The sequence below is a fragment of the Emys orbicularis genome, chromosome 2 (assembly GCF_028017835.1).
Source record: "Emys orbicularis isolate rEmyOrb1 chromosome 2, rEmyOrb1.hap1, whole genome shotgun sequence".
In the NCBI taxonomy this organism is placed as follows: Eukaryota; Metazoa; Chordata; order Testudines; family Emydidae; genus Emys; species Emys orbicularis.
The window spans coordinates 136,711,070-136,855,248 of NC_088684.1; the positions used below are offsets into that span (position 1 = coordinate 136,711,070).

Genomic DNA, 144,179 nt, shown 5'->3' on the forward strand with positions numbered 1-144,179 from the left:
TCATTTAAAAAAAACCACAACAACACGTTATCAAATGTTTTTCATGTTCTCAGCAGCCATAGAAGCCTCTTTTCTTCCTGCCCCCAACCTTAAACATCTCTGCAGTAAACAATCTCATGAAATGATGACAAATTAAGGGGATGAAATATTACGCGATGACATTTGTGCCATGCATGATTATAAACAACAGAAGAGAAACGCAAGAGGTTGGTTAACATTTCCCTTTACAAACCACTGGGAATTTCGAATGTATCTGCCAGTGGAGCATTTGTTTTAAAGTTCTGATTTAGCTAGAAATAATTTCATTTGTAAATTCCATCTTTTCCAGGGGTATTGTTTATTTTATACGCGACAAATCAAGGCTGGCTGTGTGGATTCCGTTGCAGTGGTTTTATGGCTGACGTATTGGCCCCTTGATATCAGCTGGCAAATTGCACTCCGAGGCAATATCCCAATGAGGGAGAAAAAGATGTAGACATTTAAGCTGTGTTATGACTCTGGTTCTCAAGGCACCAGTATGTGGAAGCCTGCAATAGTATCTGTGTGAACATGCCATTTGCCGCTGCTCTGCTGCTGTTTAAGAGCAAAAAAACTCACATTGGATTTAAAAACCCTTTGGGAATACTTAATCCCATGGAAAAGGGATGGACAAATGAATTTATTTATTTCAGATTTTTATAAAATGCCCACAGTAAAAACATCTGTTATTATTGTTGTTGGATACACAGCTAAACAAAACTGAAATAACCCCAGCCCAATGGATTCTTGCAACTCACAAAATAAAACTGGGAAATAAAAATTAATCCCTAGACAATAAGTAAAAATAGGGGGTAGGTTAAGATGACCCAGGGTACATTGACCTCAACTGGAAAAACCTTACCCTGCGGGCCTGACTGTCATACACACTGGAGGGCACTTAGCATTCTGGTAATGTAGAAGGGCCTTAGAGTGGAATAAGTTACATCTATACTCACCATTAAGGCCCCCTTACACTGCTAGGATAGTACAAAATCAGGCCCCGAGTCTTCAGAGCATCCACTGAGCAACTCCTATGTATGTCCTGAGAAAGGGAGCTCTATAGTGGTTCCAAGAACTCTTGTTCAAGAAGGAACCTGGAGTAGGAAAGCAAGGACAATCTTGATGTCATAGCAGGGCTTAGATGAGGACAAGCATCGTGGGTTTTGTTAAGAGCCATATACTTGCAGTCTTAGACTACTTATTTTAGATTGAGGAAAACAGTGACACGAAAGAACAAATGTAAGGTCTCTATGAGAGAGAGCAGTGTGTGCACACGCCTCCTTTTCTTAAAGCAGACTGCAGCAACAGAGCACAAAAAGTGGATGCTTGCCACTGAGCACAAGGGAAATGTAAAGGTGCTGTATACAGAAAATAAAAAGGCATCATAGGCTGATATGGGTACATACATCACAGGCATAAATCACAAAGGGCTTCATGCTATCGACAAAACTTCAAATTATTATTTGTGTTACAGTAGCACCTAGAGTCTGTACAAATATTAACAGAGAGTGTCCCTATTCTGAAAATCTCATCATCTAAGTAGGACACCACGGACAAGGGTTGGATACAACATAGGAGGGAGCACAAAGAAACAATGAGGCTATACTGGTAAGCATGAAAAACAGTGGTCACAGCAAATCAGCTGTCTAACCTGGCATCACGGCAGAGAACTGACTATTGTCTTAGTAACAGATCCAAAGGCTAGAAGGAATCATCAAGATCATCTAGAAATGTTCACTGATTATTAATGTCCAGGACAATAAGTCTTAGCAAGCTGAGACGTGTTGCAAGCACTTTGGAGAACAGGATGAAAATTCAAAAACAATCTTGACAAATTGGAGAATTGGTCTGAAATCAACAAAATGAAATTCAATAAACACAGGTGTAAAGCACTCCACTTAGGAAGGAAAAATAAAATGCACAACTACAAAATGGGGAACAACTGGCTATGTGGTAGGACTGCAGAAAAGAATCTGGGGATTATAGTGGATCACAAATTGAAGATGAGTCAACAATGCGATTTAGTTGCAAAAACACCAAAACAAAAAACGCTAATATCATCTGGGGTGTGTTAACAGGACGTCATCTGTAAGACACAGGAGGTGATTGTCCTGCTCTATTCAGCACTGGTGTGGCCTCAGCTAGAGTAGTGTGTCCAATTCTGGGTACCACACTGTAAGAAAGATACAGACAAATTGGAGAGAGCCCAGAGGAGAGCAACAAAAATGATAGAAGATTTAGACCTAGGCGGAAAGGTTAAAAAACTGGACATTATTAATCTTGAAAAAGGACTGAGGAGGAACCGGATAACATTTTTCAAATATGTCAAGGGACGTTATAAAGAGGAACGAGATCAATTGTTTTCTATGTCCACTGAAGGTAGGATAAGAAGTAATGGGTTTAATCTACAGCAAGGGAGATTTAGCTTAGATATTAGGAAAAGCATTCTAATTATAAGAGTAGTGAAGATCTGGAACAGGCTTCCAAGGGAGGTTGTGGAATCCCCATTGGAGGATATTAAGAACAAGTATCAGGGATGATCTAGGTTTACTTGGTCCTGCCTCAGTGCAGGTGGCTGGACTTGACTTCCAGCCCTACATTTCTATGTTTTCCATGAAAAAGTATTTACACAAACCTATTAAATCCAGAGATGGTCCAGAACCACAAACCTGGATCTGAACTGCTCTAGAATTTGGGATGTTAAACAACCTCAAACATGGAGTCAGATTTTGCAGGGGTATTTACAATGGAGCATCCTCATCAGTGAGCGCTTTAAAGCGGAACCCTCCAGAAATAAGAAGCCATTTGCATGCAAGGTTATGGTTTTGGCCCTTTTCTAATTTATATGTTTGAAAAAAAAAAAAAAATTAAGGGCAAGAGCCTCAGTCCCTTTTGCACCTTTGCTGTTCTGCAAAGGGGATATTTGAAACTGGATTAAGGCAAGGCAGCAGCTGAGGAGTCCTGTACTATAGGGAATGCCACCTGTTCCCCTCTTTGCACCAACACAGGGGGTATTCTGCAGCAGGGAGAGCTGGGAACATAGTGCACCACCTTCCAGCAATCCTAGCCAGCAGAATGATTCCTTAGGAGCGACTATGGACTGGAGAAAGGTAAAGCAGGGCCAAGGCTGCTCTATTTTGTGCCAAGGGCCAAACCAAAAAATCAGGGGAAAGGCAAGTGGAATAAAGCCAAGTATGCCCTCCCCAAGTGCACTGAGCACTGTTCTGACACACTGGTGGATATGGCCCAAAGACTTCTTCATAAACTACAACTAGATCATGCTATGCTTTTTTAGGGTGAAACTAGTGCCTTTGCAGTGGGACAGCAGGAGGCCCAAGCACCTGTGAAGTCCCTCCTAACAGGGGACTTCATATTGCATAAGTCTCATGCTCTCCTTCTGCACATGAGTAAATTACACCCTAAGGGTGTGTCTACATGGGGAGGGTTAATCTAAAGCTTTTCTGGTGCATGAGAGGTTAGATAGTATGCGAGTTGCACCAATAGCATGTGCAAGGAACACTTGTTCCGTTTTCAATTTGCATTGAACTGAGGGCATAGTGATCTCTGTGTGTGTGGGGGACGGGCGGTGGGGGGTGGGGACTTGTATCTGTCCTGCTGTTTGCAGGAGTGGCTCATGACTATGGATACCAACCTCAAGGCAGACAGTCAAGAATCAGGGCACAAACCCCAAACCGATTGTGTGTTCTAAACTTAGATTTCACCAACCAACCAACAACTGTAAACTCCTCAGGTACAGCCTTAATAGACAGTCTCCTGGGGTACTCCAAACTTGCCACCCAGGCAAGCCTGCCTCTGTGATAGATAGTCCCTTACACCAAAAGGTCACAACAATATTCCCCTTACTCCCTGTCCCAAAGGACCAGTCACTTATGCCAGGTCACGTGCACCTGAGACAAAAGACAACACTTGTAGCCAACCCTATAGTGAGCTCTCTTAACTAGGAAAAAAGAAATGAGTTATTTACAAGGTTAGAGCAGATAAACGTACACAAACAAATGAGTTACAGTCTTAGGTTTCAAAAGATGATAGTAGCTATAATCAAGCTTTATATGTCCATTTGGGCTAACTAATTTGGGTCCCTTGCTTATGCTTAAAAATCTTGGCCCCTTAGAGTTCAAGCAGCACAGGGGTAACAGTTTCTCCTTAACAGGCATTTTTTATTCCCTTCTCCCAGCATTCAAGCTGTGGTGGGATGAGGGTTTGTGCTTGTACCCCCGCAGGGGTGTAGGGGAAGTAATCAATAAAGTCTTTTGTCCACAATGGCTTGTCTGATGTCTATAGACCTTCTTTTGTTGGGAAGGAGATAATACCTCTTGTGGTAAACTAACATTTCACACCTAGTAATGCTTCTCCCCTGACTGTGTGGGATTAACAGGTTTAGCAAACATTTGTATAACTACAGAGAAAACATTACCTTATAAAATGGGATACAGATATTAGAAGTAGGATTAATATATGCAGCATCCTACAAACATTCCATAAAGTCTAAACAGTCTTATAAATGCTAATATCTATTTTAACAATACAAACACACAGGTAAACCAGACTGGTTTCCAGCTATGCATTTGTCAGCATTCAGTGAGGCTTGGGACCTTAGCATAAGTTTACCACCAGTATTGCAGCATCTCATAATCCTTTGCTTCACTGCTGAGCAGCCTGCATCCTGGGATTGTTTTCACTGTAAGCTGTGGGAACCCAGGTGGATTCAATTTTTTTTTTAAATCCTGTTTCTGCTGTCTGGGCCCCACAGTTCCTTTCCGAGATGGCTCATGCCATTTTCAAACTGCTCTCAGTCAGCATGGACTCAAGAACGCTCTGCGCTGCTATAAGGGCAAATACACGCAGGCTGCTTGGGCAGTATTACAGCACTCAGAGCTGGACAAATTCTGCATTGGACCCCCTCCCGTCACACAGATGGTGCAGGAGCAGGAGAATAGTCTACGGCAACAGCAGGATGCGCTGCCATGGTGGCAACAGGACCGGGCAGGGAAAAGAAAAGAAAAGGATGCCACTGAGCTGTTCCTCTATCACCTACACAGCACTCACTGTTTCTGGGCCCAGGAAACCAGCATGGATAGGTGGGAGAGAATCGTTCTGCAGACCTGGGATGACTAGCACTGGTAAGAGCTCTTTTTAAAAATCTGTACAGAATTGATCCCAGAGCTTCACATATAGCCCACCACCATGAAGGGCCCTATAGCCATGACGACCCTTTTCCTGAAAGCTGGCCACCCCAGAACATAATTACTCTGTAGCCAACCGATTTGGCGTGTGGAGATGAACTGTGGGGGCCAGTCTCAAGAACATCTGCTATGCCACTGATCAGGTGCTGTCCAACCAGGATGTGAAGTGGGGTAATGCTCAGGAGACAATTGATGGCTTTGCATAAATGGGGTACAAGAGTTGTGTTTTGGCAATTGATGGAACCCATGTGCCTATAATTTGCCTCCTCCCCACCACCAGGGCACAGAGTTTATAAAAAAAAAAAAGACAGTGGTACTTTAGGGTACCATGGAGAAGACTGCTCAACCACTATGGCAGGTTTTCAGACATAAGTACAGGGTTGTCCGGGAGGTCTACAATGAAAGGATCTTCCAGAACACATAGTTATTTAAATTAAATAGAGAAATAACTGCCTCCAGGAGCCCTGTAGACATTAATGGTACTGAGGTTGGTCTGGTTATTCTGGGAGACCGATCTTATCCCTGATGCCCTGGCTCGTGAACACACACACACACACACACACGGCATATTTTAACTAGCACCTGAGTCCTTGCAGACCCAGGGGTGTGGTAGCCATGTTGGTCCCAGGATATTACAGAGACAAAAGTGGGTGATGAGATCTCTTTTATTAGCCCAACCTCTGTCGGTGAGAGTGCCAAGCAACAGCCTTCTCTCTAGTTACAGAATGCTAGTCGAATGTGCATCTAGCCTTCTGAAAGGCAGATGGCTCTGTTTATGAACTAGGTTGGAAACAGCAGGGGAAAAAAACCAAACCAAAAATGCTTTCCAACCATTATGATTGCATGCTGTATTTTACATGCTGTATTTTGCAGAACTTGTGAGAGTAAGGCAGAAGTCTTGCCGATGGGTGGCAGGTAGAGGTGCAGAGACTTTCTCAGATGTTGAAGCAGCCAGCAGGACATCCCATAGAGATCACAGATGCCCCTGGGAATGCTGTCAGGGATGCCTACTGTTTGTATTTTGAGTCAGATGCCCGATCACGTTAGCCCCTGTGGGAGGTTGTTGGGATGCAGACAGTGTGAGCGTGGTGATAGTGTGTGGGGGTGGTTGAAGTTTAATGTCCCCTATGTGCTTCTGTTAAAACCCTATGAATTATTTCAGCTTATTTAACAGATTTTCTGTGTTAAAATTCAATGATGACTCATAATGGATGTATTGTAAACAGTTTTATTATGAAACAATAAAAAACCAATAATAAAGTTTTAATGAAGCCAATGGAAACACACCATCTTTGTGTTTGGAAATACATTTAAGCCAACCAATCTTCTGAAGTAACCAGCTACACACAAACCTTTATTTACTGCAACAGTGCAGACAAAACTCCATGTACAACAGTTAGAATGTGTTAATGCAACCCTTCCTCCCCAACTTGATTGTATAAAGTTGAAGGTGAGTGTACACTTTGCCAGTCGCTCTTCTCCACAGGGTTCTGGGGTGGAGTGCCTCGGCTCAAAATTCTCAAGGAACGTTGCAGAGCTCAAAAGAGCTAGGCTCCCAGATGCAAGTGTTCACAGTGCCCGGAGGCTGGTTCTGAGAGGTGAATGGGAACAGCTGGGAGCACTGCTGTGGGAATGCAGAGGTTAGGAGTTGCTGCTGGAACCAGTAGCCAGCATTGTCCAGAATGCTGAAGGATGTGGCTGGATCCCAAAGTTACAGGACTGCTGTCCTAGCAGGAGCATGTTTTGCATTCTGGCTCAGGATAGCATCCATAGGTTGCCTCTGCATCTCTCCCTCCTCCCCACCGCTCTCCATCACCACGGTGATGCTGACCTCAGCCACAGCCATGCTTTCCTTGGCCACCGCAACAATCACCTGGGACAGCTTTCTTTCTCAGTCTGGGACCTCATGGACATCCTTCACCCCTCAACAAGCCTGGCTCTCTTCTGTGACTCTGCCATAACTTCAGCAAACATCTCATCCTGAGTCTTCCCCCCACCCCCCTCAAGTTGGCCAGCCTGTCATCAGTACATAGAGGTTCTGTCCTGGACAGCCTGGCTGATGCCTTCACCGTGGCTGCGGAAGTAAGGGGGGGAAAGTTGCTTATTGTTCATATCAGACAAGTTGTGATACATTTGGTGGGGTGGGGCAGGGGAGAGAAAGCTATCTGCGACCTTTCCTTCTTGAGACTCAATCCCATTCTTGCAGGGCAACCTCAGAGAATTTGTGGTCTGCATGTATGGAGGGTGCTGGGTGCATTTGGATTTCAGTCTACTTTATCTGCTTTGATGCTGTCCAAGCTGGGATGGTTGGAGCTACATTAGTTTTTGAAGAGGTTATGGGGGGCAAGTTGGCCAGTAATCTTCTCATCATCCCCTTTAGGCTGTCTTGACTCTTATGTTAGACTGAGACAGGTAACTAGGAAGTAGAGAATGGCCTTATTCAGAAAGGCAAAGAACAGACCAGCAGGGTGAATGGACATTGTGACAGTGTACCCCATAAGGCTTTATGGGGGGGGGGGATGTGTGCTTATAAATGTATGTATGACATAACTGGAATATGTTTTTTGCTGCCAGTGCCATGTAACATATCTCTGTAAAGGTTATTGTCTACTATATCTATTCATCCTATTTGTACACATATATCATTTTCTACTTGAGGTTAAGAATATGGGCTGTATACTTGCTTGGTTTCTAAGTAAGCTTTGTGAGGCATTTGGTCAGTTTCTTTAGGAAAGAATTCGCAAGGTTAAGTACCTGATCAGGAAACACTTGGGGAACAATGCATCTTGGAATGCTCCAATCCACATAAGAAGTCTTCCTGGAGACATACAAGATACCATGTGGACAATGGCTTCGGCCTGTAAAGACTGAGTCATGCAGGGACATGTGACTTGCCCAAGTGACTCCAGAAATCCATCTTGGAGCTGGACTTTGCACAGGAGTGAGGAGGGGGCTCTCCACCCACGGGAGAGAGTCTATTTAAACCCGTGGGAGACCCCTCCATTTTGTCTTCAGCTGGCTAAAGAAGGAGCCTCTCCACCCCCCCAAGATACTTGAAGGAAACTAGAACAAAGGACAGTAACTACAGGGGGTGTGAGTGATTGCTGGACCCAGTCTAAAAGGAGATTAGCCTGTAAAAGGGAGCATTCTGGAACTGGTGAGGATCTTATCTGTATTCAGTGTTTTGATTAGACATAGATTTGCGCATTTTATTTTATTTTGCTTGGTGACTTACTTTGTTCTGTCTGTTACTACTTGGAACCACTGAAATCCTACTGTCTGTATTTAATAAAAATCACTTTTTATTCATTAACTCAGTATGTATTAATACCTGGGGGGAGCAAACAACTGTGCATATCTCTCTATCAGTGTTATAGATGGCATACAATTTATGAGTTTGCCCTGCATAAGCTTTATGCAGGGTAAAACAGATTTATTTGGGTTTAGACCCCATTGGGAGTTGGGCATCTGAGTGCTAAAGACAAGCACACTTTTGTGAGCTGTTTTGGGGTAAACTTGCAGCTTTGGGGCAAGTAATTCAGACCCTGGGTCTTTGTTGGAGCAGATGGGAGTGTCTGGCTCAGCAAGACAGGGTGCTGGAGTCCTGAGCTGGCAGGGAAAACAGGAGCAGAAGTAGTCTTGGTACATTAGGTGGCAGCTCCCAAGGGGGTTTCTGTGATCCAACCCGTCACAGACATTCACCAGGATGGTACCACCAGAAGCACTGCAGGAATGGAAGGTGCTTACAAGCTATAGCAGGGGGCCTGGGCATGTGGCTATCCCCTATAATGCGTGAAACAAAAATTGAGCTACTTCTCAGCTTTAAGTTCTGCTCTCTTCCCCCTATGGACATGGGGGAAGTGCAGAGAAAAATAGATGGGGTCCTACGATTGTCAGCTACAACGCGTATTACAGGGCATTTGAACCTCTGTGGGGAGCACTGTTTGTGCCATAACCAGGCATGTAGCGTGCACTCATACCTCACAAGCTACGAAGACTAAACCAAATTTTTTCTCCTGTGAGCACTGCCTCAATAAACTGAGGAATTTTGCATGAATTAATGCTTTTGTTAGTTGAATCTGCTGTGTGTGTGGGGGGGGGGGGGGGGGTGGAGGGGGGAAGGGGAGAAGCAAGGTATAGACTGCGATTATGCCATGCTTTTAACTCACACCCACCACCACCGAATTGTAAAGATAGGTACTTACATGCCAAAGTTCCCTCCAGCCGGGGATCTAACTTCTTGGTCCAGCCTGGGACTTATTCCTGTCCTGCACTGGGTGTGCCTCAGGGCCCGTTGTAGCAGGGCAGGACTGGGGCTAGCTTTCCAACTGGCTGTAATCAGGGTCCTGAGTCATAAAAAGATCCTGGGTCTCAGGTGACAGCTCCTCTCCTTCCCCCAATGGGTGTAGCCAGTTATCCTCTGTGGAAGTGTGTGAATTCTGTAGAATCCTGTCCAGTTCATAAAAACAAATGGCCAGATTACATAGCTCAAGAGAAATGAGAGCTAAAAGGAGACAATTTGGCAGGGGCTGATTGCTCTTTACCCAGCATTGGTTGGCATCATGTCTGTGAGGGGGCCACGACCAGCTGCTTTGCCATCTCCACGAAAAAAGTTCCTTATTCCTGTGGCTGGCCACAGAAGTGTCCTGAACCAATACTTCTCCCTACATGGTGAAGAGATCCATGGTCTCAGGACCGCTCCAAGCAGCTGCTCGAGGTGTGTTGTGGGGCTCTGGACTGCTGTTGTGGTTGTATTGTCAGATTAATGAGACTCTGGGATCCAGAAGAAATGAACAAAATCTGTGCACCTTTTGTGGGGGTGGATGGGGGGCGGGGGGAGGGAAGGTCATCCTGCAAACTTGACATCAGAGCAGGGAAGGCACACAAGAGAACAGACAGGTAGTAAACAGTCAACCTGCAAAGCACTGTGGGATAGCAGTTAGAAGCACATAAAACAGTGGCGTGCAGCAATTGCATGCACATGAACAGAACAAGCTATTTCAAGGCGATGCAAACCTAGTTCACTTTGCCAGAGGACTGCAGAATTCCTGATAAACGTGCAGTTAGTGTCCAGTGATGGGTCGCATCATGTGTATGCAATTGTTTTCAAACTAGATTACCTCAGCTCCATCTGATTTAAAAGCCCCATGTAGACAAGCCCCGAGTCTGGAAGGGGCCTTCCCCCCCCCCCCCCCCATGTGCATGTATATTCTAGAAAGCCCAATACCTTTCCATTAGACTTGTGTTTCCCTTCCATTCATTGCTGCCTGGTTTTGATATTCAGGGCTGTTTGGGTTGCATGCACATAGCTCATTAACTGCCTCATGGACCCAATTCAAAAACAAATTGTTTTCAGAGCAGACCATAAAATTAGTGGCGCTTTGTAAAACTGGGTGAGTTTAATCGGACCAATGGACATCCTATCTACAAGGAAAATGTTACTCTTCATAAACTCAAAACTAGCACCGAGAAAGTAGGAAATACTTCTGATCCTCAGTCCAGGTGGCTGGAGGTATTTAAAACTATGAGCCTTCCCACAGCAATTTTTTTTTAAAAAGCCTTTTAATGTTCAATCACAGTTTGGATCTTTGACTAATGAGCTATATAGGATACAAAAGCCATTTTCATATAACTATTTTAATAGGGGCTTTACCCTTTACTCCACCAAATTAAATATTTGAAGCTCGACTCTTCTGTCACTGGTACAAAGGAGAAGGAACTCCTCTGGAGTCAATGGGCCAAGCTGGTGGAAAACTGCTAGTAACGGGAGGAGAATCAAGTGTCTGCTATTGGGTTTACCACCAGGCTGATGAAAGCTTTCTACAATGGCATGGATTCTAACGACTATAAAATCAAATAGGAAAATATGTACTTTCATTGGCACTCCTCAGCTAATAAAAATCCTTTTGAGGCTAATGCTACAGGGACATTTTTATTTTATCCTCCTCCTGAAAGCAATTTTGCTCCTTATATAGTTTCCACATGCAATAGAGAAATGTGCAAATGTGCAACCATAAAATATTGTTTATTTGCTGTCACCCCTTTTTCATTCACTGTAGACTGCTATTTGCAGCAGAGAGAGACTTGGCATCCCCACACATGGATGATACATGGGGTGCCTAGCGGTGTGAAGTTCCCCTATTGCCTTAGCTCAGAGGTTCACCTCTCAATTTTTTCCTAGGGCGTGACTAGGGTTGCTTCAGAGACTAAAGCAACCGTCACCTTGTCTCTTGTCATCAAAGCTCCACTGCAAAAACCAAGCATGGGGCCTAATGAGAGAGGAAGGATAGCCTAGCAGTTAAGGCCTTGGAGACCTTGGTTCGAGTCCCTGCTCCACTACAGTCTGCCTGGATAACTCCGGGCAAGCCGCTGATCCTCTGTGCCAGAGTTCTCCATCTGTAAATGGGGATAATACTGCCCTGCCTCCCAAGGGAGTCAGGAGGCTAAACACATTTGAAGATTGGGAGGCATTTAGATGCTAGGTACTTTTACATCCCCTAAGTCAAGCAGAACACCTGCATCCAGTAAAGTCAATGTGAGTTTTACCTTCTGCAGGAATAGGCCAGGCCCTTTGATTTGCACAGCTTCAGGTCTCAAACTTGCAACTGGATCCACTAGCATACATCTGTGGAATCCCATTGGCCAAGATTTTCTGAAGTGATTAGCATTTTTAGGGTTGAGATACCTGAAAGGGCCCTCATTTTTAAGTGGGTAGGAGCTCAGCACATAATACTAAGAGCACCTATTCCACCATCATTGCAACGATCACCAGACACACCAGAACGATAAATAAAGGTAACTGATTTCAATAGGGCTCAGCAGGAGACAGAATTCCATCCCAGTGGTCTGCTTCCTAAGCCTATTGATCAGAATGGTAGCCTCGTCAAGGTCTGTAAGCAAGGTCGGCAACTTGCCTTCAAGCACGAGTTGAGTGATTACGAGTGCCAGGACAGCATGCAGCGACACTGCTTCCTTTTGGAGTTAAAACAACAAAACAAAAACACCCCACAAGCCAGGGTGCTTCCATTGGTTTTCAAAGATTCTACTGGCTCTAATGTAATTCACCATTCCACTAGCGTTAATGGAATTTAAAGTATATCGTTTTTATTAAATGAGTCCCTAGAAACCAACTGAAACTGGTGCTCCATTGCATTAGTCTCAGAAGATATACACATAGGCCTACATTTGCAAAAGTCACTAGTGATTTTGGGTGCCCTCTGAATGGCAGGCACAATGAAGGTGCTACAGAATTAGGGCTTCCAAACTTTTGAATACATAGGGCATAGTAAGAGACAGATCTGACCCAGATAGCTTGCAGTCTGAGCAGACAAAGCACAGGAGAAGTAGGAGGACTGCCATTTTATAGATCAGAAACAGACACATAGGGCTGATTTGTCAACACCTCACTCCCATCACTTATGCAAGTTACTCCAGGGAGTTCAATGGGAAGACTCAAGTGAGTACTTCACACACTGGTTGTAAATGACTTGCCCTAGATCATACAGGGAGGCTTCAGCAGAATGAAGAATTGAACCCAGATCTCCTGTGGGCCAGTTCAAGGACCTCACTTAACCAGTCCATCTCTGGAAGCAATTGAAACGGGTGAAATTTGTGTGACCATTGTAATGGTGTGTCTGAAACAAAGATCTCACACAGCAGAAGCAGCTGAAAGTCTGGTTATAATTAGCAGAGTGACTTAAAAAAAATTACATTGTTAGGGTCCATATTTATTCTCGCTCAAGGATTCCAGATCAGTTTGCTTAGTTTACAAGCCAACTGCCAGTTCAACCTGAAATCTCAAAACAGAACAATGCTCCTTCCACCTCTCATTTTCTGGTGAGAGTCTGATCAAATCTTAGCTAACCGTTTGTTGATGCATCAGGTAGAATCTCTCCCTTAAATTCTGTTGGCTTTTCAGGATTAGCCTAAGTAAAAATTTGTTTGGGGCTATAAGGCCCCAATTCTGCCAACAAAGCAGCATGTTTGTAGCTTTACTCACATAGCAATTATGCAGCAGATGTGCTGAGACCACGGTCTACCATGCTGAATATTCACAGAATCATAGAACTGGAAGGGACCTGGAGAAGTCATCTAATCCAGTCTCCTGCACTCAAGGCAGGACTAAGTATTATCTAGACCATCCCTGGTAGGTGTTTGTCCAACCAGCTCTTAAAAATCCCCAGTGGAGATTCCACAACCTCCCTAGGCAATTTATTCCAGTGCTTAACCACTGACAGTTAGGAAGTTTTTCCTAATCCAACCTAAACCGCCCTTGCTGCAATTTAAGCCCATTGCTTCTTGTCCTATCCTCAGAGGTTAAGGAAAACAATTTTCCTCCCTCCTCATTGTAACAACCTTTTATGTACTTGAAAATTGGCATCATGTCCCCCCTCAGTCTTCTCTTCTCCAGACTAAGCAAACCCAATTTTTTAAAATCTTCCCTCATAGGTCATGGTTTTCTACACCTTTACTCATTTTTGTTGCTCTTCTCTGGACCTTCTCCAATTTGTTCACATCTTTCCTGAAATGTGGCACCCAGAACTAGACACAATACTCCAGTTGAGGCTTATCAGCATGGAGTAGAGCGGAAGAATTACTTCGTGTCTTGCTTACAATACGCCTGCTAATACATCCCAGAATGAGGTTTGCTTTTTTTGCAACAGTTTTACACTGTTGACTCATTTAGCTTGTGATCCACTATGACCCCCAGATCCCTTTCCGCAGTACTCCTTCCTAGGCAGTCATTTCTCCATTTTGTATGTGTGCAACTGGTTGTTCCTTCCTAAGTGGAGTACTTTGCATTTTTCCCTTATTTAATTTCATCCTATTTACTTCAGACCATTTCTCCAGATCATTTTGAATTTTAATCCCATCTTCCAAAGCACTTGCAACCCCTCCCAGCTTGGTATTGTCCGCAAACTTTGTAAGTTTACTCTCTATGCCGTTATCTAAATCATATTGAACAGAACCAGACCCAGAACTGATCCCTGCGGGACCCCACTCGTTATGCCCTTCCAGCATGACTGTGAACCACAACTACTCTGGGAATGATTTTCCAACCAGCTATGCTCCCACCTTGTAGTAGCTCCATCTAGGTTGTATTTCCCCAGTTTGTTTATGAGAAGGTATCAAAAGACTTAATAAAGTCAAGATATACCACTTCTACTGCATCCCCTTATCCACAAGACTGGTTACCCCATCAAAGAAAGCTATCAGGTTGGTTTGACATGATTTGTTCTTGACAAATCCGTGCTGACTGACTGCTGACTTACTGACTGCTCACCTTATTATCTTTTAGGTGTTTGCAAATTGATTGCTTAGTTATTTGCTCCATTATCTTTCCGGGTACAGAAGTTAAGCTGACGGGTCTGTAATTCCCCGGGTTGTCCTTATTTCCCCTTTTTATAGATGGGCACTAGATTTGCCCTTCTCCAGTCTTCTGGAAAGTCTCCTGTCTTCCATGACTTTTCAAAGATAATTGCTAATGGCTCAGATCTCTCTTCAGTCAGCTCCTTGAATATTCTAGGATGCATTTCATCAGGCCCTGGTGATTTGAAGACATCTAACTTGTCCAAGTAATTTTTGACTTGTTCTTTCTCTATTTTAGACTCTGATCCTACCTCAATTTCACTGGCAGTCACTGTTAGACATCTCATTGTTTCCATGTGGTCCTGTCTGTCTGTCTCCATCTGTATACTTGAGTTGTAAGCTGTCCAGGTCAGGGACCATTTTTTAATTATGAGTTTGTACAGTGCCTAGCACAACGGAATCCTGGTCCATCACTGAGGCTCCTAGGCAATACTAGTGCAAATAATAAATACTACCACCACCGCCATTCAAGTCCATAGAACTACTCATCTGAGTAAAGTTTTACTCACATGCTTAAGTGGTCGAGGAAATCAATGCTGAATATATGAAGGTATTATCTGAAAAGCCTGACAGGAAGCAGATACGTACCTTAAGAAGGTGCCATTTTTGTGTAGTCACTTCTCTGACTAGGAGCACACTTTAAGGAGTTACTTTACCACTACAGAATATCTGCCTACTGTTCAGTGACTCTTACAAAGGTGATGGCTAGACCATTTTGTTTACCTTTGGATAACAAGTACAACATTTAACAACTCATACTACCAAGAAGAAATTGGGAAATAAATACTTTTCTATTTACAGTTGATAAAAGATTATAACAGCTGTGGGCAGCTCAGCAAGTGAGAGATCACTCAAACATTTGCCATCTCAGGAGTCTATGGAGAACTTTACCCAAAGTCAATGAAACCAAAAAAAAAAAAAAAAAAATCTCCCCCTCCCCCCCCAACCTTGTTATTTTGGAACAGCCCCAGGATTCTCTCTGAGGCACTTTGGGAAAGATTCATTAGGGCCTCACCAACCCTGGGATTGTTCAGTTAGAAGAAAACTCTGTCTAAATAAACTCTCCCCTTTTGAGAAGTTTTTATACTATAGCTTTGCCTTTAAGATGAGCTCTCAGAGGGTATTATTATGGTACTAACGTGCCAAACTCTGTCCTGATGTTTTCTGCAGGACCCCACAAGCTTCAATCCAATTTAATGCAACAAAGGTCTCACCTGTTCACCAGAACCATACAGATAATTCAGGGAGAAAAAAGTTACAAAATACCCTTATTACAATATTAGGTCATAATCACGTGTTCAAGTGCTTTCCTGAGTGCTCAGCTCTTTACTGGGTCAAATCCTAATCCTGTAACAAGAACTGATTCTTGCACAATGATATAGAAATATTTGCCACCCCAAACAACCCCCAAATTCCCGCTGCTACCAACAGTATCAGGTTAGGAGACACTCAGCTACTCAGCATTCATTGCAAACAAGTGGCATTTTCACTGGTGGTTGCGGTTATTTTTAGCATCTCTGAGCTATCTTTAGGCTTCAATTAAACGTCACAGGATAATTTGCTAGGATGTAAGCCTGGCGGTCAGGGCCAATGATTGAAAAAACAAATGTTGAATCATGAATGGATGGAAAGAGTTTGTGCTTTTTCCCTGGCGGATGCTTCTTTTTGACTTTTTTCCTTAAAATTATTATTTATTTGCTTCTATGATAGGGCAAAGGTTTTGCAAATATAAATTAGTTTTATGATGATATCAGCACCTCTCCTTATCCCACACGGAAAAAGCACTTTTTCAAGAGTATGCAAACACCATCCAGTAGCGCTATACTATTTTTTTTTTAAACACCTTAAACAAACATTTTAAAAGTTCCAGAGCTGAACAAGTTGAAAATCATATTTACAGCTTTCTTTCCTTCAAGCCAAAGTAAATGGGGAAATCTTTAAGAGCACCGTTTGACAGAGCAGAATGTTTCAGCTTATCTTATGACATATTCCAAGAGGTCACTGTGACTGCATCAGATTTCAGTCACATTTTATATTAAGGTTCCATTTTACAAAAAATAGTTTGTAAAGGATTAACAACAGATGAATTGATGTTATAAACATGTGAGATGAGTAATAGATACTTACGAGCACATCGGTTAAAAGGTGTTATGGCTATAAGCAACGTTAACCTATATAACAATAGACTAACCACTTATGAATAGTTTAATGCTTTCTAAACTGTCCATAAATAGAATTTTATGACAAAAAGTATGACCAAGATTTGAATAAAGAATATCCTCCTTAATGCTGGTCACTGGGGGAAGAGGGGGAGGAACAGCACTCACATGGGTGTTGAGGATAAATACATTAAAGATTGTGGTACTCAAATACTACCAGTTATAGGGTGTATGATGTATGTACCATAATAGGTTGATAGTAGATGTGAGCGGTTCTTGTTCACCACCTTTACTGGGACTACTCATATGAATAAGGGTATACAGGATATACAGTCAGCCAAAATAAGCCATATGGTGCCAGGAGCGTTTAACACATAGCTCCTCCTTGAAATCAATAGTTAAACGGCCATTTATTGCAATGGGGGGCAGGATTGGGCCCTAGAGGGCTGAAAAATAAAAACATTTGAGCAGCAACACTCATTAAGCCTGCTGGATCTTCTGGATTTAGATGTTTGGCTGTAGCTGGAAAAGATCCCTTTCCCCTAAACTACAACTTTGGTAAGCCTTCCCCTTCCATTGTATCCAGGCCTCAGCTGCCTTCTTTGTCCCCAGCTTCTCTCAGCTGGGTTCTATGCAAGTCTTCCATGACTTATAGACTCATAGACTTTAAGGTCAGAAGGGACCAATATGGTCATCTAGTCTGACCTCCCGCATGATGCAGGCCACAAAAGCTGACTCACCCACAACAGAATCTTCCAGCCTGCGACCCCTGCCCTATGCTGCGGAGGAAGGCGAAAAACCTCCAGGGCCTCTGCCAATCTACCCTGGAGGAAAATTCCTTCCCGACCCCAAATATGGCGATCAGCAGAACCCCGAGCATACAGGCAAGATTCTACAGCCGGACTCTCATTTTACCCGCGATGGCCCGTTAATGCCTATTTGACTAAAATCACATTATCCCATCAAACCATTCCCTCCATAAACTTATCAAGCCTAATCTTGAAGCCAGAGAGGTCCTTTGCCCCCACCGTTTCCCTCGGAAGGCTGTTCCAAAATTTTACCCCTCTGACGGTCAGAAACCTTCGTCTAATTTCAAGCCTAAACTTCCCCACGGCCAGTTTATATCCATTCGTTCTCGTATCCACATTACTACTAAGCTGAAATAATTCCTCTCCCTCCTTGGTATTAATCCCTTTGATATATTTAAAGAGAGCAATCATATCCCCCCTCAGCCTTCTTTTGGTTAGGCTAAACAAACCGAGCTCCTCGAGTCTCCTTTCATAGGAAAGGTTTTCCATTCCTCGGATCATCCTAGTGGCCCTTCTCTGTACCCGTTCCAGTTTGAGTTCATCCTTTTTAAACATAGGAGACCAGAACTGCACACAGTACTCCAAATGAGGTCTCACCAGCGCCTTGTATAACGGAAGCAGCACCTCCCTGTCCCTACTAGAAATACCTCGCCTAACGCATCCCAAGATCGCATTAGCTTTTTTCACAGCCACGTCACATTGCCGACTCAGTCATCCTGCGATCAACCAGGACTCCGAGGTCCTTCTCCTCCTCCGTCACTTCCAACCTATGCGTCCCTAACTTATAACTAAAATTCTTGTTAGTCATCCCTAAATGCATCACCTTACACTTCCCACTATTGAATCTCATCCTATTATTGTTACTCCAATTTACAAGGTCATCCAAGTCTCCCTGCAAAATATCCCGATCCTTCTCCGAATTGGCAATACCTCCCAACTTTGTGTCATCCGCAAACTTTATCAGCCCACTCCTACATTCGGTTCCGAGGTCAGTAACGAATAGATTAAATAAAATCGGACCCAAAACCGAACCTTGAGGAACCCCACTGGTGACCTCCCTCCAACCCGACAGTTCCCCTTTCAGTACTACCCGCTGCAGTCTCCCCTTTAACCAGTTCTTTATCCACCTCTGGATTTTCATATCGATCCCCATCTTTTCTAATTTAACCAGTAATTCCTCGTGCGGCACAGTATCAAACGCTTTACTAAAATCTAGGTAAATTAGATCCACCGCATTTCCTTTATCTAGAAGGTCTGTTACTTTCTCAAAAAAGGAGATCAAGTTGGTTTGGCACGATCTTCCTTTCGTAAACCCATGTTGTAATTTGTCCCAATTGCCATTCACCTCAAGGTCCTTAACTACTTTTTCCTTCAAGATTTTTTCCAAGACCTTGCATACTACAGAAGTTAAACTAACAGGCCTGTAGTTACCCGGGTCACTTTTTATCCCCTTCTTGAAAATAGGAACCACATTAGCTATTTTCCAGTCCATCGGTACCTCCCCCGAGTTTACAGATTTATTAAAAATTATCGCCAAGGGGCTTGCAATTTCTCGCGCCAGCTCCTTCAATATTCTAGGATGAAGATCATCCGGTCCACCCGATTTAGTCCCATTTAGCTGGTCAAGTTTGGCTTCCACCTCTGATACTTTAATGTCAATTGCCCCTCCTTTATTCCCCTCTGTCCCGCTCCCTCTATTCCTAAGCCCTTCATTAGCCTTATTAAACACCGATGCAAAATATTCATTTAGATATTGTGCCATGCTTAGATTGTCCTTAATCTCCACTCCATCTGCAAGCTTCAGTGGCCCCACTTCCTCTTTCTTTGTTTTCTTCCTATTTATATGGCTATAAAACCTCTTACTATTGGATTTAATTCCCCTCGCGAGGTCCAACTCTACACGGCTTTTGGCCTTTCTCACCGCATCCCTACATGCTCTGACCTCAATAAGGTAGGTTTCTTTGCCGATCTCTCCTCTCTTCCATTCTTTGTACGCTTTCTGTTTTTTCTTAATCGCCCCTTTGAGACGCCCGCTCATCCAGCTGGGTCTAATTCCCCTGCCTACTGACCGTTTCCCCTTTCTCGGGATACAGGCCTCGGACAGCTCGTGCAACTTCAGCTTGAAATAATCCCAGGCCTCATCTGCCTTTAGCTCTCTAAGTATGTTAGCCCAATCCACTTCCCTAAGTAGTTGCCTTAATTTATTAAAGTTGGCCTTTTTGAAATCGTAAACCTTAGTCACAGTCATAGTTTTATTTCTGTTAACCCTTCCATTTAGTTTAAACCAAATTAGCTCATGGTCACTCGAGCCAAGGTTGTCCCCTACAACCATTTCCTCAACGAGGTCCTCACTACTCACCAGCACCAAATCTAAAATGGCATCCCCCCTTGTCGGTTCAGCTACTACTTGATGAAGGAATTCATCTGCTAGCACGTCTAGAAACATCTGAGCCCTATTATTGTTACTAGCATTTGTTCCCCAATCTATGTCTGGGAAGTTAAAGTCCCCCATGATCACACAGCTCTTATTAGTTTTTACTTCCTTAAAAACATTAAATAGTTCTCTGTCCGCATCCAGGCTAGATCCCGGCGGTCTATAGCACACCCCAAGCAGTATCTCAGGGGAGGCTCTAGTAGTTCTTTTACCCAGTGTAATTGTTGCCCAGACAGACTCCGTCTTATCCATTCCATCACTTATTATTTCTTTACATTTTAGCTCATTATTGACATACAATGCCACACCCCCACCTTTACCTTTTTTCCGGTCATTCCTAAACAGCACATACCCTTCCATACCTGTACTCCAGTCATGACTACCATTCCACCACGTTTCGGTTATTCCTACGATATCAGGTTTCATTTCTTGGACCAGGAGCTCCAATTCCTCCATTTTGTTACCTAGGCTTCTCGCATTGGTGTATAAACATCTTACCATATGCTGTCTATCCTTTCTCCCATTAGTTATGCACTTTGGTACGGACCCAGTAGTGTCCATCTGCCCCCTCCTTCTTATGTCCAATTCCCTACCCCTACCTATATCTGTGCTTTTCTCCTCGCCCTCTTTTTCAGTGTTGGAATCTGGCGTGGAGATCAACTGGACATCTCCCAACCGTCTCCCCCAAGTTCCTAGTTTAAAGCCCTTTTGATGAGATGAGCCAGCCTCCCTCCCAGAAGTCTATTTCCTTCCCTACTCAGGTGAAGTCCATCCCGCGAGAACAGCTGTCTGTCCCCGAAAGCCTCCCAGTGGCCATACATCCCAAAGCCCTCCTTATAGCACCACTCCCTTAGCCAGCTATTTATCCTCACAATCCTGTCTGCCCTTTGCTGTCCTTCTCTAGGAACAGGCAGAATCCCACTGAAGATAATCTGAGCCTCGACTTCCTTAAGCGTCTTCCCCAGCCTGGCATAATCTCCCTTGATTCTCTCTAGCGAGAACCTAGCCGTGTCATTCGTTCCTACATGAAGGACGATCAAGGGGTTCTTACCCGCTCCTTTTAGGATCCTTTTCAACCGCAGGTCCACATCCCGTATCTTAGCGCCCGGCAGACAGCACACCCTTCTGTTTTCCGGGTCCGCCCTGGTCACAGGCCTGTCTAACCTCCTCAGTAAGGAGTCCCCAATCACATAAACCTGCCTTTGCCTGGGGGCAGCGCAATCTACCAATCTATCCCCTGTTCCCTGCGGCCGTAACTCCTGTCTGTCTCTATTTTCCCTTATAGTCCCCCTATTGCCATCCTGTATCCTCCCGGGGCCAAGTGTTGATGCTACTTCCATCAACTCCTCCCCCCTGTGTATTGGACTAGCTGCCCTTCTTTTCTTCCTCTGCCTCCCACCATCAGGTACCACCTGCTGCGTCCCCTCCTCGTTAGCCAAACACCCAAACCTGTTCCTGAGTTCTATTTCCCCCTCACTAGCCCTCCTTTTCCTTGGCCTGCTTCTCACGGTCACATGCTTCCACTGCTCTTGTTCTCCCCCCGACATTCCCCCCTCACAGACCATAGCCCCCGCTTCCATCTGCACCCCTGAGCATGCCCCTTCAGCCACCCCTTGCCTTTGCTCCATTAGCTGCTCAAACCCCCTTCTAAACTCTACCAGGGTCTCTACTTGCATCTCCAACCCCCGAACCTTTTCCTCTAACAGGGCAAGTAGGCGGCATTTCATACAGACATACCTCTGATCAGGTGCACCTGCTAGGACTATATACATACCGCAGCTGCTACATGCTTTCATCTGCATTGTGTCCCCTGCTGCCTGGCTCATGGCTGCTGTGGTCTCTGCCTGCAGCCTCTGAGGGAACAAAGCACACCGACCACCGCGCCCACCTGCCTCCCCTTCCACCTCCCCCTGTAAACTCCCACTTAAACTCCCCTGTTAGCAGCCCTGTTGGCCGGCTCCTGTTTGCTCTAGAACAGGAGACTGGACCAGTGACAGCTGTGACATGTCACCTAACCCTTGGGAAGCAGGAAAAAAAAAAGTCTTTAAATATATTAACTCTGGTTGCTAAAGCCTTCCTTAGAAAAACAAAATCTTCTCATAAAAATGTATGACTTAGGGAACCTGGCTCCCAATGATGAAAACAACAACAAGGTTTCAAGATGGTTAAGATTTCTATATATGGTAGAAGGAAAGTGGTTTCCCTTTAGCCATAATGTTCTATTAGTGTTTAAAGGGCAACATACAGCTCTTTGGAAAATGTGGTCTTTAGATTCCCTTATAATGCTTCTGTCTCAATTTGGCCCTATGAATTGTACGGTAAGTTTCTTAAAGTGCTGGCTGGAAGCACCGTACAGAAAGGAGCAGTATTGAAAGGTACAGTTTAGTTGTGTGGATCAGGTCTTACTGGGATTACAGACAGCACCTGAGCTTTCTTAAACAAAAGTAGATGCTCCTTACACCAGACAGAAGAGACAAAATACAGTTAACAGGTATCAATTATACAAAAGCAGAGACAGCTATTAGTCTTCACAGTGTCAGGTATGGATAGTTTTGGATGAGAACTTTGCACAAATTCTTTTCAAGTCCACAGTGCATTAACTATTATGAACCTGATTCACATTTACACTAAGGCTTATTATTAAGCAGCGGACTCAGCTTTAGGAGAACTAGAGGAAGAGTTAAAAAGAAAGACACTAGACCAAAAGAAACCTAACAGCTCTGCTGGTTTGAATCTTTGCACTGGTTTGCCATAAACACCAGTTTAGAAAATAGATTAAAGATTCTTCATAAAATCCCTGGACCCTTGAGACAGTTCTTACAATCACACTGGCACAATCTCCTTCCTCAAAAGGAGAGGATATTTTCAGTAGGAAGTCAGGGTATTCAATGGGGGGGGGGGGGGGAGGAAAGAGAGAGGAATCACCCAGCAAGGTAGGAAATCTGCTGGAAATGAGGGAATTTTCCAAAAAGGTGCTGCCATTGTAGTTTGAAGGTGGTTTTTTTTTTTTTTTTTTTTTTAAAAAGAGACTTGCCAACGGATTCCCTTAGCAGGGGGATTACCATATTTTACACAACAAGGGGCCTAATTCTCATTTGCACTGCCAGAGCTAGTGTCAGAGAACCTTAAGATGGGTGTAACTACAATTTATGCCCACTTTAAGGCCCCTTTACAGTACCAGTTCTCAATTATCCCCAATATCATGATTCAGCATTTCCAAGATCAATGGATGAAATCCAGGTGTATAATTTTATTGTATCCTAGGCTTTGTCCTCACACAATCTAACTGGTGCAATTTAAAACCCAGTTTAATGTGATTTAGTTAAATCAGTGAAAAATCCTTTGTGAACGTGTTTACTTTGGTTTAAAAAGTGGCTTAAAGCGTCTCCTAATCCCAATTGATATAAATCTGGTTTATATCAATTCAAAAGTGTCCAAACAGCCTTTTGCATCTGTTTGACTAAAGGTGTGATTTTTAAAATTGATTTAGTTAAAGTGATGCAACTTGGATTGCAGATAGAGGGAGAGTTGTGTATAGTGGCTAAAGCACAGGACTGGGAGCTGGGATTCTGAATTCTCTTCCTAGCTCTGCCACGGATTCTCTCTGTGGTGTTAATTAGGTTCCTTATGTACCTCAGTTTACCCATCTGTAAAAAGGGTCTACACAATCTGTACAACTTTAGGAAAGACTGCAGCAACTAAAATACCTATGACATCGGTATTAGAAGATTTTAATTAATATCTCTAAAGCACTGTGTGATCACTGGATAAAAATGAAGTATAAATAACTATGGTCTCATTTGAGCCCAAGTTGGAGGGGGGGGGGGAGAGAGAGAGAGAGAGAGAGAGAGAGAGAGAGATCTCTCTCTCTCCTCTCCCTCTCCCTCTCCCTCTCCCTCTCCCTCTCCCTCTCCCTCTCCCTCTCCCTCTCCCTCTCCTCTCCTAGCGTGACTCTTCAATTATGTTAGTAGGGCTACACCAATTGACATGAGCTGAGGATCTGGCCCAGAGTTAATCACAATGCTTTCTGCATTACCCTTATTCTGCTCTTGGAATTCCAATGTGTCCCCTCGATCAGAGAATTGCACTGAAGGTCTTTTAATAAGTGAATTTAGTTAGGAACACTTCATGCTTCAATGAAGTTTCATTTCTAATCAGACCTAAGAGTCAGCATCTGTCTCAATCGTTTTGGTTTCAATGCTGAGAATACTGTTAATCTTACAGAAATTAATATCATGGTGGTTTGGAGAGGGGGAGCACTTTCAGTGGCAGGGAACATCATTTAATTCTAGCTACCGTAGGAGTGAAGTTGTTAGCTCATGCAAATTGACTGCGTAAAATAAACGTCAGAAGTGAAAGAATTAAGATCCTGAGATGCAATCGCCTTTCCAATATCTGCCATTGCCTCAGGCTCATTTTATTAACATGAATCTTCTTCCACAAATTAGAAAAGTTAACTGGGCAACATTAGACTCAGTGAACAAGTCAAAGTGCTGTGATGTATTTGGTGGACTGGCCTTGCCTTTTCTTCAATTCCCATTTACACAGATTATATCCCAATTTTGGGGAACACAAAGGTATTTCTGCACAACAGCTGTGCTGTCTTCACTGCTATTGTTACATGACCTAGCTGGATTCAAGCTAGCTAAGGTAGGATAGCCCATGCACAACTTTTGCTGTGTGGACAGACCCCAAAACATCTCACAGTAAGATAGCCCAGGTGTGATGAACCTGGTCAGGATCTGTAGGGGCCTTATACAAAGCCTACTGAAGCAATGAAAAGAATCCCATTGTATTCAGCAAGCTGTGGATCAGGCCTCAGAAAAGGACTTTGGCTTCATAATTATAGCTTGCTGTAATAATTATGCATTTTTAGGTTGCTTTTGTTAGATCGTGTACTGGAATATTTTTACCTTCTTTTCTCTTCCCCAAGATGCAAAGATCTGGGTCCATGTTGCACCCAAGTGGCATGGTGCCTCTTCTTCCAATCTAAGACCCTGATCCAGCAAACACACAGGTATGTGTTTACCTTTATGTTCATGCATAAGGCTGTGTCTTCACTATGAAGAAAAGGTGTGTTCTTCAGTCAAGTTGTCTTCACAAGGATTTTACCATGAGTTGGGTTAAGGTAGTTTTCATACTAGACACAGAGCACAAGGCCATAAGACACCACCAGATCATCCAGTCTGACTTTCTGTATATTAGAGCCACTATCACCACCCATCCAGCCTCACACAAAACCCAAGCACCAAAATTAGAGCCAAGTATTACAGCCCTCAAAAGACTAAACTATTGTGAGTCACAGGCACAATATGGGAGATGGAATAGTACATTGCTCTTGTTATTTGAAGACTGCCTATTGGTGAGATTTGTTTCCCTAAAACATCCTCTACTAGAGAGGCAAGAAAATTACTACTCATTACTCAGGAGAGAAAGAAAAATGGTTTCACATAAATACACGATGGAAGCTACCAGTTGGTAATCTGAAAGAACCTCAGATTACGTAAAAACTGTATTACTCTAATACTTCAGATGTCTGGCTATGCCAATTTCCTGGCAGCAGTCATTACACACACACAGTAAATCTGCCTTCCCTAGTCCTAATCTAAAACTGATTGACAGGATTATTTTTAGCTTAGGTATTTTGCTAAAGAGGAATGCGAATGTCACGACTAAAAAACAAAAAAAAACAAAAAACAGCTTGGTGGAAAATTAAAGCACAACTTTGACTACAGCCCCAGCAATTAGACATTCATAGGTAACTGATCTTTAGCTGATGTAGCCCTAATGTCAGAGCCTGGTGTTTCTGCTGCTTGCATAATGAACCCTTAACGAAGGGCAATGTTCCAGTGACCCAGAGTGATCAGCAGCGCCAATATTTAACATGAACAGCTCTTTTTTCACATTCAGTTAGTAGATTGCAACTCTAGATAAGAGCGTTTTTTCCCTTTTAATGAGCAACTTTTCAGTTCATTCAGAGAGGTGGTGGAGTTCGTGTAACGCCCACTAGCAGCAATGGGAAATGCATGTGTATTGATGGCAGAGTGGACCCCAAGGTCAGGGCTGGAAGTGGATTCACACAAATTTTAGTTCCACAAATTTTAGATGCAAATTTCCACTTTCTTGCTCCTTGTAGTGTCAATAGGCCAGATTCCCCACCTTGAGTATTCAGTTAAACTAGTGTAATGTGAACAGTAGTGTTTAGCACCCACTTATACTCCTTTTTCAGTGGTGCATATGGCTACATAAAGTGTAAGGCAATGGAAAATTAAGCCCATATACTACAGTACAATATGAAGATACAGACCTGAAGCAATTCTCTGTATCTAATTTATATAGCCAGGTACATCCCTGAAAAAAATCCTCTCCTCTGCTTGGTTTTTTTACACCTTTCAGCTATCCACGGATAGCTATAGACTTTATACTTTTCTCACTTAGGATAGGTCTACATTGCAATCAAATGTGAATGCAGCACCTGTAGCGACAACCCAGCTAGATTTGATTTAGCTACATCAAACAATAGCAATGAAGCAGCGGCAGCATAAGCCAGCCACTTGAGTGCCTACTCAGGGGCCCAAGCGGATTTGTACAGCCTGCGCTACATCCCATGCTGGCATGGCTTCACTGCTATTGTTATTAAAGTTAGCTCGGGTAGGTGCCTCAGTCAGCCCGCCAACTGCAGCATAGACAGAGCCTTACTATAGGTTCACAGCTATGTCACTCCATAGACTTTAGTGGAGTCCTAATGTAAGTGGCAGGAGAATCACACCCAGCATGTCCCAAAACCAGAGAAGTTGATGGTATGCTGGGTGGCATGATAGCGCTAGAATTTGAACACAGTCTGGGGTTTCATGAACATTTTTTACAAAAATATCCCCACCCCCCCAATTTAAACTGGCTAGTTTGTTGTTGTTGGGTTTTGGTCCTCCCCCACCCCCAAAGGAAATGCAACAAAACACACATTCCTCTAGACTAGAAAGCCTGGGCTATGCAAACAGATTCTTGTGAAAGTCATTTTTGCCTGGCCTCCAGGAATTCCACAGGGAGGAAGTTAGAAAAGCATCACATAGTCTAGAACTCACATTGTGTCAGACTTGTATTGAAGTGGAAAACTCAACCTTAATGATGGAGCCACCCCCAACACCTTTCTGGGACTGGAGAACAGAACTGGCAGTTGTCAAAGTTCATCTAGAACTCACAGGGCCTGATTGGCCTTCATGTACATGACATTGTACACCACTCTGGTAATATAAAGAGGCCTTAAAATGCACGCCCACTTTAAGGTCCCTTTACACTGCCAGAGTAATGTAGAATGACCTTAGTGTCTACAAGAATCAGGCCCATAGTTTTCTAGCAGGTTCTAGATTTATTATTCTGCCCAAATTCCTAATTCTTATATAGTCATCATCCAGAGACCTCAAAAGCACTTTACAGAGGAGTTGAGCATCATTAGCTGCCCCCTTTATAGATGAGAAAATGAGATCAGCCCTTTCCTCATTTATTAGTATTACGTATTCATAATCTTCTTCCATGCAAACTGAAACCTTCCTTCTCATTCCCCCATTTCAAAATCTGATTCAGAATAAAACCTTTTGAAGGGCTCTATTAACTTTTAAGTCTACATTTCGGGGGGGGGGGGGGGGAAGAGAGAGAAGGGAGAAATATACTAGGAGTTGGGAGCTCAGAGTTCTATTCCTGGCCCTGCCACGGACTTGGTGGGTGACCTTTGGCAAGTTACTTACCTTCCCTGTGCTTCAGTTTCCCCATGTGTAAAATGGGAATGCTGATCAACATGAGACTAAAATGTACTAATATTGGTGAAGAGCCTCAGATAGCCTCTTCTATCTACATTGTTGGTTACACAAGGTTTCATCTATATTTCCAGGTTTTGATCAGGACTAGAAACTGGTCAAAAGTACCACAAGAGTGTTCTTGGTGCACTTCTGCCCTGATCACAGCAGTAAACAAATCTTGCATCAGTCTCAAATTGTGAGATTTCCAGCTAGTGTCCCAGGGTCAAACCCTTATGCAAGTCAGTGTAGGGGCATGGTATATAGGAAAAGAAAATCAAAACAAGTTTAGGATGCCACAAACCTATTAAATGAACTGCACTTATTCTTCTCTCTGTAAGGTAGGTTGCTAAGCTGCTAATGGTAGTTACCTTCTTGTAGTTGTACTGATATGCTGGGAAATTACTTTCCCCTGTTTTTACTTACTCCCAGTAACTGTTCAGACGTCTGAAGTGGACATCACATTTTCACATAAGAATTTACAATACATTTGTTATTAGCACATAGGAGGGTCTTATCTTTTCTGAAAGGGTCATTTAATAGAGCAAAGAGCAAGCAGCAGGTTTTTTGTTTTGTTTTAATAGATCCTTCACTGCCACTGATGACTTCTTTTAAGATCCAGTTAATAAATTGTCCCTGTGGAACTAGGGCTCCAAATGCTCATTCAACTACAACTAGCCAAGAGCCAAATCCTGATCTATTGAAGCTACTGTTAGTTTTGCCATTGATCAGGATTTGGCTTCAAGATTCTTCACCATCCATGCTGCCCACAACAGGGGTGTAAAGTAAAGAATTGGCAGGTGGCCGGACGTGTGTGTCAGGGCTGTTTCTGGAGTTCTGTTAACTTAAAAGGCAATAGGGGCAGCTTCAGAAACGGAAGACAGCTTTTCACCTCCACGTCACTGACTCAAGTCCAGCCCAGGTCACTAGATGAAGAATTGATTTGGTAGCAAAAAAAAAAAAAAAAAAAAAAAAAAAATTTATTTATTTATTTTTGGAAAGTTGCTACCCTATACTCCTGGACCCTTACATTTACACATGTCCTGCGGGGGGGGGGGGGGGGGGAGAATTCTAATCCATGCTGGACTCTGATAGTAGAGACACCGAGCTTGATTCTGAGTCTCCCCCCCCCTCCCCCCGCAATCTCTGGCTTGGGTAGGAAATAGCCTTCCTTTACAGACAGCTTCCCCTATGGGAAACAAAGAATAGCTGTAAACACAATAAACTCCATCAACCTCCCTCCCACTATGTTGTGGGTAGGCAACCAGTGTGGCACACAGCCCTTATGCCAGTTCTACACTGGCTGCAGAGGCTGTCAGCACAGGTAAGATTTGGGGGGGGGGGGGGGGAGGAATAGGGCTGGTTCCATCCTTTTCAAGGCCCCTTTTCCCTGCCAGCGGCATACAGATCCTTTGTGTATCTGAGAATCAGGACCTTCCCCTGCCGGACACGTGGGCTTTTAAAGGATCCAGAATTGCACTGTGTAGCCATGCTATTTCCTGCAGCTATTTGCTTTTTACTTGTAGATTTCTCCTCTAAAAATTGACCAGGGGCAACGCTGTACAGTCTGTGACAGACAGTCACTGCCTGAGTCTTCCTGACTTCTTCAGCTGAGCGACAACTGAATACGCCTCTTGTAACTTCGCAGTTCTGCAGAATTAGAACACTTCCTTCTCTTAGTAGGTTATTATTGGTTCCCTTGTGGGATACAAAGTTCTTGTTTTCATATGGAGTCGCTCAAGCATTTGCTTCTTTTTCCAATAGTAACTGTACTCTGCTGTCAGTGTCAAACAAAAACATCCCTCTATTTGTATGAGCATATCTCCCTCTCAAAGGTTGTAAATAGGATTAACATTATGTACCAGGAAACTAACAAGATGGGGTTGCACTGAACTGTTGAACATTTCCTGGTGTCTGTTGGTTTGTGATGAGAATTGCACTGAGTTGCCCCTTGGTCTATGTGAGAGGTTGACTAAGGCCCTTCTACAAGTAAATTGTTGTTGAATTTCTGGCAGTACTCTTTGGTCCTTGGAGTGCAGACCATGAAGTACAAAAAGTTTGCAACAAAAGGAAACTGCTTGCAGCCAAAAGAAACTGTTTACACTGAACTAAAAAGAGACCACAACAAACCACACACGAACTTGTGTACCTGCTTTTGCCCTCAGACAGTAGAATAAAATGATTGAACTGGCCTTCACCTGGGGTTGGAGATGGTAAGGGTCAGTAGACTGGTTAGTTTGTAAGAGCTTCTGGGCAGAGCTGTCTTGTTTGTACAATGTTTAGCACAATGGGGACTTGGCCTCTAGGCACTACTACAATATTGCTATTGCGAATAAGATAATGAGGGACAGAGCCTCAGCTGGTGTAGACTGGCATAGTTCCATTTTCTTCAATATTGAAGAGAGTGTTGCACAATAGGTTGCCAGTTCAAACCCAGCCAAGGTTCTGGAGTTAGGACCAGACAGATTATTCCTCGAGGTAACTCAGTTGACTTCACTGGAGCTAAAATAGGGAGGAGGAGTTAGGCCCAAGTGTTTCCCCCGTTGGGCCAGATTTCCAAACACAGCTCAGCACATTGGATACCAGGCTTTTCTGAAAATGTTATGCTCATGGCATACACACAGAAGGTTAGAAACAAAGCAAACATGCTTCCTGGAAGACTGGAACATAACACTACTTTATTTCTAAGAATCCAGAACTCTAAACACAACAACCAGAGAGAGAGAGAACATGCACACAGGCATGCTAAGGCAGAGAGGCATAACTTCACCCACCGTCAGTGGTGGATTTAGAGTTAGTGGGGCCCTGTGTGCAGCTTCATTTTTGGGGGCCCCACCTTGGGACCCAGCCAAGAAAAAAAAACACGTATGCCCCCCCTCATTTCCTCCCCTTTATAAGTAATGGGAAGTAAATGAAAATAAAGTGAGGCACCTTGATTGGGGCAGGGAGTTGGGATGGGCTCTGGGAGGAAGTTTGGGTGTGGGGTGCAGGCTCTGGGCTGGGGCGCGGCGTTTACCTCGGGTGGCGTGGCTCCCAAAGCGACTGGCACACATACCCCGCTGGCAGCAGCTTCTAGGTGGGAGGAAAGGGGGCCAATTCCCAGCCAATGGGAGCTGCGGAGTCGGTGCTCGAGGAGGGGAGCATGCAGAGACACCCCCCCTTAGGGGCCACATTTACATGCCAGCCGCTTCCAGGAGCAAATCAGCGTGGAGGAAGGGAGGCAGAGCGGGCAGGGAGCTGCCTTAGCCCTGCTGCTAGTACATCTCCACGTGCCCCTTGGGGTGGAGGTGGGGCAGTGCACAGAGCTGCACGCCCCTGGTGTGGGGGAAGGCAGAGACCTGCCAGCAGCTGGCCACTTCCGGGAGCGGCGTGAGGCCACGGCATACAGGCAGCCTGCCTGAGCCCTGCTACGCCGCTGGCTGGGACTCAGGGACAGGTTGTCAGATTTGTCCTGCATTTTGGGACCCCTCCCCCCCCCCCGTTGTTGGGGGCCCCATGCCACCGCACAGTTTGTTTCCATGGTAAATCTATTCCTGCCCACCTTGCTCCAGATGGAGTCTTTTGCAGACTGACTGCAGAAGACCCAGATCACATCCTTCCCTACAGAGCCCTGAGCCTGCAAGGAGTCCCTTACGATTTAAGGAGACCACTATGAATTTTAACAGTTTTCAATATACCACAGAAAATCTGGCCACAGATATCACAATGGGAGCTGCTGGGAGTAAGGCACTGAAAAAAAAAAAAAAAAAAAAAAACAAAAAAACCACAAACTCTAGTCCTTGTTTAGGTGTCTAAATGGGAGCTGAGCACTTCTGAACAATCTGGCCTGACTCTCCACTGTATTTCTCCAGTTGTGTGTCAGTTTAACACCGTTGAAATCAATGGAACTGCACCAGTGTTCTATTGGGGAATAATTCCCAGTGGGGGAACCAGGACCCCCCGTTTCAAGGAACACATCACAATAATATGGTTTTACTCAGCCAGCCCTGACTGCCTGGCTCTAATGTTCTGGTGTTGTGAAAAGCTAGCAGCCTTGGAGACTGAACTCCTTCAGTTATCCACAACAGGTGTCAACAGAAGCTTCTCCCACCCCACCAACATGCATCAGCCACTGGCTGGTCAGGCGGCTACCTTTATGGGTAAGACAGTGTCTTTGATTCATTCCATTCTTGGCCTCCGTATTGAGGCTCCCAACATCCACCAATTGCAACAGTGGGTTTCAGGGTTGACACCTGTGCCACTAAGAGTTGGGACTGAGAATTGGAGCCGAGAGTTCTTTTACATGGCCATCAAAGTACAATAGATGGTAACAAGTTTGGGTTACTATCCCTTGAGATGAATTTGAAGTGGCAAACTAGAGAAGTTTTAGCTCCGATTGTTGATGCCATTCCCATGGTAATAAGTCTATAGAACACAAGGATCAGACATTTCAGTTAATACCCTTGGAGAAATTCACACCTGTGCAGATGCCAACAGGGGAGGATGGTGGGTATGTGTGCACATGCACTACAGGTCCCCCATCTGGGCCCAAATCATAAAGGAGGAGCTAGAGGCATTTGTCTCTGTAGCCGCTCATGTTTTTAGCTCTAGAGATCCCTGGTTCAATACCCAGCATGTCAGCCAAGTTAGTGGCCATCACACCAGTAGAAAGCCTAAACACCATTAAAGGCTGTCTCAATCCCTCAAAAAAATAAAAATAATAAAAAACCCTCAATCATTATGGAAAGCATAAATCCTTAGTGAACTTTCTACCCTTATTCACCAGGACTTTACCTGACATTCATCTCTGGTAGCTAAGAAAAATCTTACAGGTGGAGTGGTGGGTGGGTGAAAGATTCATCTGGCTTGTTCTTTGGATTCAATTTGTTATTTGGATTACAGAAAAGACTCTAGTGGTCCATATTTTAAAATCCCAATGACCTTTAACTATGAGAAATAAAAGAGGAAAAAAGTGAACCCAGACAAATTCATAGCTACAGGGCAGGGGAAAGGAATGTGTTCCTTTAACATATGAGAAAAACATTGCAACATTCTGCATGAAATGTCTATTTCCCTTTTAGTCCTGTAGCTGTTATGAATTATATAGTCAGTAGATTCGTTGTTGCTTGTGCTTCTTTTTGATCATGGGTACTTTGGCTGTTCTAATTTTTATTGTTGATCAAATAATTGTGTGAAATATATTGTTTCATCTTTGCAGAATCTGATTTTAACGCCATGGTCCTCTAATATTGATACATCTCTGAGCAGCATTAATGAAAGGAAGCAATGATGCATTTTCCACCCAAGCAGCATAGAGTATTTTACAAGATAGGGAAGTATAGTTATTCCCCCCCTTAAAGAAATGGATGCAAGAATGAGATAATGGGTCATACAGGGAGTAAGTTAGTAAATTCTAACCACTAAACCACATTGTCTTACGTGCACAATGAACCTATCCAATGGAATATATAATTCCTTATACAACAATGGGCCACACTGAACTGGCAGGCAGTGTGGTCTAATGTTACTACTAACACTTCAGGAAGATGCAGATTACAAAAAATTCTGGTTTTGGCTCATTTTTCATTTAAAGAAAAAATTGTACCAAAATGAAGGCAAATGGAAGTGCTATCACAACTCTAGTATGTTCCCCAAAACAAAAATGTTTCCTTTGTTCAGTTGTCAGCAAACAGCCCAACAACAACAAACCAAAGAATCTCACAAATACCAAGCTCCTTTTAATATGGAAAAGTTACCCCCAGTGTCTCAGTCTGAGATGAAGAAACCCCATGCATCTTGAAATTTATGACTGTAATAAAAGCGTTGTTTACTTTTACTCAGTTGCAAGTTTCCTTTCCTTTATATTTGGCTTATTTTGCAGCAGGCGAGAGACCAAAGCTCACGTCTTCTTCGGAGAAAGATCTGGAAAAAACTCACTGATTTTAGTCAGCATTGTGATGGTGGGGGGAAAACCATCACTCCACCTAACTCTTCCGCACCAAGAATCATCAGGGATAAAATTAGTGAAAAAGTGGAGAATGCCACAAACACACATCCCAGTAGTTAGGGCATCCGCCTTACCCTTAGAAGACATGGGTTGAATTCCTTGCTCTGCTACTGACCTCCTATTTGGCCTTGGGCAAATCATTCAGTCTCTATACGTGTATATGTGTAAAATGGGGAGAAAAAGCATTTCCTTATATTACCAGAGGTGCTGTGAGGGTAAGTACATTAAAAGTTGTGAGGTGCTCAGATGCTATGGTAATGGAGTACCATCAGGGCCGGCTTTAGGAAGTGCGGGGCCCAATTTGAATACTCGGCGGCGGTCCGGGTGTTCGGCAGCGGGTCCTTCACTCGCGCCAGGTCTTCCGCAGCACTGAAGGACCCACCGCCGAAATGCCGCCGAAGACCCGGAGCGAGTGAAAGATCCGCTGCCGACGAAGACCTGGACCGCTGCCGGGTGAGAAAAAAAAATTAAAAAGGCGCCTAAGTTAGGCGCTCTTCTTTAGGGCGCGGGCCCCAATTCGGGGGAAATCGGCCTAAAGCCAGTCCTGAGTACCATAGATATACAAAGGATCACATCCTTGCCAGGTACAAACTAGCATATTGCCATTGACTTCAATGGAGCTGAGGACTGGGCCAAAAATTTAGGTTCTGAAGAGAACCCAAGTATCGCTTAAGAAACCCAGCACATCCAAACATGCTTAAAATAACTGTGCCATTCATGATCTTGTGTGTCAAGTCAGGGTGAAATTCGCCCCTCTGCAGAGGCCCAGCCCAGGCAATGCTCCAGTCCCACTGAAGTCCTATCCCGAGGGCTTAACTCTGACTTAAGTGGTGGATAGGCCTGTGCTGACCCTATGCAAGGAGATGCATTTCACTCAGGTGATACTCCATACTGATTTCTCTACAAGGGCAGCTGTGTGTTTGGTTTGCCTTTAAGTTTCCAGGAATAAATCGCAATGAACGAAGATGAAGGTTGTCTCAGCAGAGACATCTTTCCAAATCTTTTGCATTTAGGGATGACTCTAGCTCCCATCTCTAATTGCATGTGGCCACTCAGGAGTAATATCAGTGCCATCCCGCAGCACAAGAGGCAGGATTTGAGCCCATGCAAGGGGCAGGCACCCCCAGTGTGGCGTGAAGACAAGTCATGAGGTGGCTTCAGCACATAGCTGTGTCCTGGTGCTATATTGAGGGAGACACGCAGCCATGTGCATGGATCTTTCAGTCCTCCTCACCCCACGGATAGAGCCTACAAAGGTTTCAGCAGCCATCAGGCGAGAGCTGCTGCCCAGCAACAGCTCCACTCTCACTCCAAGGGAAAGACTCCTTCCTTTTCTATGGGGACCCCTGCAGCCCAGCTACTGAGGCCAGGCTCTGGAGTATGGCTTTTGCCCATACACAATGTTTATTTTGTTGGATGTTTTCTACTGTAGAAAATGTAGTGCCGCTTCCCCTGGAAAGGTCCCACACCATCCCTGGAGCTTCCCTTTGGCTCCACACCCCTCTTAAGGAACCATCTGATGTGTAAGAGTCTCAGAGCAATGTATCTGGCTCCCTCCTGTGGAGACCGAAGTTGCTAACCCCCAACCACCTCTGATTTACACAAGACTAATGCCAGCCAGCGCCACAGCTGAGGTCTACCAGAGCTTCCATTACAGCAGTGTCCTACATTCAGTGCTAGCCAACAAAATCCTCCCTGCTCTAAAGTTACTAACCATACCACAGAAGTGGTTAAAGGTGATGCATCCCACTAAATTTATAACTGTGATGTAGCAGAAACCTGCTGCTCTAATGATTCTCAGCAGAATTGCTCAACACAGTAACTCCCAGGGTTTTAATTCTGCCTCTCCCTGCCATCTAAGTTCATATTATTGATCATGGGCCAAATCCCAAAGTCCTTTCTTGCTCCCTTCTACTCACTTAAGCAAAGCTCTCTTGGAAGCAAGCAGGAGTTTTGCCTGGATAAGGCCTTCTGAATAGGGCCCTGTGTATATTTGATATGGATTAGGTCTAATTATTAAAATAAAAAACCAATTAACTCCTCCACTCCTTAATATGCAGAAACCTAGGGTGAAATTGGCCAGTGGGTCACTACAAAAATCAAATTTACCCTGTGAACTCTGAAAATAGGCTTTAATTGGGACTTTAGTTATGTAAAGACCTTGTAGTGACTCTGCACAGGGGTACATGTCACCCTTTCAACAGTACCTTATTCCAGGATTAGCCCCGTGGGACTGCTTTGCAGAGTAAAGCACTACTCAATATGGGTACAGTAGGAGAATTGTACCCAGTGTGTGCATAATACCCTCCCTATTCTCAGCCCCCAAAGAAAATAAATGTAATACATGTAAATGCAGAGGATATGATAAAGAACTGGGAATTTAGCTAATGGCATTTGCCATCTGATTTTTATCAGTGGACCTGTTACTTCTTCAGAGATACTCAGCTGAGCCCTTTCCATCTACCTTCAAACTTTTCCCATTCTCCAAAAGCTGAACTTATGGGAAAGCGTCATTCTGCAAGCAATGCCCCAAGAGGGACTTAGGTGCTGTTGAAAATCCCTGTGTAACTCCCATTGAAAGTAAATGGGAGTTAGGCAGCTAACGGGCTTACGCACTTTTATATCTGCAAACTTCCATCTCTCCCCATTCACTCTCCCACCCCATGCATGAACAGATCCACACATGAACTGCCCTCTATTAGTCATTAGTTACAGAAGACTTTTCTATTTACTCATGCTCTTTTCATAACTCATGCATTTTATGCTCACATGTAGAAGTTCTACGGGCCTATTCTGTCTCACTGGGCCAGATATTCAGTAGGTGGAAGTAAGCATAGTGGAGATATTCCTGATTTATACTCCTGCACATGAGTTGAATCAGGATCGCTGCATGCCTGATAGCGTACAAAGATCGCTGCAGGCCCTGTCTGATCTGTAGCAGCATAAGGGTACACAACCTGACTTCTTTATTATTGTTTGTTTACCCATTGAAAAGGTGCATGGGGCTGTACAAGAGTCAATACAGTCTGTGTGTGGAAGGCTGGATAGTAGGAGAGCTGGTCAACATTTTCATTCCAAAAAATTGTGATAAAGCGATTTTTTTTTTAATTTCCAAAAAGACCAAAAGCCACTGGAAAACAAAAAGCAACACCACAAACTTGATATTAGGAGGAAATGGGGGAAAAAATTGTTTCTCCTGTTTTTCCAATTTGGGGGGGGGGGCAGGAAAAAAAACCCAAAACCTCATTTGCTGACCACTTTTGAGTCTAAATAAGTGAGGACTTTAGCTGAGTTACTGGTTTGGTCCAACTGCTGAGGCAATAAATGGAAAGGTTCTCTTTGACACCATGCATCCATGAATGAGATCTGAAAGAGGCCCAGAGCATAGGCCAGATACCTTAGGATGCCCAGAAGAGAAAAGCCCTACTCTGTTTTTAAAAGTAGATTTCCTTGATGTTATATCATTGTTGACTTACTTCTTGTGGGCATGGTGAATGCTCACATCTGTCCTGTAACACACCCCTGTGAGGTCATTAAAAGTCAGCCTCGAAGGGTTCACACTCAGTGTGGTTTGCCCTGCTCCAACCGCCTTACAAAGCTTGGCGAGTGTGGTGGTTTAGAACATTTATTTCACTTTCCCCGCACAGCTGAAGTATATAGTCAGGCTACATAGAGAGTACAGTTAAAGAACAGAGCAGATTTTGTGCCAGTAGGAATCCAAGTCTCTCTAGGGACGTGGAACAGGGTATCTCTGAATAACAGTGCCATTGTAAGAGTCTGGGTCAGGCTGGCTCGTCTGGCAACATAGAGCAGCTGCAAAGCCAGCTTAGTTCCAGCTACCTGTAGGTTCCACAGCATAGCGGGATCCCCCAATGGAATAGAGCCATTGTAGGTGCTACACTTCAGCGTCCCCTTCTGGCCAAAACAAGCTCAGGTGCATCTGGATCCTGTGCTTGGGGGGTCAGACCCAATACACTGAGGTGTATGTCTGAGTGTGATCCCCAGTGACTGAAATCCAGCAGCATGCGCTAGTGCTACCTCCTCCACAGCGGAACGTGTGCAAATCAAGGTCATTGTCAGACCTACCTCACTGAAGCCCAAGGAGTGGAGGCTGGCGAAACTGCCCCACGGGTAGGGAAGGGAAGCCAGGCCTCTTCACAGACTAGCAATTAAGTGGGGGCAGGGCTGCACATACATGGCGTTTCACTGTATCTGAATTGGAGTCCAAACAGGCTCCACTGCATTAGCCAACTGATATTTCTTGGCATGGGGGCTGATAGGCAGTTCCAAGAGACTAGACATCAGCTGGGGTGTGATTGTTCAGAGAAGCTGAACACCTGCAGCTCCCCTTAAGTCAATAAAATCCAAGTGCACTTAGTGCCTCTGAAAATGAGGCCCCAGGGACTTGGGATATGTTCCCGGTTCTGCCACTATGTGGCCTCAAGTGCATCATTTCACTTCTGTGCCTCAGTCTCTCCTTTTGTAAAATGCAGGGGGGGGGGGGGGGGGAGAAATATCTTCCTCACAGTGGCATTGGGAGGCTAAATGTGTCTGCTAAGTGTATGCGAGCAAGATTTAAAGAACTAAACTCAGTTTTAAAAATGCTTGGAGATCCTCTAATGGAATGTGCTGGAGAATGCCAAATGTTATTAGTTACTAATTATTGTTCCATTACAAAAAAAAAAAAAAAAAAAAAAAAAAAAATCCCAAACACTGTTACATCAGAACCCATGAGATGAGGCTCCCACTGTGTCACACTCTATAGTGGATTACTTCACATCCAGGGCTGTCGCCTAGGGCGGCAGGATTTGGGGGGCAGCATTTTGCCGTCCTTGGCGGAAATTCGGCAGCGGGTCCGGGACCCGCCGCCGAAGTGCCCCAAAGACACGGAGCAGAAGGACCCCCGCCGCCGAATGCTCAGAGGAGGAGCGCTGCCGCCTAGGGCGGCAAAAACCCTGACACTGCTCCTGTTCACGTCTTCTGTTTTGCATCTCTGCTCAAAACAGCCAGTGGTAGAGGATCACCCCAGGCAGGATTTGCATTGTACTTCTCCCAGCTAGAGTTTAACAGCAGCCCGCTTTGCTGGCTCAGCATTGAAGGCTAGTTTGGGTGACATTTCCAGCTCAGATGCATGGGGGAGGCGGGATGCAGTGTTCTTCTCACAACACTGGGTGTACACCAATGCAACTCCTGCAGTCAGTGCATTTACTTTGGTTTCACACTGGTGAAAGTGCACACTCAGGCCCAGACAGAATACAGAGACCTATTAAAGCTTTAACATGTAACATTTCTATGCTCTCCTTCTATTTTGACCCTGGGAATGTACTTCCTACAAAACCTTGTAAAGACAGAAGGCCAGATTCTTCTCATTTAACCCATTGTAATCGGCTTTACCTCCATTTCATTGGGATATGGAGTTAGAGACCGGCCCTAAATCACTAGCATAACAGCTTCCAATTCTTAAAGTGGGAAGTACAGTGGTTTTGGACTAGCTTCTGTATTTATGCCGATATTTGTCTTCCAGCTTTAACAAGCAGAGCGCATTCTTTTCATGTACCTCACAGTAGTGATCACTGGATGGCAGCAAAACACTAAGTTGGGTTAGATCCTCAGGGGTGTAAATTGGTGCAGCTCCATTGACACCGTGGGGGGCAGAACCTCTGCTTGACATGAGTGGAGCAGTGTGGATTTACACCAGCTTAGGATCCATGCCCATCACTGTGTCATTTGGTGTCATGTTCCCGCATTAATATTTGTAATTCATAACAAATAAAATCCAAAGAAGCGTATGAAGGGCCTAGCTCTTCCCTGCCTTGGGTGATATAAAATGACACCATTTTTCTTTAGCAGTGGTTTGCTCTCACCATGCACCTTTGGGGCTACATAAGATGCAGGGCAGTAACAAATGCATCTAGCAGTCTTACACCCACTTTGCACAGGTCTCAGTGACTAGGCTGGATGCATGGCCATACAGAATCTGGCACAAGAAGTTTGTACGAGTTGCTGAAGGTCACCCTGTTAGTCTGGGACACAGCCAGGAATAAAAACTGGAAGTCTGGATTCCCTGTGACCTACTGCTTCCTTGTGAAACAAGCACCTCAAGAGGAGTAGTTCTGTACACTAATATGCAGTGTAAAGTATTTGCTAGTAACAAACATGAATAATAGGTTAGGATCAATCTTCATTTGGTGTAGATCTATTTAGATCCATTGATGTCACTGTGTAAGTCAGCTTGGCTCCAATTGGAGAATCCTCTATTTAGCTAGATATTAGTAAAGATCATTGGGCCAGATCTCTAGTTGGGGGTAAGTTGGGATAGCTCCACTGGATTCAGTGGAACTAACTACACTGATTTACATCAGCTGAGGACCTGGTCCAGTAGGTCCATTACTCATGGGGTAGTAGGAATCATGCTTTGATCTGACCCTGGGATGAGGTCTTATTTCTTGGGTTTTCACCACAGTTCCTCTCTCAAACTTAGACTTGGCTAATGACCTGCAGACAAATAATGAACCAAAGCCAAAAAACAGAAAGGAAGAAGCTGAAACCATTACCCGGGGGTAAAGGTGTTTTCTCTGGAAGGAGATCTAATTTTTAATAGCTGTATCTGAATAGGCAGTGCCCGACCCCCAAAAAGCTTCTGATATTGTCTTATTGGCACTGAATTTGTTTTTATTGTGGATTCAGTACTGGACTGAGTTCCTGAAAATTCTACTCCTCTGTCAAGAGAACAGGTACAGTGAGTGTGGCAGCAGGGCAAGCTTCTCCTACACACCACCTGACAAATGCTCCCTGTCTCTGAAGCGGGAGTTTAAGTGGAGTCTCTGGCCTCTCTTCTGAGATGGTCACCAGTGGGTGCAATTAGTGATGGTTATGATGTGGACACCAGCCACTGGGAACTGACTGAGGCCCAAAGTAATTTCACACAGGCCCTCAAGCAGCTGTCATGGTAACCACTTTTATATGCTGCCCGTTGGCATGGACTGCATTAGCACCATGGTGGAAGAAGCCCTAAACTGTACTACCAACCCGCTGAGCTGTCTGGTCCCCTGGTTTGTTTTGAAACACAATATCGGACCCATTATGCTGTATTGGATTATTGTGAATGGCAACTGGGTCTCAAAAGACAATGGTGTAAGTGCCAAGGCTGTTGAGTTACTACATATCCTGCCTACAGCATCGCAAATGGCAAAGACATCCAAGTCTTGGGCAACAGTCGTTTCCCGCATAGTGCAGGCATAAGTTGCAGGGCCAGAAGATGAAGCCGGTGCACTACTAGTGCTTGAGGCCTGCTGCACTTTCTTCTGTGTTCTCCTCGCTCAACCACCTGACTCCCTGGTGCAGGTCAGCCCTAGCTAGCTGCATCTTCCCAGCTTGCAGTCATTTTCAAGTCCCTCTTACCAGTGTCCTTGAAGTTGAGCCTAGGTTAGGCTGGTGGCCTTGGAGCATTGGATTATTGTATTTGTGTAAAGAGTGTTTTATATCCCCTCATCTAATTCTGATCTAGCTTTTAATCTCTGTGGCATCACAGAGACCTGGTGGGATAAATCTCATGACTGGAAAATTGGTCTAGAAGGAGACAGCTTGTTCAGGAAGGAAAGGCAAGGGGAAAAAAAAGGGAGGTGTTGCATTATACATCAAGAATATATACACTTGTTCTGAGGTCAAGGAGAAGATGAGAAGCAGACCAGTTGAAAGTCTCTTTGTAAAGATGAAAAGGGTATAAAGATAAGGGAGAGGTCATGAAGGGGGGAGGGTGTCTATTATAGAACAAATCAGGAAGGAGGTAAATGAGGCATTTCTAGAACAAACAAAGACAAGTCCCTTTTCCAATAGATGTCTGGGTGAATAAAGCAAAACACAAATTTTCCAATAAGTCCTTGGACTGTATTGGGAACAACTTTTTTCTAAAACATGAAGGAAGCAACTCCGAGGACAGCCATTTTAGACTTGCTTCTGACCAACAGGGAGGAAGTGGTAGCAAATCTGAAGGTGGAAAGCAATTTGGGTGATCACAAAATGATGATTTAATGATTCTAAGGAAAGGAAGGAGTAAGCAGCAGCAGCAGAACACTGGTCTTCAAAAGAGCAGACATTAAACTCAGAAAATTAAGTACCTTTTCCCCCCCATGGGACCTAGTGGAAAAAGGAGTTCAGGAAAGCTAGTAGTTTTTCAAGCAGACAATATTAAAAAGGCCCAACTGCAAACTATCCTGATGCAAAGAAAAGATAACAGGAATCTTACAAAAAGTGGAAATGAGGACAAATTGCCAAGGAGGAGAAAAAAAAATAAATAGCACAAGCATGTAGGGACAAAAATCAGAAAGGCTAAGGCATAAAATGAATTACACCTAGCAAGGGACATAAGGCAATAAGAAGAGGTTCTTTAAATACATTAGGAGCAAGAGAAATATGAAGGGAAGTACAGGACCTCTACTTAGCAGGGAAGGAGAGCGAATAACTGATGACATCAAGAAGGTGCAGTGTTTAATGCCTATTTTGCTTCAGTCCTCACTATGGTGACCAGATTCAGAACACAATTAATATTAACAAAAAGGGGGAAGGAACACAAGCCAGAATAGGGAAAGAACAGGTTAAAGACTAGTTAGTAAGTTAGATATAATCAAGTTGGCAGGACTTAATGAAATTCATCACAGGGTGCCTCAGCTAGTTCCTTAAGTAACCTCAGAATCATTAGCAATTATCTTTGAGAATCCATGGAGGATGGGTGAAGTCCCAGAGGGCTGATGAAGGGCAAATGTAGTACCTATCTTTGAAAAGGGGAACAAAAAGGACTTTGGTACCAGTCAGCTTAACTTGGATAACTGCTGTCATTATGCTTGTACAGTGCCTAGAACAATTGTGTTCGCTTTTTTGACTGTTGCTGCACACTGAGCAGATGTTTTTTGAGAACTATTCACAATGATTCCAAGATCTTTCTTGAACGGTAACAGCTAATAGATCCCATCATTTTGTATGTATGGGTGGGACTGTAAATTTCCATTTATGAACACGGAATGTCATCTGTCATTTTGTTGCCCAATGACCCAGTTTAGTGAGATCCCTTTGTAACTTTGCAGTCAGATTTGGACTTGCCTATCTTGAGTAACTTTGTATTGTCTGCAAACTTAGTCACCTCAGTTTACCCCTTTTCCAGATCATTTATGAACTTTGAACAGCACTGGTCCCAGTACAGATCCCTGGGAGACACCACTCTTTACCTCTCCATTCTGAAAATGGACCATTTATTCCTAACTTTTGTTTTCCATCTTTTAACCAGTAACTGATCCACGAAGAGGACCTTCCCTCTTATCCCACGATTGGTTACTTTGCTTAAGAGCCTTTGGCAAGGTCGCTTGCCAAAGGCTTTCTGAAAGTCCAAGTACATTATATCCACTGAATTATCTTTGTCCACATGTTTGACGACTCAGAGAATTCTAATAAATTGGGGAGGCATGATTTCCCCTTTACAAAAGCCATGTTGACTTTTCTCCAACAAATCATGTTGATCTGTCTGATAACTCTGTTCACTATAGTTTCAACCAACTTGGCTGGTACTGAAATTAGGCTTACTGGCCTGTAATTGCCAGGATCGCCTCTGAGCCTTAAAAAAAAAAAAAAAAAAAAAAAAAAAAAATAGGAGTCACATTAGCTGTCCTCCGGTCATCTGATACTGGAGCCAAATTAATGATAGGTTATCTACGACAATTAGTAGTTCTGCAATTTCATATTTGAGTTCCTTCAGAACTCTTGGGTGAATGCTCTCTGGCCTGGTGACTTATTTGTTCTAAAACGTGGACTCTGACCATGGACTGGAGGTCAGGCTAGATTATCTTAATGGTCCCTTCGGGCCTTAAAACGATGAATAAAGATCTCATTGAACTTAAATACAAATCAAACGCTGTACAAGCATATGGGTTACACTGCCAGTTAGTAGTATTCAACCAATTTTGGCCCAATTATTCTAGGCAATGTACAAAAAAATAAATGACAGTCACCAGCCCAAAGATCTTACAATCCAAAAGACAAGAGGTAACTAAAGTGAAGGCATTGGGTGTTGTGCTGCTTAGGCTAGGGATTAATTTGGTCTTCCTAAAAGCTATTATAGGGCTTAACTGAGGCATAATTCACTGAGGGCTCTGCACCTTGTGCAGTCATTTACACCAGTGCAGAGTGCATATAAATGGTTATGGGTCTGATCTGGTAGTTTTACACCCACTTTGTACTCCTGTTTCACTGGGGTAAGTGATGGCACAAAGCAACAGTGATTCAGGACTATGGAGTATAAGAGGCCTTGTTTGCACTAGACAGTTGTGCCACTAACTATACCAGCATAATTAAAGCAGCGCAACCCCCCTCCCCTAGTTATACTGCTATAAAGCTATTTTATACCAATATAGATATTCCCATATGGGAAGGGAAATAAGCCATACTGGTATAAGACATCTTTATACTGTTAAAACTGCAGCCACAATAATGGTGGGACTGGTATAACAGTATTGGTAAGAGTTAGTCATCTAGCCAACAGTTATACGGATACAAAAAACAGTGTATAGACCAGGCCTAGGAGAACTATATGCTGTTGTAACTACTTGGCTATCAAACTATTTATTATTAAACACACAGCCTGCTGGTTTTGACAAGTTTAGTGTTTCGAGTTTATGCTAAAGCCAAACTATTTTGCCATACTGACGTGAAGAACAAAACAAGGGTGGAACACAAAGTGCGACACTTGCAGACGAAACTACAATTGTAAGAGTTTACAGCTATTGCAATATAACTGTATCTAAGTGAACAGAAGAGACAGCCTCTCGTTTATTACCCTCCTTTTCCCAGAGCTGCCGAGCCAAACGTGAGTAATAAATAATCTTTAAGAGTCCATTCAGCTGCCTCTTTTCAAACATGGTTTTACAACTGTTTGATTAACCTACACAGTCATGCTAAATGCTAATGTGCAGAAATAAGACTTCAAATTACATGCCTGCACGTCCACCGCTTTTCATCATGTTCAAGAACTGCAAACAGACATGTTGAGTGCAGAAATTTTTACTTCCAGCTCTTTTAAACTTCTCTGAAGTGGAGTGGTTTTGATGCAGTGTGTACTGTGTAAGCAGAATGGGCCCTGACCAAAGCCTACTGGAGTCCATGGACTCCAGTAGGTTTTGGATTTGGTCCTAAACACACAGCTGTGCCAAGGTGCCAGAGCAAACTGGAATGTAAAACAGCACCTAATTTTTTTAAAAGGTAAATACAGCTTGTGCAGCTCAGTACAATTTTAAGTGTCAAAGGCGGTACAACAAATTGGGTGTGATTTCAAGAGGAAGTTAGTTTACAGATACATTCTCAGGCATGTAAGTTTTAAGCCTTGTATAACACTGAGTTATATGCAATCTCCAACTTTCTAGCTAGCATTGGTCACAGACACGATGGTACGAAACAGGTAAATGAATTAATAAGCTCTCCAGGGAGGATAAACTCTGTTATACCAGGTTACCAGGGAGCTGCTTGAATCAAAGCACCGAGAAATGATCGGGAGTATGACTGTCAATTTAAGGTGAATTCACACTGTGCAGAGGTTCAGCATATACACCATTTAAGCGTCGCTCAAAAATAGACCTCAGATATGCAGACCTGATGCACAGAGGTGATTTTTCACCATGTAGGGGTACCCACTCAGCACTAACTCCACATGTAGTGTCAGAGCCTCAGCTGGTGTAATTCCATTTACTCCAAGGGAGTTTTCTTAACATGGATTCAGTTCAGCATGAAGCATCCTCAGTCATTTCAGAGTTCTATAGAAGGGATGTTCCTTTGTTTTCATTGAATGAATTTTTTATTAGTCCTTCTATGGCTCTTTCAATAGCCAAGTAATTTTGGGATGACCAATGTATTTGCAATGTAGTTTCTAGTGATGGTTGGACCCAGAAATGTAGGTTTGTTTGCAAAACCACCTCCCACTATGGGTTATCAAATGAGTAATGCTACGAACTGAGCTGGCTCAGACCCTTAATGGAGGCTCAGCCACTAGAAGGTGACAAGATAGCCTCACTAGTAGGTTTACACCTACCAGTGGCCAGATACTGATCAGAAGGTCTGTTTTGAAAACTGGTTTCAAAATCTTAAAGTTGGTCAGTGAATTTTTCACAACTTCCTTATTACACTTTCAAAGGAAATACCACAAAGAGGCTGATTTACTGATATTTCACTACTTCTGCTTCCGGTCCCATCCCAAACTAGGGCATACAGAAACATGCAAAACATTTCTAAGGCCCAGGCAACATAATCAGACTTGTCTTACTTGTTTCTGAAATAAATTTGCATATCATTAACAAATTTATATGAGGATGACTAGATTCACAGAATCCCACTGGGAGCTCATTTTCAGCTGTTTATTCACTACAAACCCCAAATCTTTTCTCAGAGTCACTGCTTCCCAAGCTAGGGACTCCCAGACTAAGTATGATCTACACTCTTCATTCCCATTTAGCCATATCAAAATGCATGGCTTGCTTGTGGCAAGTAGACTCTGAATCAGTGACCTGCCCTCTTCATTATTTGCCACTTCCTCAATTTGAGTCATCAGTGATGACCCAAATCCAGATAACGCTCGTCTGTCCAGCTGTTCAAAATCAGAACCCATATTTGCAAATGGACTCTATTCTTAGGAGTCAGACCTTCGGGACATTTAACTCAGTTCAAATCATGGATTTCAGACTCTAAAACATACAACTGACAACAAGCATGCACCTTTTATAAAGGTCAGTTTTGTCCTCAAGCTCCGACCTGATTGTACACAAACTCAGACCAAACGCCCATTAGTCAGTGTTTACACCAAATTAGACTCCGAGATAGCAGTAGAGGACTCTGTGTTAGTGAGTCTAAGTTAGTGTTAAGGGACCCACCTTACAGATCAATGCTGAACTGGAGTCCATGTGAATTTTGGCTTGAGTGCAGAATCAGCCCCTTTAATTGTCGCAAGATACCATGATGACTGTAACACACTTACAGTCCACTTTAAAAGGAAAAAAAATCTTGCTCTTTTGGCACCCTGGCAGCAGAATATGTGGAGGAACACAAGTGCACAGTCAGATTTGTGAGGGTTCAGGGGCATGGATAACAAGAAAAAGCCTATTCCTTAAGTGGTGCTTTTCATCAGTAGATCTCAAAGCACGTCACAATCTTTTAAAGTAATCCTTGGAACACCTCAGAGGCAGTGAACTATTTCCATCCCCATTTTACAGAAGGGGAAATGGAGACACACATGACTTGCCCAAGATCACACAGGAAGTCCCGAGCAGGGAATTGAACACATGCTCCCAAATTCTAGACCAGTGCCATAATCACTGGTCCAGCCTGGAACAGGGGTGGGTCTGGAAGAGTCACAGTTGCTTTGATCCTCCCTAGTCTTCCCCCTCCCCATAGCAGCTCCGTATTAGTGATGCATTAGCCATTGGAGCAGCTACATAGTCACTTTGTGGGTTTGGATAAGGGTGCCCACTCCTCACTCCCTGTGTACCTCTCCCCAGTACCCATATAACTGCTCAGACTGGAGAAGAGTGAAAATTTGGCTCCTCAGCCCTGATCCAGTAGTGCACTTTTAAGGATAGGCTCAACTTTGTGTACTTGGGTGATCCTTAGCAGGGTCAGTGGGACTACTCATGCCTTTGATGGTAAGCACCTTCTCAAGTGCTCTGCTGGATCAGGGCCAAAGTGCATAAAGTTGTATGCAACAAACATCTCTCTCTTCACTGGGATTAGAGATCTTTAGGGGAACTGAACGCTGAAGTATTTTGCTCCTTCTTCTCCCATGTGAAACCCAGAAGCATGGCAGGAAGCTGAAAATGGTGGTCTGGTCTCCCACAGCAGCTGAATGGTTCCAAACCTCACTAGTCACTTAATGTAGAGTTTTGGGGTGACCGTTCAAGTTGCTTCTAGTCTTATCAGAACTGGTTCTCTTGCCTCTAAAAGCCATGGCACAAATTCCACTCAGAGCCCAAAATGGTTCTCACTGAGGTAAAAGGGAGGGGTGCTATTGATTTAAATATGGACAGGAAATGTCCCTGGGCTACTAAGCTTTTTAACTCACTCATCCTGTTTAGAAGGCATAGTTCTCAAAACCCTTGGGAACAGCTAAGAGACTCCCCCTTGCACACCCTTTCTTTTATTTTCAGCAAAGGACATTTCTCAGTTCTTTTTTCTCAGCTTTGTTGCAGCACAGTGAGTAGCACTTCCTTAGAGTGAGTGTTTGGATGATGTAAGTGCAGAATCATTTGTTGTGCGGTATTGGTCAGTGATGCAAGAGCTATTGGAAGGAAAGTACAGTGCTCAGAGACCTTGCAATTTTACAATCTTATTGTATTTTTTTCAAGACGTTTACCTAGACAATGGAGCAGTAGTTCAGCTCTCTGTCCACCACTGCTTTTATAACTGTTACACTAGACTTAAAACATCTCGTATCAAAGATTTTTTTCTAGGGACAGCTGTAGTCTGGGGTACATTTTCCCCAAGAGCTTTAAGTGACTTACAACCCAAATTCTTAGTCTCAGAAGTGATTTAGGCACTGAAAAGCTTAAGTCTCAATGAGACAGGCTTCTAAGAGTAAAATTTTCTTAAACACCCAAGTGACTTAGGAGCCAAAGTCCCACTGGCTTTTAAGTTACTGCTGAAAATGAGACCAGCTCTTAAGTCACTTATGAAAGCTTGGTCATTACAGCTGTGATTTTCAAAAGCACCTCAGTTATCCAAATCCCATCGCCATTCAATGGCAGTTGTGCCCCAGCTTCCTACACACACACCTTAGAAAAAATCTAGTCTGAAAGCTGTGGTCGGGTGACAGGGAGACAAAAGACCTGATTCTATTCCTGACCCTTGCTCTCTGTACACCCTGGGGCAAGTCACTTCACTCTGCCTCAGGTTTCCATCTTGTAACATTGGAATAATAAAATAATAATAATAATAATAATGTTTGCCCTGTGAAAGAGTCTACTCACCACAGACACATCCCCTCATGGCTGGGCATGGCACAGCAGCAGCTTCTCCTTTGGCGGGCCCTGCCAACCCTCGCTCCTTTCTTGTGGTGGTCTGCTTCTTTTTGCGACTTAGCTTTCTTCCAGCTCACTGTTAGTCCTTCTCCACTCAGGGTAAACGGAGTCCAACACACACCAATACTCTGACACCATCATGCCAGAGTATCAGCCCACATTTCTGGCTTTGGGGGGCCCTGCAGCCTTTGACTCTGGGGGTCTTCACACCACCATCCTAGGTGGGTCAGTAAGGGAACTCAGGCCCAGTCTCCACTCTAGGTGCCAGTACAGGGACCCTGTGCCAAGCAGTTAATGTCAGTTTGTTCAGCCCCTTTGCTATGCCCCGGGGCTGTTTCCTACCAAGGCCCATAACAAGGCCTTTCTCACAGTCTCTTCCTGTGCTGACACCTCTGCCGCTCCCAAAACAGGGCCCCCAAATGAGTTATAGGGAACAAAAGATCCCACACCAGAGCTACCTGCCCTAAAAAGCCTCTGGCTAGGCCACAGCCAAGCTTTCTGGCACAAAACTAATTCAAAAAGCCCACTCTCTCTCCCCAGCAACTAGGGAGTGAGCTGGGATTTTCCTCTTTTAGCCTGGAGGGGGTCAGTTAAGGCTTGATAACTCACACAGGTGTAACAGGGTGGGGCTGATTGGGCCCACCAGCTCTCATTAACCCTTTCTTTGTCAGCATTGATTCTGTATACCCCATCACACTTCACCTTTGTAAAGTGCTTTGAGACCCTCAGATGTGTATTTATTGCACCATTGTCCCAGGGAGCTCAGCTTGGGCATATTCATAGTAAAATAATGATGATAATAAGAATGATATAGCGCTTTTCATCAGTAAATCTCAGAGAGAGAAAAGAAACCAAATAAATAAAGGAGAGCATGTTTTTAAAAGTGGTAACAGAGACTAAGGACAGAGAAGTGGAGACATTGTTACAATAAAAATATTGAGGTAGGTCCTCCCCTAGAGAGTCGGGCGCCACTGAGTGACACCAGCTGAGGCTCTGATCTCATCAATCAGTTCTATAGAGCTTACAGAACAGCTGTAAGACTGTAAGGTTTCATTATATGTCAGAGGTGGCCAAACTTACTGACCCTCTGAGCCACATATGACAATCTTCAGAAGTCTGAGAGCCAGAGGTATGCCTGCCAGGGTTTGGGGCTTCAGCCCCGCTCTTGTTGAAGCCCTGAGCCCCGGCAGGTGCGTCCCATGGGGCTGAAGCCCCGAGACATCCCCCCCCCCACACACACACATTGTGAAGAAGCCCCTGCCCCACCATCCTGCTGCAAGGGAGAGGTCCCGAACTCTCCCCCCCCACACACACACTCTCTAGTAGGTGGAGAATGGGGGGTGGTGTGGGGGGCTCCGCGAGCTGCACTTTAACAGTAAAAGAGCCAGATGTAGCTCGCAAGCCACAGTTTGGGCCACCCCTGTTAGATGTTGTGGTAGTAACTCTTTTTCAGCTCTTTATAAATAAAAGAAAAAAAATCACCCTCTTAGTCATTTTACAGAAGAATGTAGAGCTTTCTTAACTCACAAACGAAGAACGTTCTCTCTCTCTGGATGGACACACACATATGTGTGTGTGTGTGTGTCTGTGTAGTCATGTGGGTCTGATTCTCATTTATACTAAGTCCTCTTTAGTCTACCCTGGTAGTGTTTCCCTCCACTGTGGCCTCTATATTTTCTTTTGTTGGTGTTTGTTAAATCACTTATTCAGGCCGGGGTAAACAGCATCCCAGCTAGAAGTGGATTTTTGAAATGCAAAGCTCTTTCTCTGGGTAGTGTTGTGACCATAGGATAGAAACATAAGATTCAGACCTCTTCACTTCACATTATCACCAGGACAGCAGTGTGACTCAGCATATTAAAACAGGCTATAAAGATAGGAGGTAAAGCAGAAGCTTAGTATTATGTCCCTCATAAAACCTGTTTCCTCCTTGTTTCCTAAAGCTTTTGAATTAAGAAACAAATACAACGTCAGCAGGTATGCTTATAAAAATGCTATTCCTATGGGTGAGCTTGACTGCAGCTAGAGAGGGGTCCCAAACAAAACCCTAGATCCAAACAGCCCCAGACTTGAAAATTGTTATCCAGTTCTCCCTGCCTCAGACCATTTATAAAGATATGGGTAGGTTAATGGTCCCCAAATATGTGTGCCAGTGTGTGTATGCATATGCATGCTTTGCCTATAGCAATCTATACTTGTTAAAAAAAATAAGTTTAGGAACAAAGTACCTTAGAAGACAATATTTTTATTGGCTAGAGCTGAGAGTTGCTGTTTGGGACGCCTGGGTTCTTATCCTGGCTCAGCCACTGATTGACAATGTGACCTTTGGCAAGTCATTAAACATCTCATTTTGCCAACTTATGGAAAAGTCGTAGGTACATTTAATACAGATGTTACCATTAGGTTTCCACAGAGGTGGAGTCTGTCTTCACTGCACAGATTGCATGAGTTCTTACTCTAGTGTTACTCCTAATCTGAATCCGGTCCTCACATATGCCATGTAGGCAAACCACTCAAGTATTTCCATAACTTTAAGCATGTGCTCAGACCCACTGGACCTAATGGGACTATTCAATGTACTTAAAGTTAAGTAAAAACAACAAGGAGTCTGGTGGCACCTTAAAGACTAACAGATTTATTTGGGCATAAGCTTTCGTGGGTAAAAACCTCACTTCTTCAGATGCATAGAGTGAAAGTTACAGATGCAGGCATTATATACTGACACATGGAGAGCAGGGAGTTACTTCGCAAGTGGAGAACCAGTGTTGACAGGGCCAATTCAATCAGGGTGGATGTAGTCCACTCCCAATAATAGATGAGGAGGTGTCAATTCCAGGAGAGGAAAAGCTGCTTCTGTAATGAGCCAGCTACTCCCAGTCCCTATTCAAGCCCAGATTAATGGTGTTAAATTTGCAAATGAATTTTAGTTCTGCTGTTTCTCTTTGAAGTCTGTTTCTGAAGTTTTTTTGTTCAATGATAGTGACTTTTAAATCTGTAATAGAATGACCAGGGAGATTGAAGTGTTCACTTACTGGCTTATGTATGTTACCATTCCTGATGTCCGATTTGTGTCCATTTATTCTTTTGCGGAGGGACTGTCCGGTTTGGCCAAGGTACATGGCAGAGGGGCATTGCTGGCACATGATGGCACTGGGAGTGGCTGGCTCATTACAGAAGCAGCTTTTCCTCTCCTGGAATTGACACCTCCTCATCTATTATTGGGAGTGGACTACATCCACCCTGATTGAATTGGCCCTGTCAACACTGGTTCTCCACTTGCGAAGTAACTCCCTGCTCTCCATGTGTCAGTATATAATGCCTGCATCTGTAACTTTCACTCTATGCATCTGAAGAAGTGAGGTTTTTACCCACGAAAGCTTATGCCCAAATAAATCTGTTAGTCTTTAAGGTGCCACCAGACTCCTTGTTGTTTTTGTAGATACAGACTAACACAGCTACCCCCGATACTTAAAGTTAAGTAGGTGTGTATGTGCTTTGCTGGTGTACGGCCATAACAGGCTTTTATATAAATGACTCTAAATACTGATTAGATCGATAGATAGCTCGATAGATAGATAGAATCATCCCACTGAGTTCTAATGCAGAAATATAATTCCCTGTTAAGATCTAAAAGGAGGGTTGGAAAAAAAACCTATAGAAGGATCTCATTCGCTATTAAATACTATACAACTTTTCCATAAAGCCTATATGTCTAATTCCAATGTTATGGAAATTGACTCTTTGGGCATTCAACAGCATAAATAATATTCTGCAAGGCAGATTTCAATTTTGAGATTATTGATTTTCTAAATTGCTTTTGCTCTTATTTTAGAAATAAGTAAGGCTACTACGGTTTTGTCACAGAGGTTGCGGAAGTCATGGAATCCGTGACTTCCAAAGACCTCTGTGACTTCAGCCCTGGCGGCTGGGAGATTCAGGGTCCTGCCGCCTCCCGCAGCGGCAGGGAGCTATGAGGTACCCCCGCTGCCTGAGGGCCCCCAACCTCTCAGCCGCCATGGGCAGCGGGGTACGCTGCAGCTCCCAGCTACGGGAGACAGGGGGATCCCTGCAGTTCTCCACCACCGCAGTGGGGCAGGGTGACCCCTGCAGCCCCCGGCCTGCCACTCGGGGCAGGCGGACCCCTGCAGTTCCCCACTGGGGAGTGGGCAGGGGGACCCTGCAGCTTACCTCCGCCGCCCTGGAGCCCTGAGCTCCCACTGGTGGTGGGGACCCCAGAGCTCCCAGCCTCCCGACAGCTGCCCAGTCCCTTCCCAGGTCACGGGCAATAAAGAAAAATTAACGGAAGCCCGTGACCCGTCCCTGACTTTTACTAAAAATATCCATGACAAAATCTTAGCCTTAGTAATAAGATATGTTGCATTTGTGTTCACTAACATCATACAGATTGTCTCATGTCTGGTTTTCCATCAAGTTTCATTCTGACTGGCCAATTAGTTGACTAAATCGCAGAATAAATAGACATGTTGAATTAGCTTTTAGCTTGGCAGTTTTCTTAATGCACTGACTGTTGACTTCTTCCTGCCATCAAAGGCTGTTTGATGGGCCAAGAGTGTTTGTCCATGGAATACAATATCCTCAGGTGATTTTTCCATTCTAAGCCGAAACAAAAAGAGCAAGGAATTGAGGACCTAACTTCAGAGATGATAGATACCTGATTTCTCTCTGCTACAGGCCACCATCTAGTTTCTGCCCAAATATAACCATAGGCCAGGTGTTATTTCCCAGTACATTCCATGGGAAAGCCTTTGTTTAAATGTCACATTGAATGGTTATTAGTTAGAGATATTAGACACAGATAGGATTTGACATGGTATATTATGGCGCCCATTCTTTTAGGATTAGGGCTGTCCCTTTAGTGGCACTGGTGGCTTTGCCAGAGCAAGGGATTAGACAAAACTAGTCAATGACAACAGATAAAAGTTAAGTTATATAAGGCTACAGGTACAACAATGAAGAGTGGGCCTGAGCAAGTTTTTGAGAGAGTAAATTGAGAATATTGCATGGCCAGGATTGGAACAATGAGGTTGCCTACAAAGTCGTATGGCCTGTCTCAACTGCTATTAGCAACTATCTTCAACAGCCGGAGATAGGACACTAGATGGAGAGGGCTCTGAGTTACGAGAGAGAATTCTTTTCCAGATGTCTGGCTGATGGGTCTCACCCACATGCTCAGGGTCTAACTGGGGTTGGGAAGGAATTTTCAGATTGGCAGAGACCTTGGGGTAGGAGGGGTCGCTTTCCTCTGCAGCATGGGTCACTTGCTGGTTTGAACTACAGTAAATGGTGGATTTTCTGTAACTCAGAGTCTTTAAATAAAGATTTGAGGACCTCTGCTAAAGGTTACAGGCCTACTGGAGGAGTGGGTGGGTGGGTGAGGTTCTGTGGCCTGCGATGTGCAGGAGGTCAGACTAGATTATCGTGATTGTTCCTTCTGGCCTTAAAGTCTTGGAGCCTTGGAATAAAAAAAAAAGTTTACTGAAGACTTAGGATTGAACATGAAATCACCTTCTCTGGGTAAAAATTTTCTATAGGGGTTTTGGTTTAACCCGGATTGACATGGTTATGGTTAACGTCTCCAGCAGCCCAATCCTTCCATCAGGTTCTACAAGCAGTAATTCAAATACACCCCACGATAGAGCCTGGGATTTTCAAAGGAGCCAAAGTGAATTAGGTGCCCGACTCCTATAGAAAGTCAGTGGGAGTTGGGCAACAAACTTTCTTAGGCTCCTGAAAATACCAGCCATAAACGGTACCAGGGTAACTCCTATGTTTCCCAGAGCTCCCTGCCCTGTCTTCTGGTCAGCACAATGCCTTCCTGCCTCCTCTAAGTGTCCCTTCCTTTAAGGTATTGAGGCAAATTTGGTGCAGTTGCATATAAATTCACTCCCAGCTAGGAATGCTGCCCTGAGCTACCTCTGAATCCTGGCTGAGAAATATCTGCAGAAACCTCAGCCCATTGTCTGGCTTGGTAGCAACTCCTGGGCGTTTACTGGGGCTTGTGGGCAGAGTGAGCAGGGTCTGGGGGTTCCCTCCAGAGGGTGCCAATAGACCTGTACACCTCATTACATAACTAGTAAGAGCAAAAGCAAGGGTGAACATTCAGTCAACCCCAGGCACAATAATTATGAGTCTTTCTTTCTGATTTTAAGATTTGCTGTATGAAAATGATTTGTGTGTTTAGGTTGAGATTCTCAAAGTTATCTCTGGGAATTGCATTCATAATTCTCATTAAAACCAATGAGAGCCAGACATCAAAATCTCAGAGGTAGTTTTGAAAACCTCAGCTTTCAACCATGCACTGCGCTGTGCATAGAGCTTGGGATGGGTGTATCCGTGAATTGTAAATAATATAGAGACATGGGTGAATAAGGCACGTTTCCTATATATTTGATCAAACATATTATGCAATGTAATATATACAACTAATGTAAATCAGGTGAACTTGAAGACCCTGGGAGTTAAGTACTTGTTTAAATATAAACTGTGTGCGTTTCTGAATTGCGTAGTGAGTGAGTGGAAGGTGCTAAGATACCATGGTGATGGGCATCGTATGAGAATCTGAATATAATAGAAAATAGGAATTGTGGGTGCTCATAACCTCTCAGGTATTAAGCCAAGTGGTTTCACACTCTTGATCACAAACTCTCATGGATTGCTAGGGGCACCTGATTAAATCCAGGTAGTGAAAACAATTTTTCCTTACATGTTTTATCATGTACAGTAAAAAAGATTGAGAAAAGCAATTAATGTGTTTGCTGCATTGCTAAGCAATGAGTAAAATAAATATTATACTGATTAAATAGGGCAATAAAAGTCATTTATTTAAGGGAGTGCATATAGTTATCCAATGCACTTCATTAATACACGATTTGGAGTTAAAGTTTCACTGACATGCCCATTGTACCCACCCTAGAAACTTTTGAAAATAGGGGGTCTTTACCTCAGCATAGTTGTTTTAATTTAGATTCGTGTTTTGTTCTGTTAGTGACAGAAGTCCCTCAAAAGGATTTAGTTCTCTAGGACACTTATCCAAACGTATCCCAAACTTTTTTATTCTGGAAATTATGTAAGATTTCTTTCTCGTCAGGCTTTTTTTTACTAGTACTCGATGGCATTTGTTGACCTGGAAATACTGCAAAATCAACATTTGTGCAGTGTGCTGGCACTTCTGTGTCCAGAACTGGCTAAAAGCAGGATGTTCAGAATAGTATGAAAAGTTTTTTTTTTTTAAATCTTTCCCTGAAGTTTTATGAACGTCAAAAAGAGGTTTGGCTTTGGATTGAAGTCCCAGCGAAGGTTCCAGGGCTGGTGTGCCCTTCCCAAATTTTTATGATTTTAAAAATATATATTTTATGTTAATTTTCCTACAAATCAGATCAGAGCTTAAAAATATCCACCAGACTTATTTTAAGAATAGAGCTGTAAGCTTGAAAGTGCTTAACTAAACTCACTAGAGAAATTGCTACACACACAAATGCAGCAATTAGATAGGTTCGTTTACTTATACACTTTATAATCTCTCTCTCTCTCTCACACACACACACAGACAAACAATTCCAATACCTGACTGCTAGAAAAGTCAAAACACAAAGGAGTGAGGGCCGGAAGCTCAAGAACTCAGCACAACCAGGGCTAGAAGTTAAAAAGATCTCAGCTCCCAATTAGGCACCAGAAGAACTGGCCAGATTTGCAAAAGTGCTCAGCATGGTGGGTGCTGAATGCTTCTGAAATTCTGGCCCTAACTGTCAGAATGGGAGCCACTGCATGGTGAAAACTTTGGAAAAACTCACCCTCATTTAGGGGCCGGAATAGGAGCTGAGCTTTGAAAATCTAGCCATTTGTGGGTGCTGAGCCCTGAAAAACTTGCCCTGAGTTCATTTCAAATCTCACCCCACCCTCCAAAAAAACAAACAAAAAAACCTCAAACAGGAATAAGATTTGAAGTGTGAGTCTGAGCTCAAACTAATCCAGTAAATGACAAGCTTGGAAACATATTCCAGTGGCTTTTCATGAGGCATAAGGTAATAGCTGATATTCACACCGATGGGTGGACATGCTTACACATCGCTTGTCAAATCAGGAGTGTCATTTTGCTTGTTCTGTCAGAGAGTAGCAAGCTGTCCCAAAGATCCATCCAGCCCAGTGTCCTGTCTTCTGACAGTGGCCAATGTCAGGTGCCCCAGAGGGAATGAACAAAGCAGGTAATCATCAAGTGATCCATCCCTCATTGCCCACTCCCAGCTTCTGGCAAACAGAGGCTAGGGACATCATCCCTGCCCATCCTGGCTAATAGCCATTGATGGACCTATCCTCCATGAATTTATCTAGTTCTTTTTTGAACGCTGTTATAGTCCTGGCCTTGACAACATCCTTTAGCAAAGAGTTCCACAGGTTGACTGTGTGTTGTGTGAAGAAATACTTCCTTTTGTTTGTTTTAAACCTGCTGCCTATTAATTTTATTTGGTGACCCCCTAGTTTTGTGATATGAAAAGGAGTAAATAATGCTTCCTTATTTACTTTCTCCACACCAGTCATGATTTTATAGACCTCTATCATATCCCCCTAGTTGTTTTTTTTCAAGCTAAAAAGTCCCAATCTTATTAATCTCTCCTCATACAGAAGCTGTTCCATACCCCTAATCATTTTTGTTGCCCTTTTTCTGAACCTTTTCCAATTCCAATTGAGATGGGATGACCACATCTGCATGGAGTATTATCTATCCCTTTCTTAATGACTCCCAACATTCTGTTAGCTTTTTTGACTGCCGCTGCACATTGAGTGATGTTTTCAGAGAACTATCTAGAATGACGACACAATCTCTCTCTTGAGTGGTAACAGCTAATTTAGACCCCATCATTTTATATGTATAGTTGTTTACATGTACAGTGTGGGTCATCTGTTACACACATCACCATTTTCTCCTGACTCTCATGAATTCTTTGCCAAGATCTGTGCTTTCAAAAAAAAAAAAAAAAAGTTTTATGGGGCTTAAAGCAACAACAACAACAGGAAAATGTGAAGCAATCTTCCCAAATATATTCAATTAATAAATCTACTGTGTTTCATAAAACAGGCTAACTTCCAATTACATTTCACCATTAGGTTAATTCGGAAGTTTATTTTTGCTTGATTTTCTTTCATAGAATTGTACCCTTTGTAGGTAATAATTTTAAAGGACTTTGTTCTATTTAAAGGGCCTGCGTACGTTTGCGTTGGCATACAGCAAATGTACTATTTAAACAGGATGGTCAAAAACTTCTCCCATACAAACGTAATTTTAAAGCCGCTTTTGCTTTTCTCCCAATGAAAATACATGAAGTGTCCAACACTCAGAAGGAAGTCAGGAAGATGGTAAATAAGTTTCATCTGGATGACACCAATTAAAAGTTGGCTAGGTTCCAGGGCTAAAAGAAAAATGAATGCAAGTCTGCACAATTTAGGGTTAGCTAACATTTACACAGTGAGGGTGGACAGGCTAGGACAATGGCTTCTGTGCACCTGTTGTCTCTTCTGTGACATGGTTATGTGGAGTGAACTCAGGTGTTTGTCTCCAGAGCTGCGACCTCCTCTTCTATTTTTTTGGATGAGTCATGTCTGAAAGCATTCCACAGTATGGCAGCAGGATGTTGCAACCATAAAGATGAAAAAAGCACTTAGCAGCAATATTTGTGGACAGTTTTGCTTTGAGTTAAAATGATTGCAGAGCTAACAAAAATATAATGGGGAAATCAATGTTAATCATTCCATGATACTAAAATAAAATAAGTCTTTGGGTCAGATTTTCTGGTCCCTTGTACCGCACAGAGGGGGCACAAAGCACCCTTACAACACCTGAAGGAGGCCAATGGAGCATTCGTCTTCTGCAGGGAACTCTCCACTAGTGTAATTCATGAGATGTGCTCTCAAGGCTGAGCACAGGGAGGAGGAAAGGCTAGCTCAGGGGCATTCCACGGGTGGGCCAGGGAGAGGAGGGGCATGGCTCCACTCTACCCAATCCTTTATTGGAGTAAATTAGGGCTGCCTCTCTACAGCCCTCACGCGTGCAGGGGCCAGATAGTTCTCAATCCGGGGGCCAGAGCTGGCTCCCAGTGCCCCTCCCCCTTCTTGAGCTGATCGGCTAGAGTGGAGAACCCAGACCTTTGCATTTATCGAGTGGCTTTCACAGTGTTTCACAAACATTAGCCTTAAGACACCCCGCTGGCAGACAGATTATTATCCTCATTTTACAGCCGGTGAAACTGAAGCACAGAGAGGGGGAAATGATTCACCCAAATTCACACAATGAGTCAGTAACAGCACTGAGGATAGAACCTAGAACTCCTGACTCCAGGTCCCACTAAATCATGCTGTTTTTAGATGACTCTGGTGACATATCAGTAAACTACATGAGTCTAACCACTAGGAATGGGTCACAGTTTCACTTACACTAAAAGCCTTTAGCAAAACTATATAGAAGCTCTGTAATGTTATGGAATGTGCTACCCCAGTTAAAAACAACCAAAGCCTTCTGTTGTTTTCCATGTAAGTAATTCTATTGTACTGAAGAGAGTATTTTCAGTTCAGGTGTAGGATTGTGTCAATTTTACATAGCCAAAGTCTGTTCTCAGTTACCTCCGTGTAAATGTGAAGTATTATGGGCGCAGTGGAGTTACTCCAGATTTACACTCGGCTGACTGAAACAAAATCTAGCCCACAATGAACAAGGTAACGTTAGCATTGCAGATAAGCAAAAGTTCTGTCTGTCTGTGTCCTTACATGGTCCCCATCACCGAGTAGCTGAGCAACTCACAAACATGAATGAATTTATCCTCACAGCCCCACTCACAGCTCAGGAAGATTATAATCCCTTCCCCTGCCAATTGGAAATTTGTAAACTGGGGCCCAAAGGCCCAGATCCTCAAAGATATTTAGGCATCTGACTCCAAATGACAGTTAGGCACCTAAAGACCTTTGAGGATCTAGGTCCATGAGTGGCGCATGCACCCCCCCACACCCCATTCAGGGAGGCTAGCCCCCTGCCCTGCCAGCAGGGGCTGAGCCCAGGCTGCCCAGAGGAGCTCTGAGCCCTGCCACGGCCCAGCCCCAGGGCTGCGGCAGGGAGAATTAGCAGAGGTTTGGGGAGGCTTAGCCTCCCCCAGCCTCCATTACCCACCGCCCATGTCTAGGTCAGAGTGTTTCAGGCTGTACTAAGGTCCCACAGGGAATCTGTGGCAGAGATAGGAACTGAATTTAGATTTCCACGGTCCTATCCCATCCTTTATACAACATGCAGACGTCATGTGTTCTATGATATTACAAAGAATGCTATGGTAGGAAAGTTATTATTATTATTCAAACACGATAATGCCAAGTTGTTATCAGGTAAAAAGAAAGATTACATGAGAATGCCAGGGTGGACTATGCAGCCTTTGAAGTTGTAAGGATTATTTTCTTTTAATAGTTTGCGTCTAGTCAGCTGTTCACAAAATGTGACGTCTTTGTAAATTCTGGTATCTCACAGTTTGTCCAGTGACATAAAAGGTGCGCCTTTCTGGAAATGAGAATTTCCAAGAACATGAAAATACACTGCTTTCTCTCTGAAGGGATGATAGCTTGATTTACATGCTAACCATTCTGAAGATAATTTCTCTTACTATATATTTATTTGCAGAATATTTTTTAAACCCCTTGGAGAGCAAACTAATATAAAAATAAAAAACGACTTACCACCAGCAGAATGTTTCTTCAGCGTATTTTGCTACTGTTGTGTCAGGAATGGTCCCTCATTAAATCAAATTTTCCAAACTGGGCCATTAATTTTTCACACACACTTTTGCATGCATTCCCCCTTATGCACCAAAAGATTGCCTTTGTAAACACATGCAAATTCTATACCTAATTGCAGGGTAAAATTTCCAAAAGCACATCTGCCATTTAGAGCTTGTCTACACAGGGACAACTCAGGAAAATGAATCCAAATTAAATAAAGGTGTGACTTTCAAGTGGATTAGTTAAACCTCATTAAACCCTGTGTGAATGCTCTTATTCAGAATTAAAGTGGCCTTAGTTTGGTTTAGCTTAATTTATTTAAAGCCACCTAAATTCTCAATAAGACACCTATACAGGGGTCTAATGCAAGTTAACGAATCCACTTTAAAATATAAGTCCTGAATGTCCCTGTGTAGACAAGCCCTTAGCCTCATTGACTTTCAGTGGGACTTCAGGTGCATTAGAAAATGATATTTAGGCTCCTTAGTGATTTTGGTGTTTTTTAAATTTTACCCACATCATTTGCATATGCAGATTTTGTTATTTATATCTGCAGCATACCAGTGTGTGCAGAAATATACATTGAAAGACATACTTGTAAAATGTGCAGTCATAGAAGCCAGGCTCAGGCTCCTTGGAAAATTTGCTTTATCCTAATAGATTCTCACTTAATATAAACTAGGGCCCACTTATAAAGCAGAGCCAAATCCTGTTTCTATCTCTTATTGAATTCGAGGGGAGTTTAGCCCAAATAAGGATTGCAGGAATTGATCTATGGTGAATCAGGACCAGTGACTCTTTGTTTGTACTACAGTGCACGATAGGATGCAATACTCAACTCCAGTTATAGCCAAACTCTACTAGGAATGCAAATTTTCTGCAAAAATAAATGCTGTTGTACTTAAGTACCATGACCATGATGGGGACAGTTTCTTTACATTTAGATTGGATTTGCATTTGTGTAACTCCATTAATCTCAGGGGAGCTACTTGTGATTTGCTGAAACAACAGGAGAAGATGGGCCACACATGAGTGTACATTCCAAGTGTGAAGCTTTACCTCATGTTAGCTTATATCGAGACATGTCTAATCAGTGTAAGGCTGTAGTATAGATATACCCATAGACTTCTCTGCAAAAAGGTCCTACAGAGGTAGCTTTAAAAGAAGCAATAACCACTAATGGAAGTTTGATTTCAAAACTGGAATATAATATCTACCTTTCTGCTAGGCTTCCATTGCATAGCTAGAAAAGAAATAATTTACTTTGTGAGTTAGCGAGACTGGTAATTGTTTCATAACTGTTTTGTTAGGTCTGTTGCCCAGATCTGGTTCTGATTTCTAAGAAACTAACAGAAGAATGTTCTATCCAAGGCAGCTTTAATGTGCAGTATTTGGGATCCTTGACATCATATTCCAGGAATGATGAGTTCATATTCCTCATGCCTGAATTAGTAACTGCAGCTCTGTCTGTAGTGGGGGTAAAAAAGTCACAGAGGGCCAGTATACGGTATCTCCCACCACAGACCTCAAAATAGGGCTTAAGTGGTACATAGACCTTGGTACTGGCCCTGTGCACTAGTGTGCATTTTACCATAGGCTCAAAGAGTTCCATACACTTATCTGGAAAATAATATTAATTAGAAATATAGAATTTTCCTTTTGTGGGAAATTTCACTCTGTCAAAGTTACTCTCCATTCTGAGTTGGAACAAAAATTCAAAATATTGAAAATTTTCACCAAACAAAAAATTCCAAACATTTCAAAGTGGACATTGACATTTTCAATCAAAACCAAATGATTCAACATTTCAAAACCAACATTTTTCACTTCAGTTCTCCCCGTAGGAACATTGACAAAAAAAAAAAAGGAATTAGACATTTTTCCCATGGAAAATTTCAATCTTGACAGAACTACATTTTCCTATGGGAACATATTTGGCAATACAAGTTTTAACCAGCTTTAATATTAATGTTTCTTTGTGTTTTCTAATCTATCATAATGTTACCAAACCTACTTCTCCAACAGAGCCCATATGGATAGACAGGAAGTGTTAGAGTCACAGATCAAGTGCTTGTACATGTGTGCCTGGCAGGGGCATTCCAGAAGGCCTCATGCTTCTAGCACCAGAACCTATCATCATGTCAGAGGTCTAGGCAGATGCATGGAGCTTATGAATAGTATAGTGTAGAGGTCAGAGTACAGCAGGAGGGATACTTGTGGGCCATATTTTGGTCTCAGGAAAATCAGAGTAACTGTGAGTTAACTCTACTGCCTTGGGTCTAAAACACCAGATTGAGACTCATGAAACCTTGGTTTTAGTTCCTGGCTCTGCCATTAGCCTGCTGGATGGCCTTGGGAAAAGTCATTTCCCCTCTTTGTGCCTCAGTTTTCCCATCTGTGAAATGGGGATGATGATACTGATCTCCTTTGTAAAGTACTTTAGGATCAACTGATGAAAAGTGCTATATAACAGCTAGATATTATTCTTAATAGATTCATTGGGTCAGCTTCTCATTCACAATAAGGCAGTGTAAAAGGACCTTAAAGTGTGCTTCAGTTACATTCACACTCACTTTACACTCTCAGAGCACTGTAAAGGGTGCTTAATGTAAACAAAAATCAAGCCCACTCTGAATTAAACTGGCATAACAGAGAATTTGGCCCCTGCATAGTTATTACACCAGGGCAAAGTAGGTGTAAAGTTTTGTAGAGTTTTAATCCATTCTTACATTCACTTTGCACACAGATACAAAGAAGTGGAGAACCAGGTTCAGAGCACTCGGCTTACTGGACCAAACCACTAGAAATGGAGGCTGTTTTTTTCTAGTCAATCAAGTCTGGCGTCCTGTTTCCAGCAGTGGCCAAAACCTGATGCTTCAGATAGAGGCTAAAGGCAAAATGTCCCTGATTAATTATAAAATGTAGTATTTTGGAGGTGTGGGAAATTCTTTCCTGTCCCCTTGGGTAAGAAGTCAATCACTTACCAGATAATACCTTTCTGTAACCTCCACATGTCAGCGGGGGTATATCACACAAAGGAACTATTGTATTTTCTATCAGCTGTGACTCAGATGTGGTAGGAGTCAGAAGCAGGAAGTTGTATTCCCAGAAAACAAAAGGGCCAAATTCTCATCTCAGTTACACAGGGGGTACAGAGTGACTCTGCTGAAGTCATTAGTAGGCTTGATTCTTCACTGCTTTGTATCTTTTGTAGGGATTTACATGTATGAAAAGTAGGGTGACCAGATAGCAAGTGTGAAAAATCGGGATGGGGCTGGAATTAACAGGTGCCTTTATAAGACAAAGCCCCGCATATCGGGACTGTCTCTATAAAATCGGGACATTTGGTCACCCTAATGCAAAGTGGGTGCATTCCTGGTTGAAGAACTTTTACGTTTTTGTTGAATCAGGGCCCAAAAGCTGAAAGGCAAACTCCCATCGACTTCAGTGGTAGCAAGATTAGACCGATAGGAAAGATCAGGTAAAATATTTGGTATGTGCTGTATGTGACAAGCAATCAGAACCCATTGCAGAAGCATCATCCAGGTACAACTATTTCTGCTTCCCCCTTTGCAAATAAATAAATACAGACAAAAGGGATGTGCCTGACTCTCTTCTGAACTTTTCCCAGTGACGTAAATCCCCAAATTAAAATTAAGGATCAAATTGTGACCCAGCTTGCAGGGCAACACATAGGACCAAGAAAGTGTAACCGGCCCTTTAACTTGTTTGCACTGGCTTACTATACCAGTGTTTGAAGCATGGACAGTAGACTCCACAGGTGGGATGGAGTGGAGTTAGCCTTTGCTCCACTCCCCCAATGCACTGGCTAGAATGGCTGCACTGATATGCTGGGCCAGAGAGGCGAGTATACTGCCTTAGATATAGTCCTGGAGTAGGGTGCTTCCTCGGTGGAGCATGGGAAGACCAGGATATAGGTTGTGAGACGGAGGCCTTGTCTACACTACCAAGTTTTGTCGCCAAAAACTGCCTTTTGGTGACAGAACAGCAAGAGCGTACACACTACAGTGGGACTTTTGTCGCGAAGAACGCCCAGTTTTGGCGACAAAAAACTTCCATCCCTATGAGAGACTTTTGTCTTTTCCCCTCCCTTTAGTGTCAACAAAGAGCCAGTGTAGACACTGCTGATTGTTTTGTCGAGAGAACTGGCTTCCGTCAGTATCCCACACTGCCTGCCCTGATTGCTCTGCTCAGTGTTTTGATCTCTGCTGCCCTCCCCTTTCAAAGCTCCGGGAAGTATCTGTGTGCTGCTCCCTTTGGGGAACCAACAAAGGGCAAATCACTGGAATGCTCCTGTTCTGCCCGGCATTAGGAACACAGCAGCAGGCAGACTGCTGCTGCAGGGGGAGGGGGACAGACTGCTGAGCTGCTTTGCCATTCCTCAGCATGGAGAGCTCACGGAGCTGCTCATGATGCTGCTCTCGGCATCTGAGTGGGCTGTGGAAGAACTCGGAGAGAATCCCAAGATGTGCAGCGATCAGCTCTTCCTTCCCACAACACTGCACTGTGGGATACATACCCACAGTGCATTGCTCATCCTGTCGATGATGGTGTCCCCAGTGTGGACATGATCTGTCGACAGAGGGAGCGTGAACACCCTTTTGGTGATTTTTGTTCTGTCGACTTTTGGGTGTCGACCTAAGTTTTGTCAACAAAACTTGGTAGAGTAGACAAGCCCCGAGTCACAGACTTGCTTCCTTCTCCGCTCTGAGGCCAGCACAACGACTTGCTGCCCCTTTGCAAAGCCACACTTTGATTTGATTTTAAAGGAGAAAGGAACGTCTTCTAAAAGAAGAGTTTGATGATAACAGGGCCTGATCCTCCATTGCTTTGCCTCATCATTTACACTGCACACTTTGCACGGGTGCAAATGATGGCTCGGGATGCAGGGCAATGGGGAATTAGGCCCCTATTAAGACAAATTGTTAGGAAAAGTTAGAGTTACTCCCCCTTCTGCCATGCTTCCTCCTGCAACATGTGCTGTGCCAGTCTTATTCCTCTTACGTACTGATGCGGTGGAAGGATGAGGTACGCAAAACACAGTAGACATAGCGGAATCGGGCAGGAAGCTGTAATAATAAATTAATTCCTTTAAAATAAAAGGGGAAGGAAGGAATAGAGGGAGGGACCTAGGACAGAGTTTTCATTATCATCTACTTATATTATGCATATGCAGCTCCACAAGACAGAAAGCGTGACATGGGCCCAGCCCCAAAGAGTTTGTGATCTAAGGCCCTTCCTTAGATTCTAAATGGACCTGAGTGGGAAGTGAGGGGACTCAGCATCACACAGGAGAGAGACTGCACCTTGTGAGATTGGACCTTATTACAAGTAAGACTAAACAGGGTAATCTAGGCGAATGCAGGGAGACCAAGAGAGGGGAAGGCTTCATGGAAGAAGTAGGTTTTAAGGAGGGATATGAGGGACAGAGCCAAAGTCCCTTGAAGCCAATAGCAAGACTTTCACTGACTTAATTGGGCTACAGATTACCAGTAGAGAAGGAGGGAGGAGATGCTGGGCTGGCAAGAAGCAGCAATATGTTGGGGGAAGGTTAGAATGTAGCTGAGAACAGAGAAAAGGAGCAAACAGGGAGAGTCGGCCAAGAACCCTGATGCTCAGAGACCATGCAAAAGCTTAATGAATTTGCATCTCAGAAATATTTTTTTTTGGATGTGGCTTGGGTTTGAGTTCTGGGAAAGGAAATGTGGAGAAGGCAGTGGGAAGATGGGCATTATTATTTCATCCAAATCAGTTTGCCCATCACCGAAGGAATGTTCTGGAATGGCAATTGGGTCTCAGATGTCACATGCTCACTGAAAACATACCAGCAGGGACTAACTTATTAACAGAAAGTCCCCATTTGCTGAGAACTAGAAGTTGAACCACTCACTTGAAATTGTGCATGGGGCCAGCATGAAGTCTCTGCTATGGTAGTTACATGGCCCTCATTACCTTAAGTACCTGAGCACTTCACAGCTGCTAATGTCATGAACCTCACAGAACTCCTGTGAGATAGGGAAGTGCCATAATCAGCATTTTACTGGTGGGGAACTGAGGCCCGGAGACCCAACTTCTATTGAAATTAATGGGAGTTAGGTGCTTCATCTGCATCTTTAGGCATCTCAAAACCTTCGACAACCGATTCCTAATTGATTTGCCCTAGGTCATACAGGGAATCAGTAGCAGAGCTGAGAATGGCACCCTGTTTTCCTGAGTCCCAGCCTAGCATCCTAACCACTGGACCATCCTTCTGCATTTAATCCACATTTAATTCCTATTCTCAGGATGTAAGTGCAGCATAGGGTTGTGTTGGGCCTCTGAATTTCACCCTTAGAGATTATAGATTATTGTGGGATTTTGATAACACATCTGGTTTTTTCCTTCTTTCATTAAACAAAGCATGTGGTGCATATTTAAGGTAAACTAACTAGCGGTGAGATGCAAAGATGCTAGTTATCGAAATTAAAGGTGGAATAAACCAAACTTGCAAAAACTCCGATAAAATTTTACCAGCCCAGGAACAAAATCTACTTGCCTGGCCATTACAGTGAGGATGAATGATACTGAAAAAGCAAATGATAGCTCACATGCCAATCAGATCATACTGTATGGATATATTTCTGATCCCCTACCTAGAGAGACACTAGAAAGAATTAGGCCATTAGGAAATCCCTGAAACAAGAGGATAACCATTTAAAGTTACATCCAAGGCCCTTTCCATTCCATCCAGGGACTTCGTGCATCATCACATGGTCTGGTGCTAATATTGTCAGCTTCTCGGCATTCCGTAACCGTCTTCAGGATTAATTTGTATTCATTTAGATTTTGAAAGTGCAGCTTTTTTAAAAACAACAATTAATTTATGAGATCACTATGGACACGGATGAAGTTCAAAGGCATTGTATTGAGTTCATGCCTTGGGATGAATGCTTGGGAAGAAGCCATACAATTGTAAGCAAAATTGTTCAGATGAAGATAATTTTTTTGGCAATCGAGTGCAACCATATTTATACTAACTGAGGATATGGCCCAGTAGATTTACTTTATTAGTATTGTTTTAAACAAAAATGTTCTCGGATTTCTATGCACATCTACAATAAACAAGCAAGCAAACAAACAAGTAAATACCTAGCTCATCTATAGCATTCTTCATCCATAGATCTCAAAATGTTTTCGAGGAGGTCAGTATCATTATCCCCATTTTACAGATGGGGAAATCAAAGCACAGAGGGGCAGAGTGGCTTGCAACAGGCACCCAGCAGGCCAGTGGCAATACATTCCAAGTCTCCTGAGTCCCAACTCAATGGTCTATGCAGTAGGCAACACTGTCTTTATTTATAGTGATACATATTTTCTCACTTGCATAAGACCTCTCAAATACCTTACATCAGCTAGACACCTTGCAAACACGAATTAAACCATGCAACCCCTCTGCGAGGTTTGCCGTTATTAAAATACAGTTACATTGTGTGTGCACACACCCTTCGCAATGAGGCCTCTTGAAGTACTGGTGTTGATGGCTCTTGCCCTGTATGGAGCAACCATGGCTGGTTACACCTCTTGCTTTATTTGGAGGCAGCTGTCTTGCAGAAAGTAAACATTCTGTGTCACCAAGCTGGAGTGCCCCAAAGTACTTACCTCCAAAGAGCCTTTCTGTCCCAGGGGTGTTGCATTACAACTTTGTCCCAATGAGGTTTCGCTCCTTACAGACCTATCGCAAGAGGCATGACATTAATGGAGATGGGAGGGAACCGTCCACCGTGGTGTTCTTTGCGTGGGCAAAATACAGACTGAAATTAAGACAGATCACATCAGCAGAAACAAATAGAATTAGAGATTATCATTGGCATCAATAATAACCTAAGAATACAATTGTGGCTTGTCAAAATGCCTGGGTTCCATTCTTTGACTATAGGAGAGGCATAGACCTAGTCACCAGTGCTGGAGATCAGGACTGTTCCATGTATTCTCTTCCATGTTCTGCCACGGTGTGGCCTTGGGCAAATCACTTAACTTCCCTCAATTAAATGCCTCGGTGTTACCCATCTGGGAAATGGACACACTGTATAGGGTGTTGGGAGGCTTAATCAAATAGTGTTTTTTAAACCTCTATGAAAGGGGAACAAAGATATTGGATACAAATATGTGCACTTCAACTCTTTTAGGCCTCAATTCTGTGGCAGGTTCTATTAGCACAGACTTCTGGGCCCATGCAGTGTTCACTTGAAGCCAGTGTGTCTCTTTATAAGCCACAGGGTTTGCACTAGCAGATCCCAAAGCAGGACCAGGGCCCAGATAGGGTGTTTGGCCCACATGATCTCCTGTGAGGAAGGATTTTACATTTGTGACACTTTGTAAAAAAAAACGCTGTCACTGTGCCAAAGCTTGGGCTAGATTCTCCACTGCCCTGCACTTTATGTAGTCATTTACACTAGTGCCAAGTAAATGCAAAGTGATTGCAAAATGCTACCATTCTAATTTGGTAGAGTTTTACACCCATTTTGCAATAGCTTTAGCTTAGTGTAATGACTACAAAAAGTATCAGGCAATAGAGAATTGGGCCCTTGTCTTGGAATCAGTTTTTATTAAATTGCTACCTCTACTGATAGACTTACATATTGCAATCAGCCTTGGACTTGTCTTACTAATCCTTGTGAATCTAGACTATTAATGAAAGCTCAACGTATTGAGACTTACAATATTGACTGACAGACAGACAGACCCCTAACTCTCACTGCACCCTGTAGATTAAATACGTTATCAAAACTTTTTAATCAAGGGTTAGAACTGAAAAACATGGAGGTTAATACCAATATTTCCAAATAGGGATGCTTTGAGATAGACACCTAAAACTATGCTTAAACACCTAAGTAAGGCCTGTTCTTCACTTGAAAGTTTTACTGGTATAACTACTTCTGTTAGGAGATGGAATTTTTACTGATATAGTATAGCAGGGGGGAAAATCGAGTGTGGACAGGGTTATATCGTATAAAGATGGCTTATACCAATATAGTTATTACACTTCTCAAAGCTAAACTGGCATAAAGCCCCTTTATTCACATAACTGCTTCCACTCTAGGGGGTTTGTACTGCTTTAGTTACACTGGTATAGTTAAAGCAGTACAACTTTGTAGTGTAGGCAAGGTCTAAGTTGTAGAAACTTACTTTGTTTCTTTCCTTCTAGATTTTTGACTTCCGGGTTGTTCTCATTATTGATTTCATGAATTCCATTTTCACTTCTCAATATTCCAAAGCTACATCATCAGCCCAAAGCGAACATCACTAATGCAGGCGTCATGGGGGAGGGGACATGAGTGCAGTGTTTATAAAATGGAAATGATTCACAGACTGGCCATTACTTTCCCCTTACTTATTGCTCAGAGCCCTACCCTGCCTTACAAGTTAAATGTTAATCAGCACAAACTGAAATTCACATTGATTAAATGGTGATAAGTCAGGACCTGAAATCTTTGTGGTGCTGAAATCCACTGCATATCTTTAATTCTCCATGGAAGTATAAGATGCTCAACATTCCACAGTCTCTGATCCTCTCTTCCCTAACCCTGTATTTACATGTAAAGGCATGAACATACATATAATCCCAACTCTAACGGCATAAAAAGAAAAGCCCCCTGCATTGTAAGCAGCCATGTTTGTTTTCTACCAGCCAGGCTAAACAAAAAGAGCCTTCGGACAATTCCAGTCCCTTTGGTGATAGGCAGTAGCTCTGTGAAATCATTTGAAAAAAGCAATCAGTATATCACAATTCAAGTGACACCAACTAACTGGCAGGAACTTCCGCATGCAGTGGCATTGCTGTAACTTGAAAATTGTGCAACACCTTTAGTAAACACTTCCTCTTGTAGGAACAAGAATAAAGCTGAAGGACCCAGTCTCCCTCCTTCACTGCAGAAGGCAGGGCAGGTTAAAGTAGGAAGAAGCTAGAGGCCAGTCTTTCTCCAAGCAAGGAGACCGCTTTCCAGGCTTAGCTGTCATGATTAAAGTACTTCTGATTTCTACAGTTTTGCTCCTTTCTCAACACCGAGGTAAGTTTTTTCCCCTTTTATCAAATCGCTGCTAAGTACAGTGACAAATACGTTTCTATAGCTTTTGTGAGCTTTTAATTATTAACAGGTGGCTGATACTGAAGAACCATGATTTCATTTGTTGTACTCACACCAAATGAAGTCACTTGAAGACAATGGCATTGCTGAATATAGAGGTTTTTGTTTCACTACTAAAGTTAAAAAGTAATCATTAAAATTCTTGAGAAAGGCAGATTAGTAAAGAAAATATTTACCCGATTGACTAAACTGGACACAGATTGACTCAAGACTTGGAACAAGTTTGTTCTGAGGAAGTGAGAAAACCATTTTTCGACAATTGTGAGAGAATTTATTCAACTTGGCTAATTTGTTGCATTTACAACATTTTAATTATAAAAGAAATAATTTTATTGGAATTAAATGAACAGAAGTCATCTACTTGCAATTGAAATAGAATGATAAAAATATATTTATGCAGCACCAGGATAATACCTTGAGATCACCCAGAATATGATTAAATAATTATATATTAAATCCTTTCAATATTAAGTAAGTATAATTATTTAACCATATTCTAGATGAGGTGCCATACATTAGTTTTTGAATGTATTCTTGCTTGCTTGCTTGCTATTTGAATCAGGAGCAGATTTTCAGACCACGACATGCACAAATATATACACATTTGCACATGCAATTCATGGTCACTTGGACATGTAATTGTCTTCAGTGCACACACATATTATGTACAGAATTAAACAGATTTATGTATGGAATTATATGCATTTTCTTGTGAAGAGTTCTGAAAATCTTCCCCTTGAGACTTTATATATCTTGATCAAACAGATTTCATATTCATGTGTAGATCCACACTAACTAGTGGTGTTAATTCCTGATTTAAGATGGTTGGGAAATTGCAGTATTTATTTATGCCTTATCACCAATTTTTTACCTGTTGTAACAGATCCAGAATACATTTCTTGCTCAGAAAAAACTGAGTTAAAATCATGCCTGAAGCAAAACAAGATGACACCGTACATTCACTCTAAAGAACTGACTCTAGGAAAACTATTAGAAACAGAACAAAATATAACTGCCTACTTAACACACCCAGAATCTTGTAGCTAAAAATCCTCATACATACCAAAGCTATTAAACTGCAAGGCTTGTCTTGACTAGAGAAAAGGTCAGGTTTAGATCAGGCTACCTAGCTAAACCCAACCTAACTTGAGCAATCGAGCCTGTAATTTGACTTGCTAAAAATCAAGCTAAAGGCGTTACTGTGAATCTTCAATAGGAAGTTTGGGTTAGGTTGATTTTACTAACACCACTCAACCACTTTTCCTATTTTAGACAAAGCCAAGCTAGGGGCTGTTTCAGGAACTCATATTCTCTGATTAGTGCTCGCTCACGTTATTCACTGAAGAGACCCATCGATTTCACTGAAACTATTTACATAAGGAAGTACTTCTCAAATGGAGTAGCTGCAAAATCAGACCCATAGAAAGTAACATTCTCTGGGTGCTGCGCTCTTTTGAAAATCTATCTACAAGTGTCACAATGGGAGATGCTGGGTCCTGAGCGCTTAGGAAAACCTGGACTTTATATATGTGATTAAAATAGGAGCTGACCTATTTTTGAAATTCTGGTCCCAAATGTAGGTGCTGAACCCTTGAAAATTTGTCCCTTAGGGTGAAATTCACCCCCATGCAACAGGATTAAAGGGGGCTTATGCGGTACATAGGCCTTGTGATGTCTCAAGGATAGAATCTGATTTTCAGGGACTCTGAACACCTTCAAGGGAAGTCAAATGTGCGAGCACTTCTGAAAATCAGGTCGTGATACACTGATGTTCTTCATGTGCAGAAGTTGAAAAACTCTTCTTACCCTTAGTAAGCTCTTCACTACCACAATACCTCTACCACAGGGGTAGGCAACCTATGGCACACGTGCCAAAGGTGGCATGCGAGCTGATTTTCAGTGGCACTCACACTGCCCGGGTCCTGGCCACCAGTCTGGTAGGCTCTGCATTTTAATTTAATTTTAAATGAAGCTTCTTAAACATTTTAAAAACCTTATTTACTTTACATACAATAATAGTTGAGTTATATATTATAGACTTATAGAAAGAGACCTTCTAAAAATGTTAAAATGTATTGCTGGCACGTGAAACCTTAAATTAGAGTGAATAAATGAAGACTCGGCACACCACTTCTGAAAGGTTGCTGACCACTGCTCTACCACATACTTCACTACTAAACAGACAGACATACAACATACAACACAAGTGGAGATGGAAAAAGGCCATTTGGGTCATCCAAGATGTCTCTCCTGCCACCTCCATCATGTACATGTATGTTCCCTACCTCCAGCACATTTTCCAGTGCTTTGCCCAGTCCATTTCAAATGCCACGAGCCACAACGGGTCAAAAATGTCATTGAAATAGAAACTTTCCATGGCAATGTGTCAATTTCAACAACAAAACAAAAGTTGAAATGAAGCGTTTTGACCTTTTCAGAACAAAGCATTTTGAAGGTATGCATTGAAATGACTTTTCATTTCAAAATGTATTTTTATATTATAAATTATGATACAGCATAACATTTTAAAAAGTCAAAAATCAGAGCAAAACATTTCAACTTTAACACAATGGAATGTTTTGACTGGTGCAAAACAATTCCCCCCCCTCCCCAAAATCATTTTGTAGGAAACTTTGAATTTTTTTTGTTTTCATTCCAATTTGGACCCAGGAGCCCCACACCCGGATTCTAGTTCTGCACATCCTAATGCCCTCTCACTCTAGTGATCCTAATGGATTCTGGACGTGGCTCCATGCTCCAGACAGGGATATCAAGAGCTTTCACACCACATCACACTGGTACTAGTGTATGACCCACACTGGGCGCGATCTGTCCAAAACAGGAGAGTGGCTGTCATCCAGAGCAGGGGTTCTCAAACTTCATTGCACTGCGATCCCCATTCTGACAACAAAAATTACTACACGATCCCAGGAGGGGGGACTGAAGCGTGAGCCCATCCAAGCGGGCGGCCAAAGCTGAAACCCCAGGGCTTCATCCCCAGGTGTGGGGCTTGTAACCTGAGCCCCGCCGCCCCCAGCTGAAGCCGAAGTCTGACCCCAGACAGGGGATTCGGGCTTGGGCTTCAGCCCCGGGCCCCAGACAGTCTAACTCCAAACCTGGTGACCCTATTAAAACAGGGTCGTGATCCACTTTGGGGTCCCGACCCACAGTTTGAGAACCGCTGGATTAGAGGATGAGGGAACAAGAGCAGCTTGGAAAACAAGAGCAGCTGTTACCATAGATATTAGAGAATATTTCATGACTCAGTTCTGGATTGGTGACAAAGAAGCTATAGGGATATGGAGATCTAACAGGTGCAGAGTAACCGTAATACTCTGATCCAGATCCAGCAGCTAGGATAGGCTGAACCTCAGTGGTACCAGTACTAGTCATTGTTCCATACCTGAAGTAGTGGGCACTGTACAGCCATTTACATTCCGATCACTTTGCAAACGCAATGGCTAATATTGCTCAGAAGGCAGCACAAGAGAACATTTTTGGCTACCAAATATTTTCGCAGCCTGGCAGCTGCTTGTAGCAGCAGCAATGCAAAAACTAGGAGACATATTGCCCATTGGCCCAGAACACTCTGGGGCCAGGTGCATCCTCTTTCTGCTGGGAATGATAAAGGGGCCTTCCCTCCCATTGTGAGACTATTTCTGATTGCCTCATAAAGTAAAGTGAATAAATGTCAGCAATTTTAGCTGAGCTGTTTGTTCTGTGGATACAGAATACTGTCCAGAGGACACAAAGCTAGATCTTCTCTGGAATAGTTTAGACCAGGGGTTCTCAAACTTCTGACAACAAAAATTACGACCGGACCCCAGGAAGGGGGTCCAAAGCCCGAGCCCTGCCACCCGGAGGTGGGCAAAGCCGAAGCCCAAGGCTTCAGCCACAGGCAGGGGGCCTGTAACCTGAGCCCCGCCACCCTGCGTGGTTGGGCTCGGGCTTTGGCCCTGGGTGGTGAGGCTCAGGCCCTGGCTCCAGCAAGTCTAATACCAGCCCTGGCGACCCCATTCAACTGGGGTCCCGACCCACTTTGGGGTCCCGACCCACAGTTTGAGAACCGCTGGTCCAGTGCATCAGTCATATGGCTTCTGCTCTCTCAAAGCTTGTTGAAAGGGAGATCATGGTAGATGGAAATAATACAGGAGTAAAAGATTCACAGCAGCCACCTGGGATAGGAAGATAGATGGACTCGTGTATATACCCACATATATGTCTAGTAATGATCAACATCACAAAGGAATCAGTAGCAATCCAGAACAATCAAGTTCTTCCTGAAGGCTCCTATGCAACTGGTCTGTTACAGCTATTATGTAATATGCTAATCGTACCTAATTGTATGCTAGATGCTACCCAATACGTACAAGTTCTCTGCTGCAAAGAGATTAAAAACTAAGTTAGACCCTGATTCAAGAAAGCATTTCTATTTAGGACAATACTTAAGCATGTGCTTAAGTCCCATTGGACTTATAGTTAAGTATGGGCCTAAGTGCTTTCTTGCATTGGGGCCTCAGATATAATGCAATAAAGGGGTTGTACAGAAGGTTGGAGGAGTGAGCCCAGGGTTAAGATCATGGGGTTACTCAGCAGAGGCCGGTGTACAGCATGATGGAATAATATCTAGAGTAAACAGACTTTAGCTGGCACTAGTGTATAAAAGACACACAGGTGCCACAAATCCTGTGCAGCCTGAGTGGAAATTCTATTTATATTCCTCCCACTCAGAAACAATCACAAATTAGCCTGTTCACATGAAATAGGTCAGATTTTTCAAAAACACTCATGCGCCTTGAAACAGATGCTCTGTCCCAGTCTTTCTTCTGTGCACTGCTCCAAGGTCTGAGTTTGTCGACAGAGGGATCTAGAAGCAAGATCACATCTAGCCAGATCTACAGGCTTAGCTAATAATTTAATAAGGGCTGGGCTCCCACAGCCAAATCCACAATGCCCATCTGAAATGCAATCTGCTCTCCTACCCTTGCGCTGAGCTCAGCATTATACCCAATAGAGATTTGAGAGCCCTGAGAGGAGAATTTTGCTCTTCAGGTAGGACAGAAAACACACACTGGCAAAAGAGCACTGGCAACATGACTAGGGCCAGATCGTGATAGCACAAGGGGAGCAAGAGAAGGAATGAGGAGCCGGCTCTGCATAGGGAAGGTACAGTTGAAGCCCCCGGGCCTTTCTCAGCTCATGGTTAACGCCTTGCTATCACCCATTTGGTTGCAATCCACCCAAAAAGAGCCATGGTCCTGCTCCCATCTGCACACCAACCAGTGAAGATAGCCAGATGCACTGGGGGGGGGGGGGGGGGAGGGAAAGGGGAGAAGGGTAGCTTGCTGCACTTTCCTTAACACAATCCCCACCCACACCTACTCACCAGCCCCTGGGACAGCCGATGCACCTGCCCCAAAGAACTATCCACCCTCGAGCTAACACTGAGTTGATGCAGCTCTGAAATGCCCCCAGTGTGGGCAGGTGCCTATCAAGGTACAATCTGACCCTTAATACAGACTGCAGCTCTCCCATGGAATAATGGCACAGGAGACAACTGCCGGGTATTGCAAAATGTGCACATGCTGATGTACTGACTAACCATGAGGCTCCCTGATTACCTAACTGGTTTTCTTGTATTCTGGCATGATGAGTAGTGCTGTGCACATCTGTTCACAGTGAAGTGTGCTGTCAGTCAGTCATTACCAAAGTTTCATAGCCTCAGGGCCTTTTAGCATTTAACTCACTCTGGTCTTGGATATCTACAGGGCTTTTGTGTGAATCCGTAGAACATTTAAATAGCCTAAAGAGGAGTTAATTAATGAGATTTGGCCATACTAATACATAGGCTTTGCTGGATAAAATATCCATATTCTACCAACTGATACTTCTAGTATGCAAGCATCTGTATGCGGTCTGTGAAATGTATTTTTCCCTAGGATAGTTCCCTTTGAAATTTTTCTGATTTTGGCATACAAAGATTCAGATTTTCAGGTTTTCAGTGAAAACCCTCTTTTTTGGGGACAAAACCTGAACTTTTTTGGCAAAAATTTCTGTTTCATCGACAAGCCATTTTCCATAGGAAAAAAAGACATGTTGATGGAAATTTTCCAACTTACTCAAGTGAGAAGGGGCAGAGAAAAATGGTTAGATCATACGCCTAGCCATCTAGCCTCTTGGGGTTTATTGTCAGCTCTGCCACTGACTCACTATGCAACTTACTTACCCTTTCTATGCCTAAGTTTACCCACCTATAAAATAGGGCTAATAAAAATACCTGTCTCACGCCGGTGTTATGAGAATTAACCATGCACGGAAAGTGCTTTGATATCCTCAAGAGAAAGGTGCAGTCTCAGCCCAGGCTATTAATATTAATGAGTTCAGGCTAAATTTTCAAAAGAGACTAGTGTCCAATTTTTCCAATGCTCAACTTGAGACAGATGTTTTAGCAGGGCCTGATTTTCAGAGCACGTCTGCTTAGCCCTTAATGAAAAACAGGCCCACTAAGGTTGTTGCAGGTTGGACACCCAAAATCCAAGGCACCAAAAAATCACTAGTCACTTTTGAAAATTTTGGCCGCACAATCCAGTGTTGCGTTTGGTTTCAGCACCATGTGGCGCCCAACTGCTTGTGCTATGGACTGGGTATAGTTTCCACTGAGGAATGCAATATGGAAGCTCAGTTCTAAGGAAACATGGTGGTCATCAGTTCTGCTTCCAGAAGAGATAGCTGCAACCTCTTGGCCGGCTGAAGATGAGAAAAAAGCCAATATGGCTGTTGCTGTCCCTGGATATTCTAGCAGCAGTTGCGGGGCTAACCACAAACACAGACTATGAATCCAATCAACCAATGATGGGCACACCCTCAGTCTAAGGGTCTGATATCACTCCTGCCATCTCTTACAGTTCCTTCCTGTGGCCAACATCACTTGGACTGTATTATGCAGGAAGCCAGATTAGCTGATTGTAATGGTTCCTTCTGGCTTTAAAATCTACGAACCACTCTTTCTCCTACAAACGTCCTTCTACACAACTATATTGATCACAAAACAGCTGGTATGAAGTGTTCTCATAAGGAACAAAACATATTCCATATTCCTATATAAAACCCCAATAAAAAATGGGAGCAGGGAGTAGGAGAGGACTGAACAAAAGGAGAGAAAAAGAAGACAATCAAAAGCAGAAAAGAGAAAAGTTTTCAACTATCACATGCACATAATCACACCCAGTAAAATATAATAGGTGAAACATGCTACAGGAGGAGGATTAACTGGAACTATTTCTGTGAAAAGACGAAATCGTGCAGTGCTAGAATAGGATTCTATGAATTGCATGAAAATTAAATAAAATGATACAGCATTTAGAAACTGTGGAATTTTAAAAAATAAATACATTTGTTTTGACAAATCTTTTTGTTTCCCCTAGGGACTGCACGAAGGGAATTACCTGGGGTGAAGGACTACGAAGTGGTATATCCACAAAAACTACACACGTTACATAAAAGAGATGTAGCAGGAAACCAAAATCCCAACAATGGGGTAATAAAGGAGGCATTTTTTATTTGTTTGCATGGGAATGGGATAGTTTTGTCTTGGGTCAGAGTGTACTTAACTTTCAAGACAAGTTAGATCCAGACATCAGATCATACTATTGAATCCATTCCCCTGCAAGGGCAGGCCATGATAGTCTCACAGTAAAAGTAGGTGGCAAAGTCTAAATGTGATTGGTGAGTCTCCTCCTAGTTCATGACCATACATTTATTCACAGGGTAAACCAACTCATTAGTTGGCATTAGTGGCACTTTTTGCTCAAAAGTAGAGCTCGGTGGATAGTGGAAAACAGTAGAACAGAAGCACCTAGCATTTCAGGGTGTTGAGTTTTAGATCCAAAGTATGCAGCACAGCCACATCCTCAAATCTACCTTTGGGTGGAGGGGGAACAAATCAGTGGGTCGGGTTCAGGACAGAGTTCTACTCCTAGCTCTGCTACCAACCTGCTGGGGGATGTTGAGTAAGTCACTTAACTTCTCTTGGTCTCTCTTTCTCCATCTGTCAAATGGGGCAGTGAGACTTGCTGTACTTTATAAAGTACTTTGAGATCTATGGATAAAGGCCCCAACAAAGGAGAGCATAAGCACATGCTTAACTTTAAGCACTTTAATAATTATTACTATTATTGAGATAGTGCCTAGTGATCCACCAAGTGCCTATTGTGTTAGGCACTGCATAAACTGAGTAGTAAATCGTCCCTGCCCTGAAAAGTTTACAATCTAAATAGACAAGACAGATAAAGGGTACGGGAAAGGGATATAACATACCACTGAGTTCAACTAAGACAATTCAAATGCTTAAAGTTAAGATCATGCTTAGGTGCTTGGATTAATAGGGATGGGATTATTCACATGCTTAAAGTTAAGCATGTGCTTGAGTGCTTTCCAGAATTGGGTCTTAAGCGAAGTAGAGTCTCCTATGGAAGTCAGCAGAGCTGTACATGTACCTTTGAGAGCAGACTTTAGATTTTAGAGTTCAATTTATTGAAGTCATTTAAAAACTGATGCTTAGTCTAGAACTGCCAGTGGGTTTACTGTCGTGGCAGAGTTGGTGTTGGCATCTCAAGACCAGTAAATTCACAGTGAGGTTGGTGCTTATTGCTATCGACATTATGACACTCAAACATTTGCAGGCAAGATATGACGACAGGATGCAATATGAAATTAAAGTCAACGGCGAGAAAGTGATACTTCATCTAGAAAAAAATAAGTAAGTTCAATTTCTTTTCTTATAACATTATCACTCTCTCTCACCCAGGTCACTGGAAAGAGGTACTATACAGCACTGAGGATACAGTTTCTAAAAGCAAATGGGACTTAGGATCCTAAGAGATGGGTGTATTTGAAATTTTAACTCTCAGATATCATAGTGATGGCAGCAGAATAAGAGCCTTAATAGAATAGAATAGAATCAGTGGCACTATAGCAGAGCCTGGCTAGCATGACAACTCCAAAACAGATATATGACATTTGTTGTGATTGTAACGACATTCCTGCAGCTCCTGCTGCTTTCTGTTGGATTCGAAAACCTTGGTTGCAGCAAACATGACTTGTGATCCCGTCTGTAACTCAGTTTCCCCATATGTAAATTGGAGATAATAATACTGACTGACTTTCAGGGATATTGTGTATTCACATTTGTAAAGAATCCTGAGATCCTCATAAGGAAGAAATTATAAAAATGCGATAGGTAGATAGACAGACAGACCGACAGAGAGATAGGATAGCACTGGTTAGGCTGGCCACCCTCTATCACTGCTATAACTACCATTACTGCCCATTTATGAAATCATACCTGCCTCTAATGTTAACTTTGTTCTCTCACTCCTACTTATTTGTCTAAATTAACCTGTTGTTTATTGTCTAAATCCTAGATTATAAGATTTGTGTGTCAGGGATTGTCTTTGTGTTATGTTTGTTCTTTGCCTAATGCAGTGGAGCTTTGATTCCTGTTTGCGGGTACTTAGACTCTCTCAGAATGAAAAATATTATAATAGTAATAAGAAGAAGTCGTCCTGACATTTTACAAATGATCAGACTTCTAAATCTTACTGGGTTCTGAATTAATATTGCAAAATAAGAAACACATCCTGGCCTTAGAAGCTTAGTCTATACATATAGTATATACAAGGTACATAGAGAAGAGGCTAGAATACAAAACAGAGAATATCAGAACACTATTGGACCATACAGAGCAAACATGAAATAACGTGTAATTGTTATTTTGCATTGGCTGGGTGTGTCTTTTGAGTTCTTTATGTTTGATGTTGTGTCAATTTAGGTACGTTTTAAGTGGCGTGTTTTTAAAGATTGTGTAAATATGCCTTAAAGTGGCAATCGGTTTATATTAAATGTATCAGAAATAGAAATAGAAACAGAAACAATAAATAAATGTTAGTCCCTGCTTTAATCTAATCAAACTATTTGAAGGGAGCAGAGGAAGAGGAATTGGGAAGCCTTTTTGTGTTAGCTTCCTTTCTTTAAAAAGATGGTGATCCGTCGAAATTGCTCATAGAGGTTTGGAACATTAGTACTAGCTGAAGTGAATTGGGCCCCAATTCACAACTGACTTCTGTGGGACTGCTCTGGTTGCTTTAAATTAAGCATCTGTTTCAGTGCTTTTGTGGACTGGGACCAGAGTGCTCAGAAACTTGCAAGATTGAGTCATTGGTGATCAGTGTGCATGCAAGCAAGTCAGAATGCAAAATGAATGCAGTGTATTCAGTGGTTGCCGAATTAAAAAAATGTATTCCAGGGATATCATGTCCACATAGAATCACAGAATATCAGATTTCGAAGGGACCTCAGGAGGTCATCTAGTCCAACCCCCTGCTCAAAGCAGGACCAATTAGTGTTTTACTATTTCTGTATCTACACCTATATGTATGTCTTTCTAAATGTAGATAGACTTACAGTGAAAAAAAATCAGCCTCAACTACGAACCAAGTGTGGACAATTTCATCCCCACGGGTTAAAGTTTGACAAAGTTATAAATAACTGGAAACAGAGGGTAATAATGGAAAGTATTGTTCAATCTCTATATGTGTGTGTGTCTTGTACATAGATGAGCCAGATCTTCCATTGCTCTGCATGTTAGTCAAAGTGGGTGGAAAGCACTAACACATCAGAATAGTAGCGTTTCACACTCACTTCGAACTGGCACAAATGACTATCCAAGGTGTAGCCCAAGAAAGAATCAGGCCCATGTATGTATTTAAAAATGGTATAGTCTTTTACTCTCAGGAAGTTATTTTATATTAATACAATGAATGGGCTTTGGGTTGACTTTAGAAATCTCCCTTTGTTTGGATAAGGGTTGTGAAGAGGCCTAACTGTTCAGCGGCCTTAATTCTCTAGTCTTTTGATGCTAAAAATAACAACACTATGCATGCTAGTGTTTAAAAAATGGTTTGAAGCTCATTATGTAATTACTTCTTCCCTTGATTACTCCAGCATCATTATTAGCTGGAATAACAGGCCCATTGTATTCTTTCCAGGGATCTATTTGCCAAGGACTACTCTGAAACTCATTACTCACATGAGGGTCTAGAAGTGACAACAAGCCCTCAGAGCAAGGTAACATATGAAGGCTCTTCTACAAATCTGTAATCACATGGTGTTCCATGTGGGATTCACCGGCATATTAGCAACAGCACAATCCACTCTTTAATGGAAGATATAGGTCCAGATCCTAAGCTCGTATAAATTGACATAGTTTCACTCGCCTTCATGAATGAGTGAATGAGGCTGTGTTTCTTGACCTCAATGGAACTGCACTGATTTACACCACTTGAGAATCCGAACCATAGCTTTCTTTATAACAAAGAAAACATTCTTCATATCTATAGCTTATGAACACATCTCCCGACCTGCTGCAATTCCCGGAGGAAAGGGAATGGGGCCCACTGAGACTAAACATTCTATGGCTCTGTATGCATAACTTAGTTTCACAAAAGGAGCAATGTTATTCATTTAAAGAGCCTAATCTCAGTGAGATCATGAATTCAGATAAACACACCTTCACTCACACACGTACCCTGCCTCCCACCCACACAGCAGATGCATTAAAATGTATTACAGGTTATACCAGATGGCTTCCTTGGACCATGACCAATCAGTTACTCAGTTATAAGCACAAAGGCAGTCACTGTACAAGTTCTTTTTTTTTTTTAATTAACTGTATGTCTGTGGGTCTTGACCCACTGAACTACAAAACTCTTCTATTTTAAGCCATTGTTCATTGTATGTTTTTTTAACAATTACAATTTGAAATGCAGAAATAAATATTCTTTGTCCTGGAGAAGGTAAGAGTAACAATAGAATTTGGATGGGTAAAGTCTGTGTAAGGACTTCAGGATTTCTCCTCTTAATATTACAGAGGCCATTCCTCATTGTTCTATTTATTTCTCTCACCAAATGGAAGTTTGCATTTGGTTAAAGATTATTCCAAACAAGGCATGCTGCACAGACGTCTGATGCGCTGTATGACTGAGGAATTCCAGCTTTGCTCATACTGCTCGGTGGTTAAACATTTTTCAGGTTTCCTAGCATCAGCATGAAGTGTACAGCAATTGTTTATTATTTTCTCTAATAATGTTCCTTTCGTCAATGATTCTTTCATTGTAAAGAAGCTGACATATCATGATGAATGGATGTTAAACCGTAATGTGAAACCCAGCATCCATGAGCAATAAAAGAAGTACATTTGTATGTGGGTTTAAATGCCATTTCACAAGCCCGTATTCAAGAAAGTAGTTAGGGTAACATTTTCAAAAGCACCCAAGTGACTTAGGCATCCCATTGAACCCACTTGGCTCTATTGGATGTTAGGTTCTTAAATCACCTGTGCATCTTTGAAAATTTTATCCTCAAGCACATGTTCACTTTTAAGCATATTCTTAATGACTTAGCTTCAATGGGACTTGACAGGACTTAATCGTGTTAAAGTTAAGCACATAATTAAGTGCTTTCCTGCATTGGGGTCATACTCAAAGAACATAATCTGACCCCTGATTCTGCAAAGCACTTAAGCATGTGCTTAACTTTAAATACAGGGGTAATCCTAACCCTATTCCACATTTAAGCACATGCTTAACTTTGAGAACATGGGAAACACATGTTTAAAGTTAAGTACATGAAAAAGTGCTTTGCTGAATCAGGGCAACAGAAGGCAAATAAACTTGGCAGCTGTAATCCACTGGAAGATTCTTCTATGGAAGGGAAAGCCTGCGCTGGTTAGACTTGCCAAAGTTAGGGCACCTTTGTGCCAACAGACCAACAACAGAGCTGCTGTACCTGACCTGGGAATTGTCACCCTTTATTTCCATTTCAAGCAGGAGGTACCACAGGTCATAATTTCCTTTTGAAAGCATAGGCAATTAAAGTGGATGGTGGAGGGGGTACCAGTCTCCTTTCTGACCAGAACACTGTACTCAGATTTGATATAAAACAAAAACTACAATATTCAGAGAAAAATTATAATCTCCAAATGGGCAGGGCTGGCTCCAGGCACCAGCTTACCAAGCAGGCGCTTGGGGCGGCCACTTCGGAGAGGGGCGGCACGTCCAGCTGTTCGGCGGCAATTCGGCGGACGGTCCCTCACTCCTGCTCGGAGCGAAGGACCTCCCGCCGAATTGCCGCCGCAGATTGCGATCACGACTTTTGTTGTTGTTGTTGTTGTTGTTGTTTGTTTGGCTGCTTGGGGCGGCCAAAACCCTGGAGCCGGCCCTGCAAATGGGACATATCCGCAGTTAATGAAACATGACATAATGCTACGGATGTAATTGGAGCTAAGCCAGTTCACACCAGCTGAAGATCTGGCCCAATATGACAATTTATCATTGCTTCCTAACAGGACCACTGTTTTTACGACGGTCACATCCAAAATGATAATGACTCAGAAGCAAGCATCAGTGCCTGCAGTGGTTTGAAGTAAGATTGTTGCTAATGGTCTTCATGGTGAAATGATACAAGAATGTACTTTTTAATCTACAAGGCTTTTTGTTCACTTGCTCTTTATTTACAGTCTCAGTTGCAGCCAGTGCTATGAATCAGTAAGATCTCAAAAGTTTAGCTTTATAAGGGTGAAATAACCAGGGGCGGCTCCAGGCACCAGCGCAGCAAGCGCGTGCCTGGGGCGGCAAGCCGCGGGGGGCGGCGTGCCGGTCGCCGTGACCACCGGACCTCCCGCAGGCGTGCCGCTGAAGGCCGCCTGACTGCCGTGCTTGGGGTGGCAAAAAACATAGAGCCACCCCTGGAAATCACTATGAGAATGGGTCTGAGTAGTTATCCTATAGATCTCCTTCTGAAGAAAACTGTTTATAAAGAAAAGGGAAAAGGATAAGAAAAAGCCAGAGGGTATCAGCAATTGTTTGGAGGGGGTACAATGGCATATTTTCACTCTGGTTCTAATACTAGATAGGAAACTAAAGGAACACTGATGTGCTGTAGTAGGAAGTTATGTTGATGATTCAGCAGGGGATGCTGAATCTTCTCATTCAATGCTGAACCAGTGCTTGAATATGGTGGTTAGGTGGAGCTGTGTTGATGGAGATCCAGTCTTTTGCACGAGACAATCAATTCAAAGATCTGTCCTTTTGTAACCATTAAAGATTCCATTGCACAATTTGAAGGGCTGGGAACATTAGTCAAACAATTTTCAAAGGAATATTTTTCCTTCAGAAAATGGGGTTTCATCCACACAGAAATTTTCTGGGAAAGATTGATTTCAGCAGAATTCTCTGTCAGAATGTTTTGTTTCAGGTTAACACACTGAAATGAAACCTTCTGATTTCGGAATGTGAAAACATTTTGTTTTGATCACAAATGTCAAAACAAAACATTTTGACATTTCCAATTAAAATATTAAAATGAAAAGTTCTGCATAATTTTAATCTTTTCTTCTTGAATTAGGATGCACACAAACGCCAAAATATCAAATTTCCCATGGAATCAAAATTCCATTTTCTGGTCAGATCTCATCAGTATAAAAGTCATGAACAAAATTCTGTTCCACTGGCTTAATTCCAGTTTGAGTAGTTTTACTTTTCTAACCTAATTTCCCCTAGAATTTCAGTTTGTCATGGCATTTTTTACTTCCTGTTGTATATTGTATCTGAGGGCTGTTAAAATTCTACTATGTACCATTACACTGGTGTGTAGTGTGATCCTTATACTAGGGGAGAAAAGTGCTCCACAAATGTGAGTCGTCATTATTCTGATAAAATCCTATGGATTCTCAAAGATCCTCACCTTCATTCTAATCTGAAGGTTTTAAAAAAATGTTTCATAGAGGATATTTCAAGACCCATGGTCAAAGATACCTTATCCAACCCCTGAAGCTCACAGACAGCGAGGAACATGCAGTCTTTAAATATGAAAACCTGGAAGATGTTGAAGGCCCAAAAACTTGCGGCGTAACCAACACTACCTGGGAATCAGAAGATCCTATCAAAAAGTCCTCTAGATCCAGCACCAGTCTGGAAGTGAGTACTGACCTGAAGATAAACTAAATCACTAAGAACATTTCTGAGAATTAGTTTTGTGATTCTGGCATAAAGGGGTGAATTACACCATATTTTGAAAATAAATAATCAATTATTCCTACCCAGAAGGGCAATGTGAGACAGGATCTTAGGTGTTGTTAGGGATTCACCATGCTATTGCTGGAATAGAGGCAATCTGTGTTTCATGTTGTCTGTGCTGGGTAACTCCACGAGAGAATTACGTGCTTGTAAAACTAAATGGGTTCTGCATTAAAGCACCTATTTATAGAGATTCTGCAACTGTGACTAGCATTCTAGCCATGTGCACACAGACTGACTCCTGGTGCCTGCTCTGAACGCTTCTCTTCTGCAACCTGTGCTCCTCCCTCCAAGTTCCATGCAGGTTGCTACACTTTGTTGTTTTAATTGGGACCCACAGCTTAGAAAGGGAGGAAAATATTATCCGTTTTCAGTTAATTTAGTTTTAAATCAGTACAGATAAAATCCTAAAGTCAGCTTCCGTAACCACGGGCCTGATCCTCAGTTACAGCTCCTCTACATCAGAATCTGAATCATGAAAAATGCGCAGTTCCATCCAAATTACACGTGAAATGGCCCAAATTTAATGTGCAAATATTGCATCTGCAAATGCACATTTTCCACATGGAAATGGCACAGTTTGCACACACATTTTTGGAGGCATTTTGAAAATGTGGCCTTGACAGGTATACATTTTTAATATGAAATCACAGATCTGAAATGTGACTCAAGCTGTTGAAACCTGTACACAGCTGGAGGGAACCCAATTTATCTTTCATTAGTATTGTGCAACGTTAATTAACATAGTAGCAGGCAGCTTTAAACACAAATAAAGGCAAATTCTGCCTGCAGATACAAGCATGCAATTGCCAACGGGGAATCAATGGATTGAGTTCACCCACTACAGGTTTGAATATTATTGGTCAATACGAGTTGCACATTGATCTAAGGCCAAAATTTAATTAATTTCAATTAAAAAAGAACTATGGGCTAGATTTACGAAGGTATTTAGGCTTAGTCAATGGGACTTAGGTGCCAAACAATATCAATGGAAGTTATGCACCTAACTGACTTAGGTGCTTTTGTAAATTCTACTAGGTGCCTGTCTGCATCTTTAGGCACCTAAATACCTTTGAAAATCTGACCCTGAGCTTCTCAAGTGTAAAATGGGGATGACAGCATTTCCACTCTCAGTAATTTAGAGAGAGAGATTATATGATTATAAAATATTTTTCTTGAATCTAAAGGGGGCAGATTGGAACAGGTCCTAACAATCTTTTGCAAAATGTTTTTCTTAGAAACGGGAATACCTGAAAGCAAAGAAGTATGTCGAAGTCTACATAGTTGTAGACAATGCTGCGGTGAGTATTCAGACAAACATTTTTCATTTTACCTTTACAACTACAACTATGGATTTAATTTTTCAAAGCACTCAGCACTGGTCTAACTGTGCTCCCATTGAGATAAATGGGAGTATTATCCTTGACTTCAGCGGCGGGCAGAGTTAAGCCAACTTTGAGCAAGGAAGATCCTGCCCTATGAAGATTTGAAATTCACAATGGACAGCCAAATATAGATCTCGAGTAAGACTGATTGGAAAATGTTCGTCAACACATTGACATTTTTTGGATGACAATATACGTGTATGGCCTGGATCTCTGTTGCCCTGCAACTAGTGTGAGAGGCTAACCCACATGCCCTCCCCGGTTGCACCACATAAGAGCGCTACAGTGGAATGAAGGAGACCTAAAATCCCCAGTTCTAGCTATGGGAGGATTCCCCTAGAGCAGGCACTGAGGAAGACAGCTGTAAGTCTGTCCTCTGAAGATCCTTCTTAAGCCCTAGCTTATGGGGCGTGCTGGGGCAGGGGCTGCAGAATCCCAGGCAAGGCTGCCATAACTGAGACAGACCCCCAGGGCTATCTATATTATATCAGGCATCCTGGAGCAGGCAGGACCCAAAGGTGACTTAGCCACCATAGTCTTCTCCATCCCCCTGGGCTGCAGGTTCTGTGCTGTGCCTTTAAGAGGCACAGGGCAGGATATCATATGAGCTAGCTGGTAGTAGTAGGAGGCTGTCACCCTCAATGTGGACCAGCCACATGACACACTTTGACCCTGATCCTACAAGCTGCTCCACACAAGCAAATCACTGTGCCCAGGTGGAACCCCCAACTATCTCAGTGCAGGGGCAGCTCTATGTATTTTGCCGCCCCAAGCACGGCAGTCAGGCAGCCTTCAGCGGCATGCCTGTGGGAGGTCCGCCGGTCCCGCACCTTCGGTGTACCCGCCGCCGAATTGCCGCTGAAACCGCGGGACCGGCGGACCTCCCGCAGGCATACCGCTGAAGGCTGCCTGACTGCCGCCCTCGCAGGGACTGGCAGGCCGCCCCCCGCGGCTTGCCGCCCCAGGCACGCGCTTGGTGCGCTGGTACCTGGAGCCGCCCCTGCCTCAGTGGGACTCTGTGGAAGCACAGGGGTCCACATGTGCAGAATAGTGTGTAGGATCAGCTCATTAGCCTGTGTGATCCTGACCACCATCTCGTCCCCAATACCTTTAACAAGTATTTTCAGCAGCATTTCAAAGATTTGGGGCCCACCTGAGCAGAGGGAATATGGAGAGGAGCAGAGAGAGTTATGGCCACCAAAAGTATTTATGGGCCAGGAGAGGTTTGCAAATAAAGAAGGAGATTTTGAATACAAGAGAATCGTAGCGGGTAAGTTACACAACCTGCTGTGTAGGTAAAATATGGATATTATAAAAAGGCCCTGATCCTGCAAACAAATACGTGCTAAACTTCAAGCACAAGAGTAGTCTTGATTGCAACCAATGGGCTTAAAGTTAAGCAACCTGTGTTTGCAGGATCAGGTCCACAGCTGATAATAGTTCTGATAGACACTTTCATGCTTACTGATTCATGCTCCTCTCATCTCCTCACATTCATGCTCCTCTCATCCACTGGACCCAACACTCGGAAGTTACATCACGGATGAATGTGTTTCCATTAACTAAAACAGCGCAGTACCAGAAAAGGCGAATCATCTTGGCATGAAAAATAATGAACAAAAACGAGAACCATTTTTTCCCCAAATTGTTGTTGTTTCTTCTTTTTTGTTGTTTCTTCCCCCATCAGCATATTTTCTAAGAACATTACTATATTTGGTGTTGTGAAAGTATGACACTTCCATCATATGTCCCAGTTTTCAAGGGGAAGTTTACTCAGCCTTAAATATTTGCCAAAGGCAGAAACTTGACATCAGTCCAGGAGCAATCTCTTTTAAACTAATTTTCATAAAACCTGCTATTACCGGTTTTTTGTTTATTTTTTAGATTCTAAGGGCCTCACTCTCATTTGTACTAAGGCCCCTTTCCACCACAGTGGAAAGGGGCCTTAGAGTGAGTGGAACTTTACTTTACACCTATTCTAAGGCTCCTTATTCTGCCAGAATAGTGTAAAGGGGCTTTAATGTAAACCAGACCCTAAAAAGACAGGAAGAAACTCAGATCTGTATGAGTTTAGGCTACTTTGTCACCTTTGTACAGCATCCTCTAACACTCTACAAATCTGATTCTTCCTCACTTGCACTTGTGTCAATCAGAATTAAACCAACTGAAATCAGTGGTGAAAAGTGGATTTCGGTTGTGATCAGAATCAGGCCTGGGGTGTGTACCTTCTATTTTAGCACACAAAACACTACCAGATGTAAAGCCCAATCCAAAGCCTATTGAAATCAAGGAAAGTCTTTCCACTGACTTTAATGGGCTTTGGATCAAGCCCTTTGTGTTTATTATGAGAACTAATGCCAATGATTTCATATTAATAAACACTTATGGTAATGCTACACCTGATAGTAAGTGTTTGCAGGCCCCTTAGGGTAAGCCCACCAGACCTCCTAGGCTTGAGAGCCTAAGCCGCAGTCCAAACCACAAAGTCCACACTGATATTTAGCTTAAACTCCACTAGCACAATTCTATCTGCCTGGGCTGGGAGACTCGCTCCCAGCTGCAGTGTAGACGTACCATTAGATATTTACAGGTGCTGGTCATCCTAGTCTCTAGGCACTGTGCATTAAAAATAATAGGTCAGATCCATAGCTGGTGTAACTCAGCATTGAGTTCAATGGCACTATGCTGATTTACATCAGCTGAAGACCTGGCTTAATATCTAGAATGGCTGTTATTTGATAAAGAAAAACAAGAATGGGGGACAGAATTTGGGGCCTAGTCCCTGAACCTTAAATTCTCAACCTACACTATTGTGATTGCAGTACAGTAGGTGTTGCAGGCTGCAGTACCTATAGTGCTGTGTGTAGTTGTATGTAGAAAAGAGACAAATAAGGGGGAATATGATTGAGGTCTATAAAATCATGAATGGTGCGAAAAAAGTGAATGGAGAAGTGCTGTTTACTCTTTCACATGATACAAAAACTAGGGGTCACCTGATTAAATGAATAGGCAGCAGGTTTAATAAAACCGAGAGGAAGTATTTTTTCCACAAAATGAACTAGGGTGACCAGACAGCAAGTGTGAAAAATCGGGATGGGGGTGGGGAGTAATAGGAGCCTATATAAGAAAAAGCCCCCAAAGTTGGGACTGTCCCTATAAAATTGGGACATCTGGTCACCCTAAAATGAACATTTACCCTGTGGAACTCGCTGCCATGGAATATTGTGATGGCCAAAAGTATAACTGGATTCAACAAAGAACTGGATACGTTCATGGAAGATGGGTCCATCAATGGCTATTAGCCAAGATGGTCAGAGACATAACTCCAGGCTCAGAGTGACCCTAAATCTCTGACTGCCAGAAGCTGGGAGTTGAAGACAGGGGTGGATCACTTCATAATTGCCCTGTTTTGTATACTCCCACTGAAGCTCTGCTACAGACCAGGGTCCTGGACATAGGGTGACCAGATAGCAAGTGTGAAAAATCGGGACAGGGGGTGGGGGGGTAATAGGAGCCTATATCAGAAAAAGACCCAAAAATCAGATTGTCCCTATAAAATCGGGACATCTGGTCACCCCACCTGGACAAGATGAACCATGGTCTGACTCAGTATGGCAGCTCTTATGTTCTTAACATCACCATCTGCTCTCAAATAGCTATTCACAACTCAACAACTAAGGGGTGAAATTCACTGCTGTGCAGACAGGCAATACAAGGCCTATGCACCACTGAAGTCTCACTTAAATGCACAAAATAGAGCATAAAAGGGGGGACTTCAGTAGGCCTTGTGCTCTCCCTCTGCAAGGGCTGAATATCATACAATGTGAGGGATTTGAAATATACAATATGATACGAATAGGAGATAAATAGTAAACTGAGATCAGTTGCTATACTAATACCTTCATTTCACTTTAACAAAGACCACTAATTTGTGGTGCAGTTTTATTTGAAATGTTTCAGGTCTTTTTTCCCCAATCATTGTTTTATTTTTTCCCCTTATCCTGTTACTGATGCTTTCATATTTATTTTTGCAGTATAGGAAGTACAACCGCAACATGACGAGTATAAGAACACGGGTTTTTGAAATAATCAATTACATCAACATGGTAAGCTCTGTTATTATTAAGTAAAACTGCTACAGAATTGATTAAGTTTTGCAGTCTCGGGAGTTTTCTGTAATTACACCTAGAAAAGAATGAAGAAAATCGGATCTGCTGGCATTTATGAAAGTGAATAAAGCAGAAATAAAGGATCAGATGGAAAAAATGAAAGGAGAATCTGTGCCTTCACATCTATAAAAGCAACAGAACCATGATATCAAACTAATGAATTTTTTCTCATAGTCCACAATGGTTTGGCTGAAAACAACTGTCAACACTGGATCTGATTCTTTACTGCTCCATGCCTTGCACATTTTATTCACAGCAGTGAAAAGGGGGTATGAAACGCTGCCAAATCAACATAGTGGTTTACACCATCTTTGCACTCAAGCAACTTACTACACGAGGTCAAGTCAGTGGCAATCCATGCTCATGTAAAAGGCAAAATTGTAATAAACGCTACAAAGGCTCTTTTTTAAAAAAATTAAAAGACCAGCTCCTCACAAAACCTTTCAATTTCCATCAAATTTTCAAAGAAAATTCTTCCTTAAGAGGAAACTCTATGCCAAGTTTCTTATAGACTGCGTTTTTATACAGTTAGGCTCCAATCCTCCAAATGCTTATGCATGTACTTAACTTTAAGCATATGATAAATCGATCCCATTCAACTCCATGTGCCTGATGCTCATTTACATTAATGCCCCATGTATTATACGGCTCTTAGAGGGTAAAGGAGCCTTACTAGCACAGCAGCTAGAGATCTAGTCCCGAGTGTATGCCACATGTCCATAATATCCCGTGCTGTATGTTCAGAAGTGAGGGAGAAAGAATTACATAACTAAATCAAATATTTTAAGGAAGGGTTTATGGCGGCAGTGTCTTAGCAATTGTTACAAAGAACTGATTAGAGTTCATTAAAAAGAAGGTGTGAAAAATTTCCACATTTTTTCCTCTCTTAAGTTTGTAATTTCTTTAAATATGCTGCTGCAATTTCAAAATGGGACTTATTTTGACAGTTTCTTCAGTTGGTCCAAAAAATTGGGGGGGGGGGGGGGAGAAGGGGGAAGAGGCAGAATTAAGAAAAATCATATTTTTTTTGTTTTTTTTTTAAGTTTCAAAACTTCATTGGAATTTCAGAATTCAGAAAAGTTCATCTAGTTTTAGAAATGACCAAATGTTATCAGAATAAGTCCCTGCTGTCCGAAAAAATTAGAAGTTACTTAGGGTATGTCTACACTACCGGCCGGATCAGTGGGTAGCGATCGATCCAGCGGGGATCGATTTATCGCGTCTAGACTAGACGCGATAAATCGACCCCCGAGCCCTCTCCCGTCGACTCTTGTACTCCAGCACCGCGAGAGGCGCAAGCAGAGTCGACGGGGGAGTGGCAGCAGTCAACTCACTGCGGTGAAGACACCACGGTAAGTCTATCTAAGTACGTCGACTTCAGCTACGTTATTTACTTACTTCTTCTTACTTCTTCTGTCCATGATCTCTCCTTACTGCAGGTTTATAAAGCCATAAACATTCACGTGGCTTTGATTGGTCTAGAAATCTGGTCAGCTGGGGATCTGTTCACTGTGAATTCTTCAGCCGGCACCACCTTGGACAAATTCTCAACATGGCGTCATACGGACCTGCTGAAACGGAAGAATAATGACAATGCTCAGTTACTCACGTACGTATCATGTCCTTTTCCACTTGTATTTCCAAATATGCCAGAAGAATTTGTATCCAGAAACTTGTTTACAAAGATAACCAGAGATGCAGTCTATAAGGGTCCTAGTTTTATCATTTCAAACAGTGGGTTGTAATATTCACCGATCGATAGGGTGAAGCCCTGGCCCCGTTGAAGTCAACAGGAGTTTTGCCACTGACTTCAACGGGGCTAGCATTTCACCTATAGGTTTTTAAGGACAAAAGAGATTGTTATGTTCATCTAGTCTGAGCTCCAGCAAAACAGGAATACTATAAAATGTGGTACCATGCAAAGTGTTGGTATAAATGCAAATAAAATGAATGAATAGAGATGGACCTAAGCACCCATGCATTTTGGAGGGGGGAAGTTTAATATCCAAATGAGGAGCTGGATATGAATTTTGCAGCTGGCTATCTAGCTATCTGGGCCTGAAATACAGAGCTCAGACCCAGATTCTGATCTGAATCCAAACTTTGGAGAGGTGCCCAATTCAGTATTCTGGCACGAGCCCACTGGGCCTGGTTTACCAAAGCACATGTTTACATTTAAGCATGTGCTAATGTTCCATTGATATCAGTGGAACTTAAGCACATACTTGGCATTAAAAATGTACTTAAGTGGTTTGTTGAATCAGGATAAATTTAATCAAATATTTAAATGCTTTGATAAATCTAGTCTTGCAGAAAAGGGATGAAATCACTCACACACTTAAAACTGAACCTGTGCTTAAGTGCTTTGCTGAACTGGAGCTAATATAAATCTGATATATCTGAGCTGCAAAGTTGGAATTCAGATCCAAAATTCAGGATTATTCAGCTGCAGTGTCGTATTTGTGACCCTCAGGGAGAGAGTCAAGGGCACAAATGACAGATAAGTGCCTAAATCCCACTGAAGGCCAATGAGAGTCAGGCTCCTAAGTATTTGTGCCCTTGAAAATCTCTCCCCGTCACACTGGTTCTGACTAAGGGGACCGTGCCTAAGGGAACTTCCAGTTCAATCAACAAAACCACCAGCAACGTCATCAGGTTTGCATCCTTGTGACAGATCGCTGGGCTTCACGCTGTGTGTTTTTGCTTCCTTACAGAGCGATTGACTTTGATGGGCCAACAGTAGGCCTGGCCTTTGTGGGAACCATGTGCAGTTCTACTCATTCCTCAGGCATTGTTCAGGTCTGGTTGGTTTTTTGGGTAACATTTAACCAGCAGGCAACCGTCACTGGAATTTTTAACACATCTATTCGCTGCGTGGCATTATTTGGGGTACATTTCATTGCTGCATCAGGCTGAAGAGCGTACAGAGTTGTTTATTTATAAACTAATATAAGGGAGAGCAGAACCATATACCGCGATTTAAAAGAAAGGGATAAACGATGGAATCAGTTTTGACCAGGATGCCCCAAATCACAACACTAAGCATCTTAAATTAGAGATGGATGAACTGGTTTGGAAAAAAAATAACTACTAGATATGGGCCTAAACCAGAACATTAGATGCAAAACCTCTCCCTGAAAGCAGGGGAAGTTCACCTCTGGACCCAAAGTTCACTGACTGAGCTAAATGCTTTAAAGGACCGAGCCAAATCTCTAAAACCAAATACCCCCTGATTTTTAAAGCAGTTGAGATTTGGATGTGAAACCAGACAAAACACACTTTAGAACACACAGGGGCCAAGAGGCAGCAGTATGTACTGCAGTGTCTGATGGGGATTTTGGAATAATGCAGCACACCTCGACTTTTATGCCATTCTATTATCAAATACTGCTTATTTATTTAGATTTCCACCCAAAAGCAACTCCTTACCAAAGAGATAGCCAGCCAGAGTTCCGGGAGCCCTTGGCATATATTTAAAAGAACACAACCACAAGAGATATAAAAAACATGAATCATCCCTAGCAAGAGTCGTTCTCTTTACCCCTTATCACTTCTCCCTACCACACATCATTTAATATAACATGTAAACATATTACAGTGTTAGATGTGATAGACAGAGGGAGAGGGGCTGGGATTTTCAAAGAAGTTTAAGGGATTTAAGTGCCTAATTCCTATTACAATTCAATAAAAAATGTCCGCCTATCTCTCTTAGGCCTGGTATACACTAAGACGTTATACCAATATACTTAGGTCAGTTGGGGGTGTGATTTTTCCCCCCTGATATAGGTATTCCAGTGTAAACCCTAGTCTGAATACAGGTATATTGGTATAAAGATGCCATGTTTTGCTATAATTTGCTTCACTTCCTGATCCAGAATAAGCTATCCTGGCATAAGCACTTGTATACCAGTTTAACTGCATCCACACTGAAGGGAGGCAAAGAGTTTTACTGCTTTAACTGTACTGGTATAGTTTCTAGTCTTCAGACTCTTTTGAAAATTCCAGTCTAGAGAGACAGATGGAGGGAGAATTTTGAGCTAAATAATTTTGTTGCTTTCTTATTAAGATGCAATTAATTAAACATTTAAAAAAAAATCCCTTTCCAGGTTTATACAAAGTAAAATAGCCAGTTCTTCTGCATTTGGGGATATTTATTTTGGGATTCCGATTTCTTAGCCATGTCATTTCTCTTATGCTGTGCTCTGTTCCAAACCGGCTTGCAGGCTTATAGAAATAACTGACAGTTCTATTGTTCCCATCACTGCAGGACCATAATTCCAATCCAATTTCAATTGGAGCCACCATGGCACACGAGATGGGGCATAATTTTGGCATGAATCATGACACTAGCATCTGCAAATGCAATTCTGGATCTTGTATCATGGCAGCACAACTCAGGTGAGGCGTTTGCATCTGCAAAAAGGGAACGACAAAGCCCATGAGTGCTTTAAAATACAGCTGGGCCCGATCCAAGGCCCATTGATGTCAATGGGAGTCTTTCCATTCGCTTCATTTTGGATAAGGCTCAGAGTGTACTGTTGAAATGGATCTGTCAACCTCGCCACAAACACTTACAATAACTATACCGTGTGAAACAATGCGCCCAGAAAGCATGAATCTTCGTGCGTTTGTGGTGAGACAGAACTTACCCAGTCTTTGCATATCCTGTTTCAGATCCTGAAAATCTTGCTTGTAACTTAAGTGGATTTCTCTTATAGAGAGACTTGCCCTAGGTACCTGCCTCTCCAATAAGCAGCCAATTGAAAGAATCCCTGAGGTTTCCAGTACAATTTTATGTAACCTTTAGATAAACACCCACCTCCCTAGACATCCGTATTCACAGTTCCCACAGAGGCTTGCTTAAGATTAACTTCCCTTTATACTCGTGATGATGGTTCACTTCCTTCTGTTTGTGTTTAGCTGCAGAATTGCTCTTTTCTCAGCATTTAGTTAATGTGGGTTTGCCGCACTTCTGCCAGTGATCCCATTTATACTCAACTCATCCAGGGCCCACTGACGTCGGCATAAAGACTCCCATTGATGTAGACGGGCTTTGAATCAGATCCCAGCTGATTACAATTTGTGTAGACCAAGCTTGACTCCTCTAGAAATGTGGCTATTCATTCTGTGTAAGCCTCCCACTCTCTCTCTTCAATTGTTTCACCAGTGTTTCTCTTACAACCACACGTCCTTTATTCTCTCCCCTTTTGTTATGTTATTTTTCTCCCCCTTTTTCATGTCTGAAGCATGGGTGGTGGAGGCAATATATTTTTGGTTAAAAAAAGAAAAAAAAAAAATCCTGCCACTTTAGTCCATGTGCCAAAACTCCAGTAAGAGAGGAGGAGAACTTCCTGAGGTCAAACTATTTAACACTGATTTGAGACTTTAGGATGTTGGTGGTTGAGACATAGAGATCACCAATTAATCTTGCTGCCACGGGACCATAGTAGGGAAAACTGGGTACTTCAGGTGCCAGAAGTAACCACTGTATCACATTGGTCTTACAGAGCTAGGAATTTATGATCTAAGATGATGACCTCTCTATGTTGTCAGTATCTCCAAAAAAAAATTGTTTTTGTTTTTTACTGTTTCACCCCAATAAAAATATTTGTAAACGCCCAGAAATTAAATTAAATGTTTCAGGTTTTTAAAGAGTATTTGGGGAAACTACTGTATTTGGTTAATTGGGATGAGGGCATTCATTTCATTCATATCCTATACCCTCTGCGTGTGTTGTTGTGTAATTAGTTGTCACTGAAATCATGTTGATTCATCTATGCAGCTACAACATCCCAAAGGATTTTACTGCATGCAGCCTCCAGGATTTTCAGAAATACATTTTGGACCGAACACCAGTATGCATCACCAATATGCCTGCACTGAAAGACATAGTAGCACCCCCTGTTTGTGGGAACAACTTTGTAGAGAAAGGAGAAGAATGTGACTGTGGAACTCCAGAGGTACCTATGAATAGTTGTGAAAAAATAATATTTATCGAGAGGTAGAAACCCTAGAGAAGCTTCTGGCTCTTTGAACGTAGTCTTGTTTTTTAAGTCTACCTCACTCTTCTACAAGTAACCCCTGATTGTCCAGAGGTCTTGGGAGACATCGGAAACTTTCTGCTACTTGAGGGTGCAGAAAACTCCAAGCTGCAGAGAAGGTGCCAGATTCTCTATTGCTCTGCCCTTTGTGTAGCCATTTAGCCCAGTGCAACAAGGTTATGAAATGCTACTACTCTGATTCATACCTTCCAACATCCCAGGTTTCATGGGGCTGTTCCACTTTAACTCACAAATGCCCCTGTTCCCAGTTAAAGGGACTCTGGGCTTGGCTTCCCATTCTGGGCTGCAAGCATTATGACCTGCTCCCCGTCCCCCTTCTCCTCCCTGGCAGCCTCTCCCCTCCCTACTCTCCCATTCTCTCCTCACTCCCAGCTTTGCCCCTTCACTGGCCTTTCACACCCCCTCCCTTCCATAAACCAGGCATGTGCTCAGACCACTGGAGCCAAGCCCAGCCAGCCCTGCAGGACAGGAACTGCAGGTGCTGCCAGTGCTGAGTGAGTGCAGGGTGGACTTGCAGCTCCCCCGTGCCGCCCCCCTCACCCTCCGCCCCAGTATCCCACCTCTGGGGGCAGGACCTGTCCCACTTTAGCCACTGGCACTGTTGGGAGGTGTGCTGATTTGGTAGCATTTTTCATCCACTTCGCAATTACCCCTATATTAAGACTCCTTTACACTACCTGGGTTGTGCAAAGGGACCTTAGTGTAATTGAAAATGAGGCTGTAGTAGGGTTGAGCCGGGGCTCTACCCTCCGAGATGGAGGGGTGCCACACCGGCTTACTAAAGTGCAGACAGTCCAACCTTAGGTTCCTTTACGCAGGGGCTGAGCGGCTTACAGTTCAGGAGCTCAGGCCCTTAGGTAGGGGCTGAGCGCTAACTAACCGTCTAAGCAGGCCCAGGCCCTGGATCGGGGCGGGGCACAAACAGTTACAGCTCAGGCCCTTGGATGCAGGGGCTGAGCAGACAAGCAGTCAAGGAGCTCAGGCCCTCTGGCGCAGGGGCTGAGCAAACAAACAGTTAAGGGGCTCAGGCCCTCTGGTGCAGGGGCTGAGCAGACAAGCAGTTAAGGCGCCGAGGCCCTGGGTCAGGGCGGGGCGCAAGCAGTTACAGCTTAAGCCCTTTAGGGCAGGGGTTGAGCAATTCAGCAGTTAAGGTAAGCCCAGGCTTCTACACCTGAGCGTCGGGTGAGGGGGAAGCCTGCCACCCATGTGGGGTGGCAGGGGGGGAACGCAGGCCCACCCACTCCACTGCATTCCAGCCCGGGGCCCTAGCAGCGGTTACTGTCGCTGCCGGTCAGTGGGGTATCCTGACCGAAACACACTGACATCGGCTCACAGGCCTCTGCAGCCTGACCGGGGTCGGCTACCCCCGGGCTACTTCCATGTTCCCCCTTGGGGCCTACCTTCTTGGCGATGCCGGGTTTGGGCCAGTCCAGGAGCATCGGTTTCTCGGGTGCGGGGCTTGGGGGCCGGTCCGGCAGCTCTTCCCCAGGGTAGCTGGCACGGGGCAGGCTTGACTCCTCCTCGGGGCAGCTGGTCCGGGGCAAGCTTGGCCAGTCCTCCTTAGGGTAGCTGGCACGGGGCAGGGTTGGCCAGTCCTCCTTGGGGTAACGGGTCCGGGGCAGGCTGGGCCAGTCCTCCTCGGGGTAACGGATCCGGGGCAGGCTGGGCCAGTCCTCCTCGGGGTACCTGGCGAGAGGGAGGCTTGATCGGCGCTGGGCGTTAGCAGGCGGCTCGCGGCCTGCGGCTGTCTCCCAAGCGGGAGCTTGGCCCGGGACGTTTGCTCTCTCTGGCGGTCTGGCTCTTACTGAGCTCTGCTGGCGGGCTTTTGTACTTTCGGGTTGGGGCCGTGACCTCGGAGGGGCGGGCCTCGGACCAGGTGGCTCCGCCCATGCTGGGGTTGGAGGAAGCTCGGCCCTGTCAGAGATGGAGGGGTGCCACACCGGCTCACTACAGAGGCCCTTTGTCTTCAACCCTGAGAAGCAGAGGAACGCTGCAGGAGGGAAGGTTACCAGTCTTGCAAAGGGAGAGCTTCAGTCAGTGCTGCCTTAGGGAGCTCAGAACGCACCTTAAATTAACCCTAATCTTCAATTAAGCCAGCGTTATGGCTTGTTGAGTTTTACGTGCTTCTGAAGTATAGCTGGAAGAATCAAGGCCGACTCAAATGTACATTAGCCCAAATGAAAGAATTTTCTTGCTCGCTCCCAGAATGAACTTCTGCCAGAATATGCTTCAGTAGCATTTTTCCATGGAATATCCATTCAAATGCCACGAGACACACAGTACAGTCATTAGGGCCACAAAAACAGTCTTGAAGCTAGTGTGGAAACTTATTTCTAAGAACACCGCGTTTCCAGCTGATTGTCAAGGCAGAATGTGTGTGTGTCTGTTGGGGGACAGCAGAAAGCTGAGTGGTGAGGTGGAGCTGAATTGTAAGCTGATTCAGTTACAATAAGGAAAAGCTGTATGTGATCTGTGCCTAAGAAGAAAAAAAAAAATCAGCCGTTCCCTGCACCACTTGATTCTGGAGTTTTATAATCAAGCACGCTTCGTTGTCACGCACAATCCTCCTAAAGAATGATTAGTATCAGTTTGCTTTGCCATAAAGCCATTTTAGATACGTGTTGTACAAATGCGTCTTGCTCTCTCTCTTTAAGTGAAGTACAGACTGTCCTATCAGAAATGTGCTACTGGGGAAAAAAAAACAAAATACAGAGCACTGTACCGTGCCCGTAACTTTCTCTGTTATTGTTTCACAGGAATGCACAAATATCTGCTGTGAAGCTGCAACGTGCAAGCTGAAGCCGAATGCTAAATGTGCATTTGGAGAGTGCTGTGAAAACTGCCAAGTGAGACCCCCCTTTTGCTCTCAGCTATTTCTTCATGTTTTGGTGGTGTTTTTTGGGCAAAGCCAGAGGACCCCTTTAAAATGGACCAATGGCTATTATTTATCATTGATGCAGCATTGTAACAATCATACTTTGCACTTCTCAAGCACCTTCCACGGGAGTACCTCAAAGTGCTCCACTGATATTGATTAATTCAACCTGATGTTAATTAACAACCTCCCAGTATTCCTGTTTGCCTCATCTCTCCAGATAGGTAAACTGAGGCATGGCGCTCCAGATTCTCAGCTGGTGTAAGTTGACATAGCTCCATTGAAGTCAGTGGGACCACCCTAGTTTACACCCGCTGAGGCTTTGGCCCAGAAAGTTTATGTGATTCATGCAGTATGGCTATGGAAGAGAAGGGAATAAGATCCACATCTGACTCTCATGCTTGTCTCATAACCACAAGATCATCCATTTCCCTTATATCCTTCCTACTAAGTCATGGGTGGCAATGGTATGTTAAGGACAACTAAATAATCACAGGGCTCTTCTCCAAAGAGCTTGCAGTCTAACTTAGCCATAACACTGCCAGGAGTACTTAGAAAAGGTGTGTAGGGGAGAGCATAGGAGGTACGCAATGCATCATTGCCACTCCGGCAAGCCCCATGGCTGTCCCTGTGTGATATGCCGAGTACCTTTTGCTATAAACCGCAAAGTATTTTATTTGCATTATTATTAACACTCATTGTGCTGGGTTTGCCACGTCTCTGATTCTCATAGTATGATGTAGCTTATTTTTTTCCAGCCTTCTTTAAAACGGCGGTTGCTGCTTAGCCCGGGATATCTCTGAATCTCATTGGAAATAACAGTAGCCAGCAAATAACTGATCTGCACCAAAGCTAAAGTAATCCTCTTCCTGGAAATTATATTAGGTGTTTCAGAGCAATGGCACATGACTCTTAAAGATCACTTGCTAGAAGCATTTTATAGCTAGCACCAATGAGTTTAATAGGATGCCTGCCAATGTCATTGATTAGCAGGCTCAATGAAAGGGCCCAATTATGCAGTCATTATATATGCACAAGTCCCACTGATTTCTCTGGGAATTGGAAGTTCTACTAGTTTCAATGAGGGAGGCATGCATGGAAGGACTGCACAATTGGTTCCAGGTGGCCTGGTTTTCAGATACACCAAACTCACCCTTTGCCCTTATTGGGTAACATGGGTGTTCAGACCATTAGAGACTTTTAAGTCCTGACCAACCCTGGGGTAAGTCCATTGCTGGGTATTTTAAATGACTTGGGGGAATGGCATGCCTAAGACCACTGCGCTCTCTCTCTGCTACAGCTTAAAAGAGCAGGGACTCTTTGCCGACCTATAAAGCATGACTGTGACCTGCCCGAGCTGTGTACTGGCCGGTCCCACCAGTGCCCAGTGGATCGATTCAGAGTCAATGGATACCCTTGCAGAGATGGCCAGGGTTACTGTTACATGGGGAAATGCCCCACCCTGCTGAGCCAATGCATTGCTCTTTGGGGATCAGGTGAGTGGATGCTGTCATTAAATGAATCAGATTGTTTAAGGTGAGGGGGAGAGTTTAGAACAGATGTGTGACAATTTGTCAAGTATATTTTGAGACTGGGAGCCAATACGTCAATATAATTGTGCTATGAAGTTATGCAGGTGTAGTCCTAGAGTCTTAACATTCCACCTGTTGTGGAGGGGGCTGTATTTACAGCCCTGTATTTATTTTATTGTCAGCCTAGTTTATCATCAGGATTAACTGGTTTTTGCAAGTATCCAATTACCACTTTCCCAGCATGGCAAAACATGTGTATAAGGCATGAAGGGGCTGGGTAGTTTTAAGCCTTTCTTCCATTGGAGAACCTGGTTAATCTCCTTTTCTCATAGTCACATTCGTTTAGAAAACAAAGCCCACAGAAGCTTTTTGGAAATCTGTTAATACTTCCTTAAAAAAAGGGAGAGAGAGCACAGTGAAACTAACTTCCCTTTTCTGTCTTAATGCCTCAGCGCAGATTTGTTGGCACCGAGGTTCCTTGAGTGCTTGTATGTACAAGCCACAGAGTTTTTCTTGCACCCTATTGGTAGGTCATATGGTTGATGGTGGCCGGGCTTCAGACTTCCGGGGTGTGAATTGCAGTGTTTATTAGCATGCGCTAGTGTGCTGTACTGTAACTGCCCCACGTGGACACTTCCAGTGCGAACTAAAAGGTTCAGGATCACGAACTAGGTATCTTTTTGTTTGTGCCAACGGTGTCCACGCAGGAGAGCTATAGCACAGCATTGTAATCCAAACTGTGGGGCTATGTAGTTAAGTACCAAAGGCAACCTCAATGCGGAGTAAGTACGTTCACACAGGGAGTTAGTGCAGAGTAGCTACTGGGCTTTAAATTCACACCCTAGCTCACTCCCCACTAACTTTTCTTTGTAAAGAAACCCTCAGTATTTGCAGCTGGTTTATCACACACCTCTCCTCCTCCCCCCAAAAAGGAGGAAGAAAGCTTTAAAGATTTCATTCCGTTGGGGGGTTTTTGATTGTTGTGTTGTGTGCGCTTAATCTAGTATTTTTACACCGCCACTGCATCAGATGATCCCTACCAGTTTCATAAGCTCAGTGCCCCCTTTCAGACACTTTTTAATATGCGTTTCTGGGGAAAGAGGATGTTGGAAAACAATTCCTCTTTTGCACAACATTGGAAAAAAGGTAGCCAGGGACTGAGTGGGGAATTATTTACATGATAAATTGAAGAAATCTCTCTGTTTTCACACTGATGTGATGATGATGAGCATGCTTCCTTTTTACTTAAAAATCAAAAAATTGTTTTTGTGGCCCTACAGGGCAGGGAGAGCAAACAAGATGCCATTCTCCCTTGCTTGTTATCAACAAATTCTAAACTAGGTTCCAACTGCAGCGTCTTCATTACTGATGATGTTTTAGAAGACAAAGAACTCAAATTAATCTTTAGATCATAAGCATATTGTGCTTGTTGTCTTAAAACCCAGCCCTCAGAAGTGTCAGCTGCTCTTCACTGGGTATTATTAGTTTCATCACACTTTAGCAACTCCAATGTGCAGGGCACTGGGCGAACACACAGTAAGAGATGGTCCCGGTTCCAAAGAGCTTATAGTCAAAATAGGCAATGCAAACCCAGGGGCAGCAGAGGTACAGAGAGTGGTAGGGACATGGCCAAGGCCACACAGCAGGTCAGTGGCAAGCTGGGAATAGACCTAAGGCCTCCTGACTTACACTCCAGTGCCCTATTCACTGGACCATGCCCACCTCACAGTTTCAGGCACTAAAGGCTTATCTGCAAATGTTGCCCTCATTTATAGCCATGCACCCCCGCGTTTATATAGGTTTACATGGGACCGGATCCTCAGCTATATGCAAGGAACAGACAGTGTAGGTTGGGGGTGAGGCAGAGAACAGAGGGGCGAAGGTTTGCATAAAGCTCACCTTTGCCCTCCCCTAAACTTGGTCAACTAGCCTGGTCCTCCAGCGTAATCTAGAGCCACCTGAAGTTACACCATGGGCCTCAAGGAGTCAAAATGAAAAGCTGGGGATTGGCGTGTCCCAGCCATGCCCTCTGGCCATACACACACTCACTGATCTGAATGTACTTTATCCCTCTCGTCTATTTCTTACAGAGATATGCTAGCACCTAGAACATCATGGGTGCTGCTATAGTGCAGGATTCATTTGCGTGATGTGCCACTGCAAATCTGATTAGATGTATGTGTGATGTCAACGGAATAGATCATTTCCTCAGCTGGCAATGTCAATGGAGTTCCACCACTTTTCCATCAGCAGAGGATCTGGCCCATGGCATACTGTTTTCCATGCTCTTCACAGCTTGTCTGTCTTCTTTGCCTCCTTCCTAGGTGCTACAGTAGCTGTAGACTCTTGTTATAAGACTAACCAGAACGGAGTTTATTATGGACACTGCAAAAAGGCGAACAGCACGTTCATCCCCTGTGCAAAAAAGTAAGCAAAAAAGTACTTAGCTCATTGAAGTCTATGAGGTTCTAGGAAACAGAGGTAATTCATGTCCATATGAAGAAGCAAGAAACTAGGAGAACTCTCTTCTAACAGCTCTTCCTTTCATATTGGGGCTGGTTTGTATTTCTCTTTTTAAGCTGGAGGTTGCAGTAAAGCAGGGCAGTTTCTGATGAAGAGAGAGAAGTACAGTTTCTAAATACAATTCTGATTCAGGTAAAGAGAGCATAATAAACTAGAGTGAGATCAGTCAGAGAGAGAGAAGCTTTTGAGTAAGGAAGAATGAACCTGAAGAGAATCAGAAGCGAGGTTCAGTTAAATTAAACATTCTGTCCTGCAAAGTACTGTGAGCATCCTCAATTCCCCATGGAAGTCAGTGAGAATTGAGCACCAGGACTTGTCTACACACAAACTGGAGTTGAAATAACATGGGTTATAATTCAAATCTTTAGTTATTTCAGTTCTAGTCTGTGTGTGGACTCAGGGATATGGCATATCCCTGAGTTTTGCTGTGCTCTGACATTATTCTAGAAAATAAGCTCTTGTTTTCCTCCCAGAGATATACAGTGTGGGAAGTTATTCTGTACTGGTGGTTCACAAATGCCTACAGCTGGAAACCTACTATCTTTTGACACATGTAAAGGCAGTTTTCCTAACGACAATAATGAGGACACAGGCATGGTCGCTGCTGGAACTAAATGTGGCAATGGAATGGTTAGTGAAAGAAGTTTTTATGCCCCGTCATTTCTTTTCCATTCGTTTCGTTAGTTGTTTCTTGTTTATAATCACAGACACTCTTACAAGACAAAAAGGACTTTTAAAAGTCATATTCAAGGTGACTCAACTGTGTAAAGTCTGATTTTCTACTACCTCACTCTTTGTGCCATCATTTATTCCTGTACAAAGAGAGTGTAAAGTGCTACCTTCTGATTTGGTTGCATTTTACAGTCTGCACTGGAATAAAGTTACTAATGGGACATGTGGAGTCTAAGGTGTCTAAAGCTCATAAGAAAGTTACTCCCATTTATTCACACCTCTGCATTATCCAAATCCCTTCCTCATCCCAGACCCCAAAACAACTGCCTGTGTGCAAACCCCCAGCTAGCCACCCTGCCCAGCAGCTGGAATGCACGCACCCCCCTCCCCCAGTGGAACCCCCTGCCCAGCCGCTGGCAGGGTCGGCTTTAGCAAGTGCGGGGCCGATTCGTGGGGCTTGTACTCACCAGGCGGCGCTCTGAGTCTTCGGCGGCACTTCGGGTTGCCGCGCTCCGGCCGGGGGGAGCGGGGCTGCGGGACTTGCCGCGCTCTGGCCGGGGGGAACGGGGCCGCGGGACTTGTGATTACAGCAAAGTCTATACCCTGTCCAGCTGTTTACGACTGCAAGAGAGAGCACTAAGGGCACTGGGATGAAAGGCTGCCATCTTGATTATCCCAACACCTGATTATCCAAATAAAATCTGTGGCCCCCCCAGCCCAGGCTATTCAGATAAATGTGAGGATGTTGTATTGGGGTAGTTTCTCAGGGCCCTAGTCATAGACCAGAACTCCATTGTGCTAGGTGCTGTACAAACTCAGCACATGATACATAAAAGATTTAGTAACACCTCTTAGCCACAGTCAAAGCTGGTTTGGAAAACAGGGAAGGGGGATATTGATATAAACACACATTTTCCCTTTTTAGTAACCTATTCACAATTCAAAGTTTCAATGAAAAATGACATCAAAATTTCCAGTTTCATAACATTTCTACCAACCCTAGGTACAATAAAATAACGCTTTGGGCCCCAATTTTCATTTACATGAACTCCCCTGTATGCTGCTGTAGCTTGAAATGTGGAGTCAATATAATTGACTCCCACTTTAACACCCTTTTAAACTGCTGTAGCAGTGTACAGTGGTCTTGGTGTAACTGAGAATCACACTGTTTTTCTTTATACAGTGTCTGATTCTTAGTTCTATTAAGGACCCTTTACATCTATGTAAAATACATTTGTACACACACTTTAATGCCCCTTTACACTGCTCACCACATTATAGTTGAGACAATTACTACATTGTGATGCAATTTATGAAAGCTGAAAGTCCCTTCTTGTTGATCACACATGCACTTTGCATTTCAGGTGTGCAGCAAGGGACAATGTGTTGATATCGAGAGAGCCTACAAGTCAACCAACTGTTCCGCCAAGTGCAATGGCCATGCTGTAAGATTTGAGTCTTATTGCCAATGACACTAAGAAAAGCTCTTGTGTGTGAACTAAAGCCCAGTTATGATGTTACAGTAACAGCTACAGGATTTTTTTTAGTCCAGGGGGTTGGAACGTGTGATCAAATGAAAGAATCCAAATGAACTGAGTCCGAAACTTCCTATGGTTTCACAGGAGCATGTGTAACCCAATAATATATCAGTACCTTTGCTTAGGAGATCACATACAATGATAGCATAAATGATTTTTAGGAGGGAACATAGTCCTGGAGTAGCAAACTGGACTGGAGGGAAGGAGACCTGGGCTCTATCCCTGGGAAAAATTCACACCTCTGAGCAATGTAGTTAGAGCGATCTAAATTTTAAGCGTAGACCAGGCCTTACCCTCCTTTATAAAGTGCTCAGAAGTCTAGAGATGTAGGACCTGATTCTCTGCTGCCACACACCTTGTGTAGTAATTTACATTGGTGTAAAATGCCATGGAGATGGACACGGAGCACTCTGCATTGGCTTTGCATAGGGTTACGGGACTGTACGAGGTGCAAGAGAGTGGAGAATCAGGCCTGTGAATGTACATTGTAAGAAGTCAGTACTATGATTACGTGAGCTAACTTCTTATCCATCTGAATAGGAATTTTACACTTCACTGCAGTGGGACCATCATTGGAAGCCTGATCCAAAGCCCATTGAAGGCAGTGGAAAGATCCCCGTTGACTTCAATGGGCTTTCAATCAGGCCTGATATACTTATGTATAATCGGCCAAATTCTGTTCTTACACTGGTAAGAATGTGGATTAACACTAGCCACTGGCATTAAGCCAGCTTCTTCACTCTCTTGACCCTGATTTAAAGACTAATATCAGACCTCTGTTTCCTTAGGTGTGTGACCATGAACTGGTATGCCAGTGTGAAGAAGGATGGGCACCGCCCAACTGCGATAGCTCTACAACAGTTCAATGTGAGTAGGCTGTGATAAAGTGAGATACTGGTCAGACTATAAACTGTGGGCCAAACCGAGCTGGTGTGAGCTGCACAGCTCCACTGACTTTAGTGAAACAGGGATTTGCACCAGCTGAAGCTATGACCATAAGGGCTTGTCTACACTTAAAATGCTGCAGCAGCGCTTCAGTGAAGACACTACCTATGCCGACGGGAGGGGTTCTCCCATCAGGGTAGGTAGTCCACCTCCAGAGAGACAGTAGCTAGGTTGATGGGAGAATTCTCCCATGGACCTAGTGCTATCTACACCAGGAGTTAGGTTGGTTTAACTATCTTGCTCAGGGGTATGGATTCTTCATAGCCCTGAGAGACACGGTTATACCAACCTAAGTCCCTAGTGTAGACCAGGAGACAGCACCTTCTTTCCCCACGTATCTGCTCTCTGCATGTCTGTCATAGCTGCTTATTTGAGTAACTAACAAAAGCTGTTATTTCTGATAGCCCTAAAGAATTGGCACATCTCGGGGGTGGGGGGGGGGAAGGAAGGAGGCTCTGTCTTCACTGCTTTAAAATGTGTTTTTTACACCTGTAAAATCCTGGTAGAGACCATCTCCCTGTAGTTTTTACCACAGAGTAGCTAGGTGAGGACAACGCTAAACTGCTTGCCCACAGTTGACTTCCCGTAATTTTGCCTTGTGGTAAAACTATGGTGCATTTTCTCCACTAGAACTTTACAGCAGGATAGCTAATATGTTAGTCACCCCATGGTAGAAACATCTTTTTAAGCAGTGAAGATGAAGTCCCAGACTCATTCCTGCCTTCAAGTATCTACAACAAAATAAAAAGCTAAATTGCAGTCAGAGGGGGTCACATGCAGAACTGGTGTAAGCAGCTGCAAACCCATTGTGGTTGGTTAGAGGAAAGCCTCCTACACCAATTTTGAATTTGGTCCAGAGTCCCACAGAGGCGCTGTGAGGATTAGTATGTGTAAAGTGCTTTGAAGACAGAAACACCCAAACATACTGAATTTTATTAAGTCCTCACCTGCCCTCTCCCCAACTTGTGTTATTGAACAGGAAGCCTTTTAAGGTCATTATGTGCGAGATTGAGCTTGAAGGCTGAGCTCCCAGTACCGACAATCTGACATTACACATCCGCAGGAGAGGCACTGGGGAGACGGAAAATTGTGTCTCAGAGACACCACTCCAAATCACCATTTCTCTGGACTTCCATCTTTCATTAGTTGGAGCAATATGCTGTGTCAGCCTTTTCTGTGACACATCCTCCTCCCCCTGGCAGCCCTCTGGCTGACACAATGTCCTGATCTACTCTCCAACCTTCTGCCAATCTCCCTTGGGAGGTGATGAGTGAATATCGAGCAGACATGCAATTCTTGTTCTCCCCTTACATGCCCAGACCCAGGATCCAGCTAGACACAGCACTACATAGTCATGCAGAAGAATGGAGTGGAGTCTGTCTCCCTCATGTGGCTGCTTGTGACAGGAACACAATTTAGCCTTAAGAAAGCCCTTACCGTAGGAAAATGAGGAGGCCATATCTACATGCCTATGCTACCTCTCAGTGTTGTTGAGAAACAGTCACATGTTGCAATGTATCATCTCTGCAGATTTCGCCATCATTGCCGGTGTGCTAGCTGCCCTTGCCATCATTGTGATAGGCGCTGCTTTAATCATCCGCTACCGAAACGCTAAGAAGAAGCAAGCTCAGAGGTACCATGTTAATCCTTTTGGAATCAAAAAAATCTTGAAGGAATTTAGGCTGGAGCTTTTCAATAGGAGATGGGCTCCTAGCTCCCACAGTCTTCTCTGAACTGTGCAGGAAGGATGTGAGATGTCAACCCCGGGACCTGAAAATGCCATGGTCTCACCCTGACCTCTCAGGACTAATTAATGTCCATACATTGCTCTTTAAAAAAGTAAACTGCTATATAAGTCAGTAGTAAGTCAGCTATTTAAACTCAACATGCGGAATGCTTTCCATGGTACAATGCCTCTTTTTTTTAAGACAATTGAGATAACACATACAAACCGAAGTGCAAATTATAAGTCACATGGAATGTCTTTGTAGTGGCCAGAGCAGAGGTGTATCTGGAGAGACAAACCAAGGCTTCTCAGGGCAAGAACAGAAGAGAAGACCAAACGCTGCACCTGTCCAGAAGGTGAGAATCTGGATGTATGGTTGAGTTACAGACTGCTTGGTGCACCACATATATTCTCCCATCACTGTAATAGAATGGCTAAAATTTCAAAACTTATCTGCAGTTACTTAATAGGTTACCTAGGGAGATGGTGCAATCTCCATCCTTAGAGGTTTTTAAGGCCTGGCTTGACAAAGCCTTGGCTGGGATGATTTAGTTGGTGTTGGTCCTGCTTTGAGCAGGATATTGGACTAGATGACCTCCTGAGGTCTCTTCCAACCCTAATCTTCTATGATTAATAAGGGCCTGAGTCTAAAGATTAATCTAGTGATTAGAGCAGAGTGCTTGGAATCAGGACTCCTGGGTTCCGTTCCCAGCTTTGGTAGGGTGTGAGTGCAGCTTAGTGGGTAGACCAGTTGGCTTAGAGTCTAATTTCTGTACTTTGTCAGTCTGGAGTGGGGGGCTGCGAGCAAAATCAATAAGCAAGATAAAGATTTTAAAGTAAGGCTCATGTCAAGTTGCTTCTCTTTTCCTGTTTTCAGGTCCACGACACAAGATTCCTCCTTCCCACTCCTCCACGCCAGGCAAACAAGCCACAAGTCTATGTTGTAAGCACAACTGGAGACTGTTTTCTTTTTAAAAAAAAATTTTTTTTTGATAAAGCCGAACACAGCATTCAAAGGGATGTAATGGTCAGCCCCCGCTGGGGCCAGATCCCAAGTCCATGGAAAGTGGAATGACTTCCATTGATGTCAGTGGACATTGAATCAGGCCCCTCTGTGTTGTTTCAGGGCTAACATAGATGGCTAGAAAGAGGGAATAATGCAGCCCACACCTGCTGTCTAGAATATATTCATATCCAAACAAACGCATTCCTTGCAAAATGGGCACTGGCAACTCATCCAAGGATTATAGATCCCAGTCTAGGAAAGCACTCATGTACCTACTTAGCCAATCTGTTCATTATCTGCTTATTCAATGAGACTATTCATAGGCTTAAAGTTAAGCATATGCCTAAGGAATTTGCTCAGTCAGGAACAAAGAACTCGCAACTGAGAAAATAACTGAATAGCTGCCCAACAGTGAGAGCTTGTGAGCTCCTATCTGGCCTTTAATTGCTAGCAGCAGTGGGTGTACATCAGAAGTAGGTGATATATGCACAAGAAAAGGTGAAAATGCTCTCAGCCTTTTAGTGCTTCTCTCATTTTGCTGAAGAATGGAGCCCATTTCACAGAAAAGTTTGCCAGGTTTCAAAGTTTTCACAGGAAAATGGACCCTTTCAAAATTCAAAAAGTCTAACATGGAAATCTTAAGCTTTTGATGCAGAGATGGTAATTTCTTCAAATTTTGCAGGAAAGAAAAATGTAATGGGTGTGAAATCACCAGAAACAAATAAAAATATACCTTGTGCAAAAATTGCTACCAGTTTTGCTTAGCTCTAATATACTTCAATACATTTTGGAGATCTTTCCTCCTTGATGATGGGTGTCCAACTCCCATTAATGCTAACAGGGGACTTGCATGTGCATGTCATGGAAGAATAGGCCTCAGAGAGTAAAAGATTATCATCACATATTTTGATATGCTACTGATCCATTATATATATATATGCGCAACTGCAAAGCATATGCTACTGATCCAATATATGCACAACTGCAAAGCATCCCAGGTCTATAGACTCCTACACCAATTTTCTATTCAAGTCCACAGTATGTCTAGGCAAGTCTTCTGTTTGTCTGCTTGATGGACTTGTTTGTCTGCTTGATGGACTTGTTTCTGTGCACCTTCATGAGTTTGCTATGAGGCCACCTATGAGCTATAAGAGCTTGACACGATGGAAAGACTTCCATTTGCCTCCTAGGCAAGTCCTTTGGGTAGATTCAATATGCAAAGCCATGCCACTTTAATAAGGCTTTTGTAAATATTGGCCAAGAGACAAGACTGAGCACTGAGCCTGATTCCACAAAATGCTGAGTGCCCGCATCATCTACTCATGGACGCTCAGCATCACAAAGTAGGTGATTTGTATCTTTCAGGATTGGCCCTATTGTGATTAGAAATGGGCCCAAAACAAAGCTCTAGATCTAAACAATCCCTAACGCTTTGGGAAATTTGTGTCCCTTCCCCCCTCCCAATCCAAATTTGTGTGTTTCAGGCCCATCTCTAGTGGCGACATCTGAGCCAGAGCAAAATAATCTCGGCGCTACAATGATTAGAGTTCATAGATTTGAATGTTTAAGGCTGCGGGCAGAGCATACACCTTAAAGAATGCTTATTGGATTGGATTTATCTTGATATTTATAAAAAGACCCCTCTCCCATCTTCAGGTGCATGCTCATCAATTATAAAGCAATTAAAAACACAAATAGTTAAACTGATACGTCAGCTCCAAAGGATTAAAGAGAAGACCAGGACAAAAACTCCAACTTCAATTTGCCACCACATCCCCTCTGGTAAAAGCCTGGGGGAACAGATAAGTTTTATCAGTAGCATCCTAGATGTCAAATACTACAATCTGTGCTGTATTCAGCTGTTTGATGTTAATAGTTCAGCATGTTGTCTGCCAGAAAACTGTAAGCTGCCTTTGTGTTCTGCAACACTAACATATTGTAACTTATTGTTGCTCCCTAGAATATCCCAGAGGAGAGATCCAATGGCAGGCCAGCGAGCCATCAAAATACAAAAATGGTGAGAACCTCGTAAGTGGATTTAAAGAAGAGTGAAATATTGGTCCCATTGAAATCAATGGCAAAACTCCCCTTGACTTCAATGCAGCCAGGATTTCATCTCTAGACTTGTAAGGTTGGGACAATTCAGAATTAGGGACAGAGGCCTTTATGTTTTTTCTCTCTCACGCACAATATCTCAGAGCAAACATTTTATTGTCTTCTTTTTCAGCCTATCGTAAAGCCAACCATTCCACCACCTCCAGTTCCTACTGCCAAACCAGGCTTTTCTCCTGTCATGGGCAATTCTGTAAGTAGACTTCCATAATCCTGGTCCATTCTTTTCTCATGTATTTTATCTAACCAAGTTACACACGTGATATAATCATGATGTAGTGAACACTAGCCAGTGTTTTCAGTTTCTAGTTTTATGGTTAAAACTGATGGAAGCTAATTCAATTGTAAACTCTTTGGGGACGGGACCATCTTTTTGTTCTGTTCTGTGTTTGTAAAGCACCTAGCACAGTGGGGTCCTGATCCGTGACTGGGATGGCTAGTGATACAAATAATTAATAGATTCAGTAGGTCCCATTTTTGCAGTGTTCCTATGTATAGCGGGTCGAGTAGTCACTAAAATGGCCTCAGATGTACTGAAGAGAAGAGGTCATTGATAATTTTTTAATACAATTGAGGAGAAAATAATTTTAAACACAGTGGGCCTGGTTTGCATTTACACTAAGGCCACATCGCACTAACAGAGCTGTAGAAAGGCACCATTGGTGTAAATGAGAAAAAGGCCAGAAAGTTTGCCTAAAAAGCAAAATACCCAACCAAACCACCACTCAAACTCTTGCTGTCACAGGGCTTGAGCCTCCAGTCCTTATTCAGACTAGCGATTTCTTCTCCTGCTAGTAATCCCATCACAGTCAACGCTACTGCTTGCACGAGCAAGGATTTTTCATTAAGGTTTTGATTCAGCAAAGCACAAGCATGTGTTTAAAGTTAAGCGCAAGTCCCATCAACTTCAAATGGGACTTAAGCACATGCTTAAAGTTCAGCATGTGCTTAAGTGCCATCCAGAATAGAGATGCTTTCCTCAGTCATTGACTCAAACACGTGCCTGACTTTAAGCAGCTGAATAGCCCTACTGAACACCCTTTGCTGATAGAGATGAATTTATATCCCATGCATAAAGTTAAGCATGTACTTAAGTGCTTTCCAGAATCAAGACGTGTATTTCTGTCTGTTTACATTTGTTGTGTGTGTAGGGGAAAGATATTTAGGATCACAATGCTACTTGCTTATCTACTTTTTGTCTCTGGAAATGTCTTGGTAAATATGGGAGAGAACCCCAATAGCACCTCAGCTCTGTACTCACTTTAAAAGGAAAACAACTATATTTTTGTCACAGGTAGCACAGACGAAGTCCACTCCTTCACCAGTCCCTAAGGGCAAACCTGCACCCCCACCACAGGTAAGTCAAGTGCACCATACACATGATATTCCAAGTATGACTGAAGGCAAAATAGAGATCAAGATAAATCTTAACACAGTGCTGCCAATTCAGGATTTCACTGTGAGCTGCAGGATTCTTGGTATTTTTTTCCACAAGGCCCATCCTCCTGGAGTCATGTTACAACAAACTCAAAAACAGTAAGTTTTTAGCACTCATGGCTGTGGAGAAGAGATATAAAACATGACTCCTTAAAGGCTCAAAAATTTGAAGACAAAGAGAATCCAGTCTGGTTACTTTGGGGGGAGAAATGGGGGAGCAGCGCAGAACCAAGATTTTTGGACACACAGAGCTGTCAATACTGTTATCAGCACAGTCCAGTAGTTGGTATTTAAAATGCTTTTACTTTCTAATTTTCTTCTCCTGTTTGCATTACAGTGCAGGGTTTGAATCCTGTGATAAAAGTACAGAATCTCAGCAGCACTACTCTGCACGCGATCTAGGCTCTGACCCTGCAGAGACTTATCCTGTATGCTTAACTTTAAGCATCTGACTAGTCTCAGCATGTGCACAGGTCTTTGCAGAGTCGGTGCCTTTGAATGATTACTCTTTCATTCAGGGATTGTCATATTGCTATATATAAGTACAATGTCTAGCATAATGGGGCATCTATGTACTACTGCAATACAAAAATTATTCTGTAGAACTGTGGGCCAAATTTCAATTACCTTTACTCATGCTGAGGAGCATTTTATACAACATGTGATTCAGTGGGACCATTCTCTGAGTAAGGTGTCATTCAGAATGAGTAAGGGTACCAGATCTGGCTCTTAATAGGGCTGCTGGAATATAAGATCAAACCATTTGTCCATCAAGTCTAGAATCTGCAGCAATGGTATTCTGAGGCTACAGAGATATGAACCCCCCCCACACGATGCATCTCACCACATTGTGCAATGCTGAATAGAATTTGTGGAAAATCTTGTGCCAGTCACTTGATTTGTTCATTTGTTTGTTTTCACTCAGGCTTTAAAACCACCAGTCAAACCCAGAGTATGAAGCTACTGAAGAAGAATTGATCGAGATTCCTGACATTCTGAGGGACTGTTTCCATCTCTGTTCACCTTGTGGTTCCTGCCTTTGCCAAGGGGAAATGATGATAGTACCAATAACTTTTTTTTTGTAAATGGACTAGCAATTTCCTTGAAAGAAAATGTGTTTTTTCAAATAATGTTGTAGTCCTTGGATAGTGACATCAGCCTGCCATTCCTGGCTTTCCTGAGGAAAAGCTAGGGGAATAGCAAACTGCACTGAGGGGTAGACCATATGTGAGTTATTAAACCAGCTCAGTATATGTTTTAGGTTGGAAATTAAAAAAACCCATCTTAACTGTCAGGGTAGTGGTTAAGCACTGGAATAAATTGCTTAGGGAGGCTGTAGAATCTCTGTCATTGGAGATTTTTAAGAGCAACTTAGACAAACACATCAGGGATGGTCTAGATAATACCTTATATTATAATAATAATAGTCCTACCATGAGTGCAGGGGACTGGACTAGATGACCTCTCCAGGTCCCTTCCAGTCCTATGATTCTATAGTCTAAGATTTGGGAAAGTCTGGTGCGCTGGATTCTGTCTGTAAATTGCAAACTACATGTAAAGTTAAAGGACCACCAAAGAAGCTGGATCAATGACCCAACATTGCCTTCCGTGGTGAACAATACCTGATGTTTCAAAAGGAGGTGCAAAGCTGTCCATGGTAGAACAAAATTCCTTCCTGACCCTTGGAGGAAGTCAGCTTGTATCATTGAAGCATGAGGCTGGATTACCTTCCTGTTGGTCAGTTCATTAGCTCTTGCACTGATTGGCAACGCTTGAGATCTGAGAAGTATTTTGGTTTGGAAAAGATCCTTTGGGATTATAGTACCCCTTTATTCTCAATCACTTAAAAGGCCCCACAGTGAGCCATTTTGAGCTGGGAAGATTGGGGACATGATCAGAGACTGTATGAGAGTCAACCAGCTAGTTGCTTGGATCACAGGTCTCCTGGAGAGCATGCTTTGCCAGCCTGACATGGAACTTCAGATGCCATAATTGAACTCCAAGGACAATGAAATAAAATCCCTTAATTTGTTTTATTCACCACTTAGTTCCAGAAATATCTACTTCACCCACCCTATTCCAGCAGCAACCAGGGCCGGCTCCAGGCACCAGCCGAGCAAGCTGGTGCTTGGGGCGGCAGCTTATAGGAGGCGGCATTCCGCCCAATCCTAGGGTGGCACGGCCGCTTTTGTTGTTGTTGTTGTTGTTCCACTCCGGCTGCCCTGTAGGGGGTGGCGGCACGGAGGATGGGAGCGAGCTGCAGCAAGCCCAGCAGGATAGCCCGCGTCCTTCCCTCCCAGCCGACCGGAGCGGCACGGAGCCCTCCCGGCAGGCGGTGTGGCGGGAGGGGCCGCGTGTCAGTGCCTCGCTGAAGCCCTGGCCGCTCCCCTTCTCTCTCTCCCCCCGCTCCCTTCCCCTCCCCCCCGCTAGCCAGGGCACATCTGCAGGGCAGGGAGTCCCCCTGCACCCTGGCTCCGGCCGCGCCGCAGGTTTTTTTTTTTTTTTTTCCCCCTTGCTTTGCCGTTCTGGCCGCCACGTTTTTTTTTTGTTTTTTTGCTTGGGGTGGCCAGAAAGCCAGAGCCGGCCCTGGCAGCAACACACTGGTATTTTCTTAATTGTAGGATTACTCTTTGCACTCTGCTGTATTATTGTAAGTTTGCTAATGAGTATTAGGCTGGGCACATTGATTTATTATTGTAAGACTGCTCCTGGGTATGGGGCTTTGCACACTAAGATGTTACTAGAAGGTTGTTCATTAGTTCTGGGCTGCTGGCACTGCTGTTATTGATACTTGTGGCATTGATATGATTGATGTTACTAGCATCAATATATTTAGGTTAAAGCACATGGGAGTATGTGTCAAGGAAAAATGTTACAAAAAACAAGATTAACCTTGTATCCAAAGCACCCAAAATTTCATAGAGGTTCCAGTTTGAACCAAGTTTGGTTCTAGGTCAGATTCAAAAGCAGAATGGTCCTTTCATTTTCAGAACTGGTTAGGATGTGGCTCAGGAAGGCAGATTTCCACCACCTGAGCACAAAAGTGTCACTAAGGGAGATCTTCTCCCGGCTGGAGAACCACCGAAGTGAAGTCATAGCCTTGAATTAGCCTCCACGTGAAATTTGGAATCGCATCCTAACTCAAATCCGTATCAGGTCCTGAGCATTCCCTTTGGCCTGTTCTTTAAAATGAGCCATATCCTCAGCTGGTGTAAATCTAAGCTGCATAGATGTTAGCAAAGTTGTGCCAATTTGCACTAGTTGAAATTCTGGCTTACAAAAGTCTTATTGATAGTCAACAGCTACGTTTAAAAAAAAAAAAGTAGATAGAAGTATTGACCTGCCCACTGTTTCTCTGAAACAAAAACAAAAATGTGAAAAATATCCATTCCTTCTTTTATGCTGTGATTTCCTTTGGGCTGTCAATCAAGCACTATAAAATAAAGAACAATGCTATGAAATGATAATGTTTTGTTACTTGCCTTGTAAGCTGTCAGTTTTGGGTGTACATTTATTTTTAGATTCAACTTTATTGTGAGAACATTTGCGTCTCCTACTATGGGATCATTTCTTCTCTATTTGTATTTAGAGATGTATTTAATATAAGCAAGTTTAAACATGGTGTATGAAGATTTTAAAATGTTATTTTTATTACCTATAAATAATGTATTTACAAAGATTTCTGTATTAAAATGTTCTAACAAAAACAGAGTATTTTTTGTAGAACATTATCCATTGCACATAATACATATGAAAGAGGAGTGGGATACTTTATAATCCTATAAAATCCACGGGACTCCAAATTTTGCTCAAAGTGCCCAGCAAAGTTTTGTATTAATGCAATGGGATGGATCTTCAGCGGATGTAAATTGGCATAGTTCCATTGAATTCAGTTTATATTAGCTGAGGAAATGGCCCGATTGCTCTAAATCAGAGAGAATAAAACCCCTAAATGCTTGATGTAAAAATCCACCTTCTTTCACTTGGTCTATCCAGCTAATTTATCTAGCTGGTGGCTATATAGATAATTATATGACCACAATCATCATAGTATTGGAGCACTTTGAAATGAGTAAAGCAAACTCCCAATGCTCAAGAGTTGCTTCTCAACTGGACCAGTCTTCCAGACAATAGCGCATGTATGCAGCAATAGCATACATGTTGCTCTCTATCTTCACTCTAGCATAGACTCCTGCCAGCCATAGCATACAAACTCCAGAGTATATTTGTACATCCCCATTGTTCTGTTATACAAACATGACATCTGCTGTTAGAAAGCCTCAACTGCAAGCAGAAAGCAGCCCAATCTGAGCCAATAATATACAGGATGGAAGAATACTTGTGACATTTTCAGATGTCAAAACTTCCAGGGCCTGATCTGCTGCCCGCAGCTGGTGTAAGTCAGCAAAGCTCCATTAAAAGCCAATGGAGTTGCACTGATTTACACCATCTGAGCTCTGCCCCCAAATATTTGCTATCTTTGATCTGGCAACAGATTACATAATGCGCAGTTGCAAATGAAGGCTATGCTGGAGGGCTGGTAGGTCTGAGCGTTTGACAAGTCTCAAACCCTTGTGTTGTCACCAGAGTTCAGCTGAAAAGGGGGCATGGCCAGAGAACAGGTGCATCTTTGGAAACATAGGTATGTCTATCCTGCAGCCACAGGGTGCAATTGCAGTTTGAGCTGATGTACTTGAGATAGCTAGCTAGGTTTAAGCTCGGGACCCAGATCAATGAAGACAGCAGTACAAGTTTCAGTGTGGCTTTTACAAATCCATCTGGAACCCTGGGTAATTACTCATGTGGCTAGGCCGCACTGACGTTCTGGGACCTGGCCTAGCTTGATTAAAGCTAGCTCAGCTACATCATGTGGCAAATGGCCGACACTACGGTGGTGGGTCCCGTGCTTCTTCTTAGTGTGCTGGGTCAGGGCACTGCCCCTGCCCCTATTCTTGGGCGTCAACGGCTCTGCTAGTGCCCTGGTCGGGGAGAAGCAGATTGGGAGAAGGGACCAGGGTCTGCCCCCTAATCCGGGTCCCATCCCCTTCAGTTTAGTGGACTTCTTACCCTCTTTGCCCTTGGACAGGGTTTCTCTTGGTCTTCCTGCCCGAGCAGAGGGACTCCCCCCGGCACAGGTTTCCTTTCCCCTGGTACTCTGATCCTCTGGTCAATAACAGTACCCCTCCAGACTACAGTCAGCTCTCCTTCCCGCCTCCTGTCTGACTGAAGCAGGGGGTTATTAGGTCTCTGGCCTGGCCTTAATTGGCTCCATGTGCTCTAATTAACCTCTCCTTAGTCCACAGGGAACAAGGCCCTGATTATCCTGGGGCTCCCATCTCTCACTCTCCTGCTGCATCACAGTCAGCTCAAGCTGTAATTGTATCCTGTAAGGAATGGACAGTGCACAGCCTTGCCCAATGGTTGGAACTGGGTGACAGGGCATAGAGGTCAGAACCCAACTCAGGAGAAAGTTACCAAGTCCAGAGAGCAAGCCAGAACTGGGGTGGGGGTGGAACCAGGGGACCAGGCCGAGATTAGGAGCTGAATACCAAGTCCAGGTCGGAGCCAGTGTCAGACGCCAATACCAAGTCCTGGGAGTGAGATGGAGCTGAGAGCCAGAAGTCAGAGGTCGGAACCAGAGTATCAGCTGAAGCAGGAACCAAGAACTGGGAGCTAGAGACCAGGTGTGGGGACCAGGGACAGAGGCAGGAGCAAGTGCCAGGAGTGAGGAGGGAGCCAAAAAACAGGAACAGGATGCGGAACCAGAAACACAGCTGTGGGCAAGGAACACTACAGAGCAGCCAGCAACCTGGGAGGCTGCAGGGCCCCTGCTTTTGAGACCAGGGGCTGCTAACAGGGAGTTTCGCAAGGGAGTTCTCCAGGTGAAGGAGGAGCAAATACAGGACCCTTGGGGTAAGTGACTGTCTGTAGTGTGTGTTTGGGGGTTACTTGCTGTGTGCTGAGCTTGTGTTTGTCAGTCTGTTTGTTTGGTTGGTTGTTTGAAGGACCGTGTGCTGTGGCTGGCAGTTGGAAGCTGTGAGCTTCAAAGGAAGGTCTGAAGGCTAGAAGCCTCTGGTAATTGGCTGAGCCTTAATCAGTGGGCGGGGCATTCACCCAGGCCAGGGCTTTAGAAAGCAGCGCACAAGCGACCAGGGAGCTTTTGCGACCAGGGGCTGGTAACAGGGAGTTTCACAAGGGAGTTAGGAAGGGAGTGCGGGTCCCTTGCCGGTTCTATCTTATACCCTTTATTCCCCTTAAAACCTATAAACCAAACTACATTAAAAACTTCTTGCTTTAAACAACCCCTTCATTAACTAGGAGACAATGCAGGCAGAAGCCCAGCTGCAGAGTGGGGGCTATCCAGTTTATTGCACTGAGTGTAGCATGTATGATTACCTGGCCTGTGGGCGGGTGGCGTATGTGTGCATTCGGTGCAAGGAGCTCCTGGCCCTCAGAGACCACGTACGGACTTTGGAGGCAAGGGTGGCAGAACTGGAGGAGCTAAGGGAGGCAGAGAGGTATGTTGATGAGGCTTTCCGGGACACAGTAGAATTGTCCCACCTCTGGTCAGACAGCCCCTGCGCTGTTGAGGAGGATGAAAGGCCAAGGGAAGCAGAGCAGTCAACGGGAGCAGAGGGAAACCTTCCCATAGTTGGGACCCTCCTTCCAGATGGTGCTGGGGTTGCCTCTCGCACTGAGGTTACCTCTCCGGGGGAGGGAACTCCAGTTGCTAGGAAAAGGCAGGTATTAGTATTGGGAGATTCGATCATTAGAAACATAGATAGCTGGGTTTGTGATGACCGGGAGAACCGGATGGTGACTTGCCTGCCTGGTGCGAAGGTTGCGGATCTATCGAGGCATCTAGACAGACTTATGTGTAGTGCTGGGGAGGAGCCGGTGATCGTAGTACATGTGGGTACCAATGACAAAGGGAAGGGTAGGAGAGATGTCCTGGAGGCCAAATTTAGGCTGCTAGGGAAGAGACTGAAATCCAGGACCTCTATGGTGGCATTCTCAGAAATGCTCCCAGTTCCACACGCAGGGCCAGGTAGGCAGGCAGAGCTTCAGAGTCTCAATGCGTGGATGAGACGATGGTGTAGAAAGGAGGGGTTTATATTCATTAGGAACTGGGGAAACTTCTGGAATGGGGGGAGCCTATACAGGAAGGATGGGCTCTATCTAAACCAAAGTGGAACCACACTGCTGGCACTAAACATTAAAAAGGTTGTAGAGCAGTTTTTAAACTAGGAGATGGGGGAAAGCCGACTGCTGCAGAGGAGCATGTGGATCGGACAGAGACTTCTCTTAGGGGAGAGTCTAATCATAGAGAATCTCCAGCTTATAGTCAGGAGCAGAGGATGGAGGAGGATAAAGTAGGGGCCAGATCAGATGATAAACATTCACATAAAAAAGAATCTGACACATCAGAAAAGGGCAGTCAAATAAACAGTGACAAGTTTTTAAAGTGCTTGTACACAAATGCTAGAAGTCTAAATAATAAGATGGGTGAACTAGAGTGCCTTGTGATAAAGGAGGATATTGATATAATAGGCATCACAGAAACCTGGTGGGCTGAGAGCAATCAATGGGACACAATCATTCCAGGGTACAAAATATATCGGAAGGACAGAACAGGTCATGCGGGGGGGGGGGGGGGGGGGGAGTGGCACTATATGTGAAAGAAAATGTACAATCAAATGAAGTAAAAATCTTAAGCAAATCCACATGTTACATAGAATCTCTATGGATAGAAATTTCATGCTCTAATAAGAATATAATATTAGGGATCTATTATCGACCACCTGACCAGGACAGTGATAGTGATGATGAAATGCTAAGGGAAATTAGAGAGGCTATCAAAATTAAGAACTCAATAATAGTGGGGGATTTCAATTATCCCCATATTGACTGGGAACATTTCACTTCAGGACGAAATGCAGAGATAAAATTTCTCGATACTTTAAATGACTGCTTCATGGAGCAGCTGGTACGGGAACCCACAAGGGGAGAGGCAACTCTAGATTTAGTCCTGAGTGGAGCGCAGGAGCTCGTCCAAGAGGTAACTATAGCAGGACCGCTTGGAAATAGTGACCATAATACAATAGCATTCAACATCCCTGTGGTGGGAAGAACATCTCAACAGCCCAACACTGTAGCATTTAATTTCAAAAGGGGGAACTATGAAAAAATGAGGGGGTTAGTTAAACAGAAGTTAAAAAGTACAGTGACTAAAGTGAAATCCCTGCAAGCTGCATGGGCGCTTTTTAAAGACGCCATAATAGAGGCCCAACTTCAATGTATACCCCAAATTAAGAAACACAGTAAAAGAACTAAAAAAGAGCCACCGTGGCTTAACAACCATGTAAAAGAAGCAGTGAGAGATAAAAAGACTTCATTTAAAAAGTGGAAGTCAAATCCTAGTGAGGCAAATAGAAAGGAGCATAAACACTGCCAAATTAAGTGCAAGAATGTAATAAGAAAAGCCAAAGAGGAGTTTGAAGAACGGCTAGCCAAAAACTCCAAAGATAACAACAAAATGTTTTTTAAGTACATCAGAAGCAGGAAGCCTGCTAAACAACCAGTGGGGCCCCTTGATGGTCGAGATACAAAAGGAGCGCTTAAAGACGATAAAGTCATTGCGGAGAAACTAAATGGATTCTTTGCTTCAGTCTTCACGGCTGAGGATGTTAGGGAGATTCCCAAACCTGAGCTGGCTTTTGTAGGTGACAAATCTGAGGAACTGTCACGGATTGAAGTGTCACGAGAGGAGGTTTTGGAATGAATTGATAAACTTAACATTAACAAGTCACCGGGACCAGATGGCATTCACCCAAGAGTTCTGAAAGAACTCAAATGTGAAGTTGCGGAACTGTTAACTAAGGTTTGTAACCTGTACTTTAAATCAGCTTCTGTACCCAATGACTGGAAGTTAGCTAATGTAACGCCAATATTTAAAAAGGGCTCTAGAGGTGATCCCGGCAATTACAGACCGGTAAGTCTAACGTCTGTACCAGGCAAATTAGTCGAAACAATAGTTAAGAATAAAATTGTCCGACACATAGAAAAACAAACTGTTGAGCAATAGTCAACATGGTTTCTGTAAAGGGAAATCGTGCCTTACTAATCTATTAGAATTCTTTGAAGGGGTCAACAAACATGTGGACAAGGGGGATCCAGTGGACATAGTGTACTTAGATTTCCAGAAAGCCTTTGACAAGGTCCCTCACCAAAGGCTCTTATGTAAATTAAGCTGCCATGGGATAAAAAGGAAGGTCCTTTCATGGATTGAGAACTGGTTAAAAGACAGGGAACAAAGGGTAGGAATTAATGGTAAATTCTCAGAATGGAGAGGGGTAACTAGTGGTGTTCCCCAAGGGTCAGTCCTCGGACCGATCCTATTCAACTTATTCATAAATGATCTGGAGAAAAGGGTAAACAGTGAGGTGGCAAAGTTTGCAGATGATACTAAACTGCTAAAGATAGTTAAGACCAAAGCAGACTGTGAAGAACTTCAAAAAGATCTCACAAAACTAAGTGATTGAGCAACAAAATGGCAAATGAAATTTAATGTGGATAAATGTAAAGTAATGCACATTGGAAAAAATAACCCCAACTATACATACAATATGATGGGGGCTAATTTAGCTACAACAAGTCAGGAAAAAGATCTTGGAGTCATCGTGGATAGTTCTCTGAAAATGTCCACGCAGTGTGCAGAGGCGGTCAAAAAAGCAAACAGGATGTTAGGAATCATTAAAAAGGGGATAGAGAATAAGACTGAGAATATATTATTGCCCTTATATAAATCGATGGTACGCCCTCATCTCGAATACTGCGTACAGATGTGGTCTCCTCATCTCAAAAAAGATATACTGGCACTAGAAAAGGTTCAGAAAAGGGCAACTAAAATGATTAAGGGTTTGGAACAGGTCCCATATGAGGAGAGATTAAAGAGGCTAGGACTCTTCAGCTTGGAAAAGAGGCGACTGAGGGGGGATATGATAGAGGTGTATAAAATCATGAGTGATGTGGAGAAAGTGGATAAGGAAAAGTTATTTACTTATTCCCATAATACAAGAACTAGGGGTCATCAAATGAAATTAATAGGCAGCAGGTTTAAAACAAATAAAAGGAAGTTCTTCTTCACGCAGCGCACAGTCAACTTGTGGAACTCCTTACCTGAGGAGGTTGTGAAGGCTAGGACTATAACAGAGTTTAAAAGAGAACTGGATAAATTCATGGTGGTTAAGTCCATTAATGGCTATTAGCCAGTATAGGTAAGGAATGGTGTCCCTAGCCTCTGTCTGTCAGAGGGTGGAGATGGATGGCAGGAGAGAGATCACTTGATCATTGCCTGTTAGGTTCACTCCCTCTGGGGCACCTGGCATTGGCCACTGTGGGTAGACAGGATACTGGGCTAGATGGACCTTTGGTCTGACCCGGTACGGCCTTTCTTATGTTCTTATGTTCTTAAGAATTTGACTGCTAGAGTCTTTAGCCTGTCAGGAGGCCAGGTTCATTAACTTGAATCAACTAAGTGCAGTGAGCTGTGGGTCCCTGACACACCCTATGATTGCAGTGTAGACATACTCCTCTCTTAAGTGAGACCCTCATCATGCTATTTGCTCCCATCTGTGGTTTCAATCCTAGTACTAGGGAGCACCCCAGCCATGTGCTCAACATGCATAGGGCCAAGCCACCCTGTGCGCCTGGTCCATTCCACACCTGCACTGGGCAGCATCATAAGAACGGCCATACTGGGTCAGACCAACGATCCATCCAGCCCAGTGTCCTGTCCTCTGACAGTGGCCAATGCCAGATGCCCCAGAAGGAACAAACAGAACAGGTAATCACCAAGTGATCCATCCCCTGTCGCCCATTCCTAGCTTCTGGCATCATGACCACGGTGCAACATTTTACAGTTACGGGTGTAAAAGATCTTGGCCTGGTGGGATCAGTGAGTAAACACTGGGGCTGGTTGGGAATTTCAGTGATTATTTTGGGGGAGGGGGAGGGGAGGGAGGCAAAAAATGCCTATTTGTTGCAGCCAAAACAGTTTGTGAAATAGGTGCAGTTCCAATGCATCGCCTGACTCCAAACAAAAACAAACAAACAAAAAAAAGGGTGAAAAAAGTTCCAAAATTGTCAGAAATGTCCTACTTCAACATTTTTGAATCGGAAAGTTTTGTTTTGAGTTGAAATGACTTTTCATTTTGAAATTTTAGTCTTAAAAAAAAGGTTAAAAAAAAAACAAGGTTGAAATTGAAAAAATTGACTAAATTTGAACTTCTCTCAATGAAATGTTGCAATTCCAATTTCCAGTTGGTAAAAGTTTGACATTTTTATCCCAACTTGGAACATTTTTTTCACTCTCTCAAAGATGTTCCCGGCACAGGAAAACAGCTTCTTTCCCCGCTGTAGTTAACAGGGACAGGGTCAGCTTTCATAGATGCAGGGATTCAAGTTAGGGGGAATTGTGGGGGAAATGCATCACCCCTTCCACTACTACTACTACAAAGGGAGAACTTCTAATCCCCTCCCTGGCTTGGATAAGTGCTCCCCCCACTCCTGTACCCTCTCCTCTTGGGCTGGTGTTGTGAGAGCCCCTCCTGCTGTTTCCATTGACTTTAAAACCCTGCACTCACCCTCCCAAGTCCCCAAGAAATTTTGTTGCAAAAAGTGGCCACTCCCTTTCCCCTGCATACCCACAAAGTCCTTGCAGAGCAACTTCCCGGGGTCAAGGGAAGGTCGGTGCATACTGCAGAATTACCACTGCAGCCTGGATCCACTAACATCTTCTACCTTCTGCAGGCAGGCTCTTTTGATCATTCAACCCCTCTGGCATATGGAACATAGGCTATTTGGGGAGGTGGGGGATATAGGATGAATCCAGCCCAGACAATCCACTCTACTAGGAAAAAAAGCCATTTAAATATCCAGTCAGAGCTTGCTTGGTAGCCATCATTTCAAATTAAATATGAATTTTAGTGAGTTGCATGTCCCTTGGCCTTCAGTTATAGATTTAAATACATTAGCAGTGACAGAGCAGGAAGGTAAGGGCAGCAAGAGAGCCTCAAACAGGCACCAACCAACTAATCAATAGGCTAAACCCACTCTCCAAATGGAATACCATGGAAAGTATATGCTCAAGGATATTCAGGTCAGGAGGAAGCCCTTGCTTTCTAAAGCCCTATTGACCATAAAGCTAAACTAAGGCTTACACTTATTCAGCACCAAATCAGATGCATCACTTCTTTTAGCTTGAGATTAAGCCTTTTTTTTAATATAAACTCTTCAGCTGTCTCAACCCAGCCAATAAACATGGGTGCCTAACAACGTTGCATCCATACTTATCTCGGGGCAAATGAAGGATTGAAAGTCAGATCCTTAGCTGGTGTGAATTAGAGCTGAGCAAATAACTGATTTTAGAAAGAAAAGAAAAAAATCAGATTGGGACAAACAAGAATCTGAAATTTTTCAGTGAACTGAAAATCTATTGCAGGTCTGTTCCAGAGCTAGGATTCGAACCTGGGTCTCCCCCATTGCATGAGTACCCTAATCACCAGGCAAAAGGTTATAAAGGGGAGAGGGGAGAAGGGGTGGCAGCAGCACTAGGGTTACCATATTTCCACAATCAAAAAAGAGGACACTGGGGGGGGGGGGAGCCCCGCTCTAGCCCCGCCCCCGCCCTGCCCTGCCCCCATCCACTCCCTCCCACTTCCCACCCCGATTGCCCCCCTCAGAACCCCCAACTCCCCCTGCTCCTTGTCCCCTGACTGCCCCTTCCTGGGACCCCTGCCACTAACTGCCCCCTAGGACCCCACCCCCTATCTAAGCCTCCCTGCTTCTTGTCCTGACTGCCCCCTCCTGAGAACCCCCCACCCTAACTGCCCCCCTAGGACCCTACCTGTCCTGACTGCCACAACCCTTATCCACACCCCCACCCCATATTCACACCCCCGCCTTCAGACAGACCCCCAGGACTCCCACGCCCTATCCAACCGCTCCCCGCCCCCTGACAGGACCCCCAGAACTCCCGACCCATCCAACCCCCCCTTACTCCCTGTCCCCTGACTGCCCCCTCCAGAACCCCCTGCCCCTTCTCCACCCCCTGGCCCCCTACCGTACCGTGCAGCACGCTGGGCAGCAGGGGAGGAGAAGGAGGAGGAGGAGGGAGGAGCTCGATGTGAACAGCCCGGCAGGTGGCAATCTGAGAAGGGGGGGAGGGGAGGAGCTCTAGAGCCCGGCCGGAGGGGGAAGCGGAGGAGGGGCTCTGGCTGCCGGAGCCCCATGCGAGTGGCAGGATCCGGCCGGCTGCCCTGTCAGCCGTGCCCCGCTCTGCATGGGGGGGAAATCCGGGACATTTTTAGACATTTACAAATTCCCCCCGGACGCTATTTTTAATCAAAAAGCTGGACATGTCCGGGAGAATCCGGATGAATGGTAACCCTAAGCAGCACCAGCAGCTCTGGCCGTTTTGTGAATGGCCAGAAATGTGTGTTTCAAATTTGTGAGTAAACTATGTGCCTGAAAAATTTTACTCAAAAATGTCTATCAGCATGTGATAATTGGTATTAGATCCATAAATAATTCTGCATAATACATGACCCCAGCCTTCAAAGGGTCTAGGGGGGAAAATGGAGGCTGGAGGATTGATGGATGCGTCTATAGCAGCTATCAAAAGAGCGGAAGTGGTTTCTCTGGGATTTGTCAATGTCTCTTTACAAAGAAAGAGAAGGAACTTGGATCATCTATTTCAAACAGGAGAAATCAAAGCCCACCAGGACAAGTGACTTAGTGTACAGTGGAGAGATTTGCCTCACTCCAGACAAACATGAACCAGAGCCAATTATCCAACCTTCACACTCTCCAAGAAAAATCTTTGGAGTTTCAGATGAAGTGAGACATGGATCCAAACTATTACCCCTGCTTTGTAAATCTAAAATGGACTCCTCTATTGAAGTTGCAACTATTTAGCTAAGTACAGTGGTGGTTTCCCCATTGGGATTACCTAGAGCACTGCCCCACTAAGTAAAAACCACAAAACACAATCAGAAGGAGGCAAAAGAAATGTACCTTAATTTCAATTTCTCACAGTCACAACTTTGATAAAGGGGAGATTTTAGATTTACGAAGCAGGGGTAGTTTGGATCCAGGTCCCCTTTCTTCTGAAACACTTCAGTGTTACCAGATAAAGGACCCAAGGAAAGCCAACTGCTCCAAGACTATCAGACAACATGACGACAGATGCATTATATGGTAGATAGGTAGGTAAATGGATGCAGTGAGCATTCCATTAGAGAGCAACATAGCATCAGAAGACTTCAGGGAGGGCATCTGCACTTCAACAGCCCAGAAGCCACAGCCAAGGACTTAAAAATGTTCTCAATTAATGGGCCCTGTCCACGTAGGGTTTATTTGGATTTAACCTATACTGCAGCTGGGGGGAAAGGTTTTATCTTTGGATCTTTTACTGAATGCAGGTGGAAAATAACTCCCTTTTCAGCATGCTGGACCCATTTTGTTCTGTCCTAAAATGCACCAGCATGATGCATTTTCCACGTTACTCTTTAAAAATATTACAGAGGAACATGTTCCTAATCCCAGTTTACTGGCATTTTATGTTCTAGTGCTGTACGGATTTGCTAAACATTATATACACATCAGCTGATTCAGAGAATCCCTGCATACAAGACAGTTTCCAGATGACGAGGCTTTATAATAATAATATATGGAGATATACCTATCTCATAGAACTGGAAGGGACCCTGAAAGGTCATCGAGTCCAGCCCTCTGCCTTCACTAGCAGGACCAAGTACTGATTTTGCCCCAGATCTCTAAGTGGCCCCCTCAAGGATTGAACTCACAACCCCGGGTTTAGCAGGCCAATGCTCAAACCACTGAGCTACTTTGTAGCAGTAAGACCTGAGACTTGCACAGGAAGAAAAACATAAAGAGGAGGGATAGTTTAGAGGGATGGGATTCAGGAGATCTGGATTCAGTTCTTGGGTCCACCACAGACTGTGTGTGACCTTCCGCAAGTCACTTAGGCCCTGATTTTCTTGAGCTCAGCATCCTCAGGGTCTGGATTCTCAGAAGAGCTTAGCACCAAGATGTGCACGTAGCGTGCTGATCTCTCTGGGAAAATCTGCCCTCAGTTGTGGATGCTAAGCACTTGCTCTCTATGCTTCAGCTCCTCATCTATAATGCTCCCTTTCTTTCACATGTCTGTCCTGGCTGTTAAAACCGTAAGACCTATGGGGTAGGAACCATCCCTAATTCTGTTTGAACAGTACACAGGGCACTGGGGCCTCTACGCACCACAGTAATTAATGCAAATAATAATGTTGCCACAGTACATCCAAAAAATTGAAGTGGATATGTCTCTACTGTGTTAGATATCAAAAGCAGCACTCCACCTAAATTGATCTTTGCACTGTAACTATTTGAGAACAGCAAAAGCTTGAAATGGAAAGCAAATAAACTTACGCTCCACCAGGTACAGCACAGAGCAGGAGGGTGTCCTAAAAAGGGAAATGTAGCACAGCAGGACCCACATGTCTGAATCATTTGACGATCACCAGATCTCCGGATAGCTGTAATTCGCTGTGAATTTTTCATGCCAGAGTCAGCTATGCGCTGCGGGCATGGATCAGAATGGAAAACAAACCTGAAATATTAATGACATCTATCAGAGGGCAGGCAGAATACAGAGAAAGGAGATAACTGAGGACAGGGAATATATAAAACTTGGGAGAAATTGTTCCCTTTTTGTCCAAAGGCAGGCTAAACAACTGGTTGCAACTAGGGTTGCCAATTTTGGTTGGATGTATTCCTCGAGGTTTCATCCCAACACAGTCTTTAATTAAAGATTCATCTTTAATTGCTGGAAACTCCAGGACAATCCAGGAGGGTTGGCAACCCTAGTTGCAACTCACGTACCTGGTCCTTAGAGCGTGGTTTGCAGAGGTGCTGAGCACCCACTGCTCCTAGGGAAGTCTAAGGGAATTGCAGGTGCACAGCACATTGGTCTCTAGGAGGTGTCTCAAGTTGGACGCCACTAATAATTACAATAGCTTTGATGATCAGGCCCTATTAGCGCATAAAAAGGGCCAGATCCCTGAGTCCAGCCAAGCTGTGCTTGTTACAAGAGATAGGATCCCACCTTTCTCCCCTGATTTGCACCATGACCGAGGGTTGAACCATTCCTAACAAAGACAGATCCTGGTGCCAGGATTGTAGGATGTTCATAATCCATACATTTTACAGCTTTTATCGATCTCTGCACTGGGGGGTATGAATCCATCTGAGCCAAAACCATTGTCACTAGTACTACCCAGCCAGGCCTAACCCAATTGTGCTAGGAGCTGTACACACATTTAGTAGAGCATTTCTTGATTAAACATTTTTGTTAGAAAATGTCCATTCATTGAAAGGGTCTCTCAGGTCCACGATAGAATTTCTGGTCATGGAGAGTGAGAGAAAGACCAAGAATAGTCTATAGCCCGATGATTAAGACACTCACCTGGGATGTATGAGAGACAGTCAAGTCCCTGTGAGGACTTAAATCTGGATCACCTACATCCCTGATGAATTTCTAAAAACCAAGCTATACAGTCCCCCTCTCTCTTGCTTAGTCTCACCTTTTGGAGCTGTTCCACTTGTATAAAAATAGTTAAATATTAATTGGGCCAGAGAGAAACACACAGACTCTCCAACAGGATAGCTTGAGACTAACTCTATAGCTCACTGGTTAGGGCACTTACCTGGGAGTGGGAGACCCCAGTTTGCTTCGCTGCTCTGCCTGACATCCCAGGGAAGTATCTTAACCATTGGGCTATGGAGTCAGTCCCTCAATCCCTCCTGTTGGAGCTGTTCCATTTTGTATCAATACTTACCTATACAAAGGGGGGGTTAGGATAGAGGTCTATAAAATCATGAGTGGTGTGGAGGAAAGAATAGGGAAGTGTTATTTACTCCTTCACATAACAGGAGAACCCGGGGTGACCCAATGACATTAACAAGCAGTAGGTTTAAAACAAACAAAAGGTGGTACCTCTTCACACAACGCATAGTCAACCTGTGGAACTTGTTGCCAGGGCACGTTGTGAAGGCCAAAAGCATAATGGGGTTGAAAAAAGAATTAGGTAAGTTCATAGAGGACAGGTCCATCAATGGCTATTAGCCAAGATGGTCAGGGACATAACCCCATTCTCCGGATGCCCCTAAACAAGTGACTACCAGAAGCTGGGACTGGACAAGAGAGGACAGATCACTCTAGGATTCTGTTCATTGTCTCTGAAGCACCTGGCAATGGCCACTATCAGAAGACACGATACTGGGCTAGATGGACCAATGGTCTAACCTCGCATGGCCACACTCATGTTCTTATTCATTTGGCAAGAGAGAGGGAGGCACAGTCAGTCTCTATAGCATGAATCTGGCAGAGCAGGGACTTGAAGCTGAGTCTCTCACATCCCAGGTGAATGCTCTAAACCAGCAGTTCTCAAAATGTGGATCGCGACCCCATTTTAATGGGGTTTCCAGGGCTGGCTTAGACTTTCTGGGGGCCAGGGCTAAAGCTGAAGCCTGAGGCCAAGCTGAAGCCCAAGCCCCACTGCCCAGGCCAAAGCCCACTGCCTGGGGCTGAAGCCCTTGGGCTCAGGCTTCAGTCCCCGCTCCTGGGGTCAGGTAGTAATTTTTGTTGTTAGAAGGGGGTCACGGTGCAATGAAGTTTGAGAACCCCTGGTCTAAACCACCGCTATTCTGGGAGGTGTCTCTCTGGTTTTCCATGACAATTTTTAAAGAGGTCTAGCTTTCATTCCACATCAGAATGCAAACAAATCTGAAAACTTCTATATTTTTGAAAAAAAGATTTCTTGTTTTCTGGCCAGCCCTAATATTTAGTAACAAGACAGTCTCATGCTTACAGTCTTGGCTAATGGCATGAAACAAGAGGTGGATTAAACAAACAAGAGAGAAGAGATAACAATAACACAAGGATGCTTTTGCATAGACTATTGGTGCACACAATATAGCTTTCCATTGCTTAGCCTAAACTGGCAGACAACTCCCCCCCACACCACCCTTAAATAGGGCCTGATCCAAAACCCTTTGAAGCCAATGGGAGTCTTTCCATTGTCTTCAGTGGACTTTGGGTCAGTCCCATATATCATTACCTAGAAATGAATGCAAGCTTTAACTGGTATCATCCTGAATTTCTTCTGCCTCTCAGCTTTTTGTACTTCTGTATTTTACTCTTACTCTTCATTTACCTTGCCAGTTTCCTGCCTTAGAAGGTTAGTGTGTTTTATCCAATTGCCTCGCTTCTTGGGAATGTGGCAATCAGGGAAATATTGACTGCCCATTATTTAAAAAATGCAAACCAGCATGGATTTTTGAGAGGTATAGTCCATCTGCTGGCCCAAAGATCCCCAAGGGAAAGTGTCACATTCATATGCACCATTCAAATATCTGCAAAATATCCAGAAGCATGTAAGAGCAATATGGAGAGAATGCTGGCTTTTTAAAAGTTATTAAGGTACAGTGGTCTCCTTCATTCTAACAAGGCTACTCCTGGAGTAAGGTGCTACTCATGAGTAAGCCGCTATGCGCCATAGACTGTAGTTTATTGACATTTACCAACAAAAATCCTTCCAAGCTGAGTCAACCAGTATTAACTGCTAGCCTCATCCCCATTTCCGTTTTTACACCTGTGTTACCGCAACAAGGGAGAGTCTGCTTATCCCTCAGCCATGCTACAAGCCTGCCTTCTCGTACTTAGCACGAGGCATTCATCAGAAGTAGTTCTACATAGTGCAAGGAGCTAGCACATACCTCAGCAGGACCAGACGTGGACAAGGGCAACAAATCTGGAGGAATTTTAAAAGCCCTTTAAGTGGGAGGCAGGTGAGGGTTGCTAAAGCCAGGCGACACTAGCTGAGGATCTTGTTCTTGTTTTTAAGAAGTGAAAGATTCTGGAACATGAATCTGCGGCATGGGTTTGGTAGCATATTCTGTGCTTGTGGAATCATAGTAGACTCAGACCTGCCAAGCCAAGGGTAAATGGATCTCATTGGGGATGGGCTCAAGGTGCAAGATGTGGGTTGGGATCTGCGTTTGGATTTCAAACCTCCCCAAGGGTGAGGAAAGAATACTCTGCCTATCTACAATCAAACCACCACCACCTGCCTCTAAAGCAGGGCTCAGCAACCTTTCAGAAGTGGTGTGCCGAGTCTTCATTTAGTCACTAATTTAAGGTTTTGTGTGCCAGTAATACATTTTAACGTTTTTAGAAGGTCTCTTTCTATAAGTCTATAATATGGAACTAAACTATTGTTGTATGTAAAGTAAATAAGGTTTTTAAAATGTTTAAGAAGCTTCATTTAAAATTAAATTAAAATGCAGAGCCCCCCGGACGGGTGGCCAGGACCCGGGCAGTGAGAGTGCCACTGAAAAAACCAGCTTGCGTGCTGCCTTTGGCATGCGTGCCATAGGTTGCCTACCCCTGCTCTAAAGGATGAAGTAATTGGACTACCGCCAGAGGGAAGGATATCAGACTTAATGAACCAATGTGATAAATCCCGTGTTCCACTGTAGAGCACAAACAAATCACACTGAGACAGACAAAAGACACATACATACTGTATGCTGGTCATGTGAGCTGCACATGGAATGAAGTTGGGGGTCTTTAGTTCCTAAAAGCCGCTGAAGAACCATCTTGCATTTCCTCCTCTTCGCCACTGGATGGAGTCAGGAAACTGCACATCAGCATGTGGTTCCAAGTAGCTAGTACAAATGCAGTATAGATGCAAACACAGCAAATGTTGTCCCCTGACTGAAAAGAATTGCTGCTGTCTGTACTGATGGAATAAAAAAAAATACAGCATTATTATAACATTATTGAGAGTTCTTTTCACATTTAAAAGACTCAGCTAGATTCTCCTATACACCAGTGGTAAGCACCCTAACAGTTACACTTGCAAACCACATTGAAATGTCATCCACATCATCACACAGCAAATGTGAGCTATCAAATAAAACAGTAAATTCTATCCCCAGCCCATCAGCTCTCCCCAGAAGTCCTCCTCCCAGATAGATGGTTTCTCCAACATGCCATAAAGTTCAGGCTACTTCAGAGCCAAGGGGCTTTCCCCAGGAACATACTACCTCCAGTCACCTCTCTCTGGATCTAATTCTGCATCACTTAACTCAATTGGAACTTTGTCATTGATTTCAGTGGGTGCAGGATCAGACCTTCTTACAGGGCATAATGGAAAGCCCGTTGAAGTCAATGGAAATCTTTCTGCTGGTTTACTTGGGATGTGTATCAGGCATAGAGCAGAGATGGGGCATTGCAGAGTCTGCTGGTTATGGCAGTAGGTACGGGGAGAGAGGCCATCTCTCAAGTAGACAGGCCCCATGCCATTCAAGATTGTAGACTATATTCTATTGAGACATGAAGATACCACCTAGGCCACATTTAAAAATATAGTCATTTTTATGAACTTGAGACACATCTAGTACCTTAGCCCCTGAAAAATCAAGGACCATCGAACACAAACTTCAGGTTTCATAAATCTCAGACAGTTTAAGATTCCTATATGTACTGTATATATGTCTACACAATATATGGAATACTGCATACATAAATATTCACAGCAGATACAGAGTATACTGCATACATGTATGGAAGAAGATGAACATGACCTGATAATCTTTATTTTTGTTTGATTATACTTTGGGTCATTATTTCCTTCCCTTCATTTTTATTACACTCATTCATTTATTTTATTTCATAGAATCATAGAAGATTGGGGTTGAAAGAGACCTCAGGAGGCCATCTAGTCCAACCCCCTGCTCAAAGCAGGACCAACCCCAACTAAATCAGGGCTTTGTCAAGCCGGGCCTTACAAACCTCTAAGGATGGTGATTCCACCACTGTAACCCATTGCAGTACTTCACCACCCTCCTAAAGAAATAGTGTTTCCTAATATCCAGCCTAGACCTCCCCACTGCAACTTGAGACCATTGTTCCTTGTTTTGTCATCTGCCACCACTGAGAACAGCCGAGCTCCATCCTCTTTGGAACCCCCCTTCAGGTAGTTGAAGGCCGCTATCAAAATCGCCCCCCTCCCCCCGATTCTTCTCTTCTGCAGATTAAATAAGACCAGTTCCCTCAGCATATCCTCACAAGTCATGTGCCCCAGCCCCCTAATAATTTTTGTTGCCCTCCGCTGGACTCTCCAATTTTTCCACATCCTTTCTGTAGTGGGGGGCCCAAAACTGGATGAAATAGACTCATAGACTCAAAGACTTTAAGGTCAGAAGGGACCATTATGATCATCTAGTCTGACCTCCCGCATGATGCAGGCCACAAAAGCTGACCCACCCACTCCTGGAATAATTCTCTCCCTTGACTCACCTGTTGAAGTCCCCAAATCATGATTTAAAGACTTCAAGTCGCAGAGAATCCTCCAGCAAGCGACCCCTGCCCCATGCTGCGGAGGAAGGCGAAAAACCTCCAGGGCCTCTGCCAATCTACCCTGGAGGAAAATTCCTTCCCGACCCCAAATATGGCGATCAGCAGAACCCCGAGCATGCGGGCAAGATTCTCCAGCCAGACCCACATTGACCACTGATACTAATTACCAGTGATGGCACGTTATTGACCTATTGACTAAAATCACGTTATCCCATCAAACCATCCCCTCCATAAACTTATCAAGCTTAATCTTAAAGCCAGAGAGGTCTTTCGCCCCCACTGTTTCCCTCGGAAGGCTGTTCCAGAACTTCACCCCTCTGATGGTTAGAAACCGTCGTCTAATTTCAAGCCTAAACTTCCCGACGGCCAGTTTATATCCATTTGTTCTCGTGTCCACGTTAGTACTGAGCTGAAATAATTCCTCTCCCTCCCGGGTATTTATCCCTCTGATATATTTAAAGAGAGCAATCATATCCCCCCTCAGCCTTCTTTTGGTTAGGGTAAACAAACCGAGCTCCTCGAGTCTCCTTTCATATGACAGGTTTTCCATTCCTCGGATCATCCTAGTGGCCCTTCTCTGTACCCGTTCCAGTTTGAGTTCATCCTTTTTAAACATGGGAGACCAGAACTGCACACAGTACTCCAAATGAGGTCTCACCAGTGCCTTGTATAACGGAAGCAGCACCTCCTTATCCCTACTAGAAATACCTCACCTAATGCATCCCAAGACCGCATTAGCTTTTTTCACGGCCACGTCACATTGCCGACTCATAGTCATCCTGCGATCAACCAGGACTCCGAGGTCCTTCTCCTCCTCCGTTACTTCCAACCAATGCGTCCCCAGCTTATAACTAAAATTCTTGTTAGTCATCCCTAAATGCATCACCTTACACTTCTCATTATTAAATTTCATCCTATTACTATTACTCCAGTTTACAAGGTCATCCAAGTCTCCCTGCAGGATATCCCGATCCTTCTCCGAATTGGCAATACCTCCCAACTTTGTGTCATCCGCAAACTTTATCAGCCCACTTCTACATTCGGTTCCGAGGTCAGTAATAAATAGATTAAATAAAATCGGACCCAAAACTGAACCTTGAGGAACTCCACTGGTAACCTCCCTCCAACCTGACAGTTCACCTTTCAGTACGACCCGCTGCAGTCTCCCCTTTAACCAGTTCTTTATCCACCTCTGGATTTTCATATCGATCCCCATCTTTTCCAATTTAACCAATAATTCCTCATGCGGTACCGTATCAAACACTTTACTGAAATCGAGGTATATTAGATCCACCGCATTTCCTTTATCTAAAAAATCTGTTACTTTCTCAAAGAAGGAGATCAGGTTGGTTTGGCACAATCTGCCTTTCGTAAAACCATGTTGTAATTTGTCCCAATTGCCATTGACCTCAAGGTCCTTAACTACTTTCTCCTTCAAAATTTTTTCCAAGACCTTGCATATTACAGATGTTAAACTAACAGGCCTGTAGTTACCCGGGTCACTTTTTTCCCCCTTCTTGAAAATAGGAACCACATTGGCTATTCTCCAGTCCAACGGTACCACCCCCGAGTTTACAGATTCATTAAAAATTATCGCTAACGGGCTTGCAATTTCTCACGCCAGTTCCTTTAATATTCTCGGATGAAGATCATCCGGTCCACCCAATTTAGTCCCGTTAAGCTGTTCGAGTTTGGCTTCTACCTCGGATACGGTAATGTCAACCCCCCCCCCTTTCCCCTCTGTCACGCTGCCTCTATTCCTAAACCCTTCATTAGCCTCATTAAAGACCGATGCAAAATATTCGTTTAGATATTGTGCCATGCCTAGATTATCCTTAATCTCCACTTCATCTACAGTCTTCAGCGGTCCCACTTCTTCTTTCTTTGTTTTCTTCCTATTTATATGGCTATAAAACCTCTTACTATTGGTTTTAATTCCCCTCGCAAGGTCCAACTCTACACAGCTTTTGGCCTTTCTCACTCCATCTCTACATGCTCTGACCTCAATAAGGTGGGTTTCTTTGCTGATCCCTCCCCTCTTCCACTCTTTGTACGCTTTCTGTTTTTTCTTAATCACCCCTCTGAGATGCTCGCTCATCCAGCTCGGTCTAAATCTCCTGCCTACGAACCGTTTCCCCTTTCTCGGGATACAGGCCTCCGACAGCTCCTGCTTCAACTTGAAATAATCCCAGGCGCCTTCTGCCTTTAGATCCATAAATATGTTAGTCCAATCCACTTCCCTAATTAGTCGCCTTAATTTATTAAAGTTAGCCCTTTTGAAATCGTAAACCCTAGTCTCTGATTTAATTCTGTTAATCCTTCCATTTAGTTTAAACCGAATTAGCTCATGATCACTCGAGCCAAGGTTGTCCCCTACAACCGTTTCCTCAACGAGGTCCTCACTACTCACCAAAACCAAATCTAAAATGGCATCCCCCCTCGTCGGTTCAGCAACTACTTGATGAAGGAATTCATCAGCTAGCACGTCTAGGAAAATCTGAGCCCTATTATTGTTACTAGCATTTGTTCCCCAATCTATATCCGGGAAGTTAAAGTCTCCCATGATTACACAGTTCCTATTAGTATTTACTTCCCTAAAAACATTAAATAGTTCTCTGTCCATATCCAGGGTAGATCCTGGCGGTCTATAGCACACCCCAAGCACTATCCCAGGGGAGGCTCTAGTAGTTTTTTTACCCAATGTGAGTATTGCCCAGACAGACACCGTCTTATCCATTCCATCACTTATTATTTCTTTACAGTTTACCTCATTATTGACATACAATGCTACTCCCCCACCTTTACCTTTGTTCCGGTCATTCCTAAACAGCACATACCCTTCCATACCTGTACTCCAGTCATGACTACCGTTCCACCACGTTTCGGTTATTCCTACGCTATCTGGTTTCATTTCTCGGACCAGGAGCTCCAATTCCTCCATTTTATTACCTAGGCTTCTCGCATTGGTGTATAAACATCTTAATTTATGCCGTTTAGCCTCTCTCACATTAGTTATCCAATTTGGTACGGACACCGTACCGCCAGTATGACCTATTAGTCTAGTATCCATCCCCCCTGTCTTCCTTATGTCCAATCTCTTCCCCCTGGCTATATCAGTTCTTATCTCGTCACCCTCCTTCTCAATGTTGTAATCTGGCGTGGAGATTAACTGGACATCTCCCAACCGTCTCCCCCAAATTCCTAGTTTAAAGCTCTTTTGATGAGATGAGCCAGCCTCCCTCCCAGAAGTCTATTTCCTTCCCTACTTAAGTGAAGTCCATCCCGTGAGAACAGTTGTCTGTCCCCGAAAGCCTCCCAGTGGCCATACATCCCAAAGCCCTCCTTATAGCACCACTCCCTTAGCCAACTATTTATCATCACAATCCTGTCAGCCCTTTGCTGCCCTTCTCTAGGAACAGGCAGAATCCCACTGAAGATGATCTGAGCCTCGATTTCCTTAAGCGTCTTCCCCAGCCTGGCATAATCTCCCTTGATTCTCTCTAGCGAGAACCTAGCTGTGTCATTCGTTCCTACGTGAAGGATGACCTGCTCCTTTTAGGATCCTTTTCAACTGCAGGTTCACATCCCGTATCTTAGCGCCCGGTAGACAGCACACCCTTCTGTTCTCTGGGTCCGCCCTGGTCACAGGCCTGTCTAACCTCCTCAGTAAGGAGTCCCCAATCACATAAACCTGCCTTTGCCTGGTGACAGTGCGATCTACTAATCGTTCCCTCTAGTCGCAACCCCTGTCCGTTCCTATTTTCCCTTATAATCCCCCTTATGCCATCCTGTATCCTCCCAGATTTGGTGCTGTCTCCCCCAGCAAACCTAGTTTAAAGTCCTTCTCACTAGGTTAGCAAGCCTGCATGCGAAGATTCTCTTCCCTCTCTTCGTTAGGTGGATCCCATCTCTTCGTAGAAATCCTTCTTCCTGGAACATCCCATGGTTGAAGAACCCACAGCCCTCCCTCTGACACCACCTGCGCAACCACGCATTTACCTCCGCAATTCAATGGTCCCTACCTGGGCCTTTCCTTCAAACAGGGAGAATGGATGAGAACATGACTTGCGCCTCAAACTCCTTTATCCTTCTTTTCAGAGCCATGTAGTCTTCTCAAGGTGACCAGCTCAAGGTCATTCTTGGCAGTATCATTGGTGCCCACATGGAGAAGTAGAAAGGGGTAGTGGTCCAAGGGCTTGATCAGTCTCAGCAGACACTCTGTCACATCCTGAATTCTAGCTCCAGGCAAGCAGCACACTTAGAGTTTCACGGTCTGGATGGCAGATGGATGACTGTCTCCCTTAGGAGGGAGTCCCCAACCACCACCACCACCACCTGTCTCCTCTTCTTGAGAGCTGTGGTCATGGAACCCCGATCCCTAGGACAATGCATCCTATGCCTTCCGGTCAATAGGGTCTCCTTCTGATCCCTTCCCTCAGATGAGTCTTCCAAACCATTCTCCGCTATAGTACCTGTGCAGAAAGCCTGAAAACAGTCCCTGACCTCTATCTGCATTGGGGGTACATGGGTTCTCCTCTTTCTTCTTCTGGAGGTCACATGCTGCCAATTTTCTTCCTGTTGTGCACTTAACTTCCCTTTAAACAGCCATTTATTTCCCCCCCCCCATACCATCTGCAATTTGGTCACTGAGGCCTGATACTGAACAGAGCCAAGTATGAAATGTGTAAGACATCTTTAATGATTTGGTTAATTTAAATTATCTAGTATTGATTTCTTGGTGGGTGGAGGGGGAGGAAAGTCAGAAACCAGCAATAAACCTGCCCAGCAGCTGCTACCCTGAGATATAATGGTCATACATGGAGCAGAAACCATTCACGATTCAAGTCTTTCTTCTTGGTTATTGTTTGGTGGTTCTTATGTTTTGGTCATCCACATTTTTTGCTGGAGGGGAATCAACTAATCTTGTGTTACTTGTGAAATCACGAGAACTGGTTGGGATTTTTCATTCTAAAAATATTTTTTCAATGAAAAATCATCCATTATTAAAAAGAAAAACATTCATCTTTACAAAATTCTTTGATTAAAAATCAGATTTCTTTATCCATTTTTCAACTTATGCTTCCCCATCCTTTACTTTCAAGTTCTCCCCTTTCCTCCCTTTATCCTTTTTTTCCATTTGGACAATGAAAAAGGGAGAGTGGAGGAAAAAGTGGAAATGGAGCGACAAGGGAGAAAAACCACCCTCCCATCCCAAACCTCCATCCCCCCACAACCGGGGGTTTCATTTTTCAGTTGCAAAATTTAAGAACGTTTTGAAATGAACATTTTTCAATTTTTTGTGAAACATACTTAAGCACTTTTCAACCAGCTCTAGAAATTAATTTTGTCCCATACAAATAGAAAAATAAGAAGTGGAGCGCAGACAAGACAGATGTTCTTGGGGTTAAAGCACAAGACTGTGACTCAGGAGACCTGGGTTCTATTTCCAGATCTGCAACAGCCTCCTTGTTTGACCTTGGGCTAATTGCTTAGGCCTTGATTCAGCAAAGGATTCAAGCATATTATTCTTTAAATACATGCTGAAGTCTCACTACAGTTATGCATGTGCTTAAATTTTTGCTAGAGTTTCAGCCCTCAGTTTTATCTCAGATCCCCTTTTGTAAACTGTGATATTACTTCCTTTGTCTGTCTTAGGCTATGTCTACACTACCGCGGTAAGTTGACCTATGCTACACAAGTCTAGCTACATGAATAACATAGCTGGAGTTGACGTACCTTAGGTCGAGTTACCGCGGGGTCGACACTGCAGGGGTAGAGTACAGGGGTCGACTGGAGAGCGATCTGCAGTTGATTTGGCAGGTCTTTACTAGACCCACTAAATCGACCGCCAGTGGCTCGATCTCAGAGCATCGATCCCTGCCATAGTGTAAACCTGTCCTTACGTACATTCTGTGGGGCAGGCTGTCCCTGATTCTATGTATGTACAATGCCTAGCAGAATGAGGCCCCAATTATGCTTACTGCTGCCATAGTACAAATAATAAATAAGTGGAACTGACAAGTTTCCATCACTACTGCTATACTGCAGGTTTTCTAGAACCAGCCACTCAGGAATAGGCAAACGACTTTAGAAAAAATAACTCCATCACAGCATCACACACAACCACACACCTCTTTGCCCCATTTCTGAAATTTGCAAGCATAAAGCCTAATCCTATTTCCATTGAAGTCAATGGCAATTTTAGCACGGATTTCAATGGGCGTTGGACCAGACCTTTTTTGCACAGAAAGAATTAACAAATGCCATTTGTTTTGCCTATAAACCATTGGCCCTGCATTCTCTCTTTTTGTTGCTGTACCACCAAAACTTAATTTTATCACCGAGCTGGTGCGGACTTCATGACTGATGGAGAATACATATGGATCGCACTTAAGGCATGGGCAGGACACCAAAACAAAAAGCTTTCACCTTCATTAACCATAATTAGATGTGGCATGTCTTTTATCAACCTTGTCTGTCCAATATTCACTTTATTAAGAAGTCCATCATGCCAGGCTGCATAATGCAATTGGCAAAGACAGACAGTAAATTCATAATGGGTGCATAAGCAAGTGGAGAGATGGGATTTTTGTTTTAAACGCCCCACTTCGGGAAGAATCAATTTAGGGAAGGCAAAGTGGGGGAGTTTAAATCAAGTTTGGAGATTTACTTTGCAAATGGTGGCTGCAAATGAGCCACTTCCAATAAAGGTTTTGTTCTCAAATGAAAGACTATTGGTGCATATGACAAATTTAGGCCAAGATACTGCAAGCTAATATGCACACATAAGACTCCTTTCAGAGTAGCAGCCGTGTTAGTCTGTATCCGCAAAAAGAACAGGAGTACTTGTGGCACCTTAGAGACTAACAAATTTATTAGAGCATAAGCTTTCGTGAAGTGGGTTGTAGCCCACGAAAGCTTATGCTCTAATAAATTTGTTAGTCTCTAAGGTGCCACAAGTACTCCTGTTCTTTTTACATAAGACTCCTTGAACCCTTGCAGAGCCCCCATTGACTTTTATGGAACTCTGGGCATGTGTCAGGGGCCACTGGCCTGGATCAGTTTGCAGGCTCAGGGCCCAGGTATGAATAAAAAGAGGCACTAGGCAGTTCTCTCCCATGCGTAGTCCTAGGACCCGCAGCAGCTTTTCCCGTATGGAAGATACACTTCCCACTTAACCTTTCTGTATCTCAGCTTGTTCGTCGGTAGGTGAGGATGTTATAACACTATCCTACTTTACAGGGATGTTGAGAATGTCCACTAGCTTCAGGACCCTCCATTTTTGGGTGTCCAACTTAATGCGCCCATGATTCTGATTTTCAGAGTTGCTGCGCGCCCGCAGCTCCCAACCCCTTCAGCTGGAGCTGCGGATACTCCTCTCTAGAAGTCAGACCAAAGCTAAGCACTCAAAAATGGAGACACCCAAAAATCAATGGCTGTTTTTGGAAATTTAGGTCTAAATTTCTACATGCCTCAGCTCCCCCCTCCCAGCAGCTAAATAGGGATAATACGTGCCTCCTAGGGGGGCTTGTGCCATTTCTGCACTGCCCTGAGTACAGGGGGCAGCACAGAGCCACCCCAGGAAGGGGTTATGCTCCTGTCTCAGTAGGCAGGGGAAGTGTGCAGTTTCCCTTAGACTCAGCTCTGCTTCCTCCCTTCCCTATTGTCAGAGGGACACCAAGACAGGCTCCCTGTAGCCTTAGTTCCCTGCCCTTCCCTACATAGCACATCCCCAGCCAGGGCCGGCTCCAGGCACCAGCCCACCAAGCATGTGCTTGGGGCGGCGCCTGGAGGGGGGCGGCACGGCGGGGCGCTCCGGCCTGAGAGCGGGGCCGCGACTGGGCTCGGCGCCCTCGCCGCGGCGCTCCGGCCGCCGGGGAGAGCGGAGCCGCAGCGGGCTCGCCGCCCTCCCCCAGCGCTCCGGTCGGTCAGGGAGAGCGGGGCCCCGGCGCTCCGGCCAGTCGGGGGGGTGCCGCGGCGGGCTCGCCGCCCTCCCCCCGGTGCTCTGGCCGCCGGGGAGAGCGGAGAGCCCCCGGCCGGGCTCGCCGCCCTCCTCCCGGCGCTCTGGCCGCCGGGGAGAGCGGAGAGCCCCGGCCGGGCTCGCCGCCCTCCTCCCGGCGCTCTGGCCGCCGGGGGCTCTCCGCCCTCCCCCCGGCGCTCTGGCCGCCGGGGAGAGCGGAGATCCCCGGCTGGGCTCGCCGCCCTCCTCCCGGCGCTCTGGCCGCTGGGGAGAGCAGAGAGCCCCGGCCAGGCTCGCCGCCCTCCCCCCGGCGCTCCGACCGGTCGGGGATTGCGGGCCCGCGGCCGGGCTCGGCGCCCTCCCCTGCCGCGCTGGGGGGGGGGGAGGGGGCGGGAGGGGGGCGGCGGTTGGCTTTTTTGCCTAGGGCGGCAAAAAAGCCAGAGCCGGCCCTGTCCCCAGCTACCCTGATCAGGGACAATCTGGGTTTTCATCAATTCATTCCTATTAAGTATTTTCAGACCCTGGGATGTACATTGCTATATTACAGCATGGTGTTATTTTTCCTTTCAAATTGCTTTAAATGGGCTCTGTAACTTTAACTTGAATTTAAACAGCCACTTTTCAGGCATGCGAGGTACTGTCCCCTATGCAATCACCTGATCTAACCCTTCCCTGTAATAGAATAATACAAGCTGTCACTTTGTTGTAGGAAAGCTTTCCTTTCGGTCTGAGCCAGCTTGTCGTGTTCCATTCACATGTGCTGTGTCCTCTGTCAGGAGACATGACCTTGCACGCAGACTTGCTGCAACTCGATGCGGTGTTAGCAGCATAACACGGCAAAGCACAACGTTTCAAAAAACAGGGCAGGACAGAAATGGAATGCTGCTGGCTGGTCTCA

General features: G+C 43.8%; 1 protein-coding gene across 1 annotated transcript; it reads left to right on the top strand.

The window, feature by feature from the left end:
* The first annotated feature begins 70,594 nt into the window (after positions 1–70,594).
* On the top strand, positions 70,595–114,795 carry LOC135873436 (zinc metalloproteinase-disintegrin-like NaMP). Its single transcript, XM_065397931.1, has 25 exons — positions 70,595–70,646; positions 78,149–78,261; positions 79,406–79,482; positions 81,770–81,848; positions 84,127–84,203; positions 85,564–85,756; positions 87,094–87,156; positions 91,275–91,346; positions 92,849–93,018; positions 94,124–94,208; positions 95,677–95,807; positions 97,192–97,369; positions 100,228–100,317; positions 101,647–101,842; positions 104,203–104,305; positions 104,875–105,031; positions 106,438–106,518; positions 107,400–107,478; positions 109,087–109,189; positions 109,548–109,638; positions 110,160–110,225; positions 112,249–112,305; positions 112,516–112,593; positions 113,695–113,757; positions 114,763–114,795. Exons 1-25 carry the CDS (start codon positions 70,595–70,597, stop codon positions 114,793–114,795), a joined length of 2,487 nt encoding a protein of 828 aa, XP_065254003.1.
* The last annotated feature ends 29,384 nt before the right edge of the window (positions 114,796–144,179 follow it).

Coding starts and splice junctions, on each gene's coding strand:
- LOC135873436 (XM_065397931.1), top strand. CDS start 70,595: ATGATTAAAGTACTTCTGATTTCTACAGTTTTGCTCCTTTCTCAACAC. Junction 110,226..112,248: donor ACAAGCCACAAGTCTATGTT/GTAAGCACAACT, acceptor GTTGCTCCCTAG/AATATCCCAGAGGAGAGATC. Junction 112,594..113,694: donor CTCCTGTCATGGGCAATTCT/GTAAGTAGACTT, acceptor TTTTTGTCACAG/GTAGCACAGACGAAGTCCAC.